This window comes from Synchiropus splendidus, chromosome 11 (assembly GCF_027744825.2).
Source record: "Synchiropus splendidus isolate RoL2022-P1 chromosome 11, RoL_Sspl_1.0, whole genome shotgun sequence".
In the NCBI taxonomy this organism is placed as follows: domain Eukaryota; kingdom Metazoa; phylum Chordata; class Actinopteri; order Syngnathiformes; family Callionymidae; genus Synchiropus; species Synchiropus splendidus.
The window spans coordinates 12,254,683-12,398,861 of record NC_071344.1 but is presented as its reverse complement, the minus strand read 5'-3'; the positions used below and the strand labels follow the sequence as shown (position 1 = coordinate 12,398,861).

At 43.6% G+C, this 144,179-nt stretch overlaps 1 protein-coding gene across 4 annotated transcripts; it reads left to right on the top strand.

Annotated features, from left to right (window-relative positions):
* Positions 1–64,431: 64,431 nt before the first annotated feature.
* On the top strand, positions 64,432–140,558 carry gria1a (glutamate receptor, ionotropic, AMPA 1a). 4 transcript variants are annotated; one of them, XM_053878435.1, is made up of 16 exons: positions 64,432–64,710; positions 64,785–64,919; positions 85,160–85,399; positions 90,177–90,361; positions 94,859–94,912; positions 99,851–100,009; positions 100,845–101,012; positions 101,685–101,789; positions 102,935–103,045; positions 108,281–108,487; positions 108,554–108,999; positions 125,365–125,563; positions 126,149–126,396; positions 131,980–132,094; positions 135,992–136,281; positions 140,236–140,379. In XM_053878435.1, exons 1-15 carry the CDS (start codon positions 64,623–64,625, stop codon positions 136,259–136,261), a joined length of 2,730 nt encoding a protein of 909 aa, XP_053734410.1. In that variant the 5' UTR covers positions 64,432–64,622; the 3' UTR covers positions 136,262–136,281; positions 140,236–140,379. The 4 variants fall into 4 exon arrangements, with proteins under 4 accessions (XP_053734410.1, XP_053734408.1, XP_053734409.1 ...); XM_053878433.1 differs by having other exon boundaries at positions 64,433–64,710; positions 135,992–136,126; positions 140,236–140,558; XM_053878434.1 differs by lacking the exon at positions 131,980–132,094 and adding an exon at positions 131,222–131,336 and having other exon boundaries at positions 64,434–64,710.
* The last annotated feature ends 3,621 nt before the right edge of the window (positions 140,559–144,179 follow it).

The following is a 144,179-nucleotide window of genomic DNA, read 5'->3' as shown; positions in this document are numbered from 1 at the left end:
GGCTCCACAACTCACCTCTGGAAATGGAAATTCAAACAAAAAACTGGAAATTAAGGAACTTTTGTAACTTTATCTCGGGAAAGTTACTTTTCTTTACCTCACCTAGTCTTCTCACCATGAACCCATCTTCATCATCCTCTAGTAACACATCTGCAAGCCTCAATGGTTGCCTTCCTCTCCACCAGGCTTAAGTTCTATGTCTGATTCAAAACTCTTGCATTCACCAGGGCAGGTTGCCTCTGTCAGAATATTCCACTCGCAGCCCAAATTCGTGCCTTCAAAGGGCTGAGATGAAACATATTTATTTGACGAACCTCTCCACAGCACTGAATTTAAATGTCTTCTCGCACATTTCCGCCTTTTTAAGCGGAATATCTTCTCACTTGATCTTTTTCCCCGCTCTCCTCGCGCTCTGGTTTCGCAGAGACACGCAAACATTTGCATAATGCTCGCGGTTTGTGGTGCAGTAATTCCATGGCAGGGATACAATGTCTGGTTAATGAGGGAGAGCACGGTAGGCAACCCTGGTATGATGAACTCTTTCAGCTGGCCAGGCAGATGGCTCATGATCTCTTAAGACAGGGAAATGCTCGGCATAGAAAGAGCCTGCTTTGATGGATCAATGGATGTGAGGGCTCAAGTTTGGTGCTTGGCTAGTTATGATCTCTAATCTTAGCTTTTTTTTGATCAATTCACGACTTTAATGTTGTGTCATTCAAAGTAAGGATGCTCCGATCGATCGGTTATTGATCATGATCGATGAATGCTGATCGCTACCTGTCATTGCCGATCACAACAACTGATCATGTGACAGCAGGCGCTCTGATGAAGCTCCGCTGGTTGTTACGTGTTTGCTCCTCCCTACTCGCTGCTCACTCAGCAGCAGCCGTGAAGATTCTCTCAGTCTGTCATGGAAAGTTAGCATCCTGCAGCACATGCAAAAGGGAAGTGCCTTCAAATGAAACACGCCATTTAAAGCTCCTGCACTTGACAGAGTTTTCTGGGCTCATGAAAGTGAGACAGCTGGCTCCTCAGCAGCAGGCTGTTTGCGCAGCTGAGGCTTAGCAACAGTGCCAAGCGTGTCATTCGGAATTAATAGAAATAGTCATTGATTTCACAGAGCAGCATTTCTGTTGTTGTTGTTTACGCAGAGAAGGAAACGGAAACGACGTCAGCCACCTGAATCTGAAAAGAGTGGAAACTTCCATAACAGCAGTGCTCTCAGTCTCGGAGTCCTGCTACAGTATGTCAATATATCACGGACATAACACAGTCTCGAGAGACTCACCAAACTGCTACGTCTCACATCAAATTCAATGTTTTTCAGTCGTCGTTTTGACAGAACAGTTGCTGCATTCTGCAAGGTTTTACTATTTTTTGCCTTCTTGAAGAGGTATATTAAAACGTTTCTGAATTAAAATGATGAATTTATGATTTATGGTTGATGTTTTCATATCATCAAATTCAATGTCAACCCATGTGATCGGTGGTGATCGGCACTCTGGCTGATCGGTATTGGTGATCTGCAGCAAAAACCCTGATCCGAACATCCCTAATTCAAAGCATCAAATGTCATTATTTAAAGTGTCACATATTCGGATTAGACTCGAATGAAAATACTTTAACATCGTTCATCGATCATGTGCGTCTGCTTCTTCGCCGCTGGATCGGTGTTGTCCTGGCAGGCAGGGAGTCCAGGGTGGGCAAGGCTCCATCCGATAGTGAGTGTTGGCTGAGATCCTGGCGGCTTCTCAACACGTGTCCATATGATTCACAGAGAAGCCACTGTGAAGTCACGCGGGTCTGAGAATGTGCAACCAGATCATTTTGCAGCTTTATTTTCTAGACATCAAAATAAAAGTGTTGTGTTTCAGATTTTACATTTTGAGAGAAAAAAAAGTTACATTGAATTACGTTTTTACTTACTTACTTTTTCCATTTCCAATTGTTTTGCTCATTGTTATAATATTCATAATGACAATGCTTTTTATATTTTTATTATTAACATTTTAACTTTTTGACAAAATGTTCCCTGTGATTACATTAATGGAAATATATGATTTTCAAAAATTGTCAATATTGTTGATACTACCTTTTCTCTTTTCTTTTTTTAACATTTAATTCCAAGTTTCAAAATAAAAGTAATTTTACAGAAATCTGCATTTATGTGATAAACATGCAAATTAAAATTTGATTCTTTTATTTTTAAATTTTGTTCAGTTTTTCTTGTAAACAATAAATAAAAAACATATCGCTCGCATTTGTTTGTGACCAAATACAGCTGACACACCTTTTGAAAGGTGCACACAAATAGATATAATATTATATATAATATTTCATGATATTTGAGATTGTGTGAAATATTATCAGCGATTCATCTGCCGCAGTATCTTCAAATTCTGTCATTTTATCGCAGTATAAAGCAACTTCAGGACACTGTTTTAATAGCTAGTCAAAGATCCCTGTAACATATGAGTATAAAATACATAAAACATTAGGCCTTTGAACATGTAATTGCCCACCTCCGCTTTTGATAGAAGAGTTTGCGACGTTTCTCTCCGGCAGCTCTTGATCTGCTCTTGCTGATGCGATTTGTCTGTGTGGTCTGTGTGTGTGTGTGGGAAAGCAGCAGCAGCAGCAGCAGCAGCAGCAGCAGCAGCAGCAGCAGCAGCAGCAGCAGCAGCTATCACAGAACATTCTGCTTTACATCACTCTGGGCGGCTGAGTAATGAAGGTCAGGGGGCCACTCCACGTTCACAGATACATTCCAGTGGGCTCTCACCCACCTGATACCCTCTTCACGTCGGCTCGACACTCAGACAAGACTCAGTGAAGACGCTGTGATGCCTTCCTCCACACATTATCCTATCAGGTTAATTTGAGCTGCAACCACTGCGGAGTTTGATGCAAATGAGCTACGACACCTTAAAATGAATCTTTTTTTCCTTTTAATTTTAGCTCTCACTTTCCATGTCTCTGGCCTGGCAGCTCGCAAGCAAGGAAGTCCCCCGGCGGTACTCAAAGTCAAACTACAATTTAATGGATTCCTCTGGATGAGTGCTTAAAAAAGAAGTATATTTAAAGACGTCTGTTGCAAACACGACCACGGGCGTAGAGTGGGCTGCACTTAAAATAAATGGCTATAATAATGTTAAAATCAACCACTTAAATGTCCTGGTGTACGTCAACTAATCGTCTTTTGTAAGTAAATGCAGCAAAAAACACTCAGGCAGATGGTTGTTTTATGACTTTTAATTCTTCTTCAAGACTCTTTGGCTCCTCTCGCTGCTTGCGACTCTTAATAAATGGCTCACTCTGTCTCGCTGAGCTCAGTCACAGTATGCTTCTCATATGTTAGCATCCGGGCGCAGCTTCCTCACGTCCTACGTTTGTAATTTATGCAGTCGACTCCCAGACTCATCAGCCTTTGCTGTGTGGGACTTTGAAAATCCTACAAACAAAAGCTCCCAACGACTGCTGTGTAATACGCCTGGAATGCAATGTTCATAGGGAAATGTGTGTCATGAAAATGCATTTCTACTGCAGTCATTAGTCATTGCCAATGTGAATGTGACTTCAGAAGTTTGCTGGCTGGGAACTTTAGCCATCACTTATGTTCACATTGTGAAGACCAATGGAAGCCGCGAGAGAAACTCGTAGTGACCATTTAAGATGCGCTGGACTTGTGTGGCTTCCAGATAGATTTGTAATGTTCCAAGAAACAGAAGCAGGTCAGATGGCTTTGTGCTACTCTATCAAACAAGAAAACTCTACTCAAGCTCAAGAGGATCAGCCATGTGATTTCTTGAGTGGCTGCACAATTTTCGCATTTAGTTCCTCAAACCAACTATTTCATTATAACTACTCAATTCTCTCTGAATGTGTATTGATCTTTAAATCTCTTTACATTTGTTTTAAACTACGGTTCAATCTAGACATGATCAAAGTGTGGCCCCAGGGCCACTCGCGGCCCTTCACCTGCATCTATGTATATAAACTACCAAAGAAGCTCTTATTTCTATCATACTGCAGTGTGAATTCTAAATATGGCTTTTTTTTTTACCTGTTAGATAATGTTTCCTGTTTTATTTTCCTGATCTAAAATGGAATATTATTTTTTTAATAAAATTAATGACTATTGAATTTCCTATGGGAAAATCAATAGGCCACCGCTGGTTTAATCCATCGACTTTTAATGCCATGATTTGTATTTTCCTCCTTGCATTCGGCTGTTTAACAGCCCTGACAGCCATCAAGAGCGCCATCAAAAATGAGTAAATAAAATTCATGTTATTTCATTAGAAATATTTTTTCAGAATTCTGAATTACAGTTCATATTTATTGTATATAGTATATATTTAGAATTTGTTCATGTTGGTCACTTCTGAATGGAACCAGTTGAAACCATTAAATAAAATTAAATTAAAAGGTTAAATGTTTTTAAGGTTAAATGTTATATTTATTCAACATATTAGAAAAACAAATCTTTCATTACTTCTATTGAATTGAGGCGTCTCACAACAGTCCCAAAGAATAGGACTAAACTACCGACCTCCGATGGGGATGCAACAGTTTCCTATTCACACAGAAATCCGGTCAATGCAGTGTCTACCTCAGAGAACCCTGCTTTTGAAGTGTGAAGAGGTGACGAAGAGAGTGCAGGTAGGGTGGGAAGGTGGAGACAGAAGAGTGTCAGTGAGCATGGAAGTTGTGGCTTTACAGGACAGCTGCGACACCTAGAGGAGGAGACGAGGAGGTTTTCGGCATCTGGCGCGTCATAATACATATACACTTCTCATCAGTGCAGCAGCACGCTGAGCCACTAACACCTGATCGACCTGACTCACTTGAATTCTCTCAATTTCAATGCCATTATTCACCCAAGAGCTTCTCCTCATGAAGAAAAAACAAGCTTCTTCGAGCTCATCATTTGGTTTCCTGTCAAGTCGTATTGTGGCGGTTGAACTTCTTAACTCTCTACCATAAAAATGGCTTCCTTATTTATAGACCGAGTGACGTGACGCGCTGCCCTTCAGCAGGATCTGAGCAGAAGTTAAAAGAAAAGGCTCTTCCTCCCGTCGAAGCCTGACATTCCACATTTCTCCACGCTTCACTGTAATCGAATCATCTTAATTTGTTCGCTGTGATTCAGATATGCACACTCGCTTTGTTCCCCTAATTGGGGTAATGCAGATGCGAAGGGGGGATACAGGAAGTAATGACTTGTCGTGGAATTAATGGCGTGTCACTTTGACTCCTCTTTTACCAGGATTATTTGGACAGTCGAGGTTATCCACTGCGTCCCTCTCGCCGCGCTGCAGATGTCTCACATGGTGCGGAAGTCTTGTGGCTCATGCAGGGTGGGATGCTGGTCTCAGCACTGACTCCAACGGAAATAGTGAGGCTGATTTTTAAGAGACTCTTTCTGTAGTCGCCTGACTTCATGCCTCGCCAAACCAGCTCCAAATGAACAAAGAGATGCTCTGACCTTTTAACGTCTACATCTCTGGAACAGAGGTCAGGAACGCCAGCCAGATATGGCTCTTTCAACATCACAACCAAGCACTGAGTAACAGTGACTTCCCATGATGCTCTGCTGCCCAGTATGACACAGCCATGTCACATCAGACCAATGAAAGTACCAATGATATTGTGACATCGACCACAGGTCAGCTCACCTGACCAGCGGTGGAGGCGGAGCCTTGTTGTAGCCATCAACCACTGTGACTACTTGACTGGACTGCAAAGCATCATGGGAACTCTTTAGGTCATCATAACCAAGTTATTTTTTGAGAGTGATGGGACCATTGCTGCTCTGCAAGATCAAGGCTCGGTTGTTTTTGCCTAGTTGCCGGCATGTTGCTACTGAAGAGTTAATTCTTGGATGTTGAATTAAGTTAAACTGAATTTTTTTATTTTTATTTTTTTTAAAGATGGATTTTTATTCCGATTTTTTTTTTACATCAAACTTAAATTTTATATATTGAAAAGAAACAGGAGGCTGAAATACAATGGTATTTAAAATTCAACCTCTGAATCTGAAAAAAATTCAGTATGAGAAATTCATATTCAATATCTGATGGCATAAATATACACCCATACTGTCCTGTCCACTGCAGTACAAGCTAGATATGGTGTTGAGTAGTCACGGAACTAACTGTCATGTTATGGGTCAAGACATGGAGCGGGACCCAAGTGCGGTGATGCAAGTCACAGGAGGCAGGAGCGAGTCAAAGACAATAGTTGAATCATGAACAACAATAAAACAGAACAGAAGAGAAACAGAATGCGTCACCAAAACCGGGAGAAACAAAGTGAAGTCAGAATGTCCAAAATGAAAAGGGACACTAAAACTAGCAGAAGTCCATAAAAATGAATAAGAGTCCAACAGAAAGCGTCACCGAACTGGGAGAGTCAAATGAACTTAAATCTTGAAACAGAGAGACAACAACACAATGAACAGAGATAGTCAATCGCAAAACCAACCAGGAAACATGTGGAAACAGCGGAAGGAACAAAACCACTAACTCAGGCACCAGGGTTTCAGACAGAGAAACCAAAATAAGCAAACAAGCGCACAGAAATCAGGAACGAACAAGGAGAGCCAATTTACCACGGGAACAAGAAGAGACGATCTGGCACATGTTGCTGGAGTCCAGGTGCTCTTATACACAGGTGATCAGGGGTCGATTGGCTCCAGCCGTGTGCCACAGGAACAGGAAGACAGGAGAAAGCAAAAACAGGACTCAAGTGACCAAAATAAAAGCGGAATCATGACATGTCATTTCCAATCTATACCGCTCGAAACAATACAGTGTTTTCCACTCCAGAAGAACAGTGGTGCACTAACATAGAAAAACATTGCTATTTAACCATTCAAAGTCTTATTATACTCTACAATTGTTGGTCATCATTTTCCAGATATTTGTTTTTAGAAATAAAAGGCTCTCATGGAATTCCACTTTAAAACATGTGGGTCTCTTGGCTCTCGTCAAAAAGTTCCCGACCCCTGCTGTGGAGCAACGCTGACCGACAGTGGGGCGAGAAGCCAAAGTGTCTGCTGGGAAGTAGTTGTCTTTCCTGCAGTGTGAGGCACGATGTTTAGCTGGTCCAAACAGGAATTCATTATCTCGCAGAAAACAGGTCACTAAAGCAAATCTAATGGAAACACGGCATCAGATGTGGAATCTGTCTCCTCTCTTCAGACGGAAACGTTAATCACGGCCGTCTGTTGTGTCTTTCATATCCCTCTCTGTGATTTGTGGTTCCCGTGCGTGGCTACACGTTGAGGCGAGCTTTCAAAGGCACCTCGATAAGAAAGCGGAGAACAAAGGCGGAAGTGTATTAGGTAAACAAATCAATAGTGCATTACAGCCTGCAGGAGGAGTTCTAAAAATGAAATCTCCCAATCAGTCGGTGCACGGTCCCCTGCCAACTCCAAACCTCTGACACAATCATCCCAGCGCAAACAAAGTCGCACCGATCTCTTTCTCAATGGTCCCGCAGTTACTCCTGACACGCTAAATCAAGCGGGAGAATGAGCGTGTTGATGTGGAATGGGGGTGAGCTGTTATTTCAGTGACGTGGAGAATTTTGTTTCAGCGGCTTCAAGTGAAGAGCTGGACTGGTGAAAAGCACTTCCAGTCGCTTCCCTGAAACATGTAGCATGTATCATAATGCAGAGGAGCTTCTCAAGGCCATTGCTGGACCTTGATGAAAACTCTCTGACAGTGGGGTCGAGGAATGAGTCTGTTCGGAAGTGTAGGTCGGATTGGATGGGGCTGTCATCGTGCATATTTTTAAACTTCATATCACGGGATGGGGCCATTTTAATGGCGTACCAGGGCGACAGTGCGAGGTTTCTGGACCAAAGATGAGCTTTCTTTCCCAATTAAATGGCGCCATGTGACTCCCGAGTGACTCCCGAGTTTTGCTGTTGCACAAGACGAACTGTGCTTAGTACCCAATACATTGTGGCAGACCTTTGAACTCTGCTGCCCTTCAGGTTTGGATCATGATGTGTGAGAGACTGGGCATCAATAATTTACAGCCGGGCCATTGACATTATGTCCACTGTTTTCCTGGATTTTCATCTCGACCTGTGAACTCTGCCACTGAGTCTGCTGCTGAGAGTGCATACAAGAAGTAGTAATTGAAATCCAATGATGGTGAGATGGAGATCGACAGCCCTCCCTGTTGCTTTACTCTCCCGAATCCAAATGAATCCATTTTTCATTTATTAGCTTTGGAATGGCTGAATTGCTGACCATTTTAACGTGGGAGATGAAAACATTTGAAATTGCACCTTTAAGGGCTGTGAACATACTTCACTCAAACTCCCGCAAAAAGCATTCAAACCGATGCTTTCAAACAATTTACTGCCTTATATTTGTCTTTGATGTGGAATAACATTTCAATTTCCTTGCACTCAGTTCAATTGTTTCCAAAATGAAGGCATTTTCTTTCACTTGGAAGTGTGCATTAGCACGGAGACGCTTTTTTTTCTGAAGCGGCAATGGCTGTTGCTGAGGTCTACCTGGGACAGAGTCACTTCTGTGGGGCAGCACGTTCGCAGCGTCGGCTTCCTGTTAGGAAATGCTGCAGACGGGGTCTGATTCAACTGAAAACCAAGCAACACGCAGGTGAGGACGTGTCGACTTGGCCGTGCACATTTGATCCGCTAAAAGATTTTGTTGTAAGTTCTTGGGAAGAAACAATGATAAAGAAAGTGATGGCGCCCCCAAACAGTAAAAACTGTTCATTTAAGCATCTGTTGAAGCAGTTTTGAAAATGAATTCCAACATTTTATGGCAATACTTTCATTTAAACTTCACTTGTATATATATATATATATATATATATATATATATATATATATATATATATATATATATATATATATATATAGTGTAATAATTGTTTTATTATATTTATTTTATTCAGAATTTATTATAGTTTTATTATTATAGCTATTCCAATTTTCTCAACAGTTTTCATAAAGTGTATTTCTTTCCTTTATTTCTTTAGTAAATGTGATGAACATGACTTGCACCTGGTTCTGACAAATATTTTTGTGGAGATCACATGGTTTCATGTCATTTGAAAAGGTTTTGGTTTGTTTAGTAGACTAAATATTGTTATTGATCACAAATGAAGTCAAGAGTCATGAATCACTTCTACGACTTGCACGGGCCCCGGGGCCATTTGTTCTGTGAAAGGTGGGCCCTGGGATCAGAAAGGTTCAGAGCCCCTGCTGTAGCACCGCTTGTGTCAGCTGAAACCTCACTGGTTAAAGTGCATGTGCTTGATCGGTTGGAACAAAAACCTGCCCCACCCCGGCCTTTTGAGGACCGCTTTGACACTCCTGCTCTCGACTCTTCAGCCTTATGGTTTGTGAATTTGAGCGGAAAGAGCCTTTTAATCTGACAGATGATTTTCTGTTTGTCCGTGATTTCTCGGCCCCCCACACCTTGCGTCCTCCACCTTCTGTTATTAACCCCGGCCCATTCCAGTCATCAGTTCTGTGAGCCGCCTCAGCCGCAGCACTCCAGTTCTGTCCCGTCAGCCTGAGGTCAGCTGTCCTCTGTTAAGCTCCCATAATCCACGGCCACTGAGATTCCCACTTCGTAAACAGTCCTCTTCACTTGTTCAACCACCCATGCTTTATATTCTCCTCTTGCCGCCGTCTGTCTCCACAGGTTCCCTCCTGCTGCAACAATTAATTTTGGGTCACCGCTGTGAGGGATATGGAAATGAACACACACACTTCTGGATTAATAATACTGAAAGGAAAAATACCCAGGAGAATTTTCTGATCTATTGATGCGGCATCTAAACAGAGGTGATGCATGGATTAGCTGCTGTTAGTTCGGCCCTCGCAAGGTCGGCGTGAAACATGTTTTCACAGTTCTATTTTATTTCAATTTGAATGGTATTATTTTTTATTTCATTGAGTTTTTTTTTTTATCACTCTAGTATCTGCTTGATCTTTTGTTTGTTTATTTTCCATCATAATGACCTTACAAATAAAAATCTGATTGACTTTTGTGAACTTTAAATTTCCCAGCTTCCTGCAAACAATGGAGGCCTATCTTGAATACAAGAAAACCAAGATTCAGAAAAATGATTTGATGCCCTGTTATTAAAGTTTGTTATTAACGTTTTCAATACAGCATGAAAATTAATAATGTGACTAAGTTAGTAAAAAAATATAAAAATATAAGTATTATATTAATAACTTGAATCAAATTATTAATTTTCAAACTGTATAAAACTTTTTAAAATACTATGTAAATCTTTTTTTTTTATTCAAACCTTAATAACAGGGCATCAAAACATTTTTTTGAATTTATTTTTACTTTTTCAAATTATTATTTTTTTTTGTTTTCAAATCTCGATGGCAGAGATATCTCTCCACACAAAGCTATGAAGGTGCTCAGTTTTGTTTTAGCAGATGTGTGGACTGGAGTCAGGGCCATCACTTGCTCCTAGACTCCCTAATAGGCTTGGAGGCACTTAGTGTGCCACAGCTGACAAAAAAACAAAAGTGTCGTCGTGACGCCGTTCTTCAAACCATTAGTCACGCCACACTCATTTGATGTTGTGCTCGGGGACAATATCGTTTTAAATCTATTCTGAGATTTCTTCTCCCCCATCGATTTTCATGGCAGACCATCTTTTTCGTCTCAGGTGTTTTCCACTTCTTTGTTCAGCGGGAGTCAAACCTGCCAGTGTCCAACCCCGTTTAATGAGATGGTGTCACATGGCAAATACATGCTTCAGGTATATGTGGACCTCATCCGTGTGGAGGGGGAAACGCCTCAATGAAATATTCAGTGGGGAAATCTACATGCTTCGGAGAACTGGGAGGAAATATCCAGCGCTGTTAGGTATTTTTTAAAATTATGAAATTACTATATATTTTTGTACTTTTAATTGGAGGGATTTGCACTTTAAGTGTGATAAAGAAAAAGATCATATTTATGGTTCACCCCTGGATTACCCTTAAGGTTTGAACTGAAGAGATTTACTGCTTACTTGTAAGTCTATGCTTACATGCTGATGTCCTCCAAAGTCCCCTTACTTTCAATATTTGAGCTAGTGCTTTTCCCAAAAAGCACACGTCTCCTTACTGCAGGAGGGCCTCTCAACATTCTCGGATGGCAGGAATGTGGACTCGCGTATAAAGGACACCTCTAAGCATCGGTCTCCAGTCAGCCTTCCCTTTTGTAAATCAGTGTTGCTTCTTTGAACTCTGACTCCTTCGAAGTAAAACTTCCCTTGATCTCAAGTTCACTTATCTCTCATCATTTTTTAAAGAAGAACAAGCAGAAATACCTAACAAAATGTATACCGGGACTTGAGTCTGTCCCCTTTAAAAACCGGAGCTGTGTCACTAAGAAGCAAATCAATATACAGAAAGCCAAGTGGTATTTCATACCTGTGAGAGACGAGCCGGTGCCTTTTATCTTGTTCTACTTTTTACTCCACACGCCCCCAAAAGGCTTTCATGGACGCCTATAGCTAAAGTCATTACCCAGCTTTGTCTTTTTGTTAGTGGCGATAGCCTCTGTTTTTGGCACTCTTTCCAAGCCTATTCGCCTCAATAACACTGAAAAAGAAACGCAAAACGTTATGAGGAGCCTTGAAAAGGAAGTTGTCGGGCAACAAGTAATATATTACTGACAGTGGCTGTGGGTTGTTTAAGTTTTGATCAAGGGCTGCTACAGGCCCCCAGGCCAGACTTTGAACACAGGCTTGTCTCCCATGGAATATTATCTAAGACATAATAAATGTGGCGCGAAAAAAACTACTTAAATCTGGGTTGTTGTTTTTTTTATATTCTGTTGCTATTGTTAGCGAGAGCTTCTTCCAACAAGCTGTTCAGTTTCTGACAAGGCTTACGCTCCGATGACAATTGGAGCCCTAGTCAACACTTGTCACACAAGTACATCGTTGACACTTATTGTTGTAGCCCAGATAATTAAATTGCGTTCGCGCAGTGCAGCTGTCAATCACCCGCTGAACACGAACAAGCCGAGACCTCGGACGTCCTGACCGGATGACGCCTTTTCACGCTGCATAAAAACAACAGGGGCTTGCGAGGGCAGGACGGTGAGGCTCGCGTGGCTCGCTCCTGCAACTCTTCGGGGGATTACGCCGCCAAGTTTGAGCGTTTCATTTCCTCACTTTAGCAGCTGCCGGCCTCAGTGAAGAGCAGCGAAGTGCCGTCGCACAAGGTGGAATCTTGATGAGTTGACAGAAAAGAAGATAATGGAATCTGAGCTCATGGGGGTAAAATTAAAAGCGCCACGATAAGTCGTCCAATTTTCTTTCACCCCTTCATCAGACATCTTTTTGAAGGATTTTTTTTTTGAGAAAATGAGGGCAAGCATCCATGTTGAAGACCAATTAAAGTCACTCACATTTACGTGCGCTTTGTTTTGACTGGTTGAGAACAACGGGTGAATGTGCTTATTGTAAACCACGAACAAATGGTTCAGGCGAGTTTTCCTTCTGAAAGACAAAGCTAACAAGCCGACTGCAGCCCAGAAAATACTTAAAGTGATAACAAGCGCTCCCTGCCGGAGCCCCCACGCTGTGACAATTAACAAAGAAGGAGCTGAAAAATGGGATGATAAAATGGTTGGATTTCCAATCAGTCTCACAGTGGCACATGATCTCAGTGCTGAAATGTAAACTCAGTATTTTATAAGGCCAAAAATATCAGCTGTACATTGAACTGATTTGAAGTCTAAGGTGAGGAAAAGCAGGATTATTCATATTATAATTTGTTTTTCTTTAAAGTTTTCTCTGGCTGACTGGTTCATACCTCAACTCTTACGCTTGAAAGCTACTTCAGTTAGGTCAGTCATGTATACAGGCCGCCTTTCTCTACTTCTATCTGTCTTTTGTTGAGTGTCCAAAAACACCCGACAACCTCCCAGCACTAGATGGAAGCTTTTTCTTGTCAGAGGTTCTTTTTCGACTAGCATAAATTATTTATTGCAAAAATGGTTCCTGAGTGAATGGAAGGCAATTGATAAAAGACTAAACAAGCACGTATGTTGGTGTTTTTCTGAGCAAGCTGTTACAATAGCTGTTTGAGGAAAAAGAGGGGCGTGTACAGGCATTAGATGGAGACAAACAAGGCAATTTTAGCCTTTAAAAAACAGAAATTTAAAAGTTCTATTTGGGCTACTTTGATGTTTGAGTTAGATAAACGGGAATGTATCAGAACACTTCTTATCGGTAGTCAAGTCCAAAGTTTCGGGAGAAAGACTTTCAACTGTGGTACCTTTTTCGTGACTCATTTCCTGGAAGATTTGTCGCATCCATTAGTTAAAATATCTGAACTCTGGCGACAATTGGTGGCACGCTGAAGTGAAATGGAATAGACACTTCATTTTTTTGGCTTTTAATATAGTTCCACAGCAGCTGATGGGCGACAGTCCTGCCTCTCTGATGTCCTGCTTTTTTTATGCAACTTGAGAGACGTGGTGGTGGGGATGGCACCAAAGACACCTAGGTGTCGCTATGTCGCGTTTGGTGTGAACACACCAAGAAAATTCAGTATGATCAACATGTGTTTCAGTCTAAATCATGAATAGAATTGTGGGGTAAGTGAGAGAACTCATTTTAACCATACAATTACATTGATACCATCCAGTTCTAACAGAGTCAGCAGGACATTACTTATCTGGGGGACCACAGCTGCATGCAGTCGCATCAGCTGCAGAAGCTCAATGGAGCTGCGAAGTGGGTAATTTCTCACAAGTGTCCTTGGTCTTACAGCGAAAAGATCCCTCTGTTTCCATTAGACACACGATGACAGGCAGCTGAATCACTTCCTGGAGCTCTGACGGCACCAAAATGGTGTCTTGGCAAAATGCAGTCATCACGCTCCGTGTCAGAAAGTTGCTGCTTCCCCCTGTTGCAAAATGACTTAAACACGCACAACAATGCTGTTTTTATTTTATTTTATTTTATTATTTGGTTGCACAACATTCCAAAGCACTTTTCCATGACCATGAAAAAAAGGAAACACGTGAAATTCTGTGACACTTCTGCACTGCATGAGTAAGGATGGGTCCAGTGCAGATGCCCCTCACATCCAACCGTCTTCCGGCTTCTCCGCAGCACCCTGCGGCTCCATGCCTCTGGCCATACGTTAAATTAGGCCAGTACTTTGCCACCTGAAACACTTACTGGGGAACCCTTGCTCGCTAATGATGTAACACCTCCCCACAGTCAACGCCTTGCTTGCTCTGCTCTAATTGACCCTGACAGTCGTCACCCAGCGAGGGACGCTTAATGAACAAACTGTGTTCAGACAGCTATCTGGGCCCACGGAGCGAGGGCATCAGCGCCGGCCTCCCGGTGCTGGAGCCCGGCGCTCCATCCCCGCGGAGGCCTCCTGTCAACAAAGCAGTGAATAATTCACCACCTTCTGGATTCATGGCTGATACCATGATCACTGCAGAGATGATAGTGAACACTTGCATCAAAGCCTCGTCACCAAAACAGAGCGCCCTAAACAGTTAAATAAATAACAAAAATATGAATAATAGACAACTCAAAATTGTCAAACGCTACTTAAATGTGTTCCCTGAAGTGGCTGCTGGTTCATAGCACTGATGGCTGAGTCAGCAAAGTCATTGATGTTAATGTAGTTCGTCATTAAATCAGATGATAAATAATATAGTCACAGTGTAGCAAACTGAAGAAACGTATATGGAGCTAACACGACCCACTCAGTTTGTTGAACAAATGTAGCACAAAGCCCGAGCCTTTTGCTTGAGCTCCGTCTTTGTTTGTTGCTAGAACTGAGGCTGCCCACAGGCCTCACATTGTACTGCAATGTTTCACATCGAACCTCTTTCTCCACTCAAAATGTGGTCATTTTTTTGGAGATGATGTGCTTTATGCTAAGTACAAGGAATAGCAACAATGATTTCGTAAGATAAATTGAGGGATTAATGTTTATTGAGTTAGAATGGAAATAAGTTGTTTATCGTGTAATTCCAGTTTTCACATATTTTTTAGTGTAATGCCATTTTTATCGATGATGTATTATATATATATATATATATATATCTCCAGGTCGCTGAAGAGTTCTTGCCCCAAGTGGTGGAGTTTAAGTATCTCGGGGTCTTGTTCTCGAGTGAGGGAAAAGGGGAGCGTGAGATTGATAGACGGGTTGGTGCAGCGGCAGCAGTGATGCGGTCGCTGTATCGGACCGTCGTGGTGAAGAGGGAGCTGAGTCACAAGACGAAGCTCTCGATTTACCGATCGATGTATGTTCCCACCCTCAACTATGGTCACGAGCTTTGGGTAATGACCCTTAGAGATAGGGTGAGGAGTTTGGTCATCCGGGAGGAGCTCGGGGTGGAGCCGCTGCTCCTCCACATCGAGAGGAACCAGCTGAGGTGGCTCGGGCATCTGATCCGGATGCCCCCTGGACGCCTCCCTGGGGAGGTGTTCCGGGCATGTCCTACCAGGAGGAGACCCCGGGGAAGACCCAGGACTCGCTGGAGAGATTATGTCTCTGGTCTGGCCTGGGAATGCCTCGGGATCCCCCGGGAGGAGCTGGAGGAGGTTTGTGCGGACCGGGAAGTTTGGGCTTCCTTGCTCCGAATGCTGACTCCGCGACCCGACCCCGGATAAGCGGCAGAAGAAGGTGAAGGTGAAGATATATATATATATATTTATATATTCATTTCTTTTTTCGCCAGTAGTAGTCCAGTACGTAGTGTGTCTTCTAACTGCTGCAGTGCATTATGGTGCTTTATGGGGAAGATTATAATATAAATTATATGGAACTTTTGTCAACATTTCCCCATATGTCTCACTTGTTTACCTGAATTATTAACTACCTTTTCAATACAATTCTTATGACAATGAGCGACTCCAGTCATCATCCCTTATACTCTGCAATTTTCCATGTTGCTGAGGAGGATTGGTGGGAACCGCTTTTGGCCTCTCACGAGCCAATCAATGCTCTGAACACTGGAGGTAAAACAATAGGAGAATGTTAAGGAATACAATTACAAGTTCAGTACATGCCTGCACTGCTTTTGGCGAAATAATGAACACAAAAATAGAGCGAAGAGAGTAAACACAGTGTGAGGCAGCAGCAGTTGTAGCTGCAGGCAGTGGATATAAACATCCCTCTGTAAAAATCCCTGTGACCTTAAAATGCCTCGGAATTGTAGACAGTCCCCGGAGTCTGCATTCTGGATCGCACAGAAGTATGTGAGAGGAAGCCAGACTGGGGGAATAATTGTAGCAATTTTAGGGATCTCTTATGAGGAGTGCCTCTGACGTTTCACAAGACTAATTTAGTCCCAATAAAAAAAAGCTTTTTGTGATGGAGAACTGAAAATAATTCACATCTTTTCTTCCATCGTTTTGTAATGTCTGGAAGTTGTTTTGGTCTTTATTACCTCAATGTGTCCGTCAATACTTTCTCATTTTTCTTTTGAAAACATGTATTTTTATACTTCATTTGAGAGCGACTCAGCAACTAAGTTTTGAAAATTTCTTTCCTAAACCAGTTGGGTTTTTCTGACAAATGACTCACATGTGACTAATTTCTTCCCTTCATTTTGGATTCTTTGGCATCTGCATTCATATAGCGGGCTGCTGTAAAGGTCACATTAGCTTGACCGCACTCGCATCAGGATAAGCATTCTTGCGTCACAATTTATGCCACTGGCATTGTCCCTAAAAATAACTGATAGGTACTAGAGAAAATGTAATTGTTTCTTTCATCCTTGTTTGAACTTTACACAGCTTGCGTCGCAGGGGCAGCAGGTGCACTGAGGGCACCTAGGCAATCACCCTGGGGAGCGGACAGTCCACGTCAGAGTCCTTGGATAACAAACATGGGTTGCACATCAGGGAACATACATAGCCATAAATAAACTACGACACCCCATGTGTATTAGCAGCATATTAACCATAGTACCGTAATTTCCAGATTATAAGATGCTACTTTTCTCGGTCTGAACCCTGCAGCTTACACAACTGCGCAGCTAATATATGGATTTTAACAGACTGACACCAGAGGCTTTTTATTTATCCTTAAAGCAGTCAAAATGCGCCGTTTTCGCCCGCGTGTCCACAGCTCCGTCAACGGATCTCCTGGAGGTCTGGAATCCAGAAGCAACCGCTGAGACCGGCAGTGGTGTCAGAACTTCGGGCATGCAGGGGAAAACAGCGCATTTTGAGTGCTTTAATGTAAATAAAAGTTGTGAGACGCTTTTTCCAGACATAGTTTGGCTCAGAAGTCTGAGATCTGAACACAAGCGAGTCAGATTTTGGCTGTGGACTTGGTCCCGGCTGGAGAGCTGCACCTTGTCTCAGGAAACTCTCCATGGTGGGTGGGCTTCTCGCCAGACAGCACCACTGAAGATGCGGCTCATAGACCGCTGCATCTTATGGATGAACAAGATCTATTTTCCTTCTTCCTCCTTAACATTCTGTTGTGCTCTGTTTATTACGGTATTACTCATTATGAAGTACTTGTTAGCAGCTTGTTCAGCCAGACTCTAAGGCCTTAGGTTGGGCTCCAAAAGTTCACTCTCAGCAACACCACAACAACCGATTAACAATAAATATGCAAGTAGTTGGTTTGTTAATGCTTCGTTTGTGCTCACTAATCTTAAGTGTTTCCAAATGTCAAATCCAACGTCCAAAACGCTAGGCACGGTTGGTACAATGCTCACAACAGCCACACTGTGAAAAAACACAAAGAAAATTAGAATTTCAAAATTCCAGAGTAAAGTCAAGTGAATGCATGAGTAAGAACGAAACAGAGGACGAGATCATCTGGCAACTTGGATTCCTTTTGCTGTGCGCTTTTAGAGGAAAGCTATGAGCTGTCCTTGTTGCCTAGAAACAATAAAAGCATCAATCTTTTGGGAAGTCGGTTCCACAGACGAACACTCCAAACAAACACTCTCATAATTTACTCTCCATCGTGGAGGCTCATGATTCAAGATTCGGCTTGTTGATACCGTTTCTCTTCGGATTTAATAAATCATTCATCATGCAATTTGGAAAGACACGCCAAAGTTTTCTTGGGCTTTCCTCCTGGTATTTTAGAGCTGGCTCACGCTCCAACTTTTTATCAAAGACCCACTTTTCTATCCCAGCTGCTTCTCGCTCCTATTAATTCATGTCCATCAATGGCTTAAAAGCTCCTCAGCTGTCAGTCACCAAATATTCTCTGTGCAGGAAATGAGGAGGTTCCCAAAATAACTCAACCCTTCTCACAACTGCGGCACTCACTTCTGAAATCAAGGCAGCGAGAATCATCATCCTGACCATTTTACATTTGAGCTTGTGACAAGACACACTTCGTAGCGGCTATGTACCCTTGAATAGTCCTTTTTTTCGGTTTCCTCCACTTCAACCTATCTTCATCAGCCTCCTTCGTCATGCCTTTACATCAGGGGTCACAATCTGGTCCTCAAAGAGCCACAGGGGCTGCAGGTTCCAGCCTGTCACATTTTCACCAAACAGATGTCTGAGCTTGTAATGGTTTGGTTGGAACAAAAACCAGGGCCCACTGCGGCCCTTTTGTGGACCACTCTGAGGGGCTTTTCACACTCGGGTGGCCGGAGTCTGATGCACCCCCTGCTGTGCAGCCTCTGCGCAAAATAGCTTGTGACCCACGACGAAGCATGTCTCAAGGAAGTTGTCATCAGCCGCACGACAACCTATTTACCACCATTGGCTTGAACTCCTTATTTCTCAGTCACATCTTAGCACTCGGAGTCGTAGTGCTAAGAAGCCAAAACTAAACATGAAAGAGTCTTGTCATGTTTGTTTTACAAGGAAATACCAGGAACAAGCTGGGTAATACAGAGCGTCTTGATTGGTCCACGCTGCTCTCACAACACGTTGAACACAGTGAGAGAGATTACTGAGGATGGAAAAGATTTTAGTCAGTGAAGTCCAGATGTCAGAAATGATCCATGAATCGTCTGGTGATCTTTGGTAACTTGGGAAAAACTAGTGTCTTACCTCTTGGCTGTCCTCCTGCAGACAGCTGCAAGATCACAGCAGTGAAGACAGTTACTGTAGAGCGCAGCATTATTCATTTAAGCGAATCTGTCTGTCAATAAAATGTGTTTACCAGCCTAATAAAGGAGAAAACATGTGAGTTATCAAACATCTGCACACATCTCGAGTCACGGATCACCGCGCTGCGCTCCCATTCCCGGGCACAATTTTCTTGCAGCTCCCAGATGCACAGCTCAGTGTTCTGGGAGTCTGAGAAGTTGTTTTTGACCAGTGTTGTTCGCCCAGACAGCGCCCGGCATCTGTCATGTTTGTGTGGAGTCGTGCTGTACAGGTAGTTTCCGTCATCTAGCATTGAGTCGCCTGAGGCGAGAAGCTCACCCCTGCTGAGAGTTTCCTGAGACAAAGTGCAGCTCTCCAGGCGGGATCAAGCCTGCCGCCAAAACCTGACTCGCTTGTGTTCACATCTCGTACTTCTGAGCCGAAAGAGCTTTATCTCGAGACGGAGTCCGCAGCGACCTGAGACCCGTCTCAATGACATCAGTGTGGCCTCCCTAAATGAAAATCAAAACCAGCAGCTGGTTTCCTTTCACCCTGATTCTCCGTCCGTTTCACCCCGCCTGCATTCTTTTCTTCACCACCTTTGATAAATAGTTCCTCCACTCTTAATATTTCTTCTCACCTGCTTGCCAGTTTGTTCGTTCTGATTTGTGGTTGCGATGAAATACTGCCTCAAAATTTGGGAACCCGTAGAACGTGACAATTTGCTGCCAAGTTGCCTGCAGAATTTGCCCTGACGCCCAGGATCCAGATGAAGATGGAGTACCACGCAGAAAGATGGAGAAGTCCAGGGGATGCATCAAGTGATTTCAATGTTCCTTAACAACAACCCTTCTTTACAGCGGGGGGAAGTTTCGTTCTTCAGTCGCAGCCTCTGCGCAGTGAACCAGAGCCAGAGTTCTGGATAAATCCAAACCTAAATGTCAATATGCCCTTTGGAACATTATATTTATAGCAGGCTGCGTCACTGAGCCTTCTGTTTGGAACCAGCTCATTTTTACTGCACCTTGCGGGTATTAGCGAGTCAGCATTGGAGCACGCGCACGCCAAATGTCTTCATTGAGATGAAAGAACCCGGCACCTGTGGTCTTTCTAATCAATTCTGCTCTCCTTACAACTTTGTGACGTCTTATTTCCCGGCTTTGATGAAAGCAGATGAGTCCTCTGAATCACTCTAATTTGTTGTGGAACAAGCATGCTGCTCACCCTTCATTTTCATATTCATATAACGCGTCCTGCCTCCAGCGGCACTGATCTTTATATCATCCCCCCAGTCTTCAGCTTGGATGAGCAATTTCTTCTTAATATTTCGGGTCATGGTATTCATGTATCCAGGCGAGCATTGACCTTTGGTGTAATGTGGAGGCCTTTTCACAAGTTGCTGACACTCAGGCTTCCTAATACGTGCCAAGCCCCGAGGGCAACAATCGTTGGATTACGTTTTTTTTCATCATTTTTTTCCCCAGCTGTCAAATTCTCACTCACATGGCACCAATTTGTTCTTTCATAATATTGCAAATTACAGCACCAACAAGCTCCTTCCTTCTTTATGATACATTTTACATCTTCAGATAAACGTGGCCAGATGTCTGCTGAGGTTTAGCGGCTGTTTTATGCTAGAGTTCCCATCAGTACAGGCATTTGTTAAAGGAGTCTTAAATACTTGAGCGTGTACTGTCAACTCTGGTGATGCAGGTTTGACCTTGTGGGGATTAGCTCCTCCCCCTACAAGAGCTTTCTTCATCGTGTGAAAGGGATGTTGGTTGAGATTGAGAACGAGGGTCGAGAGGTCTGTGTATTAGTCCAAAGAGCTGAGCTAAAAGGCAAACCTTTCGTGAGGGTTATATTGCAGAGAGACACAAGAGTGATGTGGTACAACGGGGTGTAAAATAGACTTGGGTCATTCAGACGAGGTTGACAGATATATCGGCTGTTTTTGGGCCATTTTTCACTTATCTGTGCACTTCACTATCGGCCTCCATCATGTCAGTCTCTGCCGATATCTGTCCTATTACGCGCCTTGTGTGAAGAATACAGCCTGCCGCTCATCCGTGCCTTTGGCAAAGTGCAAGATAAATCTATTGCCTTTTATAAAACCTGTTTTTTTATTTCTAATCATTATAAGGCTGGGATAGAAACATACAGTTTAACCCTCTGTGGTTAGGTTGGGCATGTTTTCAAAAAACAGACGATTTAGTAAGTCAGTCAAGTTGGTCAACATTTTTCTGTTCAACTTAAGCAATAAAACCATCCTGTATTAGAATGTTTGCTCTCTATTTTTCTCATGGTAGGTAAACAAATGATTTCTCCACAATGGAATTTACCGAAGCCAATTCTATATCGGCCCAGAATATCGGCCCAACATGGGTTGTCGTCTTTCCTAAGCCACCAGATATTGATATCGGCCTTAAAAAAAGCACATCGGTCGACCCATTATTCAAACTTGTCCGACTTTGGTCCGGGACTTCTGAGATTTTATCGAAGGCAATTTGACGCAAGACAACAGAAACTTTGTTCATAATGACGTAAAGAGTGCAGCGCAACATTAAAAAAATTACAGCGTTGGAGTTGAGTCCATATGGAGTAGTGCAGATGGCTAACTATAAATAAGCAACTCGACAAAACACACCATAACACCAAGTGTTGGAGAATGGTGTTCCTCTACCTCAGTGGCAACCAACAATTCCACACGTAAAGTTGGTGCTGAAAAAAATGGAACGGAATTTCTGTCATCCTCGAAGACAATTGTACATCATTGCCTATTTTGAGGATTAAAAGGGGCCTAGTTTTAGCATTGTACAAACCTGTAATAACAGAGTGTCAAACCAAGATAACAATTTGTCACTTTTGCAAATCTGGCAAAGACGGAGTAACAGACAACCAAGGACAATGTGGTTGTCACCAGCGAGGAAAACAAAAAGTTGGTGATGAATGCCAATTGAGTTTTGTGAGATATTAAGTGAAACTGCAACCATCAAGTGAAACCTAATTTAAATAATCATGTCCAGAATGAGCCAGTTTTGTCTGGGATGAGGAAGGAACATGTGGTGTGAACAGCCTGGGACATGTGGTGGGTTCACCCTCACTAGCACCTCTGTGTTACTATCAGTGTGGTAGAAGAGCCTTGGCTGGTTCTTGCAGACCCCGGGGCCAAAAGAAAATGTCCCCAGATGGGTCGCCTCGGGCTGAGGAAGGAAGCACACATGGTCTTTGACAAGCTGACCGTTGAACCGAGGAGATTCATCATGTGTATGTGATCAACATGACAAAAGCCTGTGCAAATGCATTTGGTCTCTCTGGTCATGCAGGAAGCGGTTTGTGGTCAAATCTTGTCCTAGAAAACTTGGAAAACACACCGAAAGCAAGCTGTTGAATTTAGATGGAAAAGTTGTGGATTGGTATCCGAGTCAATAAGTGTCTGAGCACAAAGTCCTGAGATCATCCTTCCTTCACGAGCTTTGAGTGGTGACCCGAAGAACAAGATGGCAACTTCACTTGGCCGAATAACACGTCGGGACTCAGATGAAACTCTCCAAAATCTTTCCTGCTCTTGTTCCCAAGTTCCACTCAGCATCACCTGAAACCCTTCTGACATTTACTTCAAAAGCCTCAGCAGTGACTTGAGCTCCGAGCACTCGTGCATGCCACCATGCTATGCTCAAGCATGCTCTTTGAAGCAGGTGTTTTACGAACTCGTTGCATTAATATTCAAACGTCGTGCGCCTCTTTGAATGCAGACATATGTTTAAAGGGTGCGGAGAAGCACAAAGCATCTGCTGACACTTTTATTTGCTTGATCTTAACCTTGTTATCCTTCACTCAGATGTGCTGCAGGCTGCGTCGTAAATGATAATATTCAAAGTTTAAACTGACATTTTGAAAGACAAATCCTGATCAGAAATGAGATCTTAGCGAGATTATTGTATTTTGACAGTGTCAGCTCAAACAGAAGCTCGTGGACTAGATGCATAAAGCCGCTGAAAATGACTGCACTAGGCTGGAAACGCGGTTTAAAAAGTGAGCCTTCCTTCACTCCCTCCCCCCTGAAAAAAAAGGAATGGACTTCAGTCATTATGATGTTTTTTCCAGGATATTTCAGTGAAAAACGCACCGAAAACCATCATGCTCATGTGCACCGCCAGGTAGCGGAAACCCTGCAAATGGTGACTTAAGTTAAGCTAAACAGTTAAACACAGATTTGTTTTTGACTTTACTCCAGCGCCTCTACAGAATGAACAGCTGTGCACACGTGCGCTTCCTCACTCTTAGCATGCGAAGAAGTGTCTTTGAACCCCCATGTCAGGTGCTTATTGACATAAGAGTGCATGAACGAGCGCCAGACGCTTGCGACGGGAAGCATAAGGAGAATTGTCGGAAGAAAGTTCCAGCTTTAAAGACTCAATTTTGCGTGGATTTTGGAGCTCAGATAGAAGACCTTTCCACGCTCATTAGAGCATATCGAAATATGCTCCACTTGCCTCTGTGTGGGATTCTTTGTTCAGCCATTTTTGCTGTGTGGGGTTTGCTGTTTGTAATCAGACACACAGATTCATCTCTGTCGCCTTCAGACACTGGTGAAATCAATTTCCTACCACTCGCCCATTCGGTGGGAGGGTGGGGGTCCTGTCAGGGTTGGCGCCTCGCAGCTTGCGACTTGGACACGTGCGAACCCCTTTGCTGGTCCACTGTAAAGCTCGCCTCATCTTAAAGACACACAGGTGCACGCACACAATAATACAGGTGATTCACCACAACTGTTCTCCAATATCTTACTTGCTACATCTTTGACACACCCATTTGTCACCGCTGACAGTTCCCGGCAGCAGAATCTATCCATTCCCCCTTTATCGTCGCTCACCCCGAAAACGCTTCCTTGGACTCTCTCGCGCTTCCAAATGTGTTGAGGGGGCTGCCACATTTTTGACTTGAAGTGAAGCGGGGGGGGGTGAAGATCCTCGCTGTTCAGCAGAGACCATGTGACTCGCCAGCATGGCGTCCTCAGCACTGGGTTATTATCATTCTTTCCCGTTGGGGAGGTTTGTCAAATCGTCTTTAATCTCCAGTCACTTTAATTACTTCACTGTTAACTTTCAGGTGGTGGAGTGGCAACACGTTCAACAGAGATGGGTCGGTATCATCACATCTTTCCCTCCCTGTGGAAAGAACCATTCCCATACTAACACTCTGTTCTTCTGATGCTGGATCTTCATGACCAGAGTCCTTCCTGCCTTAAGGCATCCACCTCCTGACGCCATTTGTAGTGGTGATGGGTGAATACTGTCCAAGTTTGAATCTGTTATGAAGCAAAATACATTTTAGTCCACAAAAACTCGACAAGTACGGACTGATTTGCCTCTGAAAAATGATACTATTTAGTTATTTGACCTATAAAATTTGATCAATATCAATGTAATATCATTATTTCAGTCAATATCAAATAAATGTATTTATGTTTATTATGTGGCTAGCTTGAGAAAAAAAGTCTAACAAAAACATAGCAAAAGTGTTATTACTATTAACATTATTATAATAATAATTATTATTATTCTATTACAGATTTGCATGTAGTAAAAGACCTGTCTTCTCATGCTGCTAATGAACACTCCACCAAAAATGTCAAACCGTTTCCATGCATTTTTGGCAAGGATTTTGAAGAGGCAGAAGTAAATAAAAGTCTAATGTATTTACCACATATAATCATTACAGCCGTAAAAGTCGCATCTTAAGTTTCAAAGAATTACTTTTCCTCCTCTTTTCCACAATGTAATTACGCAAATAAGCGACTCATACTGCAGGTTCTACAAAAACACAAAACATTTGTGTCATTATTTGAAAATTCATTATTTTGTTTTGGTGCTTTTAGCCAACCTGGCAACCTACAGTAAACCTAGGTAGAGCAAAGTCAGCGTTTGAAAATATCGTCTGACAAAGTTACAGCTATTGATATTACCTGATAATAACAATATCTCAAGTGAACGCAGGTGGAGAATCGTCGACGGTGTTTTACAATTGAGATGCTGGACTTTGAAGTGCGACTGCATCGCGCCTAATAAGCATTAAGGTTCATTTTAATAAAGCTTGGCTTTGCATTGAAAGGATTTGAAAGTTTGGTGAAGTCATGACTGTATAATGAGAGGAAATGAAGCGCCTTGTTAACAGAGCTGACGTCCAGCAATATTTCCTGCCGATTATGTTTGACGTGAAATGGTTTCTGTTGAACATATACATTGCATGGTTAGAAAAAAAAATCTATACATTTTCAGTCTGTGTGTGTGTGTGTTGAGCGGGGACGTGCCCAGCTCTTTCATCCAATATTGATCTGTCGGTTAAATACAAGAGGTAAAAACTCAAATTAGTCCGCTGCCAAGTAAATTATTGTTGATGAGATATTGATATTTTGTTCTCAGTTTCTGGCTAATAAATAGTCATTGACACCATATTAGCTTCAGGACAGGACCTGCGTCAGCTGTTATCCTACAGTCATCTTCTGTCCCGACACCACGCCTGCACTAGCAGCATGTGGAAGGGGACGTGGCTCTGCTGTTCTCCGCTCCTCTCTGTTGTTTGTGTCTTAAGGGCTGAGTTCCCGGAGAATCGGTGTCACCGGTCCTTTGAATGCGATGTGTCCGCTGGGCTCCTCAGTCGCTCACACCATCATAATACTTGTCGACGCTGACACATTTAAGTCGCACTTCTCACTGCCAGCACCGGCAGGAACAAAAAAAAAAAATCCAGAGCTTTGAAACCCAGCCAGAGGTATTATGTCATCACGTCGCGTTTGAGGGGGGAAAAAAATGAGAATCCGTATTTGAGCGTAATGAGAATTGCAGACGCCACGGAACGCAATGTCCGCTAATTGTGTTGACAGTGATTGATGGTGATGTGAGAGGACACAGCGGATCATAAATCAAACGTGGCGGCACGAATGCAAGGTGGTGGGAGAATCTCGCGGCAGTCAGGCATGTTGTTTTGCTTGTTGCCAACACTTGGCCTTTCTTTACCTTTTTATCGATTGTCTGACCCTCTGACCCTCCAGGATGATTACGATAAGCTGCCGGGAGATTGACCAGAACCAGACTTGTGCTCAATTACAATAAACTACTTTTACTGGTGTTTTGACCCTCTAAACCCTGTGAGGACAGGCCTAAATGTCCTCACAAAGCAAAATGTCCTCACAAGAAGGTGGCTTGTCAAGACTACTCACATGTATGACAAAACATGCCCACACACACGTTTGTGTTTCTATCTTTGTGGGCACCTCTCATGGCCATCACCCTTTCCCCAGCCTCTCCCCCTAAGTCAAACCCTTCCAAACACGTGGCTCACCTGAACCAGGACTCTCAACCAAACTGAAACCCAACCATAATGACGTAGTTATTTTGAAGCCTCCATCCTGAAATCGAGGCTCAACCTTGTGGGGGCCAGAAATAGGTCCCCAGAAACGGCTAAGGGCCCCAAAGTTGGACCTCACTAGGATAGATATGCTAAAACACTAACACCCTCACACACATGTGGATTTGTCAAATTCAGCGACTGCCTCTCATTAGGGTCTCAAAAATGTCTCCCTGCAGGTTTGACCTTTTGACCCTTGACCCAATTAAGTTCTTGATGTTTTTTATTTTCCTGTGTCGGCTATCACCTTAGTTTTAAACATCGTCATTTCATCTTTCTCAGTCCGCGCTTGCTCTTATTCTCAACCAAATTCCAAACGTTGCATGACTATTGAATACATTCTTTTGAGCTTCTGAAATAAACAAACTCAGACTCAATGCCCTCTTCTGGTGTACTAACAAAGCCATTACAAACAAAGAACAGCAATTTATTCCTCTGCTCACAAATCAGTTCAGTTAAACTGCCTGGAATATAATTTGGTGTTTGTTTGGCTTGTTTTTCAATGACACTTATCAGAGTAGTCTGACCCGTTTCAATCCCAAAATACACAATGATGATGATATTATTTTAAATAAATAAAACCCGAGAAGGAATTCACTCCAGGGTTTAATGAAACATTTTGGACATGGAAAATAAATGTGTGTCTATATATATATAGAAATGTGTGTTTATATATATAAACACACATTTATTTTCCTTGTCCGAAGTGCATATATATATATATATATACATTAATTCAAACCCTAACTAAATCTCGGGGTCTGCACTATCGCAGGGTTACAGTAGAGTTAAGGGTCGAGCCTTTCCAGTTCAACCCTGGATGATGTTTTTTGTTGCCGCCTTCACCTTCACCTTCACCTTCTTCTACCGCTTATCCGGGATCGGGTTGCGGAGGCAGCATTCGGAGCAGGGAAGCCCAAACTCCCCGGTCCGCACAAACCTCCTCCAGCTCTTCCTGGGGGATCCCGAGGCGTTCCCAGGCCAGACCAGAGACATAATCTCTCCAGCGAGTCCTGGGTCTTCCCCGGGGTCTCCTCCCGGTAGGACATGCCCAGAACACCTCCCCAGGGAGGCGTCCAGGGGGCATCCGGATCAGATGCCCGAGCCACCTCAGCTGGTTCCTCTCGATGTGGAGGAGCAGCGGCTCCACCCCGAGCTCCTCCCGGATGACTGCTCACTCCTCACCCTATCTCTAAGGGTGCGCCCAGCCACCCTGCGGAGGAAACTCATCTCAGCGGCTTGTATCCGCGATCTCATCCTTTCTGTCATTACCCAAAGCTCGTGACCATAGGTGAGGGTGGGAACGTTGTTGCCGCCAAGAAACACAAATGCAGTTCGGGTGAAATTTGCCCCTTCTGTAATATGAGCTGGACCTCAACAGTAAGGTTGAAATCAAAGGTGAAAATGAGGAGCACAGAACTTCAGTGTAATCTGGAGGTGGATTGTTGAAGGAATGAAAGTCTTCAGCATTGGAGTCGAAGAGATGAAGCATCTCAATACACTTAAATGGAGTGGAATGAGCGGCGGCCTTCCATATGTGGTTACTGATAAACACTTGAAAAATCTCAATAAGGGATCATGGTTCTCTTACTCCCGGTAAAAGTGCTGCCGTGCTACAGTGATCAAGATAAGTCTGGCAATTTAAAGCTGCAACACTCCAGCAGAGCCACGGGGGAGAGGAGGAGGTGCGTGTGTGAATGTGAGTGTGCGCCCACCGAGCGTAAAGATCTCACTGAATAACAGGAGAAGAAAACCATACTTTGCTACACATGATCTTTTTTGATTCCATGAAGCTGTTGCTTGAGTTGACTGTGATTTTCCATGTATTACATCATGGTGACATATTACACGTTCTCTATTAAAAAACAATGCCTATAAACCGTACGTTTCTCTCACTACATTGCAGAAAATCAATCCCTCAAAAAGTCAACAAAGGCCCAGAGCAACTCTGTAATCTTCCGAGAAACTTTCCGAGCGCCTTGTACATTCAAAGCAGGTTGTGTGAGGTCAGATCAATACTTTAATATCAGGAGTAGTTTGTTTTAAAGAGGTACACTTTTTATGTTATCATCCTGAGATTGACTCGCCAGACCCCAGCTCTGAACACGGGATCATTTGGTGAAGCCGCTCCACTTGTATTCTCATGAAACGGCGGCGACGGGTGCTCACGGGTCATTTCACAGCCTCATAAAAATGTTAATCTGCAATGATAGCCCTGCAAATGAAGTTCAATAATTTGATCTGGTGGAAGCATCGGCTCCCCTCGCTCGCTTGTCGCCTTCCTCCTGGTTATTTCCACATCCCAGCCAGTCGAAATGCGACTGTGGTGAGCACTGCCTGCCTTGAATTGACGTTAGTTATAGCTCTGCTTCCCCGGCTGCAGGCGAACCTCGCGGTGGTCTTAGTGAGGCTTTTGAGTGGGGTTGAGTCAGGTCAGTGTGTCAGTGGGGTATGATGAAGTTGCCCGACATCTAGGGGTCAGAAACGTTCCAGACACTATCATGCATGAAAACGATCATCTCTCTGTGGACCTTGGAGCTCATTCGAATTTCAAGGAGTCTGAGATAAACACCATTTTGTTCCTTCATAAATCACTGCACTTCTGTGTGCCGCCATATTGGAAAGAAGAAAAACAAACATGACTCATCGCAAAGACTTTTCCAATTATTAAAATGAGAAAAAGCAAGGAGACAGTGACCACTAATGCGCAGGGAACTTCTGTCGACCTGAACTTTGAAGTGGTCCATGCTGGTTCTTGACCACCGGCTTCCCAGTGTTGCCACCTCCTCAAGAAAAGTCGCTATTGGTGCATCTAGATGTCGCTAAATGGCTGCGTCATTCAGAAGGAGAAGTCATTCAGCAGTGACTTACCGCCTGGAGGTGGAGTGGTGTCGTACACATGCTGTGAGTCTGAGGGGGGTGGGGCTTTAGGAGGGCGCCACAGACCTGCCAAAGTCTCAGAAAGCTTTTCAAAGAAAGTCAGGCCTCAAATAAGTCAACAAATTTGTGGCTAGTAACTTTTCAAAATATCCATCACAAGGAGGGTTTAGAAAGTTGCCTTGTCTAGGGACAACTGACTGCTATGACGTTTACGCTCAGTTTTACCTTTTGATCTCTTATTTTTTCCTTCCTGCCTCAAATCTTCTTCTACATCCATCCTGTTCTCACCCTGAAGACATCACATACTGACAAACATCCAGTGGACTTTAGCGTCCGAGGGTGACGCAGTACTCGTGTTGCATTTGACCCAACTTTGCTTTGCTTTGAATAAAATGTTTCCACTCACACGGCACTTCACTGGACTGATGCTCTCATTGGACATCAGAAAGTCCAGCAGGAGAAGAGACGCTTCTATTCTATTGAAGCATCCTAATGTGTCAACATGCAACATGGAAGGCACTTTCTGTGTTAGCATTGGAAGCAGACATCCACCTTACAATTGTCAATATGTGACTCAGACTTAGACTTCCTTTAATTGTCGTTGCACAAAGAAAACCCAGTAGTGAGACCTTGGCAAAAAAATGTCGTTGCTTGGCTTCCGGATCAAATAAAAATAAAGTACTAATGAGTGCAAAATTAATACAGTGGTACCTCGGTTTTCGAATGTCCCAGACTTCGAACAAATCGGAGTTCGAACAAAAAATTCGATATATTTTTGCTTCGTATTTCGAACAAAAATCCAGAACTCAAACAACCCCAAAAAAAGCCGGAAAAAACATAACGTGCGTGGACCGATCAGCTGACCCACAACATGTTTTGTTATTGTGTATATTGCAGCCTCTGTAATATTTACTGACTGTTTTTTCTTCATATTGAGGTGTAAAACCTTTCCTGTCTCTGCACTGGACCGTGGTAGAGTGTCACAGGGGAGGTGCTCGCTCTCCACACCTCCGAGGCTGGAGCGCTCACTCCAGGGTTTGATGTCCTGTTGTGGGCTGGAGCTGGGACAGGGATGAGGCGAGTCTGGACAGAGCGTTACTTGGTTTATGACTTTGTCACAGCCAAACTGCACAGAAGCGCACATTCAGAGCTGGACACGCACCGGACACCTCTTCACTTCTGCAGAGACGTCACTCACTCGGCAACCGAACGGCCGTCTGGAACGGATTGTGGTCAAGAACCGAAGTACTACTGTACTACAAGTGCAAATTAAGTGCAAGTAAGTAAAGTAAAGAGCGAAACAGAAAACATAATAACAGAATGACCTACATGTAAACTCGATGTGACGCCAGACAGGTGAGAATCTGTTGAGTTTATGTTACTTACCATCATGTGAATTTTTTGGTTTGGTCTGAAAATTATTATTTTTCTCCTGTGAAGTGTTTTTTTTGTTTGTTTGTGTTTTTGGTTAAGGCCCATTGTGGTTTGAACTGGTGACAATCCATTATTGGCTGGTTATCTCTTTGGGGACCTTTGTGTGAAAGACTTCCTGGACCATCACCGAATTTAACTATCACGTCCATGTCCCATGATCCAAATTCAAAGAAATGCCAAGGGAATCTGCACATCATTCTATTTTGCAAATGGACTTCGGATCCAGATTCCAGTCTGACTTCAGTCCAGAAACAAGTTGTTTTTACCCTTTCTTTGAGTTTAGTTCGAAATCATTTTGAATGGCACAGTATAGTGTTGTAAGTACAAAAGGAAAAGCGTCTCATTTTCAAGCAAAACAAAAACGTCCTGTGTGACTCACAGAGTGTTGAACAAGCAAACAAGATGTGTTTGTTAACAGCGGCTTTGTTGAACCAAGCTTTACCACAGCCAGGAAGTGACATCCTTCTGACAACAGGCTGCAACACTTAGCACAGCTAATTCAAGTACTTAAAGGTGCCTCCATCTTCAGCGGTAGTTATCGTGTACTTACTGGTAAGTACGCTTGGAATAACACAAGAGCAAAGATGCTTCTGGTTTACATTTGTGCTGCTCTGTGCTGTAGACAAGCAGTTTGAGAGGTGAACAAGTGGACCTGCTTCTGTTTACCTGAGACCTTGTGTCGAATGTGTTTAGATTTCATTCATTCTGTTCTGTGATGGATGCAATAATTTCCTATTGTCTCCTTCAATATTCAGCTGAGGATCATCCACAGTTTCTGAACGATCTATGCAGAATAAGTATTTTAAATGAGCTCTTAAAGGTAGAAAATATGAGGCAATCACATGCTGTTTGTTGCACTGTTTGTTGCTTAACAATCCAGTCCAGGCTCCTTTCAAAGAAAGGCAGTCTGGCCTTTCTTTGCACCTTCCCCGACATATGTTAGTTGTCAGAATGTCTCGATGGACAATGACTTCCTTCAGATGAGGGATAAAAGCCATTCAGCAACAGTATTGTTTGTTTCCATTGTGCTCCTATTCTCCTGCCGTCGCAAGCTAATTGTGTTATTGTTCCGAAACTCAAAGCTGAATGATTATTTATGCACGTCATAATGAATGGTGACTGCTGTGGGCTTAATGTTAACGTCTGGAAAATAACACCCTGATCCCAGCTGCTGCTTACACGAAAATATACCTGAAAAACAGATCATTTTATAATCCGGACTTAATGAGCTCTGTGAGCTTGTCTGATTAATTAGCCACTTGTTTCAACCACAAGCGAGCTGCCCACTCCGAGTCATACCACTCTCCCGTCGCGCTCATGTAACCACCGGAATAACAAGTGTTTGAGCAAGAGCTGCCGTGACCTTTGGAGGCGCCAGCAGTGGCTCCTATTGGTCCAGTTCTTTGGTTGGCTCCTCTGCTTCTGCGTCTGGCTTTACATCACATAAAAGTTTGATGGCAACTCTCTCACCGCCTGACTGTGATTGAGCAGAGGCAGCCAAAACACGTCTGGACTGGAAAGCCATTTTGAAGTTGTGACAGTGCTGCATTCAGTAATATGTTAAATAAGCATTTCATCAGCAGTGCATTTTTTTGTTTCAGAAGAGTGCGGCTTAAAGAAGAAGCAATGAAAGACAAGGACGGAAAAGCAAGTCAGATGCGCTTCGCTGCCTCTTCGAATACAAGTGTCAGCAGTCCTGTTATCAAAAGGCTTCAGCTCTGCACTGCTAAGAGCTGGAGCCATGTGAGCAGGTGGAGAGGTTGAGGATTTAGGTATGTTACGGTGCAGTTAGAGAAACTTGGGGTCAGACTGTTCGTAGGTTCATAGGTCGGTTAATATCTGCACTTTTATTGTCCGTTCCTTTTTCTATTTTTCTCTGTTTTTCTCTTGTGCTTTTATTTTGTTGTCCGTCCTTGTCCTCGTTTCCTGTTCCTGTCACAAGCAATGCAGCTGGCGCTCATTACCTCATCAACCCCTCCATGGATATCAACCCGTCAACGGCAGCTCCCTTGCTTCTCGCTCTGTTACGGTAACTCTCACAAGACTTCCATGCTCTCGATTTCCTCCCTGACCTTTTCTCGAGAATTTCTATCTCTGCCGTATCCTGAGTTCCTTGTTCTTCCTCACTCCACTTTCGTTTTCTCCCTTATTCCATTCCTTCCACATGTGAGCTGTTATTTAGAGTCTCACTTTTCAATTATATCTTCGACAAGTTTATTCCTCGTGCGTGTGTGTATCTCCACCTCCGAGCGCTTTCAGTTCATTGCCACCCCTTGAGCTTAACTCCGAGTGTGTCTTCTGTTCTCCCAGTTTTAGGCTTCAATTCTAATTCGCCTCTCTTGTTTTTTCAGATTCTTCCCCAGTCCCTGCGTGTTGTTCCCGATCCGCGTTCTGGTTCCGGCGTCCTTAGTTGTTGTTATTTGTCTGCCTATTTATTGTTTACTCACTGAAAAACTCGTAATTTCTTTCTGAAATCCCGTGCCTCCTGTCGACCTGCACTTGTGTCCATTCCACCGAAATCATGACACTAGGAGCCTTAGTGCTTATCAATGAAAGTTAGTTGAAAGTGTCTACTTTATTTCGTTCCCTTTGACCAAGACCATGACCCCCTTTTTGAAGCAAGTAATATGTAGATATTTCACATTAAAAAACCCTTTTCCTTTTCTTATGCCTAATCCATCTCTACTGGCCATGTACAAAAAACAAACAAGACTTTCACAAGTTTGCAGAATTCCCGGTGATAAAATGATACGTTCTAGCAAGAAACATATCCGCAATATGGTCCACTGTATTACCATTACAGGCTTGGATAAGAACTACATGTCCATTAGAACATTTCAATGAGCATCTTTCCAAACCTTTTCATCGTGTTGCTCACATCCCATTTGGATAAAAGAGGCTGAGATGTGTTTCCTCCGGTGGATGGCATTTGTCTTTTGTAGAGCTAGGGTGAGGACTTCTGTCACTTGGGAGAGACTCGCAGTAGAGCCGCCGCTTCTCTGTGTTGAGGAGTCAGTTGAGGTGTTTCTAGGACAGCCAGCTGGGAGGAGAGCGAGGGGCGGACCCAGGACCAGGTGGAGGGAGGAGATCCCTTCACTGGCCTGAAGCAGCTCAGGATCCCCCAGTCAGAGCTGGTGGGAGTTGCCTAGAAGAAGGGCGTTTAGTGCAACCTTTTGAAGCTGCTGCCCCCATGACCTGGCAACGGATAAGCGGATATGGATGGCTGAAAAGTATTGCACGGCTCTCCTGATCATCTGCCTAATAATAACTTCTTACCGCAAAAGAGATTTCCCTCAACCTGGTACAAGTATGTCTGCTTGCTGTTATGATTCATTTTCGGAGACACCAGCGTAGCGTTATGTATCACCTGTCATCTTGTGTTCATTCTTTGAATGGCTAATGTAGAGACCTATTAAACAATGTCCCGTTTAATTTCCGCGGCCCTCGATGTGCAATGACAACAACAAGGAAACAGCATGTGAAATGTTTTCATTATTCACATCAGCAACTGCCACTGTGCGTTTGAAGTGCTCCTTTTTAGGTGGAAATACTCTGCAAAGCCGAATTACAACACTAATGGCTTTTCCTAAATCAAAAGAAGCCTGTCGACGCTTGCTGTTAAGTTTGGAAGGCCGCAGTTTGGTAAACACTACCTCAGTTTGCATAATTGGTTCCTGCCGCGGGTTAATTATTAGTGACCTGCTCAAACACATTCCATTGATTTTCCCAGACTGGCCAGGTTGATAAAAGTCAGCTACCTGAGTGACTGACTCCCGCTGGCTCCTCCTGGCTATTTATGGTGTTAAATGCTGAGGGACAGTCATAACTAATGAACGCTGGCTCGCTCGTGACTCGCTGTATAGATAAACACATTTGATAGGTTTATTAGAAACGGCTCAACTTCGGATAAGTCACTGAAGTATTCGTGTCAGGAATCTGCCCCACGTCTGCCAGCATATTGCTGTGAGAATACGTTCCATGTTATTCATGTGTTGCACCGCCTTCAGGGTTTCACACCCTCCCACTTGAGAAGGGTCCAGCAACAGCCTGGGCGTTTCCGCCACGACACAATAACAATCGTTGGCTGGTTTCTTTACCGTTTAATTGACCAATTGTATGCATGTTTTGAGTGTACAATAACCATCTAGCTATATAAAGATCTAGCTCCATCATCATCTAGCCTTGTGTTTAGCCCAAAAGCCGAACCTGAACAGTGCCCTGCTGTTGAAACATGCACGGGTACATAACGTGCTTGTGTCAGCCTACCCTTCCTAGACCATCACCCTACTCTCAGCACTCGTCTTCATGGCCTCCATTGCTATATCGATGAGCCTCATTGGCTGCCGGCCTCTTCTCCTTCTTCCTTGTATCTCCACATGGCCAATCCATCACTCACTTTCTCTCCAAAACTACTGAAGCTGTCCCTCTGAGCCTCCTGAACTTGTCCTTTCTCTTGTCTTCCAGTGAATGAAGATCTTCGACTCGCACTCTTCCAACCATACACCATGGTCTCACTCCTATCTAATGAATCTTTTCTTTCCGTCTTGCCCTCGCTTCTGTCAGTTCAACGCATTCTCACTCCCAAGGCGTCACAAATCGACAAGGGAACCTATGCGTCCAATGATGATGCGGTCGTCAACCTTCCAGTTGCATGTTGATGTATAGGCTTTTCAATGGAGGGGAATGTTTAGGTTGTTGAGGACACAAGGTGGATTGTGAGCGCTTCACTCACTGCGCTTCTTATCAACAGCGTTGGTGGATTGCTTGAGTTCAAAAGGTATTTATATTTACCTTGACGCCTTGAGTGAAGTAGCTACAGATCTCAGCGTACTGTTTCACCAAAGACGACTCAGTGAACTTGGTGACACTTGTGCTACTTGCGCTTGGGCAGTCACTGGTTTCTAGCCACTAAAGCTACTTCCTCTTGCGTGTCATGTTGTGGTCACTATTTATCTGTCACAAATAAGAAAGGGTTTGAAGGCCCCTGTCTTTGGGCCCAGCGGATCATTCAGGGGAGTTCGGGAGCACGAATCATTGTGATGTGTCGTGAATTCCCACCACTGCTATGACCCGCTTCTGTTCATCTCCTCTTTATCCTGTTAATGAATTTTCCCTAAGCACATGCAACTGTATAATACGGGCTCAGATTGACATCAGTAAACTGAAAGTACATGTGATCAGTTGTTTTTCTAGTGTACATTTGGTGTGAACATACACATATCCCTTCTGAATGGAGGGGGTAATTTTGGTAATGAGGTTGAACTGATGGTTCGAAGGAAAGCGCATGACTAGCCTGTCGATATTTATACATTTCTACTGTGAAAAATATAGCTTCCACTCTTGATGGTATACGTGGCCTTAACCCAAACTCCCCCCTCGGCCATGGTGACCTGGATCTGTCGATCATTCTCGTGCAGCAGTGGGATAGGAAGAAGACATTTGATCGCCTGCGCGTGTCCCATGGCCAGATTCAACCTGGACATGCGCTACAAGTCAGAAGGACATTAGTTTTGCTGTTGCCACCGTGTCCATCGGCTTATGTCGTTCCCAAGAGCCATCTTTAGTTGGGGCATTAGAGATAAGCTGCAGAGCTTTGTCACCCATGAGAGACTTGGAGTGGAATCCAATCGTCAAGCCTTGAAAAGCTTCCAGTCATGTCACACATGGAGTGCGATGCAGAAAGAAGTCTCTGCGGAGGATTAAATAACATTTGTTCCCAGCGACTCACAGGAAGATGGTTTTCCATCGGACTTGACACAGAATGGCTGAGTCTCATTAGCCCGGTGACTTAGAATGTAAATGTGGCCAGAGATATGTCCCTGATAAAAAGGCGCCGCGGAAAAGTTTTTCAATATTCGGAGGAGGAACAGTGTGATTTTTGTCTCCAGGACGACGGGCAGCTTGCGGTAATGCCGAGGGTTAAAGAGGTGAGAAGTATCCCATCGTGACAGCAGCGCGGCTATTCTCACGCAACAGCCACGGGTATTAAATTGAGTTATTTCTGCCACCTCCAGCTGCCCGCCAGAGATAAGAGCTGTTTGGCTGAACCTGCGAAGCGACCGACAGCCCTGAAAACCTTGTCCTGGCTGCATTATTGCACAGTTGTATTAATGCAACTGAAGTACCCAGGTGGGAGTGAAGTGAGGCGGTCGTAGTCAGCAGTGAAATGTTGTGTTCTGATGTATTTTTTTCAACTGAAAGGTATTTGTCGCAATTTGCCAGTTTATCTTTGTTGATGTGCATAATTCGCAAGTGTCGACGCGATGCTGTTGCTTTTCTCTCCTTGAGTCTCAAACATCGCAGTCCTGCACTTTGAATTGGTGCCTAAGCTGCAAGGCATTGTGGAGACGGCAATATGTTGTAAACATGCTTCTGCTGTTTTGTTGAGAGTTTCCATTTAGTGCTGTCATAACAGCGGGGTGAAAGCATCACTGTGCGTCTCTGACAAGTGGCTTTGCAACAAGGAAAACAGTGCACGATGTCAGAGTGAATGTGCGTCACATGGCCTTGAGTTTGAAACATTGCTCACTGTACTTTCTCCTATTGTATTTTAAAGGGGCCCTATTATGCTTTTCCATGCCTTAAGAGTTACATACTGTGTTAGCAAGACAAAACTGATGAAGTAAATCCACCCAAAAGGCTTTGTGTGCTGTGAAAACTACAGTTGTCAATGTGTAGCGAGCATGACTGTTTCACACACGCACAGGATGACGTGATCGATGAGGTGATGCGGATTGATCCCTCCACCGTGGCACTGACTTCCTGTAATGAAAGCTCAGTGGTTCACATGTGTTTTTCAAGACTTTTCTGCCTTTTTTGGTAAGCTTGGTTTTGACAGTCCGATTTGGCGCCTAGCATACATTGAAATAAAGATAATGCGCTCCTCCTCAACTCTAATCCTCCACCGTAAAAGTTTTATAGACCACTGAAACCTATTGATGATGGACATTAAATTGGTTCAGCTAGCCGTCTCGCCAAAACACCTTTTACATGCATTTGATGCCTGTAAAGCTGTGTGTTTTTTCATTTTAATAAAGGATGCTTGGACACAAACACCATCAAGATCAATTTATTGCAGCCAGGAGAAAAGATATATGTGTGTGATGTTGGCGAGAGGCAAAACACTGAACCACAATGTAGCAAATGGGTTGCAAAGACTGTCAGGACACGAGCAGGAACCGCCATGTTCCACCAAACTTTCCAAGTCTGTCGATAAACAACATGAAAAATGTCAGGTTTTACAGCGCAGCAGCCATATTTGTATTTTCAAATGAAACTTGACGGAGACATTGATGAATGTTGAAGTGGGTATTAGATGTCCTGTCCTGCAGTGGGGAAATACGACATGCCACAGCAGCAACAGTAAAGACACTCAGACATCATGTGCAGTTGGATGACCAAAGAAATGACGACTTCAGGACCTTTAGATCCGTCCTGTGGCCTCCTCCTGGGCTAATTTGTTGAGTCAAACTAGCATTTCCAAATCTGCTGTGAATGTGAACCAAGGTTTCCGAAACCTCATTCGTTTAAAAAGACTCTTCCGTTGGGAAGAAACGTCCAACGTGATCGTATTGTTTCTGAGTTCCTCAGCATTATATAGCTTGTAAACAGGTTCTCTCATTAGCAACAGTCGAGTCATCAAATACTCCTGAAAGTCTCTGACTCACAGGACCTGAGGCGCGAGTTTAGAATCTGGGGCCAATGGTTTTCTCTTCTTCTTTTATCGTGACTTTTCAGCGTGACTGACCTTTGCCATGGATTCCAGGATGAAACCAGTTGAAGCCAAGTCAAGGTTGAGGATTTGCTCGACCAAATGCAGAGCTACAAAGTTTAACTGGTGCGGTTGTTTTGCTGTAGATCATGAGGATTAGATTTTCTCTGTGTCGGGCGAGAGAAACGTTACTCTGACTCATGTCTGACTCCGAAAGGAAACCATCAGGATTTCGCCATCGGCCCCATCCTTCATCTTCTCACACGTATTATGCAGATGAAATTCTGCGACTCGTCAAGCGCTCACTTGACCTTGGTGAAGCTGGAGGGGATTTGGACGTATGTGCTTCAAAACAAACGACGGTGAAGGAGGGGCGGAGCAGGACAAAACGGACGAGGACAGAAACCTGGCGGTGTATTGATCGCTGAGCAATGAAGAACATATTATATCGGAGATGATCAAGTTTTGATTTCCCTGATGGGGTAACATTGACAGCAGAGTGTCTTCTGAGGACAGGAAATCACTCCTTTTAAATAAACGACAATTCCATTGAATTTCTTTCAAATATCCTCAAAGGTTCTTTATGCTGTAAGACTATAACTGAAGGGAAAATGTATCTTAAACCATCAACATCACAGGCAGTATCTTCACCTTCATTCGGACCACGTTTGTCGTCCTGTTATTTCTTCAGTCAGCGTACCGAGATACCGAGTCACATGTCTTCAACATACGTTATTTTGGAATAGGAAATGTTCTGTGGCACGATAGAGCTGAACAGGTCATTACTTTTCCATCCCTGTTGTCCAAAAGAAGTACCATGACCCGAGGCCAACTTTGTGTTGTCAGACTGCATCACTGTTGCGAGCTTACCTTCGTCCGGAGAAACAGGCACCCACTGCAGTTTGTAATACGGAAAAATTTGAATATTCTCTGTGCATTCATCTGGATGGGATATAACCCGAGCGGACACGACCCTCTCGCCAGCCCCAGTCATACACCACTTGTGTAACAACAGTGAACTCATTGTGACTTTACTAACAATGTTATAGGAGTCAAACTAATGAGGAACAATATTTACAAGTGATTTAAAAGCATATTTTAAGAGTCCAGAAGAGCGCCACCACATGACTTACGATGTACGATACAACCCAGTGTCGTCAGGAAATGTCACGAGAGTGGAAGCGTTTGATTCATTTGAAAGCCTGATGCGTCAACACGCAACACTGAATGTTAAATTTGCTGAAAAAAAAAGTTGCTGAATCAAACATCTTTTTATTTTTCATTCTTCAAAGCTTGTCACAGCTTTTGGGGTTCACTGACCCAGTTAGCGTTTGCTCCACATGGCTCCCGTCCAATTGTTTCAAGTATAAATCACTCGCCGGAAGCACTGTGACTTTCCTCAAAAGTTTGCATCAAAAGGGGAGGTTGTTTTTACATACATTGGGGTGGAGCTCTTGTGAGAACTGTGCAACAGCTTTTTGGGCCTTCACACGTGGTCAGTGCTGTGAGTTAGAAAAGACTATAGAACCCAGCCCGGATCACTTGGTCAGTGAGGAACATGGCATCATCTGCAACCTGGTTCTCTACACTGAGCTATTCACCTGAAAATTCAACAGGAAATGTAAGACAATATAAAACAGTTACTGTCACTAAAATAAAAGTTTGTTTTTCCGTAAACTTTTTATTCATCTGGCCTTATGCGTTTTTTTATTTTATATTTTATTATACATATTCTAAAAATGAATCTGTGTTTTTTTTTTTTAATGCGTAAGATGTTCGTGTTTATGACTTGAGCTGTTTATGCCTCCTGAATTCTATTCCAGACGAGATAAGCCAGACTGAAGTGATCATGGATCAAGTGATGCTCAACTCCAGTGGCGGCTTTCTCGCATATTTACTCGCGAAGACAACAAAAATAGACATGATGATGATTTTAATTAGTAGACTCCTAATCTTGCGACACGTCATCCTCATTACTCTCTGTTAAGCAACAAATGATTTAGAGAGTCATGCATAATTCATACGGTGGGAATCTCCAGCCCCGAGAGAGAGATGCCAAGACACAAGGCAGATACAATCACTGTTTACTCAGAGACCCCTCCATCCCCCCACCCCACACCCCCCAATAGGAGAATATGCTGATGAACATGAGCATCTAACAGTCATAAAAAGTCAGCTCTGACGTTGAGGATTAAAGCGGATGTTTAGTGGATGCTTGTTTCTGCAGTTGAATACCTTCAGAGAACGCACCTCAGACCTCATTATCGCAACATTCACATGCAAATGCCTTTAAAAGAGCCGCCTGAAAAGCCGTGCTAATATGACCTGATTTGGTCGCGACTGCATGTGTTGACTGGCAGCATCAGCTCTCTTGTGTCAGAGAAGCAGCTCTTTCATTGGTTGCTCATCTAGCTTCCTGGTTTTAAATGTTGTTTCAAGCCATCTGGCTTGTCTTGGTCTTGTGCCTCACTGAAGGGTTAATGGAGATGCTGTCGGTGAGAAAGCTTTATTTAATAACAAAACTATCTCTGTGGCCCCAAGTTCGCACACCACAGCCGATCTTAGCAGCTGCTTCTCCTCTGTGCTCTGTGGGCGGAGCTGCTTTAACACGCCTGTGATGTCATCTCTTTGATATGACCAGGATCAGTATTTTAGCCTGTAAACACCCATATATTAGCTGCGTCGCTGTATAAGCCGCAGGGTTCTAACTTGAGAAAAAAGTACCGTCATTTCTGGACTATAGAGCGCACTGGAATATTAGCCACACCCACCAAATTTAAGAAGGAAAATGGATTCATACGTAAGCCGCAGGTTCAGTGGTGCTGTCTGCGCTGTGGACAGGTCAGTGGTGCATCGGCTTAAAAACATGTTTCAAAACCAGTTTTGAAGACGGGGTTCAGCATAGAGAGTGAGGAAATAACTAAATAGACAGAATAAAATAAAATAAAAGAAATAGATTTATCCACGTTGCTCTTACAATAAGTTGAACACAGTGAGAGAGATTACTGATGATCGAGAAGGCATTAAACAGTAAACTACACAACCAGACAGCAGAGATGATCAATGAGTAGTCTGGTGATCTTCCAGTCCCAGACCGCTGCGCTGCGCTCCCATTCCGAACCACCAGTTTCCTGCGAGGTTGTTTTTCATCGTTGTTGTCCGCCGATGTTGACTATCATGTTTGTGTGGAGTCGCACTGTACAGGTAGTTTCCAGCATCTAGCGATGAGTTGCCTGAGGCAAGAAGCTCACCCCCTGTGGAGAGTTTCCCGAGACAAGGTGCAGCTCTTCAGTCGGGATCAAGTCCACGGCCAAAACCCGACTTGCTTGTGTTCACATGTGGGACTTTTGATCCGAAAGACCTTTTTCTGGAGACAGCATCTCGAATCTTTTATTCACATTAAAGCCCTTAGAACACACTGTTTTTGCCCGCGTGCGGGCGCAGGCGAAAACAGTGCGCTTTAAGGGTGAATAAAAAGCCTCTGATTTCAGCATGTACAAATCCATATATTAGCCGTGCTGTTGTATAAGCTGCATGGCTCAGACCATGAGAAAAAGTAGTGGCTTATAGTCCGGAGATTACGGTAATTAATAAAAAAAATATATATAGTATATTGTCACTTCTTCTGAAGGTCTCGGCCATAATGCATTATTATGACATTCATAAGATGCTTCATAAGAGCCTCTACAGAAGACATTACGGAGGTTTGTAGTTATTGGTAACTATAACAAGGTTTATGAACTATTTTCAGTGGTGGAATTCTGGATTACACAGCTCACTATGGCACTATGGCCAGTAACCCCAACCACAGTTTTTACTAATAACAATAAATCCCCTTTTTGAATCCAATGCATCCTCTTCAAGAATGCAATAAGTCCACTACTTATATTAACCTTGTCGTATGTTGTCACGCATGAATAGAAACACCCAGAAGGTCTGCTTTAAAGTCTTGCATGAATGTACTAATAGTGCATTACAGGTTACACTCAGAATGCAAAAATATATGAGCAAATAAATACACTAGAATAATCAATCAATATGGAGCAGAAACAGTGACAGCGTAGCACGAGCCTCTCCGCCATCTTGTTTCGTACATACTGCATGTATGTGCTACTGTAGCTTGTGAATTCAAGAGTTTCAGTGGCATCAATGATGTTGATGCCAGTGGCAACAATGTTTGTAATAAATCCCCCACATTTGTTTGACTTTGTGTCTGTGGCGCAAGGTGGACTTGGCTGAGGAGGAAGGCTGCTGTCTCACGCCGCTCAGGACGTATCGGATGTCTTAAATCAAAGTGGATAAACAAAGCGTGGCGGCTGTGTGAAGCAAAACTGAGGGAATAATTTATCTTCCTCTGGAAAGATGCATGTTTTACATCCATCACCCCCAAATTACTGGGGAAAATCCATCCATCACTCAGGAGGAAGAGTTTCTAAAATTCAGTCCAATGCTCATAGAGCAGTTCATTTACATTAGCAGAGGACGACAGATGCATATTCAGGCTTTGTGCCGTGTAGTCTCATGTGGCAGGAGGTTTTCCAATATGTTGCTGTGTGGGAAATGTGACTCTTCTCTCTGGTATCTTCTGGCTCGCGACGTGCCTCCTCTGAGGCCCAGTGAACTTATGTGTCTATACCGTGTTCATCCACGCCACGCATGTAACTGAGGCGACGATCCCCAGGAGAAAGGATGATAAAACCCTCTTCACAGACAACAGCAGTTTCCATAGGAACTGATCTAAAAGCAATTAGATATGATGTGGCGAATAAAGCTTGATGAACAATCTTTCAAGAGCGCTCCTTGGAAATTCCATCTGGGACACACTGTCTTTCTCAGAGCTGCCGTTTCTTTCATTTCCATCTCCCCGTGTTTCCTCCCCCTCCCACGCCGGATGCTACTTTTAAAGCGACTTCTCCAGCGAGTTTCATCTTGACATCACCGGGGCCCTATTCATCTTGTGATCAGCCGGCGAGTCTCAAGTGCAGATCAATGACGGCGGCTCGCTTTCCTGGGAACAGGGTGGGATGATGCGCTGCGCCGCGGGAAGATTACAAGTTTGGAGGAAATAGGAAAGTTAGGCACGCATTTTTGAGAGTGGGAAACTCGAGTTGGGCTGCGATGACTGGCTGGAGGACTGAGGTGTGACCCTGCCTCAGTGAGATGGATCGCCTCTGTGCTCCATTAAGGCTCATATCCATAATGTTCCTCCTGCCCTCATTTAGGGCGAGCGGCGCTGCCGCAAACATTCTCTTTCTCCTCAAACCCTGAAACTCAATCAGCTCTTTTTCCTCCTGGAGCCGCCAGACGCCAGATAACGCGGCGCTCTGACACCGTCTCCACCTCTCGTTCATCATTCATAAATCCCCTCCGTCAACAGCCTTTGTTTGCACATGTTCTGCCTCACTTGGTCTCCCCCTGCGGCACTTGCTGTGGGCGATAGCCAGTTGAATATCTTTGAAATGACTTGTCCAGCTTGGGTTCTGCTTTTTTTTTTTTTTTTTACCGCAGCTGGAAGATGAAACAGTTTAATTTCTATTCATCAAACCTATGTTAATGAACGTCATTCCACATTGATGCCGCCTCCACTGAGGGAGTGCAATATATTGGTCTCCATTTATTCAGAAGCAGAGCGCACTGTCCTCCTAAGGTTTGTATTCGACTGACGGGGAGGGAGTGCTGGCATTTCCAGTCATATTTCACTGCGTGTCGACAAGACAAGATGAAAAGTGTCCCAGCACCGTGGGTGAAATTTGCTGCTAAAGCGCTGGGGAGAACCCCTAAAATGTCTTCCTCTCTTTCCCTGCCAGGGTTGCCACAGCAAGTCAGCCTCCTCCATTTCTTCATGTCTTCTATTATCTCATCCATGATCCGCCTGTTCCTGGTGTTTCCATCCCCAACATTTGTCATCCAACACTGTCTCACCAAGTGTCCAAATCACCCGACTTTCTGATCTTGTCCTCATTCCCAATGACGACTGTGCTACTGGACTATGGGTCTCTCAACCAGGGGTGGGAAGTTAAGTTTCCTTTGGGGCCCTATCATATACCATGAGGGGCCAGTAAAGGGAAGTAAAAGGGTTTGAATTCAATGAAAACAAAACAAAAATAAATAAAATAAAATAAAAAAATATATAGATTTAATATAACATATGTAACATATAGCCGTATACATCTTTATTACATTTTATTGTAGATCATTTTATTATTTTTGTTTTGTATAATATTATTATATAATTTATTTTCCTTGTTTATTGCAATTAACAAAAACAATTATAATAATAATTTATATAAATTAGGAGAAAATAGAGCGTAATTACACCATGACATATGTTGTTTACATATACTTTCTATACTTTATCTACAGTATAGTTTATTTAAATGATTTCTATGCAATTCAGAATTTATGTTTATAGTGATGTATTTGTCTATTCATTTTCACATAAAATGTGTCTTGTTAAAATGAAGGTGAAAAAGGAGGTAAATAGCATGAGGGAAGAAAGGCAGACACAAAAATAGGTGAAGAAAAAAAAGACTTAATAAAACACCATCAATAGTAAGGATTGATGGAAAAAGCATCATTTTATGGTTGTGCTGTCATCTCATGAGGGCCCCATAAGGACAGGCATAAGCACTGGACATGTGGTCTGCTGAAACCACTTCAGTCATCTCCACCTGTTCCACCCTGCCTGCACTCTCTTCTTCTCCTCCTTTCACTGAGCTCATTTCTCTGGATGATTGAGCTTGTCAGCGTTTTCTACCACTCCTCCAAACATCCGCCTCCTCCCTCCCTCTCATTCACACCTGCATTCTGTCTACTGACTCTCATTTTCAGCGCCAACCCATAACGTAATAGAGACACAAAAGTCGCAGACTGGAACACAGTCTAGGTCTTTTTTAGGGTCACGGTATATACGCTATTTCTCTTTACTAGTCACTTATTGTTTTTATAATTTTCATGATATATTCACATCATATTTGCTCAGCCTTTTAGTTGCATTGAAAACTGCAGCTGGTGTTATTCATGTGGTTATTATGGTCCACTGACATCACTATTGATGCTATTCGCAATTCTCTCCCGACACACGCACACCCAGGACCAGTTCGTCACTGTGACAAATCCAGAAGAAATTGGCTTAGCGTTAGCTGAAACCACTAATCAATGGGTAACCATGGCTACGTTTCACATGATGAATGTTTTTATTAAGTAGGATACTGTATCAGCTGCTCTCGACTCGTGACGATGACAAAGTCGCATTAGACACAACAGAAAGCAGATTTCTCCGCCTGTTAGTGTGCCAGCCTGCGTGGTTTCCATGGCAGTGTTTGACAGTGATACATTCATGATATATTGCACAGCCCACATGCTTATTAGAAGAGTAAATATTCAATCTCACATCGGCTCCATCCATCACGCTCCTGTCTTGTATTTAACTTGAAATGAACGGCGTCTGCGGAAATCAATAGATTTTAGTGTGAATAATGTGACACAGTTGTTCTCCTTCCCACGCAGCCGTCACTGAACTAAAGGCATGATATTCCATCAATGCTTGTTTTTTTTTTGTTAACTTGGGACTCTTCTCGCGCTCAGGTCCTCCATGTTTTTGTCTGCCCGTGTTCCTCCTCCACCTTCGGCAGCTGTTGTTGCCCTGCTGTGTTTGCAGCCTACGCCTTATCTGGGCACCAATTCATTTCGACGCCTCTCGACAGACCCAACCCAAGGCTGCTGTGGCGGGTGGAGGGGGGCATTTAAATGGCATAATTCATAACACTGAGCGCTTCAGTAGAGATGGAGGAGTAATGCGCTTTAGCGCTGTCAACGATGAAGAGACAAATAGCTGGTCATTAACATCTGTACCAACGCACGCTGGAGAAGAAGAAAGAGACTCCACGCATCAGTGTTGTCATTTACATAAGATGTGTTACAGTAAGCGCCACATTTCTGACTTCAAAGTATTCCCCCAGCACCGAGACGCATTCCATGGGATTTGTGCTGGAAGCCTTATTTTCCTACCACTGCCTCCAGAATATGTTCTTTAAAACCCTCTACCTGACACTTGCTCCCATTCCATCAGCAGATTTCTGTCAGATGTCCATGTTTAAAATGCTTCTTAAATATCACTTTTTTTTTATCTGTCCCATTGGTCATGACAGCTCCTTTGTTTTGAGACTCCATTTGTAGTTGTACCACTGAATCCTATGCATGTGAGTGTCGCTATTTGTACATTGCTTTTTCCTTTGAGTTTTGCTTTAGTTATCTGTGCTTTATTTGGTACAAAAAGAAGGTGGGTTTTTTTTTCTCCCATATGAGGCCGATTTGCTGTGATCCTGGTGAGCTCCTATCAATTCACGTGTGCTTATAGATGAGGGTCATCAGGCCTGTTAACCCATGACTCACGGTTTGCTGAGGCAGTTTCACTGAGACTTGTGACCTCGGGAAGGTTACTTGTCCAGTCCGACACTCATCTGTGTCGTGCTTGTTCTACCTCAGACGACTTCACTTGTACATACAGCGTGGGTTAAAATACTTCATCATTCCTGTTTCACTGTTTTTGATACTCTGTATCTTCATTTTTGTGTTGCACCATGAATGTCGCAACATAAACACAAAAAACTGACGTCAGCCAAACAGATCATCGCTACATTTGTCACTGAGCTAGAAAAAAACGTTTCGTTGAATGAACTTAAATTTATTTATTTTAGCAAATGCACACGATCCCTTTATCTATAGTTTATATCTCATTTAATTGTTGTAGAAACACAAGAAAAATTGTCATGTTCTCACTGTGTTTTGTCTGTTCTGTGCTTTTGCCGTGCTTTTATTTTGTTAACCCCCTGTAGTTTCCTTTTCCTTTGTCCTATCTAGCTTAATGGCAGCGCAGCTGGAGCTCATCCAAAATGTGAGTTTACAGAAATTTCCAAAGAGAGTTCGGTGTACTAGGGAGTATTATGTTACCTTAACTACTATTAATCTTTTTTGTAAATGTAAATGAAGATATTTACTCATGCATATTGAAACAGAGGTCATTTTAGTTCATTTACTGGGAGGTCTGATCAGTTAGCCTTCAGGTTTGGCTAACCAGTAGCATGTGACGTAAGATGTTGCACTGCCTTCATTCAATCTAACAAGAAGAGGACACGCGTATCATTCAATAGCAAACTCAGCATGTTAGTTACCATCACGCTCATCAATAAACTCACTTTAGACTTGAAATGAACCTGGGTAGTTCCCATGATGCTTTGCAGCACAGTCAACCAGTTTGATCGATACAATATGGATTATTTAAGGGCAAAATAGCATGGAAACCCTAAAGAAAAGAAAACATGGCTGTGTTTCAGTGTGGGACAGTATAAAGTGCTTTATTTCCAAAGTTTTGTGTCATTGTACGAATGATGCGCTGTTGACTGCCAAAAATCAATAACAATGATTTAGACTATTTTGCCTCTTTTAAAAACATGCCGTTTTTGTTTGTCAGTGAACTGTTCTGTAAGTGTTTCAGTTGTAAATTGAACCCTTGGAGGAGCAGTCTGAAGGCGACTCGCCCAACAGGGCCGCACGGTGGGCTATTGGCTTGCACTGCTGCCTGACAGCAAGAAGGTTAACTTGAGGCGACCTCAGTCATTCATGTGTGTTGAGTTCGTATGTTCCCCCTGTGGGCACTCTGGTGTCCTCCCAGAGCCCACAGAGTGGTTGCTGAATGTTTGTCTCTGTGCCCTGCTACTGACTGGTGACCTGTTGAGGAAGGTGAATGAATGAATGAATGAATGGTGCCCAGTCAGGACAATCACATCCACAAAAAAAAATTGTAATCTCACTAGCAGCACAATCTGCCAGGCGATTTAAAGCACATTCGACTATATGCAGAAGATTAAAAACCATCCGGCCCCATTTAGTCCGGGCACCTTCTCTGCCATGGTTCGCTCATCAGCCCACTTCCTCCGCGCCAGCAATGAGGCCATTAATAGTCGCTTCCCTTTTTAAGCCAAGCTATCGGGTAGTTTGGTCACCTCTGTTCAGCCCCCATAATGTCCTCACATATTCAGACTCATGCATATTAATTGAAAATCAAATTCACGAGGCTCCTCTGTCTGCACATCCGTTTTACCCAGGCCCATTAGCGGAGGCCTGTTCACCTGTGACTGACCGCCATGTTGCGTGTGCTTGCGGCAGCCGTGAACGTGTTTAAAACGTGGCTCACGCAAATGCCGAGATTAAATGTTTGAGTTGGGCAGAAATGAAAAAGAGTCTCCGGTGAGATGCCTCCCTTGTTGTGGCTGTCAACTCGTCCAACCGCCGGGTCATTACCGCGCCACAAGCCGCTTGACTTAATATCTTTTGACATCAACACTAATGACGGACTCGGCATCCGTGCCCGCGGGGAGCAGACAGGATGAGAGGGCTATGAAAAGTCATTCTACCTCTTATTTGCTACAATTACGCCGGCGATTCTCATTCCAGCCGACTCCTCTGACGTTTAAGCCTCCATATGGTCCGTTTCCAGGAAATCTTCTCCCATTAGACTGCAGCCGTCTTCCCCAGCTACTGGCAGCACTTTTCTGTCTCCTCCCTGTTTTCTCATCTCATCCCACTGTTTTCCTTCACCCATCTTCCTTCGCTCCTTTCCCCACTCTGAGCACAGTGTTGGATATCACATGCATATTTAACAAAGCCGCATCTTCAAAGTGATGAACTTATTCATTAGCATTTAGAGTGCTAATGAAAGCACACGCAGCGCTAGCACACTCCATTCCTGCACCTTATTCGACAACCCTCCTCCGATCTTCACAGTCTGATTCCATGCTCTCGTATCCACCATGCTCTTTCTTTCACCACCCGAAGCTTGTGACCTAAAATCAGAGCAGGGTTGTAGAGCGGCTTTGCCTTTTGGCTCAGCTCTTTCCTCACCATCTCAGACCCAAAGATTTATCTGTCATTATCGCGGCATATTTATTTCACAAATTTATAATATGTTCTATCATAACATTTATGTTATGATGACTATCTGTTTGCACTATTTACTTATGTCTGTTTTTGCACTGACACAAGCTCCCGTAACGATAAATTTCTCCTTTGTGAGATCAATAAACTCTCTTATCATATGTTATCATATCTTAACCCATCTTTTATTTGGATGTGGAAACATAAAATACAGCCATAAACCATAACTATCATCATAAGATTTCATCCAAGATTTAAATGTAAAGTTGAAACGAAAAAAAGATAATGTTGTTGAACTGGCGTCTTCTGGTGGGCGTTTCTCAAGAGGGAATACCAATCACCTTGTTGGCTTATGAACGCACTATATCTTCCTCTCCTGGCGGGGGAAGGGGAAGATGTGAGGAGCTCCCCAGGGTCACGGAGGTCTGCTGTTCATCCCTTCACATGACCTCATTCCCACCACACCACTTTCCATTTTTCTTCTGTGTGTAATCACACACTCGGAGCCACCAACTTCCCAACAATGGGAGAGACAGGAAGCGGCCGGATGCTCGGGAAATTGGAAGGGAAACAATGTTTTTTCTGCTCATTCCAACTGGATGGATCCTTTGCTCATGCGCCACCGTCGTCATGGTTTTGCCTGCCGCAGCCTCAGCTCTGCTTCGTGTGCTCAGAGATGTAGTTGGTGACACCATTGTCACCCAGGACAAGGGTGTCTCGCTCCCTTCCTCCACAGCTACACATTCATGGCTCTCCCACACAATCACACTGGAGCTCGCAAAGGTAGTGTTGATTGACAGTGAGCGAGGGAGGCAATAGGGACTGAACTGGAGGGGGGGGAGTAGAGACTTGGGGGGTGGTGGGTGGAGTGAACGATGGAGCCTGGGATGGGAGGGTTAATCTGATTTTTTTAGAGGCTTGCGTAACCTTGAAAAAAATAGTGAGTAGAGTTATAGTTAGTAGAATCCAATACCTCATTGGTTTATTGACAGGCACATCTGCCCACATCCGGTCATCCGGCAACACACCGATACTGATATGCTTCTTAAACTTGACAGTTGGAAGGCTCCTGGAACTGAAGTGATTTCCAGACGACATTTTGTACATGCGTAAGCCTCAGGTGCAGCGGTGCAGTCTGTGCTGTAGAAAGGTCAGTCATTCCCATGCACCATCTTTAAAAACGGCAGAGGATATGTCACCACTTCCAAACAGGTTTTGAAAACTGTTCTGAAATGCCGCCAATATAATAAGACTCATCATATCAGACCAATGAAATGACGGGAGTTTAATTGACATGAAAGCACTCAGCACCCGTGTTTTCCCGGAAGTGTCCCATCACTTCCCGGAGATTCTGGAGCTCCGCCTCTACACCTGGTCTCTGCTGCTGCTCGGAGAACAACATCTTGGCGGCATGACAGTAAAAGTCTCCAAATAACCCACTGGGTTTAGAGTGTGTGGTGAAAAAAGCACCGGAAATTATGATAAATTCAATGCAAGGATTCAATGACAACAACTGTTATTTTTGAAGACCAGCACTGACTTCCTAGCTTATTCCAGTCAGCCCTCTAAAGCGTTGAATTTGGAGTCCTTGAACGTTAGACTTAGATACCCCATCATCTAAATTGTTCCCTGCCCCTTTGCTTATTTGGCCTTCCGGTCTCCTACTCACTTGCATTTTTGTCCTAAAGACACTGCGATGCTGGGAGAGAAAGGTTGGTGACTTTAAAGATATGGGTCAATAAAACACAAGGGATGTTTTTGTTCAAAAGGAAATTGATTTCTCAGCAGGGTGAGTGTGGTGTGACCTTCTGAAACCTTCACAGACCTTTTCTCGAGTGACTTGATGAGAACCGAGTTACATTTGGTCCTTTGTTTTTTGTTTTTTTCTACACTCCTCCCACTGCTTGTTTTCGCAGCATATTACAGCACATTATTCAATGTTCCAGCATCAGATGGGCATCAGTTGGGGATGAAACTTTCCACAACGGAGTCACTGGTAGTGATGAACACGGGTGGGGAGGCATGTGGTTTGACTTTGCCTCAGTTCTCAGTTTTAGTTGGGTGGAAAAAGAGGTGGAGACGAGAGAGAGAGCTCCTTGGACGAGTCTGCCAATGATTATCAGCTTTTCACACGGTGCTAAACAAGGAAACAATGCTTGAAATGTTGGTTTTGATTTCATTTAAAGAGCTTAAGCGGTTGCTGTACTCCATGGAATTTGTGGTGTGAATTGTGTGACATTATTTGTTGTGTTTCCTTGACAATTTAATCTCTTCCTCGACCTTATTTTATCCAGGAAAAAAGCGAGTTCAGATCCCTCTTTGTCTCATATCACAAATAATATTTTTCAGAACCCAAATGTGCAAAAAACTGAGTGGCTTTCAAGTCTATGACCCGGTTTGCTGACCCAGTAAGGTTGGCAATGTACACCTGCATTACTCACACTTGTGTTGTTCTGCACATTTCCAGCAGCCCGGCGGCAGACTGCCATCTATCCAGCAGTCCACTGAATCATAACTCTCCACCAGAACCACAGGAAACCTGAGGCGGGGCGGCATTTCAGCGGCGCTGTAAACACTTCTGCCAGGTGATCAAAGGGAAGAGATGTGCCTTCAGTGCTGTGTGGCAACAGGCCAGTGAGCGCTTCACGCTCTGGTATGACTCCTATCTTGCAGCAAGGATGAGTCGCTCACCCTCTTGCCTCCGAATTTGTTCACAACCACGTTTAATATCAGGAGTATAGAGGTGGAAACGCTGGAAACGTGAAAACCGTGTTGACGTCCTGGCTGCGGCGTGACGTCCGCGCTGACCTTTCCACCTCCTCGCTCTCAGACTTTCCAGCATCGCGTCTGACTGACTGCATCAGGCGGCAACTGGGATCGTTAGTTGGTGGTTTAATGAGCTCATAGCAGCTCATGCAGCTGCGGCAGTAAAGGTTTGTGATGAGACAAACACACACACACACACACACACTCAAATGTCGACGCTGATTGGACCAGCGCTGATTTCCCAGGGCAAATATGTGATGCGTGGTTGGTTCCTAAGAGCTGCAGACTCCTGCTGCAGCAACGTGGACCGCAGCCCTGATTCTGAAGCCATGGTTGTTATTCATCGCTGAGGGATTGTGTCATAAAAATGTAATTACGCCGAACTAAGATTTCCTGATTCATTCTTCCATGATGAGGATGTGAGCGGCTTTTTTTTTTTTTTTTCCATCGGCTGTGAATGAACATGTTTTATTACTGAAACTTGCAGGAGGCGACTAGAACGAGACTAAAGCTGCATGAGTGAGACCTGGGAAGGTGCTGTGCATACTAGGTAGAGACGACTGACGCCGTGGTCTGTGACACAAAGGTCCTGTCATTTTGCCAAGAGATTCACGAGGCAGAGTTAGAAGAGGTTTTTGTTGGGGGTGAATGAGTCAGCTCCAGTGGAGTAGTTTGAAGACTAAGCAATGGACACCATGTTTTTGGACACGTGGCGAGGCGTGAGGTGCTTTCCAGGTGTTTGCTCTCAAAACTGAAGATATATTTGCCTTGGATATGAGGTTATATGTTACCAGAGTCGAGCTGAGGAGGACAGTCATCTGTAAGAGACATCCATTGCCCATGTGTAAGAATATAAGGTATAAGCTCCTTCACACACATGCAAGACTGTTTCCTATCTTTAGGCATTTGTTTTGTACTGCCAGCTGGAGTTATAAAAACACATCCCATTGGTCATGATTCTTTTTGCGTGGTGTGTTTGTGATCGCTCTACTGCAGTACAGCTGCCTCTTATTGTAAAGCCTCCAGTAGAACTTAGAACTCGAGTTGGGTTTCTGTTGGTGTTTCTGGTTTTACCTTCTCTACTTTCTAGTTTTTATTGCCTTTTTCTTATTTTATTCATGAAACTTGGTGCTGAACCATGTAGTGGTTTGCTGAAAGGGGGAAGATGTCTTAGTTTCCTCTTACTCAAAAACTGATTTGGATGACATTTTAAAGTTATGTTGATCGTGAGTCGAGGGATCAATGGTTGCTATTCGGTGTTGTTCTGGAATACTGTGTGCATCATCACGCTCTGTCGAGAGACACCATGAGCTCCATTGCTTCTTTCCTTAAGGTCTGTTTATACCAAGCGCGAGCCATGCATCTAAAGAGACTCATTTACACATGAAGTCAATATGACAGCGGGCGAGACCAAATGCTTAGTCTTTTTTAGGTGATATTTGTTGCATCAAGTTGTGAAATCCCATCACTAACCAACCACTGCCCCGATTTTAAGATGACGTATGCTGCGAGGGAACAAGAGGAAGAACCTGATAGTAGCAGTAGCTGGAATCAACGACTCACCCGGGTGATAAACCTCCACTGTAGATGAAGCGCTAGGCTTCGACCCACCAGGTCCTCAAACTGAACTCCCACCTCTAACAGATTTACCTACTTAACCCGACTTGAGAGGCGGGGGGAGGTCATTTTGGTTGCTGGAAACCAACAACCACGTGTGGTGTGAGCATGCCAGAGTGTGTCGAACAAGCAAGTTCCAGACAATATTCCCACTTGAATTTGATTTGAGTAATGTGAGCAATGATATTTCAAATGCTTACATCTCAAATTATATATCTATAAAAACAGAACTAAACAAAAACTCTGTAAGTAAATAGCAATATGGCTGGAAATGAGCTGCTTGGCCGAGGTCTGAGCTCTTTTAATAAGAACTCAGTGGAAAGGAAAGGAAGCAAATCCGCTATTTGTTGTATGTTAAACGCCTCTTCAAGCAGCCACAGTGACTGTGTTTCGAAGGTTCTTCTACTCAGATTTTTTCCTCCAAATCTGGCACGTCCTGTGTTCAGCATGACTGACAGCGTGAGGTCCTGTTAATCATTCATTCTCTTTGTCAGGCAGCCTGATCTCATTTGAGTCGTCCCCACCTGAGCTCCCAATTTGTTCTGAATCATCCTCAAATCCTTCCCAACACAGCTTTCCAACGCAAACCCAGCGGCTGCCGTTTAAAAGCGTTTAGCTGACAGACTACCTTCAGCTGGGGAACCGCGAGGAACAAATTGTCCAAATATCGTTTATTGGAAGCTAATTTCCAGCATCCCATCACTTCCTCTCTAAACCAGATGACAGATGAGTTTGGTGAAGCAAATCCCATTTGTACATAAAGCAAGGAAGAGTTAGCGCCATTTAATCGCTTTGCAGTGAATTTGCATCAGCTGATTGATGCAGATGTTTGCCCAGTGGTTTAAAATTAAATCCCAGACAGCAGGTATTTACTTTCTCCTTTGTCTAAATACTGGGAACACGTCATCTGTTTGAAGCGGCCGCTGTCAGAGGGTGGATAGTGTTTGTTTTGCCTGTGTTAAGCAGCACGTACATGTTCACAAAGTGCTGCCTGTGTTCCGTAATAATATTGTGATTGAGTGACTTGGAATATCTGCTCACCGTGGAACGGAATGATCCCATTTCGCTCCACTGAACGCCTCGAAAAGGACCATTTGAATAGCTCCTTTTGTGGCGCAGAAAAAGTGGCCATCATCTTATTTCTATCTGCCGTCTCCAACACTTCCCAACAACTGCAAATGAACCAATCAGAGAGCAGCCTCGAGTCACATGCTTGCCTGATTTAGCTCATATGTATATGTATAGAGCGGATTTCAGTATGGATACCTTTTTGCAAACCTTGCACTAGTTCAGTGTTTCTCAATTCTTTTCTGTTGCGCCCAGACAGTAATGTAGATCAACTTACAATAAAGAATTTTATTCTAGTGCATGTTCCCCGAGGTCATATGCATCGGGCCCGACCCACTATTTGAGAATTACGGCACTAGTGAAGATCCTTCTCAGCGGGTCCTCGGTCTTCTGCTCTGGACACAGGGGTTTGGGTGACCCTGACTGTAGCGTTTGCCTGTCTCAACCCCAGTTGGTGCAGCAGGACAGTGGTGCTGAAGTGAGAGCATCTTCTCCTCCCCTGTACCTGTCTTCATGTCATTGACCCAGACGGTGACGAAATATAATGTAAACTTATAATTCTGCTGAGTTTAAAGTAAAAGAAATGATTTCCAAATAGATAAATGAGCGAGTAAATGAAAAGGGACGGGACTAGATTGAGAGGCTTATAAACAAGTACACACACAGACACTATAAGTTACAAAATGTGATTTAAATTGTTTGAGTGTTTCAGCGCTGTCAAGCGCTGTTCAGTGAACCTTCATCTTCTATCATCCAGTTAATGTCTGTGATCCAGTTATGCAACTGCTTTCGTATCTGTTTCAATACTTAACTAAAGGTGAAAAACTTTGTGCAGTTTTTATTGCTGCTATTTCAAGAGCCAAGAACAAGCCTCCAACTGCCGCGCGCGTCCATCTACTGTTCAGCTTGACAGAATTAGCATTGGTCTGCAGTGGCCATGAATCATCAGTGCTGTGCCCTGCTCTCATGTAAGCACCTCTGCTGTGTTGCCCAAAGGTGTTTTTCGTCCTGAGCATGACTCTCTCCCTCGCCCCGGCTTCCTCTTTCATTAATTACACCTCGACAGTAGCTGCGGAATGGTCCGCCATTCTAATTTCACCCCTTTTCTATCAACAGAAACTCACCATTTTAGGCATGTTACAGAAGCTGAATCAAACATACTCTTCAATTTTACACATAATTTGGTTTGAGTGCGAAAGAATAACTCAACAGCGAATGGACAAAACCAATTTAAAGTTGGTTGTGAATCTGAATTGTCAAACTTTTGCAGTCTGGCAACTGGAAATTGTAGATTCCTGTGATACTTTTTGAATCAGTGTGAAGAGAGGGAAACCTGTTGCCTCATGTTGTTTGGTCTGCTACCCATTTATTCACCCAACAATGTGACTCAAATCCACATGCCTGGTTGAAGTTGAAGGACCACCCTCGAGTCACAGAGACCAAGTCCAGTTCTTCCTGTGATCCTCCATCCTAAACCCTCACACTCCAAAACCAAGGGTTAAGGGCTATGTGTGACTTAGATACGGGACACCCCTCAAATGCAGATACATCTTCAAACTGTGGGGGGCAGCTTTATGCAAAAGCGTTGTTCAGTCTGTCAGTTCAGACGAAGAAGAAGATTGAAAAATAAAAGTAAATGTTATGAAATTATGAAACAGTGATGGAAATAATCCATCAAATGGTTTATGTATATATATATATATATATATATATATATATATATATATATATATATATATATATATATATATATATATATATATATATATATATATATATATATATATATATATATGGCGAATCTCATCATTGAGGAAGTTACTTTCCTCACTCTTGCTCCTCAACTTCCTAAGAACAGGACAGACCTTGCACTCTGCCGGAGCAAGCTCTTTTGAGCTTGAGGACTGAGGCTTTGAGGCCCAAGACCAATGGTGGGGGGGTGGAGACCAAGATCATAAACAAGTCTATGAGTCATTCAGACGCACACATTTATTTCTCACTTAAAAAGAAACACTAGCCATGTTGTCAAAATAAATGAAGAACTGAAATGTTATCATTGGAGCAAAGAAGAGGTTTCTACTGCCTTCATTTGGTGGTGATCCGCTGTTTCCAGTTCAATTGAAGCATTAAGCATCAGACATCCAGCACCAAGATCGAGATACATACTCAGACACTCGCCGAGATCTTCTGCGGGATCAAATTCATTCCAATTACGGAGCGATTATTCGGAAAAATGACTCCAAGGGATCGGGAAACTCATTTCTATTTCACTTGTAATCATGTCACACGGAGAATAAACTTTTGGGAACTGTTTGATTTATGACCAACTTCCATTTCACACGTTGTTAGACACGGCGATACGTTTCGGATTCGTCATCCTTGTTCTGGTGTGACTGCAGCGAGACAATAGGTACAAAAGCCCCCGGAGTCTGGTCCCATTGTACACCTCTCTGTCCTCCGCCAGTTCACGGCTATTCACGACATTTCCATTTTCCCATAGGGGATTAATCATGATGTGGGCCGCTATAATTTGTTCCCTGAAATTTGTCATGTCTGTGTGCGGCGATGCTCGATGTTCTGGAACCGCATAAGTATCGACTCCATCAATCAGTATTACCACGGTAACATTGTGAGAGCTGCACTTCCCCCCGGCTAGCGGAGGGAAAGGCAATTATGCAGGAAGTATATGAGAGGGAACAAGAGAGAGTACCTGGAGAGACATAACCGACTGGAGAGGTGAGGAACATGTTTATTCCCCGCACCGTGAACGGATTCCTCCACTGCCATCACGTATGTTTGATAATTGGAATTTTGCCGGCGACAGAGATTTCTGCGCATTAACAGTGTCTCCCGGTGGAAAGTGAGATTTTCTCTGTAGGAACTGTCGCCACAGTGGCTGTCTGTACCATTTTTGCTTCCTAATATTTCATACATTTCTTGTCAATTTCTGACGTCTTTAAACAGAATAACGCACCTTGAAGTATGTTTTTGGACCGATGACGAGAGTAAATGTGTCTTTTAAAATGTTTTGTTTTGGAACTCAGAATATTTTTCCTTGCTTTGGATGATTTCATTATTTATTTTTGGAAAAGTTTTGCTCAGTATTTCTTTCTCTACACGGTCATACCAATGTTGAGTCTCTTGTGCAGTCATGAACCTTAACACGGAGGCGGTGTCACAATGTTTTTGTGAATATCTTGGGCACCTTGATAAAAAAGAACTTGTGCTCACACAAAGCATAATAGAATGTGTCGCTAGCTATTTAAATTAAATTAAATTAAATTAAATTAAATTAAATTAAATTACCTCTATTCTTCCCTGAATGTTGTTTTTGGGCAGCATAGAAAAATAAACACAACAAAGAAATAGTTCAAACTAAATAAATAAAAGAAAAAAGTGGGCAGGTAGGAAGCACTTGAGTTTTGTTTGTCTGAACTAGATCATCCATAAATCATCCATAACTGAGCAGCAATGGTTGCCACATTTATAAACATGAATGTGTGTTTTTTTTTTTAAGTTTCAAGTGATGCACAACTCAATAAGAAGGTATTTTCTTGGCTCTGTACCTGGGTCTGATCAGCAACATCAGGTTTCACTACTTGAAGAGGCTTCGCTGTCACTCTATAAATGTGTCTCACACAAACTTCCAACCACATTTGGCATCGATCTCATCCCTGAAACGCGCCTCTTTCCAAAAGGCAAAAGTTCCTCTATGACCCGCCGCATCAATTACAGCGTTGAAACCACAGGGGCGACAAATTAAACCACATTGTCAATAACTCATCCCAATTAAGGTCCAGAGCCGGAGTCGGGCATTCGCAGAGTCTGGGCCCGAGCGCTGCTCATTGATTTTGTGCTAATGTCAGGCATTTGTCCAAAGCTGCTCGACTCCCCCTGTCCGTCAGCAGTGAGTGCTCTAATCAAGTCTGAAGATAAAGCGAGAAACAAGCCAAAACCATCACAGTCCATTACTGATTTGTGCGTATAGCGGGGAGATTGATCGCCGTCGCGCAGAGAGAGAGAGCAGGAAATGATTCAGACCCCAGCTTCTGTTTCCACTTCATCCGTGGAAATGGTGGACGGTGTTTGTGAAGCTGGAGGGTGAAGACATATCTCCATACATTTCCATGATCCATGACTTTACATTTGCAATGACTTCCCATTGAAAGTTACTTCTTAAGATTCTGTTCTAAACTCATTTTCATCTCAATATTCTTGTGTGTGATTCTGCAGTTCTAATATCAAACGAATTGTCAGCGATCGTGGCTCACTCATGCAGCTTCCCTCACGCTGCCCCCGTCTGCCGGCATGAGGAGTGATTCAGACGGACAGTGAACCTGACAGTCTTCAACCCGATGGATGGATGCTGCACGAGGCTCACTGGAGGAGCAGGAAACTGCAAGCCAGTTGACCAATAGCAATTTTATACAAAACTATTTCTCCACTAGTTCAGTGTTGCATAAAAATGACTTCACAAAATCCAAGGAAATCTCCCCTTCCAAAGCACCAGAGATTCAGATTTGTGCGTCTTCTCTCTATTAACTCTCCTATAAAGGTAAAATGGTGCCAAGTAATTGAATTCAAAACCTTTCACATGTTTTAAAACATTGATGAGAATATTGTGTCATCACAAAACTGCTGTTGGTCCATGCAGCATTTGTCTTATATAGAAATAAATTAGTTTAGTCCTCCAGTAGAAGGCAGCCATCTTTTTCCATCAGTGTCTGGTGTTGCGCTGCAACTCTGACAGTCTAAACAGATTGAGTCACCACTGAGATGGAAGTTTTGCACTGACTGATTTTCAATGATGCAAGAAAGAACAGCCTGAATCATGGGTCATATAGGAAACTGGTTAGCTGACATGCATCATGCATATATGCCTGGCTCGGCTTGGTTAACTTCACCTACCAAAAGCTCTTCGGTTTTTCATTTCAATCTCAAGTCACAAAAATAAGTTTCAAACTTTTCACACCAATTATCGCTTCGAAGAATATTTGGCTCTTGACAATGGTTATTTACAGCATCACAATATCATAACTCAAGCCTTTCCAAGAGGACTATGAGGTGGGAGGGCAGCGGAGCCTGCGAAAACATGCTCAACAGAAATGAGAAGAGAGGCAGAAAAAATTCAAACCCCCAGTCAAGCTCCAGTCCCAGTCGTTCTCCTGTCATATCGATTTCAATTGGGTTTAATGAGCCATTGTATTAAGCATGTTACTGCGGCGGTCAAGATCACACTTGGCATCATAGCGTAGCTTTTTGAAAAATGAACGCTGTCAGTCTGGTATGGTCAAATCAGAGGGCGGAGATTTACTGTGGACAGCAATGTCTCCATTTCCCCATAAAAAGTAAGAGTCTCCTGCGTAGAAAACATAGTTCGCTTTTGCAAATTTTGTGGGCCAAAAGTTAAATCATTAAATTAAAATATTATCTATCACCAAGTATTCTGGTGGTCTCGTGTCATGAAAGTCGACTGGGACCATCCTGCATTCCTCAAAGCTATATATAGGTCTCAGTACAGATACTACAAATGGCTCTTCTTCAGGTGCTAAGGTGAACACATTTAATTTGTAGGTGAGGAAATACACCTTTTAGGAACCAAAAATAGTCGCATTAGAGATAGTGTGAGGCGTTCTGTCACTCGTGAGAGACTCGGAGTAGAGCCGCTGCTTCTCCGCCTTCAGAGGAGTCAGTTGAGGTAGTTCGAGCATCTCATGTGGACGCCCCCTGGAGGCCTCCCTTAGGGAGTGTTTCAGCTAGGAGGAGACCGAGGGGTCGACCCAGGACCAGGTGGAGGGATGAGATCTCTTCACTGGCTTGGGAGTGTCTCAGAAACCCCGAGTCAGAGCTGGTGGATGTTGCCTGGGAGACGGCATTTGGCAAAGCCTTTTGAAGTTGCTGGCTCCATGACCTGGCAACAGATGTATGGATGGATGGATGGATGGATGGATGAAAAAATGAAACCCTATAATCGAGTGAAAGAAGGGTTTATAATATATATAAAAAATATCTTTTAAGTCAAGGACAGGCTGGTGAGGTATTACAGTAGATGTAAGTCATTCCTACAGTATCCATCGGGTTCCTCCTGCTGTTCATCGTGTGAACAAAACAAACATTAAGATTATATATATATCATATATCATTTAGTCGTGGATTTAAAGAATGATGCCGTTAAAATATTGCAGTTTCCAGGAAGTCAAGTTATTCTTCTTTTGTAGCCTTCATTCGGAGAAGGAAACAGCAACAGCACAAGACGTGAAGACCTCATTTGCAGCCTCAAACGTTTTTATTCCAGCATTCTTTTAAACCAAGAAGCACTGCACGCCTGACAAATAGACTCGGCCACGGACCTAATTGTGTCAAAGGCAAAATCTACCTCTTATTTTTCGGCACAAACACCCGAGGGCTGCGCCATAATGAGCTGTGCAGTCAATCTCATGTGTTTATCACCGGGGTCGGGCTCATTTTTGTGTTCAAAAGAATGGAAGCATGTACCTTTGGTCAAGAAATAATTGGCTGTAGCAGTCTGTGGAAACGTGCTCTAAATCATAACCTCGCTTATCTGCAGCCGGCCAGTCCTGCGCGCTGTGACGGATGGGCCGCATGCGAAGCCAGTCAGGATCAGGAAGAAAAAAACAGATGGGTTAAATCCATTTGTCCAGAGATCCTCGCGTGGAAACTCGCAACTCAAACAACAGAGGTAAACAAAGTGTAGCCCTCGTGGATGCGTTTCCATCCAGCCACCTCTTGAATTATGATGTCTATTTTATAGTCCTTCATAAGTGACAAAACACTTGCGCGGATGACTCATTATGACGGAGGGCCAATTGTTCTCTTTATCACTCTGAAACAGAGGGACATTAAAAATAGACAACAGGTTTCAGTGATGACAAAAACAAATTAATGTGATACTTATGGCCCAGGTTTTGTGGACTGCAGTGAGTAAATGAGTTTTTGGGACTTGTATAAATAAATACATTCTGCTCCTCTGCGATCCAAAGGCATTTGATTAAAAAAAAACAAAAACATTTGACCCATTTGTTCAATATAAATGGCTCACATTAGGTTGTCATTTATTTGACTCGAGTGTAAATGTTTCTTTATTTTTTTACATTTACGTTTACGATTTTCAGCTTTACATATTTTAAAATTAAAATTAGATGCAATATTTGTGTGTTTTCAGTGGGCATTGAAGAGTGAGATCATATTTTTAAGAAAATGATTTATTATTGACTGAAACTGTTATTCAGTGCTTGTTTCACTGGGTCTAAACACATATCTGCTGAGCATTTTAAATAACGTTGCCATGATGTGAATAGCTTCATTTCAAATTGATCAGTCATGAGGAGGGAAAACTAGATGGACATCACTCAGTTCACATCATTTGGAGATGAACCAACAGTCTGCAGGCCTGACCCCACCACAAACAGGCCCATAACAAATGACTGAGTCTGAATATTAACGTCCTCAGGTGGAAGTAGAGAGAGTCCCGAGAGTCTCCTAACAACGGGATTGACTCCAGCAACTGGATAAGCGACCGGATTTGCCATGTTTATCCTTGACCTCCAGCAGAAGTGAGATTGTGCATTAGCCTCATTAAAAGAAGGCTGTTTCACCACTTTATATTTCAAGTTTATCCTCTTATCCCCTTTATTTTTAAAAGCAGATGTTAAAACATGATGTGTTTCGACATAAAACCGGCTGCAGCCATTATAAAAATCATCGTCACATCTGACAGTAAAATGTGAAAAGCTCCTTCCGAGGCACGGATGCCTGTCGAAACACACCTGTCGTTGCAATCCTTCTAAGGAAAGAAGAACAAATGTGATTTAATCCATCGATTGTCCCTGGCTTGTTAAGCATGTACATGTTCTTCTGAGATGCTGCCACATTAGAACACACCACGAGATAGTGAGAGGAACGGAACAAGGACAATGGCCGTCACACTGCAGAGAGTTGAAAACCAAGTGACCAAGCTGGATCGTATTTTCCTTGCCTGCGCCACATCTGTTCCCATCGCAGGAACATAGAGTCCAACACCAGGCACGTCAAACTAAAAATAATTTCGGACTCAATTAGTTACAAAAACACCTGGCTGGTATTTTTGTTCGGGAACTGCAGCTGTTCTCCTTCTGCTCAGGTCAAGTGAAGGAATCGCTGTAAAAAAAAAAGTGTCAAATGAGATCCGTGATTAAAAAAACTTTTTTGATGTCTAAAATGCCTGCAAACTGAGATGATACATGACTCCCTTAAACTGTTTTGCATTTTAATAACAGCAAATGTTCACTGCCGGCCTTTTACTATTCAGGTTTTCTGCCAGTTGTTGAGTTAAATGACCAAGGGCTTTGGCTGGTGTAAAACTTGAACTGCAGTAGAGCTGCAGCTACATGGTTTTCAGAGAGATTTGCACCAAAAACTGTAAACAGCAAAAGCTCGAAGAGACATGACTCACATTTTGCCATCACACCGATGGTTCAGAAATGACCCGTTTAAAATGGAGGGCCAAATGTGACAAATTGAAATCAATAATTTATTTATGGCCCGCAATAGTTGAACTCTAGATCCATGTGCAGGTGAGTCTGCCCTGTGTTTGGTCCTACTAATGTGTGTCAAGGCCACTTTTCCAAGGTCTTGTCCCGGAATCGACTGCAATTTGACTCTTTCTTGTTCCGGTCTCAGCTGAACTGAACTCAGGATTAGTACTTATAACAAACCCTGTAGCTCATTGTAAAGGAAGAGGCCCCTTTGTAAGGGTCAATCTACCATGTGATCATGAAGTGGCATTTTTCCGTGGCACATGTAACTCTACATTTCAGATTTTAGATTTCAAATTTATTTCAGCTCTTGTTTATTCCCAGAATAGAGTTTTTTTCTTTCCATTATGTTCAGTTTGGTCTCTGTCCTGGGCTAAGTCTCGCCTCTCCTCAGTCTTGGTCTCAACTGAATCTCGGCACTTGGGCAACTGTAATGAGCAAGTTCCTGGTTTGGATTTTTGAGTTCTGTGCCAGTGAGGATCGTGACTAAACAGTTACTCTCGGACGTCAACAATGTTTGGATGAGAAACGTTTTCATTTCAGATCTTGCTGACCACATAAAATGACTCGGTGGGCCGGTTTTGGCCCACAGACCTTTGGTTTAACATTACTGTTTGTGGTCTCTCTGTTCTGTCACCATTCTATCGAGACCAGTGTGAGCTTTTGTAAACATTTGACTCACGATTATAGTCATTACCGAGTCCTCCACAGCAAGCCGCTAAGGTCAGGCGTTGATCTATCGCTGGGGAAATTGTTGCGTCGAAAATGTGCCATTTTTCTCGCCGACTGAAGGAATATCCGGGATGCGGAAGACACTGTGATTCAAATGATAGTAGAAGCTTCTGTAGAAGCGGGTCTGAATAAGAAAGAATGACGGCGCGGGCTTGAGGTTCGCTGGGAAACGCAGCGGTGTTGAGGAGACGCGCGTAATTCTTGCAGCGCGCCTCATTCTGTAGCCTCGTCTGTTCCAACAGCCAAGGACGAGCGCGCATCAGCGGAGAGAGCGAGAGAGGGAGAGAGAGGAAGAGGAGGAGGGGAGAGGAAGGTTCTTTCACAGCTCTCGTCATTGCCATCATCGCCTCTTTGGTGAATCGGTGTTCTCGAACCGGAGCGGGATTTTTTTTTTACTCCAATCACGGACAAAAACCTATGCTCGGATTTCGGTTCTTTTCGCCTTCGCCAATGCAAAAGGAAATATGCAGCGAAGCTTCACCATCCTCTACACCAGTTTACTGGGGATGTGCTTGGGTTCGAGCGCAAGTTTCCCAAGTAACATCAATATAGGTGAGAACGGAGGCGGTGGAAACGGTGCGTGGTTGATGTCTGGATCTCTAACTCTCTGCTCTGCTGCTCAACAGGAGGACTGTTCCCAACAGAATCACACGAATATGAGGTGTTTCGCTTCGCTCTCTCGCACCACCAGGACATCCCCAAACTGGTGCCGCAGGTGGATATGGTCAAAATGGGGAATAGTTTTTCCATGACATATGCATGTGAGTAAACGACTCGACGTCAAGCGCGCGTTTTTCTGCCCGTTACGCGTCGCGCTGTGGCAGCTGTAACTGTTGCACTGGACTCTCTCTGTGTTCAGGCTGTTGAATTGTTTTGAGCGCTCAAACCAACCACCGCAGTGGAAGATTCAGTCAAAACACGTCTATTTCTGTCTGAAAAAAATCTCAAAAGAAACGTGGCCGCACAGTAAACAACAGGTAGACTCGTCTAACACTCGCTTGTGAAAATACATTCAGATTATTTGTGACTCCAACGTCAGGTCTGAGCTCCTACCAAAAGCATCCCAGTGTTTCTGTCTTTGTTGTAGCCACTCTTGTACACACCAGAACCCCCCCCCCTCGGGCTGCCTGACGTCTTTTTCTCCTTCTAAAATCGCCCTCAGCACAGTCACACACTGGGAGCAGAATCTGTTCCTTCCTCTTCACTCACTGCGCACTTTATGTGTGACATTGTCTCCTTGACTGACGTTTGATGGTTTCCTGTGGACATCGAATCAAAAATCCTAAACTCCGTTTCGGCTTTTTGTGCGGCTTTTGTCTGGAGCTCACAGACAGGATAAAGGATTGCAGTGAGTCAGTTTCGGAGGAGACAAAGTAGACGCCAGTACTGACTCAGTGGCACATTGTTCCATGGTTTGTTACACTTTGGAATTCATTGGGAAGTGAAGTAGTGTGTGCAGATGAATTCATTCATTCACAGGGTAGCAGCCGGATGCTGGAAATCAATCGCTCTGTCATTCATCTCCCTCAAGTGCGTTTTCAAATTCACAAAGTTTATCCCATTAAGATGTAGGGAAAATATTTGGTTGTGTCCCCATCACACAGTGGCCACGGAGACAAGCCGAGCTGTGTAATGAAATGTAAACACAACCAACGTGCCCCAATTAATTAGATGGTCCTCCGCTCAGGATGTGATCTGAATAAGAAGGTCGGGCTGCGGATGACAGTCAGCTGGGGGGTGGAGGGTCAGAGGGGTGGCTGATCAGACATCTGTGGGCAAATGTCTGTGGGGTCCTGGAAGCTGGAAAGGATGAGCTCGCCTTTGTTGGACGGAAGCGTTCAAATCTCCTGATGGAAAACCAGTGAGAAACGGAGAAGCTGGCGCTAACATGGAGCTTTGCTCAGCTGGTTTTGAGCCAAAAATTCCTGGCATCTCTTCTCTTCAATTATTTTTTAAAATCAATATATGCAGAAATAAATTTCTCTTTTCAGTCCAAATGATTTTTTAAATTTAGTATTTATTACACTGTGAAACAAAATAGCCATAATTTTCCAAATTATAGGAAAATGAAATGAGTAAAATAAAGGGGTGTCACTGACTGAACCTCATGACCTGGAAAATATATCCACCTCCTTTGATCTTGTAACGCGTATTATCCTGAACAATGAATTACAGTAGTCTCTATTTAATATATAATATTAAACCCACAAAATGAACCCCAAAACCCCCTCATCAGCTGCTAAAACCCTTTGCCTTTTCAATTGAGTTTAATTGTTGCCATAGTAATTCGGTACCAGCTCCAGCTGGCTGCTGCGTAATGCAAATGATTGGACAGTAGTACTACTACTTGTGCTACTGTATGTCTTCCAAACTGCCGACTTAAACAAAGACCTTGTTACTGGCTGAGCAGTTTGCTTTGTCTGTGACAGGGCGGCCATGTATTCTCCTCCCAGCTGTCCTCTCCGCTCACTTGTCATAGCTATCCATCAAACATGGCATCGACTTTGTGCGCTCACGCTGCGCTCGTGTGTGTAAGGTAAGCAAATATGTCAGACAGATTCAAGGTGGAGGTATAAGAAGAAAGCAACACCACTTCCTGCTGTGGGCTCTTGAAACGTTTGAGCGGTAAAAACGGCCCCGGGGTCTGAATATGAGCTTGAGCGGCGAGGCTACGGCCGCCAGTCGATGGGTTTCCACATCTGTTTGGACATCTGTGCGTGCTGTCCTGAGTGTTGGTTCAGAAGTGCGGTGGGAAAGTCTTCAGGGCCTGATGAGTGTGAAAAGGTCCCTTGTGCGCCGGGATGAATGAAGATCCGGACGATGCTCCAGAGCTGCCGCTTCCCTTTCAGCGACGGGGATGTTCTCACGTGCGTGCAGACTCACATGCTGGTGCAGGCTTGACTCGCACTTTCTGTTCAGTCAGACTAGTCATGAGAGTTAAGTACTTCTATTACAAGACAGTCATTTGATCCCAAAAGAGTTTCACTACAAATTCGGGGTCGAGGCATTTGCACAGTCTCATGTCTTCCATTTGTTGCATCATTTTTCATTCTTATTACAACCTGGAGGTGGGTTTTTTTGGAATAAGCAGCGACCACACCTGCATTTCTGTGCACGGAACTATATTATTTTGTTGTGAAAACCCCTAAAAATACCATCAACTGTATAAGAAAAGCCTCACTAGTCCCGCTGCTTGTGTGTTGTGCACAACAGAACTGTGAAACACAACATTTGTGTTGCAGATATGAGATGTAACTAGTTACTATGTGGGGCTTCAGTGGACCAGTTTCACCTGACATTGCCTGATTTTTGCTTTGTAATTGAAGCAGCTGGGTGTGAAAAGAGGCTGCTGGAAATGAGGTCCACTCGCACAATGGCTTTTGATTAAATAAATAAATAAAAATGATGATGATTAATGCAACCATTTGTACAAAGAAAATATACAGGTATCATTCAGGCTTTGTGACAAATGTTAGGAGTGAAATTAAAACATAAAACAATAAAGGATTGGGACATTATAAATCAATGTCAAATAGCAAAACTAAGCGTTTTATTGAAAGAGGGATTTATAAGTACATTTTATGTTCTATACTGGTTATACATATAGTTTTAAGTCTGAACAAAGATGATAAGCACACAGTGCAACACAAAATGGAAAGGAAACTGAGTTGTTTCATAAATTAGAAAGTATGGGGAATTAAATGTTCATTTTTTTAGATATTAATTTTTCATTCAAACAGTTTATTCTTCACAATAATTGTGCCCTAATATATGTTTAAATATTATATGTCGCGCCGTTTGTGAACAGGGGCCTTACTCTTGCTGCCAGAGGCCCCATGTGGCCCTCAGGCCACAGGTTTGTCCAGTTCTGCGGTAGTGGATTGTTTGTAGAAAGACATTGGATAACTGAAGCAGGAGGGATGATCCCAAAAAAAAAGGGAGGTCAGCAATGGTTGAGAGATTTTGGATGATCATTGGTGTGTCGTCCCTCCTACCTGTGGTGCCCTTCACTTCTGCCTGGACGTGTGTGTGTGTGTGTCACACACTCCGTCCCCTCCTCCCTCATTATACATGCTATTTAGTCGGTTAAAAATAACTGGCAGGGACGTTGTGTGTATTAGTCACTGTTTCCCTCAGTTAGATATCACATTACCATAATCTGCTATTGACTTGGTTTATAATAAGGACGTAACAGAATCACTGGCTCCTTGTGAAATCCCCTGCAGGCGCGCGCCTCTGCTATCTGCGCTGCGCTTTGATGTCAGGCGCGTGTGTGGCGCGATTTGGCCTAAGCCTCGGTTATTTCGGGTGGCGTTGCTTGTGCACGCAACACCTGGCGGGAACGTTGGCGAGGCTGGACGATTTCTCTAACTTGCGTTTGATTTTGTGTCCGATTCATCCATGGCGGTAATAAACCTTTCATTAGGACCAATTAGGGCGGCCGCCGATGAGGATTTGTATTGTCGCCCCGTAACACTGGCTGCAGTGTCCGGCCTGGTCTCTGAGGGTCGGTTAAAGGGGGTTGAGAAGGGATGATCAATGAAGTGAGCGCTGCTCCGATCAATACGTGCAGGAGGACCACTCTCTCTCCTGGGGAGGCCTGGAGGACAGATATGAATTACTGCTGGATGATGGGCTGTATCTAGGTCTGTGTCACCCGTGTGTGCAGGTAGAGGTCAAGTCCAAAGCTGATGGTAAATCAAACGGTTCACAAGTGAATCTTTGCTCCGCCACAATATTTCCATGTTGTTAGATTCAGTTCACTGGGAGCGTGTTCGTACCTTCATGCATGTTTTTATAGCCTCACCGAAAGCAGAATTATGTTGCTGTCAGAATGTCAGGGATCAAAGTGATGTCATGTGTAAGGGCCGCCCACATATCTGCCATGTTGGTTTGGTCCGTGTCGGATGGGCCTGTTAAGACAGAGCCAGTCTTGAATACGCCGGTGTCTGTGCCACCAAACTGAAACTGATGCCCTCCTGTCTCATGAATAAAATGGGATGCCTTTTTTAGCACTTGAAATATTGATATAATTGATAGTCAGGTTAATAATGGACCAGCAGGTGGCAGTAGCCAGAATTTCAGCACAGTAAATGAAGACAAAAGTCTGAAAGTAGCAAACCCTTCGAAAGATTTATGGACTACCATGGTCCAGAACACCTGAAAATAGACAGATGGTTCTGAAGCTTCCTTGGCAGTAGTGGGTATTGGAGCAAGCTTTTATTTTCTCGAGTTAGAATAAAATATTGTTCCAAATTATACAAAGAAACTTTCCAAAAACAGAAAAAATAACATGAAAGTGAGTCGAAATTCCGAGCCTGGTCTGCCCGCGCCCACGTCTCTGATTTAACTCACCTGTCGTGCTGGTGTTGTTGTTCTTCTTTGTTTATGCACCTTGTTTAATGCGCCTCACCTTCATCTCTGTTTTCTTTCTGCCTTTGTTTTCCTCGTCGAGAGCCTTACAACAGCAAGTTAATAGAGTTTAATCAGTCGTCTCATCTGCACGAACTAATCGGTGAGTCAGCCAGATGAAAGCCGCTGACGCTTTGGGGCCATTTGCATGATGTGAAATATGTACATTTGCGAAGGTTACCATGGTGCCCTTGGTCAGACTTTCCGCTAGCAGAGCATCTGGGGCTTCTGGCAGGGCCCTGTACTGAAATGTAGTCGCCCTACTGTAAGGAGACACGTCCCATATTTTCCACAGCAACGGGGCTGAGTGTGATCTTATTACTTCTGATCAGGCAGTGAACTCCATCTTTACCTCCCAAACTCCAGTCCGATATAGAAATATTCTGCAGAATTAACGCATCAGTCACCACCAAATTTGGCGCATTGGCAGGACACGTTACAATGGCGCACCTCTCTAAAGATTAGCCCCGGTGACAGGAGCGGCTTCAACTCATGACAGATGCTAATGCTAACTGACATATGAGTAGCTCCCCTCCGTGACGAGGGGTGGCGCCGTGGACTCTTCAGTTCTTCCTTCCGGAAGTTGACAGGTAGCGAGGAGCCATCTGTTCTACTGAACAGTGTAGACAGGGATGGTGCTGACTGATGCACTAGTTTCACTCAAGAGGTCCAGAATCAGCGACGAATCGTTAGCGGCGTCACCGACACGGAGCTGTCCTCATCCTCAACATGCTTCCTTCGGCAGGTTTTGGCATTGAACTTGCACGTTTCTGAATAAATTGAAATATTCCTTTGTGTTGTACATGTATTCAAGAATGATGAGCCTCGACTCACTTAGCAACCATGCTAATGGTTGCCAATGTGGGTCTCCTTACCCCAACAAATCACGTCTTCTATTCTTCTGAGTGAAGACAAATCTGCAGGTCATGGTCATGGCCAGCTCCAAAACCCATCTGATACGAGCAGCTGGCTACATGCTAGCTTCGTCCAGCTATTAACCGCATCATCCAGGTTGTGGAGTCCGACTCAGAGAAACTCCAGTTTCTCTCCAGTAGTCAGACTAGGCTGTTTACATGCATTTTAAACTGCTTAACTTATCATACTTAGCCAAACTTAGCCAAACTGTTATAATGCAATACTTTGGGTTTGTGAGCCGCCATGTTAATGCAGTCATTGATGACTCTATACTGTTCATTGCGAGAGTGTATATGGATCCTAGTGAACTATATTTGTTTGGAGAGATTCCAGATCCTTGTACACTGGGAATAAACGGAGGAAATAGGAGTGAATAAGCTGTTTCCACTGGCCTCTTGATTAGATCAGTCCTGACTTTCTTTCATTCCAAAGTCGTGAATTAGAATTACGAGCAGCAGACATGAGGTCAGACGGCGGATACTGGAGGCCAAGCTCACAGATGAGGATGTTTTTAGAGATCTCTTGTGTGCGGAGGGAACAAGCCAGTTTTATGTCGCTTTAGCTAAAAAGGATTTATAAATTACACTAAAGTATTGTCTGAAATTCACAATGAGGATCTTATTATAATCGATGCTAACTCTGAAACGCAATAAAATCTCATCACAAAAACACTGCTGGATTAGAGACTGGAAGAAAGAAGCCTTGTGCAGTGTTTTATGAAACTTTATATCCACGGATGGACTTGGCAGAAACCGTGGGAAAACGTTCGATGAAATGCTGCCAGTAGCCGTTTCCCTTCACGTTCGGGTCTGTAGTATCTTCCTCCGGCTCAGGTCTTCCCCTTCATGTACTGTTTTGTTCAGCCTGCAAAAACAGGAATCAGTGCGAGCATGAGCGACGGATTTCTGATATTCCGCGGTCACGCACTTGCACATGTACACACACACAAGCGCTAATAAGAGACGGAGCTGGAGCAGATGCGTTTAATGTATTATTCAAGGCGGCACATCCAAAGCGATCACTCTGTGGAGTTATCAGCATAAATATGTAATAATAACCCCAAGAAGAAATAGAGAATATAACTGGCACCGTTAAGACGTATAAAGCTCAAGTATATTCCGTTAGATCTGTGTAGCAAAGTTAGGGGGCAAAAAAAAGGAGCTTTTGTTTTGATATTTTTGTGCGTGGAGTGCAGCCATTTTTTTTCTTGGCTGGCTTCCACCTTCAGGGACAAACAACACCCCAGAAAGTATAGTGTCAGCCGGGATGTAAGTGTTAAGACAGGGGGGAGGCAGAGGTTAAGCCGCGGTTTGGAGCCCGCCGGCTGGTGTCAACCAAGCTCCCGGTGCTTTATTTTATTGTGCAGCCATGGTGTCAGTTATTGAGTTTGACTGGCGCTGAGCGACATCCACGCCGTTCGTTCGGAGGATTACCGACTGCTTAAGTAAGAGCTTGAAAACTAAGTGGTCGACTGGCAGTTTGAAATCCCGGGGACGAGATCGGGGGAGTGGCGAGGAAACACAAACCGACGATGGCTCTCTGGAGGCCAAACTCTGGCAGGTGCTGCTTTGATGAATGAGAAGGCCTGGAATTCTCTTTTTTGTCTTCGCTTTCTTTCAGCTTTGCAGCCCAGGGATAGTGAATGGCCCACAGCAATCAATGTAGATCAGCCAAAAGTAGTCCCGGGGCTGCGGAGTGATGGAGTGGAGGGAGGAGAGGGCAGAGTTCATTTCATGAGACGTGTGTGCTGCTCTTGTTTCCTCCAGGAGCCACAGAAGGAATGGTTATGTGGGAAGGGAGACAGAAGCAAGTCATTGTTTGGACAGCGATAAGTGACCTCTCATCTCTCTCGTTTAGGACGGTGCCGGGAAAAATGCCTCTCTTTCCACGTCATTGTTCCTATTTAAATGTTACATATGGAAGTTTCTCAGCTCAGATCTGGATAGGCTCCTGTCTGAGAACCAGACATGGCCGATATCCATTTTTTTTAAAAATGAGCTTGTCATTTTTTTTCTGCTATTTTATGGTCTAGCAATTTCGGTATTCAGTTGCCAATTTGATTTCGATTTTCTTCCCATCCAAATAATCCTATAAATATTGATAAGCTATCAGATGTATGCTATTTTAAACAACCCATCTCTTATTTCTATTTCTTATCCATTTGTGTTTGCATTTATTCACTTTCATTTTATTTTCTCTACAACAACATTTACTGATTGTTTTTCAGTATTTTCCAGACTTTCAACCCCCCATATATATACATATATATATAATTAATTTACTACAACCACTTATAAGGAAATATATAAAATAATTCTAAAAAAGGTATTCGAATAACATTTCAGAATCTCAGAGTTAATCTTTTTCCCTCCAACATTTTGCAGCTGCCACGCTGGAGTTGACGCGTGTTTGATGAAACTGCTCTGTTGCACATTAGGAGATTGCAGAAAGAGATTGTAAACAATGTCAGTCAATCATTGTCTGCATCAAACAAACAAAGTACTTACAAGATCTCAGTCTTCCCCAGAGGATCGGCAGCCACACACCAAGGTCTGAGCGCCGACGTGCGAGGTTAGCAATTAGCCGCCGACGTGTTCCGCGATGTAGGATTTGTGAGGTGGATGACGGCGAGATGATGGCAGCTGTCATGTTTTTGCTGCAGAGACACGAGCCAAGTCGCTCTTTTGTCAAGCGGCACGTCTGCCCAGCGCCTGCGCACCTTAATGAGAAACAACATTTTAAATGGAGAGACAAAGTGCAAGCGGCTGCACGGTGACAGTTGTCAGGGCGAGTGCGCGCCCAACTAAATGTTGTGACGGTGGAGCTGCAGGAAAGATCGATTCTGTTCTAACCGTGGGGAGAATCCTCTCCCGAGTTCTACTCAATATTAGTGTTTGCCTCATGTCAAGTTCTCCTCATAGTTCCTGCAACCTGCTTCTTTAAGTTGATCAGCTGCAACAGTGTTGCTGGGTCTGCAACATTTAACGTGTTGTTAGCGTGAGTGATGTTAGCGTGTTGAACACCACTGGCTGAATCACACACCTTCCGCCACGCAGTTGTTACATTTAACCACCAGGAGGTTTGTATTGTAGCTTTGACTGGTGTGCGATAGCATCCTTCAAAACACTGAAATTCTGAGTTTTTGAAAGAATAAGACGACGTTGTCCTTGAGAAGAATTCTTCCAAGCTATAAAAACAAACCTTCACCGGTTGACTGACGTTTAGCTTTGAATCTTTGATTTTGATGTATAATATCAGTCCAGAAAATGCCTAAAACGTATTCAACTGAGATGCTTGACAACAGGAAATAGCAAAATATGGCATATTTGATAAATGTTTATTTGGATTTGATGTTTTAAAACAGTCATCGGAGGGGACTGTTTTGAAATCACCAGTTTTAATTTAAACTGCGTGTCTCAAAGCAACGACTCTGCTGGTCACCAAAGATGTTTATTTCACTTCTAAGTCACATTTCCTTCACTCTCTTCTCAGTGTTGCGTAACTGTTGGTTTTGGATCAGTCAAGCTGGTAGGTGTGAAAGATAAATGTGCAATAATCGCTTGGCTGTGATGAAGATTTTGCTCTTCATTAAAGCTGAGGAAATTGATATTCAAACTCCACCATGAGTAGCTTTGGAGAGCGACATGCCTAGCACCAAACAGGAAGCGCCCAAGTGGACCTTTGCCTCCACTGTAAACATGTTTCATTGGGGTCAAGTTCTTCCTGCTTCCATTTGAAGTTCAGGAGGAGGGGTTTTCTTTTCGCTTCATATATGACCGCTTGATTCAAGGTGCCCAAAAAGTTCATGCCTTAACTGCAGCGCATGGTGCTCTATATACCATGTGACATAAAATTTTGAATTCAGAGTGAAAGCAGCGCCACCCTGAGGCGTAGTACCTTTGTCTTCTTTTAATTGTCACACTTCCGTCAGACTCAGGAAGTGACGCCTGTAACACCACTGGCTTTGACTTCCACGTTACACTTGGACGCAGAGGTCCACTTGAAAATAGTTGATATGTGGTGCATTAGGTGTGAGAATGCGTTGGGTCGTCCACTGGTCCGAGGTGTTGGTGACTGTCGCCATCTTTGAGACAAGGAAGACCCATGTTTCTCTACTGTATTGAAGCTTGTGTCCAACTTAGTTAGTAGTTTTCATCTCCCCAAGAAAAAGTGGAATCCTGGCTCATCAATTCGGCTCAGGCCCGCAGTCAAACATCCCTCATCCCAGTGGCTCAGCTGGAATTTGTGCTGGACAATTGCTAATTTATCCAGCGGTCTCCGGCTGCATTAGCATGCGGCGGGCGTCTGCCTCCTCCTGATCCTCACATCTACCTCCATCACATCCTCTGTCACCGGAATGAAAGTGGAGGAGCGGGAGCGTCCCCCTGCACCTGTCGACACTGATGCACAGATGGGCAGATAATTGCGACGGGATGACTGTTAAAGAGATAATTGGTATTTCTCTGCCCCCTGACAGGCTCGAGTCTGGGCTGGGTTTCTGACCCGCTGCCCAGGTAAGTATTTATTCAGCAGGTGGCGGGATTCTGCTGAAAAGCAGATTGGAAGTGTGGTGAGGAGCCGTGGAGAGACAATGGCCCAGTGTGAGAGGGGTGAGGCGCAGAGAGAGAAAGAGACGTCGGGAGCTGAGGGGAGCGCTCTCACACCCTCCATTACCCATTTAATGAGGCAACGCGCTGCCATTGTTTTATTACTTAGAGGAAATAGAAGAAATCTGGGCTTCACTGTGTGATCCCTGTGTTTCCCGCTGCTTGGCTGGCATCTGTTCTTTTTGTTTGACACTCTCCCGCGATCATGTCGTCTCGCAGACGTGCAGCTCTGTGGCAGATTACCCAATCTTGCCTCCTTCTTTTGGGTTTACGCGGCATGCTTTTTCATATGTTGCTTTGTGGTCGCGTCGGCTTCTGTCACCAGTGAGATAAGCAGCCATGCTTGCTGGAATGTTAGCCCGACCCAGAAATAGTGCTCCGAACGTCAACCTTTTTCTGTTTGCGTTGATTCTTTGAGAGGATTTCGTCGTGTAGTTTAAAATTGAATTGCGCGCACACAAATTAATGTATATATTTTTTTCAGTTAGTAACTGATAATGAACACTTACTCAACTCAGTTTTCTATTTTTAGCAGTACATTTTCTTAAAATATTCGCCACTGCAAAGTCTGACCATTTTAATATTTAAAATCTATTTTTATATATAAAAAAAAAGAAAATCCTCATTTCCCTCTGTTTACACCATGTTGACGATTCTTTTATTTATTATCTTTTATTTCGTCATTCTTTTCGTGACCCCTTCTCCATATCCTTAGTTAATGTGGCTGTTATCCGGAGAAGTTGCAGATTTGTGTCTGGTTTTTATGATTTATTTTAGCACAAATATAATGCCCAATTTCGCATTTCAGTTATTGGTCACAATGTCAAGCTTGCTTCATGATGTCGGATCTGACTCTCACTCTGGGATCTGGGCATCTGCTCCTGTATTTTCCCTTTTATTTTTGCTACTTTCTCAGCGACATGAACATTGTTTTATCGCTCGTTCTGGGGCGATGCATCTCCCTGGAGCTTGAAAAGCTAAAGGGGTTTAAACCAGGGACCAGCGAACACACCTCCGTGGAGCGCAACACTCCGTCAGGCGGAGCTGTTCTCCGGGGACTCCAGGCAAAGCATTCCCAAAAGCTCTTATGCCGGCATTGAATCAGATCATGCTCGCTTCATATCACGGGGGCTCAACACGCAGCGTCTTCCACAATCTCTTTCATTTGTCTATAATCGTGTAAGATCAGGAGAAAATAAAAGAGAAAAACATGGTGGAATTATTGTATTCGTACCCGACAGCTGCGTTGCCATGGCAACCCATGGGGCGCTGACTTCCTTTAAAAGCTGTGATTATCATGTCAATTTGTTTATCTTTCAAGTGTGTGCGCAGCTTCTCACAGTTGGACAGCATCCTCATCTGGCTTCTCTCTGGAAGGACTTAGGTGAAGAACCCGAGTCCATTACATTCCTACCATAAGTGGCAGCTGAAATATAATATTACTAAGTATTCACAGAGGCAGTCTGGTATTCTGGGATGAGGGTCCTTGACTCAACTGGAGGCTTTTTTTTTTCCTCAGCTAGAGAACAACAGTGCTGGAAGCCGATGTGTTTTCTTTGTTCTTTCTTTCTTTTTTTAAATGGACCTTTAAGTCAGAGGTTCTTGTCTCTCTTAGATATGTAGCTTTGGGTTTGTCACAATGTGGATAAGGCTTAGCTGTCCTACTTATTGTAGGGCAGGAGTCTCACAATACTCACCCTGATACAGGAGTTATGATACATGATGGTTAGTAATGATACTGTAAGTTCAGTGATGTACAGTGTAATGTCAGTAAACAAAAGTCATTGTTTAAAGGAGGAAAACCATCAGATAATGCACAACATTTACAGTCTTATAAGGTTTTCATTTGTGTTGTTTTTTTTTGTGTTAAACACGCATCACAAATGCAGCATCATATCCAAGTATTTATGTATTAAATACTGATGTGGCGGCCTCCAGATATTGATACAATGAAGTAGTGCGATATCTGAGGGGATCGATATTTCTAACACCCCCAGCCTGTGGAGAGTATTTTGGTCAACCATGTTTCCCCTGTTTACTCCGGCTTGGGAACATCTTCAGACTCCTCATTGGCTGAAGGGAACAGCAGAGGACTGACTCACTGTGACTGGAAGCTCCAATGAAAGTGAGTGTATGTTTGGTCTGAATTCAACAGTATTTCTAATGTGTCCCGCACACATATCTGCCAAGGGAGTTGGGAACGGCTTGTAAATCCAGAAAACTGGCCCCCAGTTCAGTCCCACCCGCCCAGATCCCTGTGTTTGGGTCCCCCTGCGTCCCTGTCCTCTGCACACTGGGAGATGGATGGCTCAGTGTGAGTCACGCTGTGTGGCAGGGCTCACGTCCTGGCACCAGCACCTGAGGGATTCTTCTCACGCGGTGTGTGAAAGCACCCTGGACTTCTTTTGCTTTGGCCTATTATTAACTTGGCTGATTAGCCCTGCGCAAGATGGATGGCTCCGGAGGGAGGAGCAGAGTTTTTATTGCACACATGATCGGGCTGTTATTAGCCATGGGTGGTTGAGTGGAAGGTACTGGGTCTTGTCGCACATGAGCTTATTGATCCTCAAAGTGCTGCGGGCTTGATTGAGTGACCCTTCACCTGTGGGGAGGAGGACTCTGTCCCCAGCTGATGTCACTGCAGTTTCTGTCCTGGATTCCCTCTGTCTGAAGTGACAGGTCCGGAAAAGAAAAACAGTTTGTAATGTGCAAAGTCAGTCAGTCAAAGCCTGGTGTCAATGCTTCTATGGAAGAGTTTCTTTCCTCATTCCACCTGCGTGTTTGTATGCGGAAGTTGTTCAATTTATTTCTTTATTTTTTCTGTTGCGTGGTTGTCTTCCTTAAAGATGAGGGTGAGGAAGGTCATCTCGGAGACTGACACTGGAATCGCTGCTAAACTTTGACAGACGGTTGGACGTCTGTTTTGGGATGTGCCCAAATGGGAGGAGACCTCGGGGAAGACCCACAACACCCTGACAAAATTGTCTCTTGGTAAGACCTCTCCCAGAAGAGGGTGAGGTTTCTGGGAATGGATGGATGGGTGGATAGATAGATAGGTAGATGGATGGATGGATGATGGCTGGACAGAGAGGTGGATGGATGGATGCCTGGATGAATGAATGGACAGGTGGATAAATAAGTGGGTGGAGAGATGGATGGATGGGTGGATGGTTGGATAGAAAGATAGGTAGATGGATAGATGGATGATGGATGGACAGAGAGGTGGATGGATGGATGCCTGGATGAATGAATGGACAGGTGGATAGATAAGTGGGTGGTGAGATGGATGGATGGGTGGATGGTTAGATAGATAGATAGGTAGGTGGATGGATGGATGGACAGAGAGATGGATGGATGGATGCCTGGGTGAATGAATGGACAGGTGAATAGATAGATGGGTGGATAGGTGGATGGATGGGTGGATGGTTAGATAGATAGATAGGTAGATGGATGATGGATGGACAGAGAGGTGTATGGATGGATGCCTGGGTGAATGAATGGACAGTTGGATAGATGGATGGGTGGTTCGATAGATAGATAGGTAGACGGATGGATAGACAGGCGCATAGATAGATGGATGATGAATGGATGGATGGATGGATGGATGGATGAGCTGAATCCTAACGTCTAACCCTAAATTCGATTTTTATGTATCGTTTGCTCCGTAATTCCATAAGATTTTGTTCAACGTTCATCACACGAACAACTTATTAGCCTTAAGTTTATTTACTTAAATCGTTTGAAGTTCAACTCATCCAAGTATTAATACACAATATCTTTACATCTGACTTCAAATCACACTGTTTTTGTTCTGATTTCCGGGTTAAATCAAAATCCAAAATGATCGGCGATGGAACCAAATATACCATGTGGATTTAGATGAATACATATCACGCCTCGTGTTGCTGGGAATTCCAGTGCGGCAGTGGAAACCTTTGTTGATGCTGTGCTGGAGGAAAGTGGCACCGGATTTTGACGCCTCCATCTCCTGGTCGAGTCGTACATGCTGCGAGTATATAACAGGATTATATACCATGAGAAAATATTCCACAGCACAACTGCGTACTGTTTAATATTCAGCAGCAACTCTATATAGTCGTGGCTCCAATCAGCCCTGCGTCAGAAACTCTTTAAAAAAGACCTGTTGTATGAATAAATAATAACCTTCCAATCAGTGCGAAACCTCGAGCTGAACTGCGCGCTCCGTCACTGCGAGAATTCTCTCTGTGTTCTGGTCTCAGAAGTGCAGAGCGATGTCCCCGGAGACAAGTGTGGTGGGATGCTTCTCGCGTGTGCGTGAGAGGATGCATCTGCCATACAGTACCGTGGACTGGATTATGTCCTTGTGAGGAGTCGTGATTCGCATGTTTCCTGACTTTTATGGTGAAATGGCATCAGACAAATGGCAGAGAAGACCTTCCTTTGGTTGTTTCAAAGCATTTGAGTAATTCCACAGTGGCTGCTCTTTGTGTAATTCATCTTCTGTGTATCGATTGGTTTATACATTAAGTAGTGCTGCGATAGAGAGGGGAGAAAAAAAGGTTGTATGTTGACTTGAGCGCAACGAAACTCATATGTTTAAGTGAAAAAATGGCATTTAACCAATTCCATTTTGGAGATTACGTAGTCGGTCACATTTCTATACAGTTGTTGGTTGAATTGCAAACGTCGATACGCAGGATGATATTTCAAATTATTGAAATAATTCATAATGTCATTAAAAAATCATTTTTTCGTCCAAATGAATTCAAATATAATTAACCAAAAATGTCTATTGTCAATGCTTCAGGAGCCTCAGGGTCATATCGGCTTATCACTGGTAGAGTGTATTATTCATTTGTTAGCTTTAGCTTAGACAGAGTCTTTAATAGAAGAAAACGTTAGAGTCACACAAACTGACATTCATTTAGCAGCTAGCTAAACGCAGCTAGCCTGGCCTACTGTAGCACAAGAGCCTCAGCTAGATACTAACCAACGTAAACGTCAGTCATCAGTTCAATTCGGTGAGATATCGGGACCATGGCAACTAAGTCTTGGATCAATATTGAATTGTTAGAGATACTTTTCAGATACTTCTGTATGTCTATAAAATGAAAGTGGGGCAATATCACCGAATATAAGTGGGTGGAAATGAGCGGCCTTGGCGAGGTGTGCGCTCTGTTAAGTGTATTTCTTTCGTCTTATTTATTAACTTCGGTCAAAATGAGTGAAGGATGAATGTAAAACAGAAAAAAATAGATGTTGTTTTGTCACGAGTCACTCCCATGACCTGTTTACTCACAAACAATTCTATTCGAAAAAGATCACGCAGCAAAATCAGATTTTTATTGTGACTACGAATGTCATGTTGGACAGTTGGACATTTCAATTGACAAGGCTTCCCATCTTTAAGATATAAATGGAGCAAAAAGTTAGACGCTGTTGTCGCTGAGTCGGAATTTCACAAGAGCTAACACTTAGCCATGACGACATGGCAGTAAGTCACCTGACCACAGTGCTCTGACGTTGTATTCGCTGGTCAAAGTCGAGAAGTAAAATGAAAAGTGAAGTGATGAATCTCACTTTCAGTTTGTTTTTCTGGTGCCTTCGAGCCAGGTGGTCTGTTGCCTGATGTCCTGCAATAAAGTAGTCCTGGTGTCCTGTTGTTTTCCCGGAGTAAAGCATGTGGCTGTACTTCATAGAACCAACAGTTCTTCAGCTTATGAGCGCTTGTGCGAGTCCCAAAAGAAGCGCATAAATGCATGTCCCTCATCATATAGAACATCGGATTACATCCTCCATGGCCTGAGTGGCACCCTGGAGCAACCGTCCTATCATTGCAACTTCAGATAAAGAGGCGACTGTCACAAACACGTCCTCCTTGTGCAGCCGGCGCAGACACTTCTGTCATTTGGAATTTAGCTCATGCTAAGCAGAGCAACAGCTGCCGGGCACAGGAAACAGAGCAGGGACGATGTCGCCGTGTGAGGCGTTTCTGACAGCGGCTCCTGTTGTGCGATTATCAATTCAATTCTCTTTCCTGCAGCCACGAGTGGAAATCTGCTCCGTTAATTGAACATTTCATTTTTTAGGCCGCAGACTTCTCACTCCGCTGGATGTTAGCGCTGCGTCGTAGCAACAAAGTATTGCCGTGAATCCTCCTTACGTCAGGAATTATGGTCGGATTCACTGGAGCCGAGGCAGTTTAGCAAACTCACTGGCTCCTTCAGGGAGTACATCATTTTGACAAAACCTTCTCCACTCCTTCTTCCAAATGTCCTTTAGCAGCTCTGAGCGACTGTAATCTGTGCCAGAGAAACAGAGCGTTGCCCCGGCAACCGCAGTCCTGCTGCCATGGCAGCTGTAGCTGTGGTGAATGCCAGCGTGGACAGGTGTTGCTCTGGTCTTGGAGACACTTTGGGTCGCTCAACCCGCCGTCCAGTGTCATTACACATGTGGAGCCGCGCTAACCAGAGACACACTCGTTCCTGACAGCCTCATTAAACGGAACAAATGTGCCACTGAGTGATGTTTTTCATTTGAGTCGATATTCATGTCCAGGGTGCACATTCTTCCCTGGACTTTTACCCAGCGTAGGTGGTGTCTCCGGTGGGTGGGTAAAGTGTCGTAGGTTGAGATGTGCTTTGTGCCTACTTCATGGTCCTTTTAAGGTCGACCTTCAAAGGCGGAGCCTCCCTTCACTACATGTTGCCATAAAGTCTTATAGACAAAGAGCCAAAGTGCCTCTATTCTGGGTTTTGCCAGCAGGTCACGGCAAAGCACCAGGGAGAACCCTGTTCTGCACTTTCCAATGAAGTAGGTTGAGTCTTGCTTATAACCTGACCTTTCTTAATAGCACACAAGAATCCACACATCCATCCAATGATTTACCATCAAGTGAGTGAGTTTCTATTTTTATTGTCTTGTTTTACATAGGTAGAAGTTTGTCCATTCATTTTTTTTTTGTTTTTGGACTCATTTTAGACACCATTTTTCTCAAGAAAAGGGATGAATAAGTATATAAACAAGCAGAAATCCTCCTTCCAGCATTTCTAGTTCTTTTCGTTTATTTATTTACATATTTTACATCTAAAGACCCGAGTTTTCAACAGGTTATTTAATTTTGCACAGGAAGTTGTTTTTCGTTATAAAGGATATTCCATGTCCATGGACAGTCAGTTTATGACTACTGTTGTTGTTGTTGTTATTATTATTATTATTATGACTAGAAATCTGCCCAGTTGTAACTGTCAATGAAGACATGTTATCATTAAGATTGTTGTTATTTTCAGAGTTACTATCTTTTTTCTGACAACAGAATTTGTCATCTTTCGCCATATACTTTTCTCTTTTTTAGTACGCTAATCCATTTTTGCTATTTTTTTTTATCATAATTTAAATATATTCCTGAAAGCTTACATGAGATCAATATTTTGTCTCATACTTTTCTTTATTTATTTCTTTTTTTTTACTATATATATATATATATATATATATATATATATATATATATATATATATATATATATATATATATATATATATATATATAATTTTTTTTGATAATGTACGTTATTTCTTTGTCTTTCTTCTTTTTCATCTTCTTCTTCTTATTATCATTGTTATTATCAGGATTTTACACACATGTTCCCCACAGAACTTCGACATCAGACGAGCAGATTGTCGTGTTTGTGTGCCTCAGGTGCTCCAGTATTGGAACTGACTCCGTACGTGAAGGTGTTGGGCTGTGGGGCAGGCTAATGGAGGACTGTGCCAAAAGTCAAACATGTTCTCATTACACGATGAGTCGGGCAGAACGTGGAGGCCACCACTCCAGAAGGAAATTGTAAGAGGAAAATATGCCAGTGGAACGAGTGTCCATTTACCAGAATGAAGAAGATAGTTCTATTACTAAGTCGGTGTTGCGAGGCGCAGAATGTCTATTTCAAGGCTCACTCTAAGTGATGTGAGTCACCAGGCTTCCCGAGCGCCTCGGGTTGCGTATGTGTCTCTTTTATGTAAAGCCACACTCGATTCTCTCTGAGGCTCCGTCACGCACGTGCTGGCCTGCAGGGGGCAGGTCCGTGACAGGTTAGGCGTTTTGGGTATTGGCCATCATCTCAGTGGCTCCCAGGAGCATGCGGGCCCTCACACTGCGACCGGCAGCGACTTCAATCTGCTTGGTAAATACTGCGATAATAAGGCACCACCCTTCGCCGCATCCGAAATAGCCTTGGCCAGACTGGAGTGTGCCGAGATGGCTGGCTTTGTGGGCCACGCAGAGCCGGTTTATCCGCTGAAGACTGATGCATTATGTGGTGTGTGGAGTGAGAGATCGGCAGTGACTGGTCATGACGGAGGCAGGGAAGGAATTGAGAACATATGGAGTGTCTCCTGCTGCAGCTGAAATGTCAGCCGAACCCCAGGGATGCATTGATTCACCCCTGGTCGCCTGCTCTGCCTTCACCTCCTGCAACACACACCACGCTTCGTATACACAACTCACATCCAGATTTGTGGAATCCACTTGAAATATTCCCTTTCAGTTGATGGTGCACGTTGTGAGATTGAGTCATATGTCATTTGGCTTAAAAACTCCAGTCAGAGCATGATAACAACACGTAAGGTCACGGGTGTTGGAGTGGTGGCCGACCCACGGGTCTCAATATGGCCTTGATGCTTCATAGTTAGAAAGAACTAAAGCCTTATTTGAAGAATGTCGTCATCACACAATGACACATTGAGACATGTATATTGTGGGGCTCATCACTTGTTGTGTAACAGGATACTAGAAGCTTTGAAGTGTTGCACCTTTTCTGTCTGACCCTTGATCTCTGGAAATTTTCTCCGATTCTCCATTAAAAAAAAGGAGGGACATGTCTCAAGTTTTATTTTGAGATCATGGTGATGTGTGGGGTATCATCTGAGTAATGACACAGGACTGCAAAAAAATGAATAAAAGAAATCCAAAAAAATGGATTTCATCATAACTGAAATGAAACGGAAATTAAAATGTTATTTGTAAAGTAATTGCATTTAAAAAGCCATGTTTTGTAACACATTTATTGAGTGAAACATAAAAGCTTAACCCAAATAAAAATTAAATGTTTGACTGAATACCAAGTATCAAATGCAGTGGTTAAGGATTTAAAATATTGCACAAGTAGCCCAGAATAAGTTCATATTTTCCCAAGTAAGTTAATGTTTATTACAAATTCCAAAAAGAGTTTCAATGTTCGGCCTCCAAACAAAACGTGTAAAACAAAAGCAGCAGGCTCTAGATAGTTAGGTTGAACGCTGGTCACAAACTTCTATTCTCAATATCGTAATCGTAAAAATATTGTTCATCTTTAAAAGGTCAACACTGTGTGCAGATTTTGAATCACACTTGATGCTGAGTAAACAACAATAAACAATAAAGCGTGTGATCAAATAAAGAGCAACGCTGAGTCGGGGCTGTCACTGCTGAAGGGCTGGAGTGGGTTGCCAGACTTTCCACAGCTGTCCCGTATTTCAAGAACATATTCTACTGCATTGTGTTTTGCATGTTGTTGGATTGCATCACTGCATCACACGCCACATTTCGGCCTTGTTTTTGTCTCCCACCATCGAAGCCTCCTCAATAAATACACATTCGAAACAGATTGTCTGTCATAGATAAGACAAAACAAATTCATTACTGTGCTTTTATCTTCCTATCTTATCGTGACGTCACTTGGGCCAAACCGGGGCTCAGATCTGGCCCCCAAGCTTCACAGCGCCCAGATCTGATCTTTGTTTCTATCCACTGGTAAACACTTGAAGGCTAAAGAGCAGATTTAAATATTGCAGCAGCTCCTCTGAGTGATTGCTCTCCAAACATAAACTCATCGCTGCACCTAACTCATAACCTTAAATAAATGCAGGTCAAGAGAGTCAAGAGAATGTATTCCGTCATGTTGTTCCTCTAAATAAAGGGAGACAAAGAGAGGCTCGGCGCTGGATGCTTCTCGCTCTGTCTCACTGTATTGATCAGCAGATAATCTCGCCACAGAGACGATTCCTCCTCCATCCTGACTGACATTATCCTCTTCTTCCTTCTCTTGCAGTTTGCTCCCAGTTCTCCAAGGGTGTTTACGCCATCATCGGCCTGTACGACAGGAAGACGGTCAACATGCTCATGTCCTTCTGTGGCGCTCTACATGTTTGCTTCGTCACCCCCTCCTTCCCCATCGAGACGGCCAATCAGTTTGTCATCCAGCTGAGGCCCGAGCTTCAGGACGCGCTGGTGGGAGTGATTGAACACTATGGGTGGAACAAGTTTGTCTACATGTACAGTTCAGACTCAGGTAGGCATCCGTTAAAGCAATTTGTAGCCTCCAGAATGACTGCAGATATTCGTGTTTTTCATTTGAAACTGACAGAAAACAAGCTGGGAGCTTGAGTCGCTGTCCGCGGTGCTGAAATATTTTCAAGCGATTTTTAAGATAAAAGCAGGATAAAGTGACAGAGTCACTTATCATGCTTATAGCTTTGTTAAATACGTGTCATTTTTAGAGACAACCTATGCAGTTTTTGTCAAGGCAGAGACAGCGCTACTCGTTCCAGCAGACTGCCATTAGTTGTCCTCAAATTGCCATGACGACAGCAATGGGGTTCAATCGTCGCCATTGTGCAGCGTGGAACAGGCTTCCAGAAGCTGGACTGACAGAATATAACCATCGAGCAGTGACGACGGAGAGATAAATCACTCAAACGCACAAAAGATTTGTCTTTCATTTAGCTCTCCTCGCTGCTAACCTGCTCTTTTGTCAGTAGCATGGCAACGCGCTCCCAGTGTTGCAGTTTAAACATCTTGATTACGCTCATGTGGAGGCAGACAAAAATAAAGAGCAGCACCTGGCAGCCGCCTGCTTTCCTCCTCCTTCCTGGAAAATCCCACAACAGCAGACACAGGTGTTGTGGAGCCTGACCATGTTTGTCCAGATGCAAGTGTCCAGCGATGGATCTGGGTGCGAGGTGTGGAACTGCAACTTCTCATCTCAGGAATGTTGTCAGGCGGAGGATATTTCACGCTGGCCTTCACCCTCGATGGCTCTGAACGTCTCGTGCGTCTTCTGCATTACACACTGAGGAAGTGATGCGTGTATATTCGGTGTCAATGTGACATGTGATCGAGTGGTGGAGCCGGTGTAACCTGTGCTTCTCTGTTGCCTGGATACGTCTTGGTCAGGGTTATTTTCTGCCTACAAAGATCACACTAAGTTTGAAAGATGTATATCAATTTAATACATGTGCCATAATCCAAACGTCCATCCATGTGGAAGATAAAAAAATATATCATTGTTCAACTGGGGTCTGGAAGGGGAGGGAGCCCTGGACCACAACTGATGGCAGAATGACAAGTAGACTGACTGATAGAATTGACTCCGTGGTTTAGATTTAGAACCTTTCTACAAAAATTTAACTCATGCTTTTGTATGTCTGGCTGACAGCAGGTTGTTATGGGGCATATCGACATTTGTTTTTTTCCGCTTAAAGCACTGACTCCCAGGTGAGGTGCTCTGGACATGTCCGACTGGGCGGAATCCCCAGGGCCAACCTCGGACACGATGGAGATGCTATGTCTCTCAGTCGATACTCGCAAATAAATATCTGATTTGAAGGAGAAAATAAATCAAACTGTTTCATACAGTTTATGTATTTCACTGCATGTCACTGATAAAATGTACAGTATTGGCAGAAGTAGTGAAGGTCAAATTTTATCATGAGCTGAAAAGCAAAAAAAAATATATATATATAGTTATGACTAATAATTTCTATTTTATCAGTTGGAATTCAGTGTAAAAGCCATTGAACACTGCATTATATCTGTAAATACACCCAAAACATTTTTGAGATTTGATTCCTTTACTTTGTTTCTCGGACAACTAAACAAATAATTCTCCTTTTCCCAACCGATAAACCTTTCCTTCCTTGATATATTGATGCAATATTTCTCTCCTCACCCATCAATGACAGGGAGCTGGATTTGATTGTCTATACGACCCCTTTTAAAAAGTATTCGGCAAATGGATTTTCAAAGTGTCATTTTCCTTAACTCTGGAGGCCTCGTGCATCTGTCTTTATGTATCGCCTGTGGCCAGTAGGTTGGCTGCGACAGCCAGATTCCATTATGATATTATTATTCCTGGGTTCCCAGAGAGGAGTGTATCTTCCAGCCTGCCTCTGATTTATTGTGCAGCATTCAGCCACAAAGCTGCATTTAAAAGGCGAGAAGGAGAAGTAAAGGAAGATAATAGGTATTAGATCTATCTTCCACGGCGATGCCTGGCTCGGAGCCCTGGTGCCGGGATATTTGGGTTTTTCTATGTAATATTTATTCACAGCAAATGGACGGAGGGCTTTCAAATGGATCGGCTAGACCTTCGGAGCTCTCCATGGTACTGAAATGAGCTGAATTCCTCTTGCTCTCCTTGAGCTGTATGAAATTCAAATGTGAAATTCTGTTTTACATGCTAGTTTAGCTTCACAAAAGCTAGTGATACTCACTAATGTTTCTCAGTCAGGTGACTGAGGACTCCAGAAAAACACACTTGAATGTGACATGGTTTTGCTCTGTGCTTAGTGGCAGTTCAATGTAGAATTTGAATGTGTGGAAGCAGCAACAAGCGAATGCGCAAAGACAACTATAATCATCTGACTCCCTTTATTTTAGAAATAAATAAAAATAAACTTAAACTGCTGAGCAATTGAAAATGTTATTAATCAAAGAATATATTTTTTGTGCTGCTGATGATTTATAAATGATTAATATTTACAGCGAGTTGCTTAAGATACACATTTTTAGCAGTAATGTCAGAAGAATATTGCTTTTACACTGCATTTACATGTTGTGTTTCAGAATTGATATTATCACTTTAATTTTTACAAGATGGGTTTTTGTCAGAACTTTTTGTTCGTGGATGAACCACAGACGAAGACTGGCGGCTAGCTATGCTAATGTAGCATGCTATTTGAATGTAGCATACCACATTAGCATAGCTAACCGATGACTGACGTTGAGGTTGCTGTCCTGACCAGGTGCTTAAATGAACATTACCAACATTACACCACTGAATGATTGTCTTTAAATCCTGCTGTTCTCTTGAAGATGATCAAAATATACTTTTGCGTAGTTACCTTCCAAATCTATGAGCCAGCCTTGAATTTTTCTGCTTTACTTTGAGTTTCTGGGATTAAAAGAAGTCAGGAAAAACTATGTAAAGTGAACTGAAATTCAGCATTTAATCTTTTGCTTTAGACAAACCTGACATCTGAGAAGGTAAATGCCATTGTCAGAGTGAGCTCATTTTTGCCTCTAGAAAATGTGATAATAAACAACAGACAAACCAGTCGATGTTTGAAGGTTGAATTAAAAATCATTTTCTTCATGTGGCAATTGGATCTTTTTATTGTCATGTTAATTAGTGGAATACATCACTGTAAGTCGCCATTAGTTTGCGACACTGAATCAATTTATTTTCCTGTTTTTTGAACCGGAAACAGAACAAAGTCTTCCTTGGGTCAACTCTTCATGCCACAGACTGCAATCATGCTCCACAAAGAAGCAATGCTTCGTTTACCAACCGTCGTGTTAGTATGAAACCTCCTTTTCTCTCCTTCCACTCGTCTTATTATTCTCATGCGCTGCATTGTTGTGGCATGTAAAGGTGAAAGAGCCTCCATCTTTGCATCCCTTAATGAGCCTCAGGTACCATGTTGCCTGGAGAGCAGCTGGTGAGCCTTCCAAAAAGGCCCAGTGAACGTGTCTCGCAGGCTGCCGCTGCATTCCTCATTCCTCGACGACAAGTCTTTGTTGTTCTCGCTGGAGGAAGGAGAAACCTTTTTTTTACATTTGCTCAATATGCGTCAGGCGCCTGAACAAACAAGTAGAAAGGAGCTGAACGTGCAACGTGAGAGTCCTGTGTTTGACAGCCGACGGCAGGACGAGCAAACACGGATCATGTGTTTGTTTACATTGCTGGCTTTTGTAATTGCGGCTGCTCATGTGCTCGGTCGGCCAAACGGCAGAAATGGGAGGCGGGCTGATTCAGACGGGGATTCCACGACTTGATATCGTGATCAAAGTCTGCCATTCCCCGCGCCACATTTGGCCCACATATCTTCAATGCTTTGTGTTGAGAGCTGCACAATGTGGCGAGCCGACCCTTCTTTCAGCTGCCGTTTCTCCACTGTCCCAAATCCCACTAAGCCAGGGGAGTTAATAAGCCTTGGCTTCACCAGGCTTCCACCTTCACTGTATCACTACTTTAGTTCGAAAAGTAGTGAAAGACTGAAGTGATTCTGCAAAAGGGCTTTTCCTTGACTCGTACTGAAGCTTCATGAAGCAGAGTCATAATTCTCAGAGCAATATCTGTACACTAAAATATTGCAGTACTTCATGCACAAAATGCATCCATCTTAATCCATATTATATGTATTATATAAGCACTCTCTTTATATTTAATGAATAAATAAATACTAGGACAGGCTGTTGCATTGTTTCATACTGCTCTCTCTCGCACTATCTCTCTCTCTCTCTCTAGACAGAAAACAACTGCTTATTCTTGGCGCTCTCCCTGCACCAAACTGCCCAAACTGCTTCGAGTGTAACCTTGACATGTGTTAAGAGTTTGTATCCAGTTATTTATTTAGTCCCATTTTATTCTAATCCATATTATTTCCTCTGATTTATTCATAGTCTTAGCTGCAGTCTTTTGGGGGATTTGTTTTCCCTCACTGAGATGGTCCTATTTCAGTATTATAATTAATAATCCACTGTTATAATTTGCTGAGACATATTTTCCAAAGTGAATTCATAATAGCTAGAAAAGCACCGAGCGAGTGCAGTCATCCCCCAAGCAGCTCATTCCCACCTGTGGTATTGTACATTTAAATACCATTGATGGCATGAGTGCAATAGAACATTAAGGAGGTTGCCTGCGCTGCTACCGTGAAGATTTTTAGTTTTAGTTTTAGAGCATTTTTGTCCGCCTTTAAATCCGAACTCATGTTTATTCCCCGAGCCTCAAACACAGTGACAGCGCCGAGTCCAGACGCTCACCTTCAGTCTCCTCTCCTCAGGCCTGTCTGTTCTTCAAAAAGTCCTGGACACAGCGGCCGAGAGAAACTGGCTGGTGACCTCGGTCAACGTGGAGACCATGACGGAGGCATCCTTCTTGAAAGTGTTCCAAGACTTGGACAAGAGAAAGGAGGGTCAGATCATCATTGACTGTGAGACGGAGAGGCTCACCGGCATCCTGAAGAAGGTAATGGTGTAACAGAGTGGTCAGTAATGGGTTTTCTAATTACGGTTTGGGAACTGAAAGCTTTTGTGCTGTGCTCTTCTTTTTTTTTTTGACCTAATGGAAGAAAGACAAAAACATAAAGGGGTATAAAAGATGTTGGTGACCGGAGAGTGTTTTGTCCCTGAAGCTTTCAGGACACAGAGAAAAGCACCGACTGAGACGGATATTTTTAATCCTGTAAATATTTTGCGACTGTATCAGCGCTTAGTCATGTCCGCTCTCTCCGAAAGATCTCAGCTTGGGAACTCACAATTCAGTCTGAGGATACTTGCAGTTCTGAGGATTAGTGTGCGACAACACAAGAACAAAGCTGGTTCTTCTGAATGGATCATTTTGGAGCCAGCTGTTACGTCAGCGTGGCTTAAGACTATAGTGAAGGCGACTGACTTTGTTCAGGCTCCACTCTCTTTGCTAACTATTGGAGTGTGAGCAGCGTGTTCATGTTTGTGGCTCACCTTTTACTTACAAGTTCTGTGGATGAAAACTATATTTTTGGTGCGTTTAATAACTTGGTGCCGCGCAAAAATGACCAAAGCTGTTCAAGCAGTTATTTGGTATGAAATACTTGGTATTTTATTTTATTTTATTTTAATTCAAAAATCAGATCCTGATTTTCACAACTAACCAGGGCTCTTATTGGCTAAACAACTAATTCATATAGTTATGGAAGGTAGCCCTCGTGATCATCAAGACAAAGCTCTGCACATGAAGTAACAATAATTTGACTCTTATCAAAGTCAAACTGAGTCAAAATGATTGTGTAGTTATTGTGTAATTATTGAGTACGTCTCTCTCTGTTCCTTTTCAATCCCACAGATCAAGTTGAGATTCAAGAGTTGGTGTTGTTGTACGCTTAATGTGGGCTTGAAATAGACTTCTATTACTATGAGAATAAGAATCTAAATATCAGGATTTTTGTTTATTTGGAATTTTACCAAGTCAAATGCCTGGGTGTCCTCCTGGTCCGCCACTTTTAACTTCTATCTTTGCTGCTGTGCGAGACCAAACAACAAAAACTGATTCAAGTCATTTATTACGATTGACTTTATTTATTTAACTTCACAGTGTATGATGGAAATGAACAACATTTTACAGCAGAATAGAGAGGAAACCCTTTGTTCTTATGATGCTGTTGACATGCTGTGGCAAATGAAACAAACCGTACGTGGTTTGAATATGAAGGTTGTTGAATCTGAAATATAGTAGAAAATTACATGAGGCCTTAAAGGTATTATTTATTTGAATGTTAATATTCAGTATGGAATGTGTTACACCACACATCAATAATTTCAAGTTGCAGCTGTGCAACAAAACACTTGTTTTTCTGGTAGCATGTTTGATAACCAGACTTCATTGGCTTGTTGGCTCAATGGCCTCCACCGCGGAAATAAGAGTAGCTGATGTCAGGGCAACACGAGGCGAACACTTTCAATGGTGTCTTCACTTACTCTCTTTAATACAGAACAGTTGGGCTTTAGTCTAAATAAATAGTAATAATCTTATAAAAGGCCATCTTGCTTTCCTTAAATGGGTTTAATTTCCTCACCAGCACGTCTCCTTCCGTCCATTTTGGCAGTGGCCGTGGGAAGAGTGATAAAAAGAAGTCATTTCTGATTCAAATATTCCTTTGATTATGGAGGAACCGTCAGATAGATTTGTATCTGTTATTAGACAATATGATCGACCCCTCCCCCCCCCCAGCGGCGGGGCTCGGTGTGTAGGTGGGGACCGTTATTGATGGCCTGGTGTCTCCAGTTAAGGTTATTGCATCAGTCCTCCGCAGTTTACAGGCGCCGAGCCGGAGAACTTTTCCATTCAGACAACCACCATCAATCACCCGCATCTGCCTGCTGCCTCCAACAACAATATCCAGCAGAACATAAACCCATAACACCTTCGCCTCTCCTGCCCTTTAAACCCGCCCGCTCCTCTCATTTATCTCATCCAGTACACAGATTCTCCGACGATAATGTCACTGACAGTATCCTGAGGGGTGACTTTTCATATACGCTGAATGTTGATATGGTCTCGGAGGAGAGCATTCATCATGACTACCAGAGCAGTCGGGTGTTTTGCTTTCAGAGAGATGAGGAAGTGACCCCTTTCTGCTGAGGATGAACTCGGAGTGACTCTACAATTCTCGCATGTATAATGAACCCACTGCTGGCACCCAGACGCATCAATATGTTGGTCGACTGTGGTGCGTTTTCCCCTCAGCGCCGGGTGAATTGGTGTCACTGCTTGTCTTTGCTCACTCGCCGTGCTTCGCCAGAGGCCCGGCCTACGGGTCCGCCTGGTGCTGGGGTCACCATGAATAAGGGATGCCACCTTCTGTCACGGCCCACAGCGCCAGTAGGACCCACAACTTTACAGCACTTGAGGACACCCCTCACCAGGCGCCCAAATAATGGAGGTCGAGACTAAGGACTATGAATTGGATCACGTGAAATTAGTGCTGCTTTAAGGCACACCGGTTGAATTGATCCCTGTAATCGTTTTTCATTCTTTGTTAGAAATGAAAGGTTTGGGTTCAGAAAATTTCAGGAAAACTGACATGCAGCCACGGGGCCACATGCAGGTGCAAAGTTTCAGTGTGTTTTCTAGTTCTTCAAAATTAAAATAAGACATATTGAAAAAATACCCCATAATAACGTTATTCATTTTTTTTATTTCTTTTAGCCCAGTTGTGTTGAAAATATTCAGCACTCATAAAACTTGTCCATTATTTATGACTTACAATGGGGATCTTTTAGGAAAATAAAACAATATAATGTATAATTAAATGACATATTTTAAACCTGTATTGTCATGGTTTCATTGTATTTTCCGCTGTGACTTTGCGGTAATAATTTAATAACACAAATATATTAAGTAATATATTAAGTCCTTCGCAACAGTCACACTGTAATGTTATGAATGTATAGTGACATTATTTTTTCCTTATAATAACAGTAAATATAGTCAATAAACCCCTGTTTCCATTTAGCAATTTACTTTTTATTTGAATGTAAAAAAGGCCTGTGAGCCTACAGACTGACACCTGCACACACGCATGCTGCATGTGTATGTGTCTACTACTTCGACGGTGGGAGGAAACCAGAGTGTCCAGAGGAAATCCAATAACTGCATTGTCTTTTTATTGGACTTAATCGTGATTAGTTTGTCATCAAACCTCGAATAAACTTGACTTTTAATGGAGTCACTCTCTGACTTTCTGCACCTCAATAACTACACTAGTAAAAAAGTATGATGCAAAGAACATTAATATCAGTGTAGTTTTATCAGGTGTTTTTGTGAGCAAGATTTTATCAGTTGTGTAAATGACCTCACAGTTACTTATGTTTTTTTGTTTTTTTTTTTATCCATTTTTCCCCTGTTTAACTGTGATGGGATCACGGGGGCAGCAGTTGAAGTTAAGAAGCCAAAAAACGTCCCCTGAAATCTTCTCCAGCCCTTCAGGGGAAGAGTTTCCTGGTCAACCAAGGGACATGATCTGAGCCAGGTCTGCCCCCTGGCCTCCTCCCTGTTTGACAGCCCAGAAAACCCCAGATCATTCACTCATTTCAGCTCCGCTCACAGAGAAAACTTTCAGGAAGTAGTGAAGAAATGTGAGAAAACTTGAAACTAAAAGAAAAAAAAAGTGAAATTCAGTTCCCAATGACTTTGTGCAAAAGAAACCTCAAGTGGCTGAAGCAGTTTTTAAGATAATGTTGCTTGGCTTTTTCTTCCCTGAAACAAGGACTGTTGCTTTTTAAATAGCAGCATTAGATAATCACTTGAGGCTTTCTGTGTTCCGCTTGTGTGAGATTGTGTTGTTCTTTTCTGGTAAGTGGGTGTCTGGACAAGCAACAAAACAGTGGTGCAACTTTTCACAGAAATAATAGGCCAGGGGTCAACTTCGTTGCTTGACTCCAGAAATGAGTGTGTGGGATGTTGCAGCTCAACATTGGAGTATTATAGGGTTTTTTTCGGTCATCAGTTAGGCTTTAAGTTGGGCCACCGAATACCAGAGCTTCACCAAAAAAATCGGGCATCAGATGAAGATATTCATGATCATAAACTGCTTATTAAAATGACTGAGGTTCAGGAGTTACGGAGGTCATGTGACAAGTAGCAACATAACTTCTTCATCGCTCCATCTGAGTGTATTGTCCAAGCTGTAATGCTACTGCCACCTGCTGTCCTGTTGAGCTCATTGCTGACAATGATATTTCAATGGCTAGAAACTATCAGGAAACTAATGTAATGGTTAGCAGAATAAGCCGCACACACCTGCCACGAAGCCATTTCAGACTCTTAAAAAAACCAAGGAATTGTGTCTTGCTTTCACCCTGAATTGGACCTTAGATGTCTCACAGTGACTCTGGTGCGCTCACCCACACATGCACATGAACACAAATTGACCCTTTAGCTCTGCTGCCACAGATGTTTACCCTCCATTTCTCCTGTGTCTTGTAGATTGTGGAACAAGGCAAGAACGCGAAGAGTTACCACTACATCCTCGCCAACCTGGTAAGTGTTTAAATTGATGTCTCCATTCGTCCACTTGTGGTTCTGGTTTACTTAGTAATACAGGATTTAAAAATGCATTTACAGTCCACTGAACGTGTCAATAAGTGCCTGTTCACCCTGTTTTCAGTTTGTTGTGAAACAGAAAAAAATGTCGGTTGGTTTCCATCATGACTCTCGTGATCACATGATCTGCCTTGCAACTTTTATGAGCCAATATTAAGAACCTATCAAGGGCCGTACTTCCAGACTGTTTGAATTCCTCACACCAAGATCCCCCCAGCTCTCGCCCAGCTCCTCATGAGCATCACACTTGAGTGGCTTAAGAGTAAAGCTCTACGGGGCAAAGGGTGAGTTATCATCGCAATGAAGTTGAGGAAGGGCAACCGCCTTCAGCTCTGAAGTCTCCTTCTGCTGTGCGTCGTGCTGAGCCCCAGCCCTGAAGATGCAGTCAAATATAGTCGAAAATTGACATCAATGGTGATCGAGGCCTTGATATGCAGCTGGAGGCTCAGACCGCTTCCGTCGCTGATGCGTTGGAGGTTAGTTAGATTGACAAAGTCTCGCCATCTGGTCACTTTCCCAGTTCTAATTGTACAGGAAAGTGGCTGATAGCCGAGGCGACCGAGTCGAGTCGACGACTGGAAATATGGCTGGCATTTGTGCTCCAGATCAAATAATCATCATTTGATGTTTGCAGTCTGACCTCTCGATTTTGACTTCCTGTGATGTGGATTGATTCAAACCCGTGAGCTCAGAGCCAGACTGTCTTATTTGATGTTGGGAAAATAACGTTCAAGTTTCAAGCAGATGAAGCTATGTGGACGTTTTGATGGCAATGGGTCGCTGTCTGGATCATGCGGACTCTGCATGTTTTGCCGAATGTGGCACAAGCTCCCTCCACCGTCGTCCTTCTGCTGTCCGAATGAGCTCTTTTATATTTGACTATTAACTGTATTTCAAATGCTAAAAAGCTACAGAATCATATAGATCAAATAAGTGTTGGACACGTTCCCTGTGTTTTCGTGTGAAGAGAAGATTGAAATGTTTTAAATAAGATCCTAAATGATCCTCAAACTTGGGGTATCACTAGTGCTTGTAGAAAAGTAAGAGACCGCAGGATCGGAGTTAAACCACGGTTTCATCCAAAACAAAAACCACAGGAGGCAACACAAAAGAAGGGGGAGGATAAAACCTGACAAGATGAGAACAGACTAGAAGTTGAAAAGACTTGACAATGACTTGACAATGACCAAAGGACACAATGACTTGACAATGATGAGACGAGACGTGACCAGAGGACTAGATGAGACAGGATTTGACTAGAGGGTTACCTGACTTGAATTGGAGACTTGGCTTGACAGTGGAAGATGACGATGACTTGACAAGACAAGACAGGGACAGGTTAGACGTTGAAAAGACTTGACGAGACGATGTGACTCGACAAGATGCCAACAAGACGTGACTCGACAAGACAGGATGTGACAAGACGGTGACTTGACTTGACGTGGAGACTTGACGAAGATGGCCTTGACTTGTCTTGACAAGACATGAATCAAGGAGGCGGTGAATTGACTTGATATGTACACTTGACTTGACGGCAACCAAATGTTCTCACCAAGAGAACGAACCCTAACTAACCAAATCGTGTTGTTATTTATATTTTCTTCACGATCGCACCAAAGAAAACTCCTTGTCTGCAGGGTTGCCATTGGAGACCAACTTTATTTTGGAGTGGTCAGACTTTGCATCTCACCTGACTGGAATATTTGTTTTTTTCCATTGATATAGAGACAGAGAGTTCATGCTTTTTATTCCTAAACGAAAGGTTATTTGTTTGAAAAAAACTGCAGAGGAAATGTTTATTTTGCTGGTTTTGCCTTGTGTTCTTCAGCTCGTGTGGCCGCCTTTGCGAGTCGATTTCAGAACGCCTGTACTGCAGTGACAGACGTTATATCACAGGTCTGCTTTTCCGCCGGGCGGAAACTCTGCCGGATGTCCTGCGTTCGCTGGTTTCCATAGTAACCTACTCGTCTCACCGCACTGCATTAGCTCAGACACGAAGCGGAAATCAAACTGCGATCACTCCATCGGGCTGAAGAATTTGCTCGCAGGTGCATTTGGGCTCCGATGTTCATCGTCTTTCCATTTGTCTGCTGAAGCTCGAACTGCTTTCTTTTCACATCGAACTTCGGCAAACAGAGAGGATGAGCGGAGCAGTGGATGGTGGTTTTACTGGGCCTTTGTTTTCTTCCGCCGATTCCCACTTGGGGTCACCATGAGCCCATCCTGGCTATTCAGGGTGAGAGGCAGGGGAACTGGTCACTCACATGTTTGGGCTGTGGGAGGAAACCGGAGTGCCCCGATTGAGCCTACACAAGCGCTTCTTGCTGGGAAGCCTCAGGACCTTGCTGTCCAAAGCTAACTTCAAATAACCTCATTCAACTGCCGCAACTCTGCAACTTTTCAGTCGAGAGTTTGATTCCTAAACCCGCAGTTAAGATGTGCTCAAATAAATAGCCGGCAATTGGGAACATCTTATGAGGTGTTTGAGGCGGACGCTCCAATCTCATCTCGACCCTCATGATTGACCTACATCATTTTCAGCCATGAAGAAAAAAGGACTTGCACTTCAGTGACCTGGAATGGAGTCACCACATTTCACAGATGGTTTCATCCCCTTGTTGACTTCGTTGGCAGGAAACCAATGAAACGGTTTTGAGCAACAAGTTCTAGTCAACATGGAGAGAGTGGCGTATTGATCGTGATAAAAATGTCCAGATTTAGACGACGAGCAGCCGCGGCTGTACGACTCATCGGCTCATTCGATGTCAGAGATGGAGCTCAGTCTCGGAATCGAGTGGAGTTGGTGGTGGATTTTAGGGAAGTCTCCTGTGGAAATTCTGCGTGTGGATATTTTTGAAAATCACCTTTATCTGTGTGCCCGAGTGTGTGTTTGTGTGTTACTAGTCTAGCTGTACTTGTGGGGACCAGTTCTTGGATACACCTCATGTTTAAGTCTCAATTTGAGGGTTAAAACTTCAGAATAACTAGGTCATTATGATCAGGTTTAGAGTCCTGGATCCAGAATGATCAGGTGCAGGAGATGATAGTCTGCCACTTGTTCAAAACTTCTATTGTGATGATCTCAGTTCTCCTTAAGACTTGTGTCCCTGGCAGGAGAAGAAATTTCAGATGACTGACTCACTTTAAGTGAATGAATCTCAGAAAAATCTCAGGCCGAACCAAACCAAATGGCCACAGTGGGTGTTGCCAGACTGGTGGGAAAAAAAAGTCGACTATTTCCTCACCTCAAACTTGGCTCTTGAATTGGCGACAAATACGCGGCGGTGTTCAGCCTTCACTCGTCTCCTTTGCTGAGAGAACAGCCATTCTCTGAAGCTTTCGCTCCCTGAGGCTGTTCACCAAGCCTCCATGACATTGTTCGCTGCTCGAAGGCTCTGATCGATTCATTGTTTGCAGCAGGCTGGATGGTTCTGATCAGCCCACTGTCAACAGTAGCAGTGCAGACTCAGCCTATCAGAGATTAGCTCTGCACCTCCCCAGCCATGAAATGAGGTTTTACATTTTACTACGGGGGAAAGGCAGTCGGCTGAATGGAGCTTGAACCTCGCCAAGCGAGTCAGTGATTTTTGTGGTTTTCACTTTCACGCCGCAATTAACCCTTACTCTCCCCAACTGTTGGTTCCTCTCTGCCAAATTAATCTCTAGTTAGTGGAATCACCAGAACGCTTTTCAGATTCCCGACCTGTGAGGAGAGGTCAACTGGGTTCAGCTTCGAGAGTTTTTGTTTTTAATTCGTTGTGAATATAAATATACTGAGAAAAATGTTCATGATTTGGAGGCGAAACATGACTCATGCAGAGATGGGATGACGCATGAATCGAGACGGGAAATAAATAAGTCCAGCAATATCAGCATTCAGAGGTGGGAAGTTTTTAGGAAATGTGGTCAGGTTTATTGGGTCATTCTTCGCATATTTTTTAGCTTTATTTTGATATCAATTGTTTGTTAAAGAAGTGAAAGCAAATATTCAATATTAATACTCAGGTTTGACCTGCAGTTGGGGTTTCACCGTGTAGAACCCCAGTGCTTCTCCCTTTGACATCTTGCACCCCTTTGTGTGCCGGTGTGATCCAGCTCACTCCAGTAAGACCTAAATGCCTTGGTCCTGTTCAACATAAACGCCTCTTTTGCAGTGTTTTTCCGTCTGTGTTCATAACTCACAAACTTAAAGGATATATTCTCTGTATATTTGTGGCAACTTAAGGGGCGGTTGTGTATTCGGCATATTGCTGTTTGTTGTGATTCTTTGAGCTACAGGAAGAGATCGGTTCCACATCCACGTGAGCATAAACATAGCCATGTCAGACAACGTTTTTTGAGCACAACTTGCTGCAATAAAGTTGAATGTGAATCCATAACATGGAGCAAGATGATTCATAGTGTTGAAGAAAAAAGTTGACTTGATATGTTAATGAATGACACAGAAATAGTGATCCAATAGAAGATCCAAATCTATTGATCTTATTTGAATGGAATGTACAGAATATATTTGTGGTTTGAACCTCAAATTTTAATGATAGTTTTAGACAATGAAAGATTTTTTTTACCTGGAAAAGGCCACTGAAAATGGCTCTGCGACCTACTTTTGTTTCCCAACCCTCCAGTTGAGAATCGGCCCAGTGCAACACACGGCTCAGTGGAGAAGAGAGTTGGGACTGATGCAGCAGATGGAGGGAAATGAAGCCAATCACAATAAACAATGCTGCAGATGTGGCTTTTGTGAAGTGCACCATCATCGGAGAAGTCCAGATTAAGAATCACACTTTAGCACTGGAAGTCTTTCAGGCAGGTGTTGGGGAACTTCTTTTTCAAATGCTTGACTGCGTCTGTTTTCCACGGTCTTCTCTGCTCCAGGGTTTCCTGGACATCGACCTGACAGACCTGAGGAAAGGAGGTGCCAACATCACTGGCTTCCAGCTGGTCAACAACTCCGAGCCGAGCATCAACCGTGTGGTCCAGCAGTGGCTGGAGTTCGACAACAAGGACTCCAAAGTGCCCAAGAGCAGCCTCAAAGTACTTGCCCTCCCTCCTCTTCTCCCTTCCTGCAACAGTGTTTGTGCGAGCCTTCCACTCTGGAAAGATCAAACCTCACCGTTCTTTAATGCTATTTGATGAACTGGCGCTCTGCGTTACCCTGCTGCTGACTGATTCTTAAAGGTTGCTCCGTTGGGTTTGAGCTGTAGTTTGCAAAGGTCATGGAAGGATTTCATTACGTTTGTGTGATCAGACTCGGTCAGTCATGGTGCCAAACAGCATCTTCACTTTCCTGTACTGTAGGCCCCACTGTCGCTGTGCAACAACAGCCAATATATATGAAGGTGGAACTGAAAAATGAAAAATGAAAAATTTGTATAAATATAGGTGAAATTAAAAGTTAGAGAGTGAAAATATCAACTGTCATCCTGAAGGTGTCCCCCACCACTCAGGCAAGTTCAATATGTGCTGCAACAACTGAAGCCCATATTCAAAGGAATAATACAGATCACAGAGAACAAGTAAAATGAAGCACTGAATTAATACAAGACAGAATCATTCTAAGGATATGGACCTCCAACGAAGGCGGTGTGATCTATAGTCCAAATGGAAGCAATAAAACTGACAGGTGTGGCCAAACTGAACATACTAAACAAGAACCCGTACGGGTTCTTCAAGAGATCGGTTCTTCACACTCAGATCAACAAGCAGAAGAGAAAGTACAGAAACAGGAAGTCGACTGTAAAAGTAAAAACTGCCGGAATGTTTCACCTTTCAATTCAATTTGAATTCTTTATTTCCAAAGTTAATTTCAGCACACAAATCCTTGTCTGTCTTTCTGTGTATTTTTAAAATGTGGTTTCTCTCTGCACAGTACACTGGCGCTTTGACATATGACGGGGTCAAAGTCATGTCCACGGCCTTCCAGAATTTAAGGAGACAGAGGATAGACATCTCTCGAAGGGGCAATGCTGGGGAGTGTCTTGCCAACCCACCAGCTCCCTGGGGCCAGGGCATCGACATCCAGAGAGCCCTGCAGCAGGTCAGCTGAGCGACGGATTCGCTCTCACTCAAGTGGTCCGCTATAATCCAACGCTAAATTCCTGAGTGGCACATCGGCTAAATGCTCTTGAGTCGGGGAAGGCTGAACAAATTAGGTCTCATTCTGTCATGTAAAGTTCACATTAAGTTCTCAGGAAACGCCTGTGTATCAGATGTGACATCATGGCTCGTAAACAAAAGCTGGGGGCAGTAACACTCAGCCAGTGATGGTCATGAGATATGACACATCCGCAATTGAGTTAAGAAACGTGACGTTTGGCGATGAAGCAAGCCAGTCTGCGACAAATGAACGCATCCAGAAGTTTGTATTGGGGTTCATATCGCGGAGGATCTGAGAGCTGGAACCTTTCTGGTGCCTGCTCGGTGTCAATCCAGCCATCTGCCCGTGGATAGACTGGATCGTGACGCTGTGCGCGCTCTATTACGTTCGACACACAGCCAACACAAGCACACTGCGCTGTGCACACACACACGCCGTCTGTCATTCACCTCCATTGGGACGGCGCGACAAGTGAACACAAACACACGCGAGCTTTGCTTTACATTCCGAGTCCAAGAGCGACACGGGAACACTTGTCTCAGCTTCCTGACTGAAGACAGTGATCTCAGCGAGGATCCACACCTGTCATAATCTGTTTCCCTTCATCTGCAGGTCCGGATCGATGGGTTGACTGGTCACATTCAGTTCAATGAGAAGGGCCGGAGGACCAACTATACTGTGAGCGTGATGGAACTGGCCCCGTCTGGACCCAAGAAGGTAAACCCGACCTGCACTCACAACAAACCGATGTGTCCAACTGAGCCTTAACCTCCAGTTTAATCCCCACAGAAGTATTCAGGAAACACCCAGCAATGGTGTGAGGATCGAACACAAAACAAATGAGAATATCATAACTAACCATCATCACAGGAAAACAAGATCACTGATTCTCTTTCTTTCGTTTGTTCACGATTAAATATGAGAGAAAATGTTTTCATTTCTTGATTTTATTGACTTCAAAACGTCAGTACATCGGTGGAGTTTTTAGATACAAATGCTGAGATGAGACACTTTAAAACGGGAACTAAGGGATTGGTACAGTAATGGGAAAAGAAGTATCGACATAAATGCTGACCGTGTTGAAGGACACTGAACTGGACACTGGGAACTTGGAAAAAAGGTGGCAGACAGCTATAAAAACATGAAGAAAAGCTTCTGGTCAAGACTGGAAAAAAACAAATTAAATAAAAATTTGAGCTAAAATTGAAATAAAAAATATCGAGGGACAGCTCATGTGGAAGTTCGGACGGGGGCCACATACATTCCGATAATCGGCCTGTTTTTGTCCTGATTTTGCTCCTTCCTGACCAAGCATGGTAAATGGTAAATTCACCGACTATTGTAACTCTTCTTTTATTATACGATGAGACTATTGTAAATGCTAAACATATTTATGACCAAAAATCTGTATGTTTGTGGGGAGAACTTATCGTTCCCGACCCAAACTGTGACGTGGAACGGAATGGAGCCAGTCACTCTTCTTCATGTCTGGGATCTCTAACCGATGAAAACAATGGTTTAAGATTTTGAAAATCCTTTTGTGTGTGGCCCCCTGAAGACTGGGGAGGCAGGATTGTTCGGACACAAGGAGGTTAAGCCTGACTGAGGGGATGATCAGGGTCGAGAACTGCAAAACAAAGAGGAAGTTGGAAACAATCTTTGCATTAGTGCTTGAGGTTTTGAGTGCAGACACCGGTCCCTCACAGACCTGCCTAGGCAAATACAGGTTCCCTGCATTTTCTTGAAATCCAACCGGATTTTCTTTTGAATCGAAAGCCTGTGGAAAACCTGAAAAGGCTGTAGTTCCCATTGTCAAGTGTCTCCCAGGATCCAGTAGTTAAATTGTGAACGCGTCGTTCCAGGTGGGCTACTGGAATGAGGACGAGAAGTACGTGACCACGGCCAGCTTCACCAGGGGCAGCAACGACACCTACGGCCTTCAGAACAGAACCTACATCGTAACCACCATACTGGTGAGTCCCTTTCAAATCCACAGCCTGAAGGATTTGCTCCCTCGGGTTAGAGGGAGGATGAGATGGATCAAGGCAGGGTGGCATTTTTCATTTTCTTCAATGATAGAGTTCCTGAAGGTTCAGACCCCTGAACGAATTCCGCAGACGTTTGTGATTGTATTTCACTCTCTTGCCTCCTTTTTGCTGCGCACCTCTGTCAGAGTGGTTCCTGGACAGAATCACAATCTCTTAATCCCTGCAAAACACTTCCTTATCTTAATACCGTACAGCGCGAGTGTGGTGAGGCCTTTACCTGCAAAACTTTATGCAATTATGATGCTATCTTTCCATGAATTGCCAGTCAGTTTCAATGGTTCTATATTGTACGTGGATGCTTGACGGGATTTCCTGACGGTTACGTTGAGGATAGAAAGGAGCTCGAAGAGAGAAGGTTCCGACAGACTGAGTGCATCAGTTGATCTATAAAACAGGATCTGTTCTGGACAAGAAGGATGAAATTCTAATCAGTAAAACAAGAGCAGCGCATTTCTGATGGTACATTCTTTGCATTCGTCGACTGCCATGCTGAGTTAAAAAAAAACCCAAAAACTAGCACTAATGCTAGCATAAGGTAGCATGCAGTGTAGCATTCTCACAAAAGTGGTGATGCCAACAGAGGACCTATATATCACTATATATCTGTCAATTTGCTTTTTCTCCTGTGTGATGCCAAATAGCTAAACAAACCTCTGAATAATGACTAGTCCACCGCAAGCTAACCGCTAAAAACAAACGAGTGAGAGAAGAAATGCTAGTGTTTAACTCTGGCATTGCCTTCCTTTAACACAAATGTTGTCTCTCAAGCCCCCAAACCATCTGAGAGACAGCTCAGTTTTTTCATCCACAATTTCATCCATCTTTATTTATTCCAGGCAAATAACTGAAGCTAAAGCAACTCTGCAGAGTAGAATTAATGACGTCGAGGCGCCTGAAAGAGGTGTGTTCAAATGATGCCTGCTGTGTACGTGTTGCGCTGAAGTGCTAACAAGTCAGCGGATTGTGCCAAATCTACTGAATTCAATTGGAGAAAAGCTCGTCGACCAACGTCTCAGGACGCAGCAAAGTGTCGCAGACTTGGAAACACATTTCCTCACAGCTCAGTAGGGTCACCTTTTTAATGTTTTCAAGGATAAATGAAGAACAGTTCGGTATCCCTGCATTGTGTCTTTGTGTTGGAAACATTCTAGTCAACCTGCTTCTCTGGCTCCCTCTCTTCATGACTCCGGGAGAAGATAGAAGTCACTGTGCTGCAGGGGAGCCATGGAGCTTTTGCACCTTTATAAAGGTGCTGCTCAGTGAGCCGTAGCTGGAGGGAGCGTGTTGGTTCGCCATCATGCAGGTGCAGCGCCGAGGTTTCTGACAATGCAAGCTGTTCAAACCTGCGCACCGAGGCAAGCCGGGGTCATCCGCAGATTTGGGGCAGGGAAGCGACCGTGTTTAATGGGACACGAGCATTTTGTGCCTGCGTGGCTGTGTCGTCGCACCGTAAACCAGGCCATGACTGGAATTTCGAGATTTATTTTTAAATCCCTTGGAGTGAGGTATTATTAGCCGCTTCCTGTGGAATAATTTTAATTGGTGGAATAATTGTGTTTTTCAAACAGCCCCAGGACTTGCTCAGAAGTGCAGACAATTCCGCGGCGCTGAGGTGAGCACTTGGAGATAGCACTGGAGTTGGAAGGGATAAAACTCGTGCCACCGTGGCAGAGCAATGAGGTCGCTCAACTGTCACATGCAAGGTCATACCTGGATGCCCACAGCTCCGGCAGAAAAATTGAACTAGAGCAAGCAAATTCATCTACCCAAATGAGTCATGTTGTTCTGTGGCTCTTACGGTTGGGTGGGTTCTGGAGTACTGGATATTCATTAGTGTGTTTATGGTGCTTCATTATATGAAAGGTAATATATCTATCTATCTATCTATCTATCTATCTATCTATCTATCTATCTATCTATCTATCTATCTATCTATATATATATATATCTATCTATCTATCTATCTATCTATCTACCTGTCTATCTATCTATATATCTATATCTATATATATATATATACACACAACTTTTAATGTACTGCTGTCTTCCTGGTAGTAGATGGAATTTGAATATTTTCTATTTAATGTTTACTTTTACTTGTATGTTATTGTGTTTTTAGTTATGTAACCATGAATTGATCAAATTTTATTTATACCTTTATTTATAAGACTTTTCATTTGCTATGATCTAACTCAAAATGCCTCCAAGTCTAATGACAAATATGAAATATTAAAGATTTATTTTGGCTTTGTTTAACTCTTGGGCCAGTTTAAATGCATATCCATTTTATTTTCATTCATCTAATGTTGTTGTTTTTTTTTTTATTATTAATGGAAAAGAGATTTATGATACAAAAATAAGGTAAAAAGAAAGAAATTGTTAAAGTCAACATCTTGTTGTTCATTTACATCATTACATCATTTTGATTTATCTATAAAAAAGACACAATTGAATTCAACATTTTAAATGTGCTAAATTATTTAATATGTTCCATTATGTTAGTGGGAGATTTATGCTGAAATATATCGGAAAAACATTCATCATATCATAAGATATTGCTTTTTTTTACCGCAATATTCAAGACATCCTTTCTGACATAGATATTTAACATTATGCAACACATACAAAGCATATTACCATACTGCTGCGAAGTGTGACGCATTGTTGTGTTGGATAAATGAGCAGCTAGCAAGTATGAGCAACGGCACACGTGCTTGTGCCTCTGCAGCCTTGGTCCCATTGTCAAAGCAGCGCCAGAACATTTGCCAATGCCTTGAATAAGTAGGTTTAGTGGAGCAGAAAATGTACATTTAGAAACAAAACGAGGGTTTTGTGGGCGCTTTGTCATGAGCCGGCTGCAGCCTCGCCAGGAAGAAACACTCGACGACTCAACGCCAAGCATTTAAACTCACGATTCTGGTTTAAAGTTGACAGCTTGAGACAACACAACCTTAAAAATGTCACATTCATGTTCATCCACAGACAGGAAAGCACTGCCTGCACACCAAACTCTGTTTTACATCTGTATGCTGCTTGACACTGTTGGATGACAGCAGATCTCAGTGGAACTGTTCACGGTCAATCAGTCCCTGCGGCCTGAATGGATGCCAATCCCCACAAACCAGTGTGTCTGCAAGAGTGTGGACCAGGCCGTGTCTTTTTGCCAGCAAGTTTCCGTGGCGCTGCACACCAGACTTCCCTCCCAAAGTCCCCCTGGGGTGCTGTTTTCCTGTCACTGGGTTCAGGGTTTTCATGTGTAACAATGATTACCATCACCTCAACCATAAAGCGCACAGAGCCCAGATAACTGCACCGCACTGAGGGACACGATAGTGGAGCCCAGACGAAATATGATGTCAGGATTTTCCCAGCTTCAGTTGCAAGCGGTCACGTATAACAACTTGTGGGAATTGTACTCCTGCATGTATCAGTAGACACCTCATGGTTGGGGCTTTTTCATGCAGCCCCAGGTGTCATGTCCTAGTGTGCGATTGCTGTGAGATGTACAACCTTTGTTGGGTGTAATTATTGGAGGAATGTGACCGGTGAGGTCAGCGAGGCACCCATACTGCTGTGGCTGAGGCGATGACAAACAATGCTTCATTTTTAATAACCGTGTCTTTCTTTGGTCCCTGAAGCACGTTCCGTCTTCTCAGAGCTTCTGCTTGTGAGCCATTTCACCCTGACATTGGCTTCGTGCTGGATCTGGCCCCTGAACCGGTCGGTGTGTTCAGACAAGAAAAGAAGTGGTTCGGAACCTGAAGTTCGCGGCTGGAACCAAAAAAACGTTGATTTGGGTTCACGACCAGTGACATCATCTCTCGTATTCTGTGTTTACAAAATGAGAAGGAAGTTGAGGAAGAGGTGGTCATTTAATTCAGACAACAGTCAAGTCTGCAAAATGCATCGCTTACAAACACACACGTTACAGACCGGGTACGTCCTCGTCATCAGAAGTCGTCGATGGCTTGAATGATGGATGAAAGCAAATAGTGCCACTAAAGCAGGCGTTTTCAGAATCTCGGAGCGACGTCATGTTTTGCCAGTGTTATTCACATCGGACTTCGTGACACTTTTGAGTGCTCTTCCACTTTGGTTCCGCTTGAACCAGTCTGAACCCTGATGTTCGATAGAATCCACCGAGTTTCTGAGAGTCCTGAGCAATATCGATCCGAGAACCAGAACCGTGTCGATGTCAAAGGCCCTTGTCAAGTTCCATGAAAGGCCGTTTCCAGAACTGTCTGTCCATCCATTTTCTTCATTGAGTTTCACACCTTCATCTCATCTGTGAACGAAAAGCAGCCATTCCCAGAACAAGATAATCTCCCAAGCATATCATGTCTCTGTCGTGGGACCTCTTCCCTGGTGGGCATGCAAGGATCCCTCACCATTAAGGAATTCAGGAGGCATCTGGGCCACCTCAACTGCCCAGGGCTCTGGGTAGGGCTCTGTGTGATCAAAGCTTATGTGGACCTTTGAATTTGTGGACCTCTTAGCTTTGGGCTGATGAAGCTTCATGAAATGCTGCTGCCATTTTCAGTGATGGCATTTCTTGCATGCTGACGTCTCACTGCTGAGTTCCTCAAGATACTTGAGCTAAACTCCATCTGTTTCTGACCGAAAACCATGGCCTCAGAGGTCGTGGATTCATCTTTGTTCTGTCAGCTTCAAACTCCAACCTCTGCATTGACTGCTCTGAATGAAAAAGAGGCAGTTAAAAGCATGGTTCTTTATAAAAGCAGCAGGTACTTGGATAATATATGTTTATTTTTTCATGAATATGTGTTTTACTGTTCACATATCATACTCATCAGTCATGAAGGTCGTCGTGCATAAAGGCTTAAATGGGTTGTGATGGATTGTGTTTGAACAGAGTCTCTGTGCCGATAAGAGAAAAGCAAATGCGAAAGAATACAAAAAGTTCTCAGTCACTGAGATGGAGGTCATCAGATCCAAGGGGAGTGAGAAGCAGAGGTAGTTTTTCCAAGACAGGCTTGTGTCCAAAAAGTCTAGAAAAATAAGGACATGAAGGGGTTTTAGAGGTGAATTGTCCAGACGATAGATTGCACTCTTGTCATGTCCTTCGGCTTCTTTCTACCATCTGACTAAAACTTCATTGTGTGGAAAGGTGATGTGTGTTGTATTGTCCTTTTCCTACAGGAGTCGCCGTATGTGATGCTCAAAAAGAACCACGAGCAGCTTACCGGGAACGACAAGTACGAAGGATACATCGTTGAACTGGCGGCAGAAATCGCCAAACACGTCGGCTACCAGTACAAACTGAAGATCGTTTCTGATGGGAAGTATGGAGCGAGGGATCCAGACACGAAGATGTGGAATGGCATGGTCGGAGAGCTTGTGTACGGGGTACGTACTCTTACTCACGCCGTCTCGAGTTTCGCAATGTTGTAATGTTTCCTTGTCTTCCTGCAGAAAGCTGATGTCGCTGTCGCACCCCTGACCATCACCCTGGTGCGTGAAGAAGTCATTGACTTTTCAAAGCCCTTCATGTCACTCGGAATCTCCATCATGATCAAGAAGCCGACCAAGTCCAAACCGGGGGTGTTTTCCTTCCTGGACCCGCTGGCTTACGAGATCTGGATGTGCATCGTGTTTGCTTACATCGGCGTCAGCGTGGTCCTCTTCCTTGTCAGTCGGTTCAGCCCGTACGAATGGCACTCGGAGGACTATGAAGAGGGAGCCGAGCCTCAAAGCCCCACGCAAGCTTCCGCCTCCAACGGTCTCCAGCAGGGTCAGACGTCCACCCAGCAGGCCGTGGCGCAGCAGAGTCCAGAACAGACCAACGAGTTTGGCATCTTCAACTCTCTCTGGTTCTCTCTGGGCGCCTTCATGCAGCAGGGCTGCGATATCTCCCCACGGTAAGCCGTCAAATCCTGGTGAATTTGAAAGCAACTTGAATCGTGTTTTTGTCCACAACATTCTGCCTTGTTGTTTGGGATTTCCGCTCAAACGTTCTCATGCCCAACATTTATAAAAGTTTGATGAGGAGCCGCGGTGTTTACGATGGCAGCGCTGTCACCAAATATTCATGAACCTGTGACTCCCGCTGCAAGCCTCTCCTCTGTCTCCCCTCCACCCCCCACCCTCCCAATCCATCTGTCCCACCAAACTATTGACTAATTGATCTCCTCAACTATCTTGGGGTGATGGTAAATATCCTCAGCTGCGTATTGAGCTCTGTGGCGTTGCCTCCCCTCAAGTGGTCTCATGAGTTGTGGCATAAAACCACTCTCCAAAGGTCACCAATTAAAAATCCCATTAAGTGTGTGAAATTAGAGACACTGGGGTCGTCTTTCTGAGCTTTCCAGGGGGACCTGAAGGAGGAGATGATAATGTCAGCATTGTCACAGTGAGCTCTGAACCAGAAGACAATAGCGAGGTCATGAGTGGGGCTTTGTGCAGATTTGTCATGGCTGAGCGTGTGCTTTGCGTAGGTGAAACCATGTGTTGCTAATATATACGGCATGATGCACCTCGGAAGTGTTTTCACACGACGTGACAAGACTTAAAAAGCCACAGAGGCGTTGTCGCATGAAGGCAGAGTATATGCATGAAGTATATGGCTGAATTCCGATTCCTTCAATAATCCATAACCTCAGTCCTCAATATTTATCCCTCAACATCATTCCTCAAAAACAAGGGTTAAGGAATTATTTGTTCCTTAGAAATGGGACACTGCTTAATGCACTTATGTCCTTAGCCTGTTGGGGGCAGCATTACGCCAAAGTACCGTTCCATCTGTAAATTCAGAAGAAGAAGAAGAGGGGGAGGAACAACTTGCGGTTACAGGATCAGCGACGATGCTGTCTGCGGCTGTGTTCATGTCTTTTTTCTGTTATATACCCCTCAACAAAGAAAATACTTACATTTATAGCACACCATTTTTGATACTACACAAAGGATTCTGTGTATATTGAGGTCACACACTTCCTCAAGATTGAGGAAGCTACGTTCCTCAATTTAACTTCCTAAGAATTGGGACAGTCCTTGCTCCTTGCTTTGAGGCTGAGGATTAAGAAAGGAACTGGAACACACCCTATATCTCAGGTTCCTGTCCCAAATCGTCAATGTCAATATATTGAGTTTCATCCGAAATATGATACAGAAAATGTGCTTATTACAGTGCATCTATTTTAAACTGGTTTTGGGCAACACAAACTGGAAATTTGCAGTCAATATTCAGCAATTATTTCATCATCACGTTGTCTTTATCACTGGGTATTTAAAAAAAAAGAGCAGATATGGCTTTTAAAAAGCTCAAACGTATTGGAACAAAATGGAAACATTGAAAAACGTGGACAACAAACACATCACTGAAGTGGACATATGATGGTGGTTTTCAGTGAGTTTTTGACGGAAAGAACCTCAAAGAAACATCATAGTTAAATGGCAAGAATCTGTCCTTATTTCTTCACTTATTGTTCATCTGCGTTCCGTTCCGTTTATTTATCTATTTGTCTACTGGGTCTTCAGAATGGTTTACAAAAATCCTGGTGGAAACCCTGGTTATGTTGTGAGGAGGCTGCTCTCTGTGTGTCGTGGAGGATTTCGCCTTTTAAGGTGGACCATTAAGGTGGACCATTAAGGATATACATTGCATTCAGTCTTCCAACACCAAATCAGAACCAAATCTTTATCATGCTACACACAAGTAGCTGTGAGCCATATGACACTAGGGTTGCAGATTTTTTATTTTTCATACATCTTTGAGCTTTTAGCAGTATATTTTATTAATGTGCCTCAATCGTGTGGAATAGTGCGGTAATTAAACAACGGCAGTACACCACAACCCTGATTCCCCGATGTGTGAAGCAATGACTACAAGACGTGGCGCTCTGTCTGTGACATTTACAATGTAATTTCAATTTGTTGGCAGCTAATACAAATATCAGACAGCAGAGAATCTCCTGCACCTGAACCACTGCATGCCGCATGCTCTGGTGGAACACCATGCAGGTTGTGAATGCCCACTCCCCGAGGCAGTAATCTGACATTTACCGTTTTCTGCCCGGAGACTTGATGCTGGATGAAGGCTTTTGTCCTCACTACTCTCTGTTTACACCCATCTGCAACAATTATTGATTTCCTAGCCGAGAGAGAATGTCACCGCCCTCCGCAGAGTGGTCAGTTCCCCTGTGGATTCTCTTCAGATGCACGCAACACCATGCAGATTTGTGTGTTCCTCAGGGTGAGCTTGACCACACACAGTGACTCACGCATATTTCTTCCGTATTTGCATTCATTGTTCTCAGGGGAAACTTCTTTTATTAACAGCTGTAAGGCTCACAAGATGAAAAAACATGTTTTGACATTTTGTTTTTTTTTGTATTTTCATCTTCCCAAATAAGAATTAAAATATTTATATAGAGAGAGAGTGAATGTGAGCGTTTGATTATCTTAACCTGTGAGGCTCCGCACTGATTTATGCTGTACATTTTTATTTTTTCTGGACACAGTTTTAATACCATTAGTTGAAAGGATTATTACATTTCATGTTTTAGTAAATATATTTTCATGTCCATTTCTGCATTTATATATTTTTGTTTTGTTTCATTTAGTTTTGTTTGTAATGGCACTAATATGATTCCATACACATATTCCATAACACATTTTATACTAAAAGAAAGTGTTGGCTTTTGTATTCAGTTATTTTCTGCTACATTTTAGGGTGTTTGAATTTGTCCCGGCTACACCAGAAGGCTCATGCCTTTTTTATAATAATATATGTATATATTTTTATGTAAAAATAAATAAATAAATAAAAACTGCAATGAATTTAAAGTCACAAATAACTAATATGTTATAAATGACAGATAAGAAAGTCAGACTTGAGCTGACAGGAAAACAGAAAGGAGAAATCACTTGAATCAATAAATATTTATTGCAGACAAATGTCCCTTTAAAAGCCCCTTCGCGGCGATCTGTTTGTGGGCTTGGAAGTCAGGATGGAGGCGGTGGAAATAACAGCAGGGGCTCCAGTTTGACACGTCGCGCGGTCTGCAGTGTAGCAATCATTGTAACCGCCTCTGCATGAAGTCTTCAAAACGTACCCGGTGAATGTTTCACCTCACTGAACGCTGCCCTGGAGGAACGTTCTCCTTGAAAATTTGGGTGACCTAGTTGCTCTGCTTTGCATATTTGCATGCAGAGGTGCTTGCAAATGGAGCTGCCGATGTCTCGCTGCAAGCTTCACAATGATAAAGTGCTTGTGTTTTCTGGAACAATAACATCATCAATTGTCACATACTCCGTTGCCTGGTATTTTATTTTCATAAGCAGTCAGTGGAGGCGCTGAGCCACTAGAACTCTGTCATTTCACTTCTTGAGAAACACATTTCTTTGTGACATTCTAGCTTGTTTGTCAGTTTCCCTTCCCAAATATAGAGTTACTGGCTGCTGCATCAAAACCGACTTTAGTTTTGGAATAGCCACTTTTAAAATTTTGTTTTTACAACAGAACAGTGCATTGCTTTTTCAAAATATTTAACGATTGATGTAGTGCACTGATATTTTTTAATAATATATAACATAATAATATAATAATATTATAATAATACAATAATAATACAATAATCTTGTAACTATGGATGAACAAAGCAGAATGCTGTACATGCATTGGAGAGTGGCAACTCTCCGCTTATCTGTTGCTGGGTCACAGGGGCAGCACCATCAAAAGTTCGCACCAAATGCTCTTCTCCCAGGCAACAACCAACAGCTCTGACTGGGGGAACCCAAGACACTCCCAGGCCAGTGTAGAGATCTCCTCCCTCCACCCGGTCCTGTGTCGACCCCTCAGCCTCCTCCCAGCTGGCCGTGCCTGAAACACCTCCAAAGGGAGGCGTCCAGGGGGCGTCCTCATGTGATGCCTGAACCACCTCAACTGGTGTATCTGGGGCTCTACTTCGAGTCTCTCGCGAGAGGCAGAACTCCTCACCCATCTCTAAGGGATATGCTCGCCTCCCGTTGTAGAAAAGTAATTTCAGCCGCTTGTATGTGGGATCTGGCTCTTTCCGTCATGACCCACAGCTCATGACCATAGGGTCTTGAGGAAGATTGATCAGTAAATAGATATAAATGGTACAGTAAGGTAAACATATTCTGAAAATACTTTACCAAATCAAGCATTCGTGGTCTTGGTTTGAAGGTTTTATTTTCCAGATGAATGGGACAATATTGTGTCATGCTCTGCTGTCTGTGTCGTGGCTTGGAAATGGCTCCACCGCTGTCCTCTTTATCACCAAAAGGTGAGAACAGAATGTTCTGAGAGCACTTCTCCTTTATGCCTCTCAATATAATTGCAGACATGAAGGCCGAGAGCCAAACGGGTGATCCTCTCCTGGATTAATCGGCGTCATGTTCCAGTCGTCCTATATTCCCATGTAATTGTCTGATACAAGATAAAAAAAGAGAAGCTTGAGTTCTCTGGTGCGGCATGCATCTCATAGCTGCTCGCTTGATGTATGTGCCAGTGTGTTGTTCTCCGTGGCCACTTGTATTCCTGTTCTACTTGTCCTTGTTTATTGGATTCTTTTGAAATGTCAGCGCTGTCAGTCAGGCTTTCCCATCAGCTTCAGTCAGGGGTTTTCAGGTCCTCATGGCTACAGACAGCTGTACTCCGATTCTCTGTATGTACATGTATGACCAACATCACGTCACATGTAAAATATCCCACGCGTCTCGAAGCACTGACACACAGACAGCTAGTTAGGGCCGACACGTGACTTGGACATGGCTCATTGTAGGTCATGGGAATGTTATGAGGTGCCAGGCGAAGTGAAAGCTTCCAGCTTCCAGACATCCTTCTGAAAACCAAGGAAGGTTGGGAACTAACAGAAGATGAACTCCTTAAGCCCCACAGTCATAAAATTGTGACAGGCAACGTGGCTACATTATAAACAAGCCAAAGTGCAAATATGGAGACTGATGTAGGTGTGAGAAAATATTGATAAACTCGAATATCGCAATGCTTTATTGCGCAATGTTGCATCGATGTTTTTACTGAAATATCGCAATACTTGATTGCGTGATATCGTCTTGGTATTTTTAGTTGTCAATATTGACATTTAACACATAGATATTTGCTGCTGCATTTATGACGTTTTCTTTCTGTAAGTTGCGATATTTTGTTGATGAAGGGAGCGATTCATTCCTCTGTGTGAAATTTAACTGAAAGTCTAACTGGACTGACGTCATAACAATTAACTCATTTTCATGCACATAATATTTCACAACATTATCCGATATTCACCCCAAAATGATGCTTTTTATTCCAATATATTGCTGAATTTAGAGCGTCGCAATATAGCGAAATGTATTGTGTCACCACTGCCAATGCAAAGCCCCGCCTGTGACTTTGATCTGAGCAACATGGTTGGGCGTGTTTATCGCAGTAAACAGTTTGAAAACAACATGGAACGGTGACAGTGGGAAATGATGAACATCTTGCTATCAATTTACTTTCAGTCCAAAATCTATTGATTTAGTTGAATAGTTTTTATTAAATTAATCTGATATTTCACTGAACATGGTTTTAACAAACTGCCCCAAACATTGCTCTGCATTATAGGTCTTGTTCTTCGATTTACTATCCAGTTGAGAGTCATTTTGGCTCGTCCAATTCAAGTCCCATAATGCATTGCAACATCAAAGTGGACAGAAGTTCTAAGGGATCCGCACTCGTGTTGGCCAATTCATTGAATCAACCCTGGTTCTCACCCAAGATTGGCCAAGGTCAGGTCCCGCTTCTTGTTTGTGGTGTTTAAATCCAGGTAATGTTAATTGTCGCTCAGCTAAAGCAGCTGCTACAGCAGCGCTTCAGGAACCAGCCTCCAGAAGTGCAGCGTGAGAGCCGCTCGGAGGAGGATTTGACTGAAAGGGTTCATTATGTTTTCCATCGAAAGCGTCGTCGGATATGAATGTCTGCCTGTGTTGTCTCTGTGACCAGGTGTGTGCGTCGGGTGCGACACACGAAATCCTCTCTTCTCACGTTGCCTCCGACATGATTGTAGACAGAAATAAATCGTCTCTGTCGCTCACGCTCCACAGCAGCAATTTCTCAGCCTGCCGGTCAGAAGCGCCCAGAATGGATTGTGTATCTGCTTTATTATGCTAGAACAGTGAGGTTCTGTTTTCCCAAATATGTGTTTGGGAGTGATTGACGGGGAGCAGAACAAAGGAAAACGACCGGAGACTTTAATGCGGTGTATTTTCTAGCCTGAGATGAATGGCTGTTATGAGTGGAGTTTCTGTTTCAGGTCCTGTTCCTCTGTTGCTCCATTTGTAAACAGAATCGCGCCAACATATTTCGATGAAACCTACAGGGATGGTTCTAAATTGGCTCACTCGCAAGTGATCTGAATATGGTGGTGTCCTGCAGGTTTACAAACGTCCTCAAGATTTATTTTGATTCCTGCTTCTGTGAAAAGAACAAACGTTGCCCTGGTTAAAAACCCATTAGGTGCTTGCTCTCAGCAAAAGACTCAAACTGGCGACATAACTGTTACAGTGTGAAGAAGTCAGGACGGTGAAGTATGAAGAAGTTAGGACAGTGACAGTACTGAGACGCACAAGCAGCGTGAAAATGAGCACTTATGTACGTTAACGCTAAACAACTACAAATGATGTGTGAAAATGTTCAAGATCATCCGACTGCAGCTGGTGCAGAACGTAACGCCCCAAACCCTGGTTTTAGCATCAAGGTTTCATCCAGGGTTTCAAAGTCCCCCTTACATTCAGGGTAAAGTTAGGGTTCGGACTAAACACTATTGTGCGTATTACCTGGCATAATCTCTGACTCTGACCCTTTTTTTCCCCTGTTAATCACGTCGGAAGATAAAATGATGTCGTACTCTTTGGCAAAACTATCTGCGAATAGTCTAATAGTAATAGAAAAATAGCTCAACATTTCCGACGCATGGATTGTGTTGCGCTGGCTCTTCTTGAAACACATCGTTGGTGTGTTTTGTTGGACCTTATTGTCATTACTGCCACATACTGTCCAATTTTGCACATGATGGATTCTGAGAGGCTACTTGGTATTGTATGAGGAAATCTGGAGTGCTGCAGGTTTGACAGAGGAGTTCAAGGACTGCACCAAGGCTCAGCTCTGAGCCCCTTCTTGTTTGCCATGGTGAAGGACAGGTTCACAGGTGAGAAGCCCCTTGGATGATGATGTTTGCAGATGACATTGTGACCAGTGGTGAGAGCAGGGAGTCTTAGAAACGAGAGGAATGAAGGTTAGCCGCAGTAAGATGGAATACATGTGTGTGAATGAGAGGGAGCCAAGTGGACAGGTGAAGTTACAGGATGCAGAGATAAAGAAGGTGGTGGGTTTGAAGTACTGAGGGTCAACTGTCCAGGGCTATGGAGAGTGTGAGAAAGAGGTGAAGAAGCGGGTGCAGGCAGGATGGAATAATTGCAGAAGAGTGTCAGGTGTAAAAGGGTGTCGGCAAGGATGAAAGGGAAAGTGTCCAAAAGGGTGGTGAGGCCAGCAATGTTGTATGGTTTGAAAAGACAGGAGGCAGAGCTGGAGGTAGCAGAGATGAAGCTGCTGAGCTTCTCTCTGGAGGATGGATAGGATCAGGAAGCAGTAGATCAGAGGGACAGCACATGTGGTCAGGTGTTTAGGAGACAAAGTCAGAGAGGCTAGATGGAGATGGTTTGGACATGTACAGAGGAGAGAGAGCCGGGACATTGGTAGGAAGATGTTGAGGTTGGAACTGCCAGGCAGAAGGTGGAGAGGAAGGCCAAAGAGGAAACGTGGTGAAGGAGGATATGGGGTTTGTAGGTTTGAGAGAAGAGGAAGCAGAGGGCAGGGTGAGATGGAGGAGGATGATCCGCTGTGGCCACCCATGAAGGGAGAAGCCCAAAGAAAAAGAAGAATTCTGAGAGGCTTCAGGCTCTGTTTCATCGTCCAAAAACCTTTCCCTGAGTGGAGGTTTTATGATAAACATAATTATCAAACTGGATCAAATCACAGAGTTACGCAATTGATTTGGAGTTGCGGTGGAATCAGTCGGGGAAGTGGTGGACAGGAGCCATGATTAATTCATAAAGTGACGGTTCAGTTTAGTTCACAGCATCCGTTATGTTTTATTTATCTGGAAATGGCATGAAGGCAACTTTTGATCACACATGCAAGAACATTCTCCAACAGAAAGGAGCGAGCGGCGCACGCAGCCACCGGAGCTGCCTGGGATCTCACACTTTGTACACAGACAAAGATCCCTTCTGAGGGATATAAAATCTGCATTTGAAAGACATTTATGATGGAACACACGCCTGTTTCCCGCTGCCGTAGTCACGCTGTGAAAGAGTATGGATGCAAGGATAAATGTGACACCATGTGGCCTCAGCACCGCAGGGGAAATCTACCTAGTCCACAGTAAACATCTCCAGTTTGACAGAAGAGAAGCGTGTCGCTGTGCCGCGAGGCGGATCACTCAATGAAGAGCTAATGAGTCGTTCCCCCCCGGCGGAAGCCGTTTGCCCCCAAATCTAGGTGCCGTTTTAGAGAAGCATAAAAGACACAGAGGAGTGATATGACTATATCTCAGCTCAGCTGCACTGTTTGGCAGGAGCTACCAGAAGCTGCTCCCATGGCAACCATTAAGAGACGCATTTCAGTCTCGACGCTGCACAACATCACCTGGAATGTGTGAAATTGCACTTCACCTAACAAACACTGTACATCACATTTAATGTCTGTGTTCTTGTCTGGCGATTGTATACATTTTTTGTTTTGATGAAGCTGTGCTGCGAGTGTTGTGTCCTGCCTTGGGTGACTAAGAGCTGCGAGCGTGGGCGTGCGGCGAGTGCTCTTACAGCTCCACAGCGCCAACTCTTCTCCTGTTGTATGAGGCTAAGATCGGGACTTCATTCAGCACAAAGGTTTCAGGGAACCCTGCACTTGTGACTGGACGACTGAGCTCACGGCACCAGCGGGTCAGCCAACCCTGATGGAACCAGTGATGCGTAACCCAGTGTGCCTAGAATATGACTCACAATTTGTTCCTTGCCAGAGCGAAACAACAGAGGAAGTGCCACCCGTGTTGAAGATATGATTATTATTATTATGGGCTGTACAATGATATTGTAAGTTATTCAAACCATGAGAGGAGTGAGCTGGGAGATACATTTTACCCAGACCTTTTGAATGTAGTGATGGGTCAGTGAGGTTTCATGATGCAGTATTGAAGATGAGGTTTCATGAAACAGTGTCCTGATTTTCAAAGGCCATCAGATGGCGCTGTCTGCTGGAAAATGTTTGAACTTGAATGACTTATTCAGTGAAACCCCTCATCATTTCTAAACCAAGATCACCATCTAGTGGCCTCAGAAAATGAACACACTGTGTCATCAACCCTGCAATACTGTTTCATGATACCTCACCTACCCTTCGCTATCTGGAAGTACAGCACCAACATTTGGACTGAATAGTAGTTCAATTAAAAAGCAAAAAATCTGTATAGATTTGCTGCTTCCGGGTTGGATGTTGACGCATTGGTGTTTCAATGTTGTAAAGAGAGTCAGAGCCCCTGTGGGGGTGTGATGAGCGGGAGCCCTCTTGACTACTTCAATACAGTCGGTGTACATATAGCATGGAATCATGCCGCTCTCCCCCTAATGTAGATGTGATGGTGAGTGAATTTGAATGCGTGTGGTGCACTGTGTTGAAGTTATTGGGCCACATACGTGGGTTCTCGGTCTGAGAGGCCTTTGCTGCAGTTTGATATCATCCTCTGATCTTTTTCCACCTGTGGAATGCGAATTTTGGCCTTTGAATTATTGAATGAATGAGAAAAAGAGCGTTTAAAAAATAGATTTTCAAAGTGAATTGAAGACAACTGCACAAGATGAAACGTCTTCAACAACATTATAATATTCTCTCCCAAGGTCCAAACCAGCCAATTCTGTTTCCACTCAGGGCACCAATTGTTAAGTTGAATTCCGTAGCTTCCCTTTTTGATGTGCGAGTTGATACATGCGGAGACTGAGCCGCACAAAAACGGTAATCACAGGTCTGAATATTGACAGGTTCTCATCATTACCCACGTTTCCACCGCTGGCGAGACTAAAGGGAGCCAATACAACTTTTATCAACCTGGAACCCCGACAGGCAGCTGAGTGCCGATGAGCCACGCCCGCTCATCCATACAGCCTCCAAGCAGAGGAGTCAGATTTAAGCATAAGTGTCCCGAACACGCATCACTTTAGGAGGTTTTCTGCGGCGCAGGAGCGACGTCGGTGCGTACGGCACAGACGGTAAATTGACACGGACTGTGGGAGGCATCAAATGGTGTCTGTTAAATTTGCAGTCAACATCAAATATCACTTAAAAACGTTGAATGATTTCTTTGCTCTGCCAATATTGACAGCAAATGGAGGGTGTTAGCAAGCTTTTATTGCTGCACACAAATTCTGGATGACCTTGCCAAAGCACTGCGTGAAAAGTCTGGTTTTTCCTATTTGAAATTGTGTTGTTTTGTAGAGTGACGCTTCATTAAATGCTGATACATAATTGTTGAAGCGCTCGGCCTTCAATCGTCCTTCACTTTTGATAGCATGGACAATAAAGTTTTGATGACCCGTGAAGAATCTTGACAATATTGTAGAAGTGGCCCTGGATCGGTTCTCTTCTCCATGTCTCATGGAGGACATCTTGGCTTTTGACCGAGGTGCCTGCCTCTCCCCAGCTATTTCCACTCTATTCAGTCCGTGATACATGTTAACATATCCAGGCGCAGTGAGTGTAGAGTTGGACAAGTCTTTATTTTCCCCAAACATTGTTCATATCGACGACTCGAAAGCCTTTCGGTTACACCCTGCAAATGAAGCTTTCACATGACACCCATCACTGTTCGACTGTACTTCCAAACCTTTTTTCCAAACAGAAAGCATCTTCTCAAAAGTGCGTCTGAAAAGCCAAAATTGATTTTAGTTTTAGCTGTGACAGGCCATCAGTTTAGTTATCTCTCTGCTGCGTCCACAATCACTTTTTTTTACAAGACGACTTCATGCCCATGTTGCCGCCTTTCTCCAAAGTATTAAGCTTACAAACACTGCCACTTTCATTTTGTCTTTTTTATCGATTCCTACCAAACAAATCTGCTCTGTGGAGTCCCATCCCGACTGCTCGGGCAGTAAAACAAACTGCTGCCTGGTGAAAGATTTCTAGATGGAATCGGTGTTGCAGAAAGCTCCTCTTCCATCTCTGATTTCTTCTACAATCACGCCATAAGTAGAGAGCTTTATTTCCGTGGACCTCTGTGTTTCCTAATCCTTTGTAATGTGGCCATTACCGGCTCATTTTTTACACTCGCTAAAGTCATTAGTCATCGCTAATTACCATATGTAATAGAGGAGGGTGAGCTGGGGAAGTGGCGTAAGAGTATGAAGCTGCGTCGGGAGATCAGAGTGATGGATGGAGATCTGCATTTGACACGAGGAGGCGCAGGTGGTCCTGATCTCCTTCTCCTGCTGTGGCTGTTTTCTCCTGCTTTCTTTGCCTGAAGACACTGTGACTGCGGCTGAAACTCAGGTTTTCTCGCATTCAAAGTGACACTCTGTCTTTCACTTTGTTCCGCTGATCCAAGATTGTAGCCTCATTCACCTGGACTGACTTCCGCGTCACGCTAGGACGACCATGTGACTAAATGAGAATGTGTTTGAGCTCTGTTTAAGCTAATTTTTTATTGCTATCAATGACATTTAAAATGCTAAAAAGCACTCTACCTTTAACCCCTGAACTGTAGTGCCTTATTCGGGGTTGAAATTTCAAAATCCCAAACATAAGAGATGAGTTTTTTGGGCCTGTTTTCGTATGAATTTATAGGTCCAATATCATTTTAAAAGCCCCTAAATGAGCAGCATTAGCACCCTCTAGCTTGTGGCTAGTGGAATTCAGTTTCATGTTTAACGCATTAATTTAACCATAACGTTCCCAAATCTAATGATGTAATTTCCACGCCAGCATATGATGAATGACTCGCTGAGTTATGATTTAAAGGATACATATTTAATGGCTGCATCTAAAGAATCAATAAACCATAGAGTAGCATTAGCGGCGCTGCATTCATGTGAGATGTTTTTTTTTTTGTTTTTTTTTCGTTGCAATCCCATCTATGGTAATGAAATAACAGGCAAACTGAATAATTGATTTATCATTATTGTAGCATGGCTATGAAATTGCAATCCACTTTGTAGACCCCGTACCACCCCCCGCCCCCTCTCCCCCACTTTAACAAGGCAGCTAAGTTAATGTTATACCATGGGCAATAATGTATGAAGGGAGGGAGAACACTTCAAATAAGAAGGGAACAAAGAGAGACAAACAGGTCTGTGTTTGCCAGTCGCTCTGGTGGACTCGTGCACCGACTCACACCCACGCACACACTCGCTCACTTGCAAACATCTTTGTTGCTCGCAGCATTTCTTTTTCTCGTCGTTCCAGTCCCAGAAGCAAATGGAGGCCCCGGTTCTTCTGGTGTACAAAGAAACTGAAATTGTGTTTGGACTGCCTTTGTGAATTAGTTTCTGCAACACACTGTTTACCGGTGGGTTCTGGTTTTTGCTCAGTCCCAGACAGGAAGCAAACATAGCTCAAATGTATCACCGTGGAACACCAGTTAGCCATTTCAGACCGTGGAAAATTGTTGATCTTGAATCCAATAATGCCGACCAACCTTGTCTCTCAGAAGCTGACTTTCAGTCTCAACCTTCGGCGACTCCCTCCTCTGCATTGTTGCCCAAAAGTGACGCCATTTTCAAATTGATTTAAGCTTCAACCAGGACTCAAATCAAAGTCTGTTTACTTTTAAATCATATTATTAGCCATACTTCTTCGTGGACAGAAAACTGACTTAGAAGATATATAGGATACTGTTGGAAGGACGACCAATGAGGATCAAGGTGAAGAAGGGCTGGAAGAGGTGTGATCCGGATCAAGTCAGGTGGAAAAGACTGACTTGGTATCGGAGACTAATATTGTTCTATAAAATCATAGACAGTTGGCAACGATGCCGTTACCATCGGGACATCAGGTCAGAACCTTACTCATCTACCGCACGCACAGACAAGTGAGAGCGATTAAAGGGGAGCTGCTTACTGAGACATCTGAAGACAAGTATTCCCCGGCGTTAAACTGACATTTCTTTTTATCGCCTCTGTCTCCTGGCAACTCACGAAACAATTTGTCTATTTATGGTGATCAAAGAGGACAAAACTGTTGAGCCCAGAGCAGCCGCTTGGTCTCGTGTTTTCTTGTTCCTCCTCTGGTTTGACTGTGGTCGAAGTGAGTGTCGTGATCATGAGTGTCAATCTCTGGGTCATCCTTAATGCGGCCCAGCAGGGTTTAGAAATGCATGTGGTTGACATGACTCAGTCGTGCTGGAGGTTTGGTGAAGGTGTTCAGACCCATTAGAAACATCAATGTCAGAATACCATTCCAAAAAACCAATAGGCTGTGTTCATAAGACCTGTGGGTGATGGGGGGTGGACTTCAATATCAGTCAGTGAGCTCAGCACGCCACACACATAAAGATATAGAAGCTTGTTTTGGGTGTTTGTAATGGAAAAACCCAGCAAAAAATAGTAACTAAATGACAAGAATACAACCTCTGATCTCTGAAAGTATGGACCACGCATGACACCCAGACACCTGAGGGGCATGGACTGTTGGAAGTTGGTGGCAGATGGTGAAGACAAATTTTTATCGTCATCTCATTGGGTTTTTCTCGGTCGACTCGCTACTTGATTGCATTCCGTTACATGTTTGCATCCCCACACTGTTAGCATTCTCAGGCCCGGCTGTTTTTGAAGCCGATTATCTGACAAATTCACTCTTAACAAACCTCAGGCCACAGGAATGTCATGAATGATGGTCTCATGAGAGGCGGCGTTCGTGAAGGAACGAAAACAGGACCAAAACAGCCTTTATTTTTCGTGGTACAGTTCCCTGCCATGACCTAAAATCTGACTGTGACTATGTGGCTTCAGACTTCTATTGTTTTTACCAGGATTAAGCCAGATTAAGAGAACATGGGAAATGGTGAGGAAGTTTCATGAAACAGTGACCTGATTTTCAGAGGCCACCAGGTTGCACTGTCTGCTGTGAAATGTTTGGACTTAGAACAACTGATTCAGTGAAACCTCACATCATTTCTAAACCAAGAGTGCCATCTAGTGGCCTCAGAAAATTAGGGCACTGTTTCGTGATACCTCATCTACTCCTGAGAAATATGTGCACAGTGGAGCTGGACGTACAGATGTGAGAAAGTGATGTGTACGCATATTTAAGGGAGGACTCTTGGTTTGTCAACAGTTAGCTGAGGTTGTGTGCTGCAGTAAAATAATCTGGGCAGAGTCATTTTGAAACTTTTTTTTGAAGTGATGCACTCAGTTTTCAGGAAGTTTGCTCGTCTCGGGGTTGAAAGTGCACTTTCTGTGGCGCTGCAAAAGACTTCTGACACAGCAGAATGCGCCACTCACTCTTCCCCTTTTCAAAAAGCAGCCCTTTAAGCGCCGATCAAGTTCCCCGCACTCTCCCATGCGCGCACACACTCCGCAGACAGCTCTGCATTTTTCCGACTGATTTTCAAAGGCTCAGCTTCCTGTCTGTATTTGCTCTCTGCTCGCTCCCTGACTTCGCTTTCATCATCCGGCCGTCATCTGAAAAGCATCTTAAATGATTATGTTTTAGCGTCTGCTTATTTTTCCCATCCTTAATCCCGCCTTCATGTTCACACTGAGTTTGGCTTGACAGCACAAAGGTGATTCATCAAAAGCTTTCTTTTTTTTTTTTTGTCTCAGATTTGTGTCATTTTCATTGCGTAAGCTCCGACACTCGGATTCTTCTTGCTTGTCAGCGACCCAAATGTAGCACAACATGATTCCTGCTGTCGTTGCTGGAGTTAGCTCTTGGGTTGGCGAGCGTGACCACGAGATCGACTCGGAGGACTTGTCTCACGTATCGTCCTCTCGCTCGCTTCCCATGGAACGTACAATTAAGTGTCGTCTACTGCCGTCTAATCTGGACCATTAAAGTGTGTGACTGCATGAAACGTATTGGCAACTTAGTTAAAGTGAGATTAATTTGGTGGACAGGAGCCGGAGTGGGCCTTTGTAGCGCTGGTTATCTTTCTTCTGCACATTGGGCTTAGCTGCTCGAGTCTGGAGGAACGTTGCGTGTGCAGGAGTGTGGTGCTATGTAGGTCATTTGGATGGTGTGAGCAACAGAAGGTTCTAGATTCTCTGATCCACTGGAAACTGTGCCAACAAGGAAAATATATGGGGTTTTTTTTGTTTTGTGAGGACACGTCATCTGTAATGTAGAAATAACTTCACCCAGTTTAATCTCTTTAACTTGATATACCAGGAAAGTTTTTCACTAGAACAAGAAACATCTTATTCATGTGAAAAGCATTTTCATTTGTGATTAATAAAATGGTGGAAATTCAAATGAATATATTTTACAACACGAAAGCATCTTTAAGTTTGTTGTCAATTTTTGAGTCAATGTTTTTGGGCTTATTTCCTGCTGCTCACAATGACAGTATATTATACAAAACGACTCTGTTCCACTGAACTGTATAGAGAGATGATTCATTTTTTCCCTCTGAGATTTTGCCAGATGGTTTTAGAAAGGCTGCTTTTTGTTCTCTAAAACATCGATCAACCAGAGGCACTATAATTGCTGCGCCGCTCTGCCGTCATGTGGTTCATTGTTGGCTTCATTCAACTGGTGTAATTACACTTTAAAACAATGTTCATATCGACGTCAGAAAGAGCCTGTTTGCCAAGTATTTTGTGTCAAAATTTCTATAATTTCAGTAAATTCAGTCTTAATTTTAACCCTCTTTGGAGTTAAATGGATTTTCGGGAGTGGTAAGGTACTTTGGTACAATACTTGCAGTGTTCTGCATCTTTGTCTGACGGAGTTATGAATGACCATGTTACCTTCCCAGATTCCCCCTCTTCTCTTATCTGTGTGTAATTTATGTTCAAAGTTGTGCAGCTGCTCATGTTTCTCTCTCATAAATCATCACACTGTAGCACCTCCCTTCCTTCTCATTTCCTGACACCTCAGTCTTCTCAAACAAATGTCAGCAGTGCTTTGCAAATTTCCACTTAATCTGTTCCAAGTACTGCCTAATCCACTCGCTATGTTTGCCGATGGTTTTTTTGTCCGTCTTCATTCTAAATGTCTGCCACGTGCTGTGTTCCAGCTCCTTGTCAGGCCGTATCGTTGGAGGAGTCTGGTGGTTCTTCACCCTCATCATCATTTCCTCCTATACCGCCAACTTGGCAGCTTTCCTGACAGTGGAGAGGATGGTGTCTCCTATAGAGAGCGCTGAAGACTTGGCCAAGCAGACAGAGATTGCTTATGGAACGTTGGATGCTGGCTCCACCAAAGAGTTCTTCAGGGTGAGTGGAAAGAAAAAGAGCAGTTTCTCACCTTGATCTGGCTAAAGGCCCATTTATGCTCCCCTGACCTGCGACATTACACCTGTCTCAACCCTTTTTAAAACGTCACTGATCACACACTTCGGTGTGCTCTTTACGTTGCTGTTCACCAATATATCCACTGGGGGGAGCAGCCCACAGTCAAAAGTTTATGACAACAACATACTCCAAAAAACAACAAGGCGACTGTGGAGTCAGTATTGATCATGTAGCTCTTGCACAAAAGAGGAAACGAAGGCATTATTGTAGCAGGCGGTGGTCGGTGAGGCCGGTAAATATATGGCCTCTGGAGGACAGAGAGTTTCCACCATCTTCTTCCTGTCTCCTGAGAGCTACGTATCAGGTAGTAACAGCAACACTGCCCCCCATTGTTTCTAGTGGTACTGCTCCCTTTGGTCTCTATCCGTAAGCTTTGTGCAGAGCACAGACAGAAGGAAACGTGAGCATGAATGGGCCTTAAGGAGTCAGACTCACAAGTCATGTTTGTCTACTCTCTATTGAAAAGCGTATTTACATTTAGATCTTTTGGTATCTTTTGACTCCCAGAGGTCCAAGATCGCCGTCTTTGAAAAGATGTGGTCCTACATGAAGGCTGCCGACCCCTCCGTCTTCGTCAAGACCACGGACGAGGGGGTCATGCGTGTCAGGAAGTCCAAGGGCAAGTATGCCTACCTGCTGGAGTCCACGATGAATGAGTACATAGAGCAGAGGAAACCCTGCGACACCATGAAAGTGGGTGGCAATCTGGACTCAAAAGGCTATGGTATTGCAACACCCAAGGGCTCCCCCCTCAGGTAAACACCCACCACAACACCCTTACTGTGGGACATGAGAGCATGACTATAATTTCCATTCATCTCCTTATTTGACTTTTTTTATTTTGGAGAAAAACTGCAATATATTTTTTTCTTTTTTTAATAATAATGTTGATTTTCTTTGCGTCATCAACTTGCCCCATTTTCCTCTTTTTATGCCGCCTGCATGTGTTGCCAACAAACACTTGACAAATGTGTAAGTGAGACTGTGAAATACCCTCAACCTTCCTGTAATCACATTCAAAAACCTCTTCAAAAAAGGCGGTTTTATTGAGTTTCCTCTGAAGGAAATGCGACCTGCTCATAACAGAAAAGAAAACCGACCAATGCAAATATAATTCGGCCTCTTGCAAAGGCAGCAGGATTAGGGTGCGAAGGGCATCTCACACTGCCACTTCTCCACCTAACCTCACGCTTGAAATGGAAAAGTTGCTGAATCTTTCTCTGTCTAATGGGTGTAATGAGTGATTATTTATCCTGAATGTTCCTTCCTGCCATCAACGTCCATGAACAGCAGCTGCCATTTCACAACACATTAGCACCACTAACCAAGTACTCTTTCACCAGAACTCCGAGGGAAGAGAGGTGGTGGCATCTGAAGCTTTTAATCTGTCTCTAATCAGCCTCATTGCTTTTCATGAAAAGAGCCATATGGGAAGGAGGGTGTCATTCGGAAACTTCATTTAGACTTGGTTGACTGCCAAGGTGAGTCAGGAAATTCTTGAGCGGCTGCTCTCCAACCGACTCATTTCCGTGGTAGGAGAAGAACGCGAGCCAGAATGAAGAAATAACGGTCTTCAGTTGAAGGAATAGTGGCGTTTAAGAGCGTCGACACGACCAAAGGTGCTGGCCAACGTCGGGATAATTTTAAGTTAGGGATGTGGATTGGCAGGTGTCATGTGATACGATACATATCCTGATTCAGGAGTGAGTATTTTGTGATACTTAAGATTCAGGGATATGTTGTAATATTTGTTGACAAGGAGCATTGTTTTAAATGGGGGAAATAGATAATGCTGAGAATTGTATTACCTTCTTTCCTGCTCCGTATACAGCATCAGTTCAATTTGGGGTTTTTTTGTGTTCAGAAGGAAAACGTTATTGTCAAAAATGCAGCAGCATATTCAAGTTTCTATGTCTTAAATATCGATATAGCCGACTTCAAGTATTGATACATGATGCAACTCTTTCTGATACGAGATGCCAGGAGTGAAGTGATAGTGCAGTAGCAGTTTGGTGGTAGAAGGGGTGGTCACCCTTGTGGTGTGTCACTGTCCAGCGTCAGAATCAAATAATCTGCTCAACAAACCACAGAGAATGAAATACACATTTATAGAGAGAATGAGATTATTTGTGTGCTATCAGGGATTAAGGGAGGTGAAGAGGTGAGTGCACAACTGTCTCAGTAAACATGAAAGGGAAACTTTGCAGGACAGCAGTGAGAACTGCCTTGATGTACAGTTTGGAGACTGACAGAAAGGGAGGAAACCCAGTTAAAAGGGGGCTGAAGATACAGAGGATCTTGGACCAAAGGACAAGGTCAGAAGTGAGTGTGTATGAGCTCATGTGGAGACAAAGTTAGGGAGATCAGATCGTATAGACACAGTAAAGGGGAGACAAGAGGATAGCAAACAGTGAGTGGGAAAGTGCTTGAAGACAGAACAATGGGAAACCGAGGTACTTGGGTGCCCTGCGAATTTGATTCTGGAATGTTCTGGCATTATTGCACTTATTTTTCTGACTTTGTTTAAAGACTGAAGAAGTAGTGACACACCACTGCGGCACTACCCCGCCCTCCCCACCCTACACTACCCTTGGAATCCTGGGATGGAACTGCCTAGGCCTCCACCCTCACAGGTGCCCGATCCCTCTTCTCGCTAGTGGCTTATCCTTGAGAGATCAGATACGAGAGCATTCTTCGGGGCTATGCCAGACCTGGAAACCTTACCAACTAGCTGCCCTTGGCCCTTGCTCAAGGTCAGGGTCCTGTTGACCCAGCTGTCTCCCTGGTGAGCTAATCCAGGCACTGGTTGGAGGCACTGGTTTAGACCCAGGACCAGAGTTTATCCGTCACCCGTCCATGAGACACTTCAGTATTCCTTCCAATGGGGAGTTTCAAAGAGCTAAAGCCAGCCATAGCCCAAGCATCACCTCTGCAGTTGAAAAGAGCCCAGCTTGAACAGAGTGTGTTGTGTTCAGTGACACGACTGCTGAGGAAGTGCACCACCGACTCTCCCTCTGTCTGTTAATCAGAGGATAATTGATGAATGCTAGCCCCAGATTGCCTCTTTTGCCAGTCACAGATGTCTGATTTGGCATTTTCATTAACGGGTAATTGACGTCTATGATTGGAAGGAACCAAAAAAACAAAAAATAAAACGTGACAATCCCTCTGCTCATCTGTAATCAGGCATCGGTGAATGTCAATCTGAGCTGCGTCCCTTTCTCCTGCTCCAAACCTTTGCAACCCTCCTCAGGTTTTCTCAGTCCTCTTTTTGCAGGTTCTTCCAGCTGGTTGTGGATCAGTTTGTGATCGTTCTGTGTGTTCTCTGCACTCACTTGATCGATTTCTTTCTGATGTCCAGCCACCTACATTCTTGCCTGACTGCATCCCACTAGACATCTGCCCATCCTGAATCAAACGGCCAAACTAACCACCCACAGGTCTTCGGGCCACCCATGTCCACCCCCCCCGACTTCTTTCTTCCTGTCCAGACTGAGAAAGAACTCTGAGGTTTTACCAGCTCTGAGCTCACATGTGTTCCCTACAGCTGTGTTGTGCTCCGAAGGCTCTTGTGCATCCATCAGCGAGAGAGGCAGAATGATAGCAGACAAAATAGTCACAGCACCAAAACCATGACAAAGACTTGGCGAAGTAGACAATGTGACAACGCTGTAATCTTCTTTTCCATTATGCAAGTGATTGCAGATTCTGCTTCACTGTTATTTGTCGATGCAAAGAGTCTTTGTCCGCGGCCAGTCAGCTCTAGGAAATACACTCACACACACACACACACACACACCAGAGAAAGAGAGAGAGTAGACACCCGGGAGATGCTCTGGATGTCGGAGGATTTGAGTTTCTTCCTTGCAGTCGATTCAATAGTTTCCCTTCAGCTTCAGAGTAATTAAAACCGTGGCTTGTGACTTGAAATAAATGCACGGCATTTCTCTGCTGATAGCTTCATTAATCATAACCTTATTGTGGATTAAATATTTATGTAACTTTCTGTAGCAGCATCCGGACTCTACATTCACTCTAAATGTGATTTAAGCTATAGATTTATATGTAGAGTCGCTGTAGAGACACGATGATGAGTAGCAGATAGTAGGGATGCCCAGTGTTTTCCAAAACAAGTAGTGTACAAGTATGCGCATTTGTGTACTCACTGATACCGATACACCATTACTTACACCATTACTGCTAAAGTTAAAATTTAAAGTTGTGTTTTTTTTTCATATATATCATCTGTTATTTGAATATGTTTTTTCTTGTGCAACGGTGACAGTCACAAGTTTTACTGCAGTACAAAAGCATGTTTTACAAAATTAAAAAACTGCATGCGGCTGTAAAGTGGTATCAGTTTTGTGGTATCAGTGGCCATTCTATGAGTATGAGTACTCAAGACTGGATCAGTATCCCAGATTTGTAGTATCAAACTGGCAACACAACTGGCAGGTTTACCAGTCAGAGCCTCAGTAAATAGAGGGCTGAAGTTCTGCTTCGATCCGCTGAGTAACTTAAGACCCGCCCCTTGCTTATTGACTTACCTGTTTTAACACGACTGGAGCGAAACAGGACACCAACATTTTTTAGCTGTAGTCTAAGAAGCGGCAGAAATCGAAATGTTTTAAAGACAGTTTGGACCCAACATACACCTGTCCTCTGCGATGTCAAACTGAGGGCACTTATTACCAACCGTGCCTGGAGAACTGGCATTATTTAACTGCGTCGCAGGACAGGAAGTAATTCTTCTATGTTCCAGACTTGGCCTGCAGCCTTTCGTTTTGACAAGCCTGTGGTCGACAGGTGGTTGATTAATAATGCAGAGAGACATTGACTGAAAGGGAAGGTGACAAGAGGCTGAAGTCAGGAGCAAGGATTAAGAAAAATCGAGGGCTTCGGTTTCAGACCTGCTGTGTAGGAGCCAGTCCAGCTTTTATATCAACTGAAGAGGCAGAGACAGGACCACATCAGGATCCTGCAACTCATTGGCTTCAAAACATCTCAAGATTCTGTGGAGTAGTTGCTCTAATAAAGATGTTATAGTTTTATAGTTCTTTTATCAGCTGAACTGCTCCTTTCTGTCTCAACTCAACTAGACTCATTTGTGCTGGATTTTAAGAGACAAAACTTTCAGCAATGAGGAGAAAGTTGTGTTAAAGGCGCTGGATAAAAGGTCAGTGGTTGGAACTTTGCTACCAACCAATATTTTAAGGCCACAAACCACAAAAAGAGGATTTTTCCTGGCTGGCGAGTGGGCCGATGCCAAAAGGCTTCACATTTGTGCTGAAAGGAAATTATTCCAAGGCAAATCTTCCCATCCAAGGCATCTCCGTTTTCGTCTCCACTCCGCCTTCCTCTGAGGCCCCTGCTTGGTAAAACCTGACTGTGTAACCGTCAGGGCATCCAACATTTCAGCCCGGCTAACATTGAACATCTGAAACCAGAGCTCCTGCTTCATATCAGTACCCTTACGCAGGAGTGTCAGATCAGTGTTGTCATGATCACCACCACCATGCGACCAATCTTTTTTTTTTTATATCTGTTTCCTAATGGCTATCGTTTCATATTATCTTCAAGAAACCCAGTAAACCTGGCAGTGTTAAAACTGAACGAGCAGGGCCTCTTGGACAAATTGAAAAACAAGTGGTGGTACGACAAGGGCGAGTGCGGCAGCGGGGGCGGGGACTCCAAGGTCAGAGACAGTTTGATACACCCTGCGGGTGACCCTCCGCCACTGGGGGCGGGGGCGTGAGGAGAGGGGGGTAACCGGCACCACAACACTGCACAGCCACTCCAGCAATAGCCGAGACATGAAAGAGGGGAGATCCGACCATGGGGGTTAGTCAAAACCACCGAGGGGGCTATTAAGCGCGGTGGTCTCCGGCTCCAAACATTTTACAAGTCTAATTAAATTCATCAATGTTTAGTGATTAAAGCAGCTGGGTCCCTTGTGCTCAATGATATTTTCACCCTGTGTTAATTTGTCAGGAAGATGGGGAGAAGAAAAAAAAAAGGGGTGATCACTGAGGCACAGGCATGAGTGAGGTGTGTGCCGCTTACCCGAAGTGATATACTAATACACATCTACTGCCTTAGGAAGCAAGAAGAGCTAGATGGAGTATTAACACATATCACTTTGACTCTACAGTTTCTAATGCTGTTTATTTCATGTGTGGATCTTGCGAGTGCGTTTGTATGTGTGCGCGAGGTTATTTGTTTTGACCGACATAAGCAAGCTCAAGCATTAACGTGTGTCTGTATTCTTGCTGATGTGTCAATAACATAAAATAACATGGTATAATATGTTATTTATGTTATTTCTTTATGGTCGGAAGAATTCCAGTAAACCTAGCGGTGTTGAAACTCAATGAGCAGGCCGTCTTAGACAAACTGAAAAACAAATGGTGGTACGATAAAGGGGAGTGTGGCAACACGGACTCCGGAAGAAAGGTCAGTCTCCTCACAGCACCCCCTGCCCTGAACCTAGACCAGATCCAAGTCTGTGACCCAGCTTTTATGAGACTGAGAAAGAACCTCCAGTCGAAGTACTTGGCTGGATTTCTGTATTAGCCCGAATACAAGACACAAACTGGGGCAGATTTTCTAAGGGTTTGTGCGTACTAAAACGTGTTTCTCTAGCCACAACGCCAAAGGGCAAAGTCGCCAGTGCCCCAACTTGCACTTTCGCGCAAGTAAATTATGAAATTTACGACGCTAAAATTGACCAACTACAAACCTATTCATGAAGCTTTCACTCAAAGATATTCCATCCCTATTTTGCATAAAGTGAAGGTCCATGCACGCAATGTTCTGGTGTACTCCTTGCTGCAGTTGTATTCAAAGAGAGATACTTTCTTACATCTTTTAGGTGTACTGTTTTACCGCTGTCCGTGGTCCTGAATTGTGCCACTTGTTCCTCTCCAAGCGCTACAAACCTGAAAACTATGTTTAAAATAGGCAAATCTCCAACGACTCACTCCTGTTTTAGATTGTCCACGCAGTCCTCGCAAAGTCAGGCACCTAGTGCCGTTCCACTGTCCGAGCAAGGGTTGAAATAACGTAATATTTAGTACGAACAAACAGAAATCTTGGTAAATCTGCCCCAAAATCTATCATACAAGTAGAATTATGGGAAAAAAAGGAATAAAAAGTGAATACAGGGTTTTCCCAAAATGTTATGCTAACATTTTTGGTCCAGTTATTTCATTTCATTAGCTCATTAGCATCATTTATGATCGGCCTTCTCTAAAACTCTGAAACATGTACGTTAAAATGCTTCAGTGAAAACATGTTTTATAGCTTCATGTCCGCTCTATTTGATCCATTTTGAATGGCACAGTGAAGCCATACTGATCATCCAAGTCTTAATCACGATGGATGTACTAAGAGAAATCATTTGGACAATATTTGCTTACACTCCACTGGGTTTGTTTTGGGAAGAGAGTGTGCGCGTGCGAAATGCAATTTCCGCACAAATGTTGTCTTATATTCGGGCGAGTACACTGTTGGCAGTGCTTTCTCTTGATGAGCTTGTGTTGTCAGAGATTTAATGTTCATTACCAGTGTGTACATAAATATTAGTGAGAGATTGTGCAAATCCTCTTATCAGCAGGCTCGACAAGCCAACACCAAACACACACACACACACACTGAAAGTTGCCATAACCTCAAGTTAGTACAGTAGATTAAATATGAATCACTCCCAGGGAGAAGGAACAGGCGGGCAGAATAACAAACAAGGGAGGAGTAAAGGGAGGAAATGAAGTCCCAGCTGGAAACACTAGGTGCTTCTATCGCATCAAACCTTACGTCCCGACACTTGCTAATGTCATTCGCTGTGCAAATTTGCATTAACTTAAAACAAGCCATCCGTCTTGTCAGGGTAAACCTGGTTATCTTTTCGTTTTTCATGTTGTGTAATTTAGAGCTGGACTGCAGAGTGATGCGCAGGGAAGTCTCTGTCCACTTGAGTTTCGAGGTATTTGACGGTTACTAGCTATTAAATGAAGAATCCAAATGATTTAGCGCAGCAGGTTCCTTTGCCTCCATGAGTTTCCTATTAGCTCGGCCCCTGAGCTGAAACTCGAGCGCCAGTGAAGATGCTGTCAAAGAAACAAATAAACTGCTGGATCTTATAAGGAGGTGATGTTTAAACTCAGTGACAGTCGCCATGGTTGCCAAGCTACATGCGGTCCACTGATGACTGAAAGGTCAAGTGACAGCCTGGATGACCAATTGAATGACTACTGGGGCATCATGGAAACACACAAGACTGTTGTTTCCATGAAAAATATATCAAATAGTAATACTGTACATATGCAGGCTACTTTTATATAAGCCGCTACAGTTTTCTCTGTGGACGTTTACAGGCAAAAGAGCGTCATGCTGCCAAAATACTGAGCCTGGTCACATCAAAGCGATGACATCACAGCCTTGTCATTGACCTTAAAGCAGCTCCACCCAAAGAGCAGATCTCCTGGGAAGCGGCCATGAGAAGCAGCAGCTGAGAGCGGCTGTGGTGTCGGAGCTTGGGACACATTTGGAGCTTTAATGTCCATAACAGATGTGAGGAGTTTCCAGTTTGTTTCATGAGTCAGGCTCATGCTGGAGCCTGTTCTCCAAACTAGTTGACAAGTGATCCTCATTTTGCATTTTGAAGCCTGTCTACGGTGCAGACAGCACCACTGCACCCGCGGCTCATACTCCGCTGCAGCAAAAAAAAAGGATTTTCCTCCTTAAATTTAGTGGGTGAGGCTAATATTTCGGTGCACTCTATCATCCAGAATTTACGGTAGGTTATATGACACCTCGTAGTGTGTAGTGACAAGACCAGATGAGAAAAACACACTCAATACATACAATAATTTCAGAGAAAAAAACAGCATTTTTAGAAATCTACATTTTGTAACTTGTAATTGTAATATAGACAATATTTTATGGCTACTTGGAGTGAGAGGCAGGGGACACTCTGGAAAGGATCAGCAGAACACACATACAGGCACAGGCTCAGAACACTGAAAAATAATTCCTGAGTTGCCTCAAGCTGCATTCAAACCCACAACCTTACTACCAAAATATAGGGCCTGGTTCTAATGGTTATACAGTTGCTGCTATTTCATTCTGATGTGGGGCCACACAGGGGCCGTCAAATGGCCGCATGTGGCCCGTGAGCTAAAATAAAACAATACAAGTCTGTCCCTGCTTTTGTTTTCCTGTCTTTCTGCCAAAACACGTCGAGGAATTTTACGGCTGTGACTCGCTCTGAGAGGATTTGCAAATCTAGCTGTTGGTGATTTCATACGTCTAAACCTCGCCGGGGGGAATTAAGTAACTCACCTGAGTCGCTGGAAGGGAGAAACACAGCTGTTAGTCGGGGAACATTTTAACGCAGCACCATGACAGGCGACGCTTATTTAAAATGTAAATTAATTTACAGCGATAGAAGTGAAGAAAACATTTAACCTGAGGCAAACGTGACGCACGACTCTCCGTCCGCATCCTCAAGATGAGATGTGAGATTTTAACATAAATGCATTAGCGGATCGTCTTCCCGAGTTGGCGGCGCAGACATATTTGCTAGACAGAATCATATTTTTGATTAAACTGAACCGTCGCCTCAGACGCCGTTTTATTAAATGGGCTTAAGTGAGTCCGTGTCAGTTTAACGGAGATGAATGAACAATAATAAGATGTTGTGTCGCTGTCACATGTATGGTTCAGGGCCCTTACTTTCCTGAGCAGATTAGCCTCGGGATTCCAGCGTGATCGAAGGCCTGTCTCATGAATCCAGTTTGACAGAGTGATTATCTGAAACAATCATTACGGCTCTGGATCACATCCATTGGATCAGACTGCACCAGACAAACGTGCTGTCGACGCACAACCTTGCACACAGTCATCCCATCTCTTGTCTGTTAAGTAGACATGTGCCGCTTTTCCTATTAAGGGATCCCTAATCCACTCCAATAAAAGTGGAATACCTGATGAGTTCTGGCTTCTGGAAGTCTCCGCTGGCTCTTTCCATGAATTCAGTTCAATCGGAACACGTCTGTTATCGTGTTTCTGAGCTCTCTGAAGGTACCAAACGCCTCATATCAGGCGATTAAGCTAGTTATTCCCAAGTGAGCTCACGGCTCTGCTGCCAAACTTGTGTCATGAGGCAGGTCTGGCTGTGCTGTTTGTTGTGCCCATGGTTGGGAGTGGTGTTGTCGCTCTAATGCTTTGAGTCGTTGCGTTATATGTCGAGTGGATTTGCGTGTGTGAGCATGGACGCGAGTGTGTCGGTGGAATTTTGCCGCCGGCGCCGCACTAATGCGACGCTGTGCCCCTTCCTCTTTCCCTATCCAGGACAAGACCAGCGCTCTGAGTCTGAGCAACGTGGCCGGGGTCTTCTACATCCTCATCGGTGGTCTGGGCCTGGCCATGTTGGTGGCGCTGGTGGAGTTCTGCTACAAGTCCAGGACTGAGTCGCGGCGAATGAAGGTGTCCACGGCGCGAGCCGCTGCTGCCTCAGCCGCTCAGGCCTTTCACTGCTCAGCCTTAGACAGTGGTGCTAGCGCCCCCTACACAGAGCTGCAGAGCTACGGCCTGTACGCCAACAACACTGTTAAGATATAAGAGCAGAGCACAGCCATGGGGTAGGAAATGCTGTGTTGAAGCCTTGTTGATGATGATGATGATGATGATGACATCCGCCGCTTCACCCCGCCCATCTACCCGTGATCACACCGCAGCGCCAACGCTCTTCTGTTCCTCTCTGTCCTGCTGCTGCTCCCTTGCTCAGCCTTAAGTGCTACTGATTTATCGCTCGGTCTCAAATTGCCCTTTTGCCCGATTCACCATGATCAAAAGATTTTACTTTCAAGGCAGGAGGTGAAACGATTTTGAATTATCGCTTTGTAGGTTCATCCATTCCTCTTAACCTTTCTTTGAAGTTACTGCTCCGTCTCTAAAGCGCTCATTTGTCCCGACTGGAACCAGACTTGAAAGAAGTGCCAGCCATGCTACGTGATGGGAGGCTGCGTCGGAGAAACAGCAACACAACCAACCCACTTGTCATGTTTTCATAAAGCAGCGAGTGACTCGCACACTGGCAGTGCAGTTTGACAAATTCAAAGTTTTTACATTTTCACATCTGTACTCATTATCTTTTGTTGCAAGGGATTATTTTCGCTCTCCCAGTTTGAAGTAAGAGCTTTTCTGATCATTTAAAAATCATAACCTTCCCACTGCCCAACATGGTGCTGAGTAATTTCAAAGTTTGTTGCCAATTTTATGCAAACTTTACATAAGAAGATTTGGTTCTTTTTAATGGGCTTTTATGATAAACTAAGGCGTCACTTTCCAGTTCTAGATCCATTTCATGTATGAAAAGTGAGTCATGGTTTAGTAGCCAAAAGAGAGAAGAAGAAGTTTCTCATGATTTGTTGCACGTTCAGGGCTGGATTAGTTTTACCTCGGGACATGGGACGAAGTGAAAAAGACCAGGAACTCAGGCACAAAATACTGACCATAGATTACTGGGATAAATAAAAGGATCATGGGAAATGACAGCAGGTGATGTTAAGCCAGTGTGGAATGATGGTAGCCAGTGGAGATTTATTGTATCTTTTACTTATGAAATATCGACCGGCAAGTGTGTGGCATGTTGATGCACTGTGGCTCCAGTGGAATCACGTTTCCCCTCCCGTGGTATTTCCCCACAACATATGGGGGAAGCGCTTACGAGAGGGTTAAGCCATAGCTCAGCGCTCCTTTCTCCCGCAACCAACCACTCTTTTTGAACGTCACCTAACACCCTGGGAGGGTACGTACAAGCCAACCTCGGTTCTCAACCACAATCCGTTCCAGAAGGCAGTTCGAGAAGAGATTTGTTCTAAATCTAAATCTCGATTTTTCCCATTACAATGAACGGAAAAAGAAATAATGCATTCCAAGCCTGCTTTTTTAAGCATTTTTTTAGCTTTTCCTGATAATAAAATGCATAGTAGAAATACATGTACAGTTTATAATACTTTATATAATGAAATTATTTTAGAAATATATTTATTTTTTGCCTAAGATGTATGCTTTAGTACTAGAGTTGGCTAGGCTGGGAGTGCATTGCCGTATCTGTAGCCAGCCTTGTAGACTTTTTTTATTAACAAAAGTGCAGAATAACAGCCAGTAAATGTAGCTAACGGGACACGTCTGCATACAGAGGCTGCGTTATACACAATAACAAAGCGGGTGGTGGGTCAGCTGGTCGATCCGCACACGTTATGTTTTTTCGGCTTTTTTCAGGGGCGTTCGAGTTCTGGATTTTCGTTCGAAATCTCCAAATTTTCGTTTTGTTCGAAGTCTGGGTCGGTCCAAAACCGAGAGCGGGCTGTACTTCATTGCAGTGAAGCACATATGCGTCATTAGAGGTTGTGTCTTCTCCAAGAGACTGACTCCTCCCACGCGTGGTTGTTTACGAACATTTGCTAACCTGTGCGAATCAGCCCCTAATATAACTGCCGTCACCCCAGGTCCTGAGGTGAATCCAGCCCAGTCCGAGTAGTGTTTCATGATGCACCTTAAAACACTTCAGAACTGAGCACTTCATAGATTAGCAACTCTATTTCCGTAATTTTACTAAGAAATATATTCCGTTGTTCTCTCTAAATATCCACAGCTGGAGGACATGAACGGGTAAAAAGGCAATTTGGCTCCTGGCGGTATCTTTCTCTGTCGCGCTGAGCGAACCTCTTCCCTGCTTCCTCTTGCTCTTTTTTGCTGGCTGTGTCGTGAAGCAGGGCCCATTGTGGTGAACATCCTTTCTATGTTAACCATCCAGCCGGGCCTGGTGTAGCTCACATGTGTTACCAGGAAGTTAACAGAGTTTCCCGCAGTGTACCACGACTCCGTGGTTGGTTTAATGGATGCCATTACCCAAAGCACCATGAGTCCGACTCCAGGGTGATATACTGTCAGGCAGCAGAGCAACTCTCTGTTTTCATTAGGCTGCGAGCAGGCACCTGGTCAGGATGCTGATCAGATGGGTGAGGAGCCTATTAGTCCAGCACTGCCTCGATGCTGTTTGGCTTGAAAGAAACAACAAGGCTGATCCAATTAGAAGCCCGTGTAATTCTCCAATCTCCCATCCCCACGCAGCACTCGCTGCTCGCTCTGGATTGCACTCACTTTGCCCAATTGAATCAGCTCTGCCTTTGTCGGACATCAATGTATATTCATTCGCCAGCACAAACACGTCATTACGGCACTGGGCTTCCAGGCACCGGGGCCTTTTCGCGGCCTGGAGTATAGAGCTATTAAAGCGGGAGAGGAAGCCTCCGCTGCTCACACCTTGCTCTGCTCCTTCGGTGACAAAGTGTTTGACTGCAGATAGAGAGAAGGAAACCTGTGAGGCTAACCAGCTCTCTGTGCTCTGGAATCTGTTGGCGTTTCAGCACCACAATCTGATAGCAGAGATGTGTGTTTGGGTGCATTAAAGGGGCCATTCATGACGCTGTGTGTGGGTCGAGACCAGGGGTTTTCGACCTGGTTCTCACAAGGGTGGTGCAGGTTTTTGTTCCAACCAGCCGAGCGCACACAAGTTAACCAATCAGGTGTCGGCTGAAACAAGCGGCACCGGACTGACAATCAACCGATTGGTCTTCAGACGCCTGATTGGTTCGACTATGTGTGTGTCACCGGTTGCATCAAAAACTTGCGCCACCTCCCGGGCCTCTGAGGACCAAGTTGAAGACCCCTGATCTGGACAGTCTTTGAACACACTTCACTTTACATGTCATCCATCATACGAATTCCAGTTCAAACACGCCAGATCAAATGTTGAAGAAATACATTCACCATGAACTGGTCCAGTGGTGCAAGAAGTCCTGTCATGCACAGTAGACCCTCAAGGTGTCTCTGAAAAAAAGGAGTTTGTTATTGGATCACAGCATTTTATTTGGTGACCTTGTGAAAAACGAATGGTGATGAAGCACTGACAATGTAGAATCAAGCACCGTAACTGACTCACACACATTTGAATAGCACTTACTGAATCCTGAGAAACACAAAACCGAACTTTGTCTGAAATTTGAATGAATGCATTGTTGATGTGCAAATCTCTTTTATACTCACGTGAACAACTTGATCGCACATGTAGAAACCCTCACAAATCCAATGCAACCTATCGGGCAACCTGGATGCAATTGACTAAACATTGAAATGTGGTACATTTGTGAGAACCTCATTCATGCTTCCAGACGATATGGAGTCTTTCGTTGCAGCAACCCCAACATGTTCATTATGGGAGTCAGCTATCTCTGGTTTTACTCCACCAACATATTGCTGCGTAATGTCGACTCGTTGTTTCCCTTTTTGCCTATGGAAACAAAAAGGGTAAAAAATAAACAAGTAAATATTTCTTTATTTATTGATATTATTATCATATACGTTTTCATTCCAGGTTGTAAAAGAAAGAAAGATAAATTCATAGGAACTGATTCTCCAGCCCCTTTAATGTACCCGTTGCTCATTGAGTCTCTGTGGTTTGGATTTAAGGATCATAAAACTGTGTTTTTCAGTCGGCACACTGACTGTCCTGTTTCCCTTCCCGACAGCAATCCATCAACGACGCCATGCGCTGCTCCACCCTGACCAGAATGAGCGGGAACGGGAGTGGCGGAGAGAACGGTCGAATCCTGACCCACGACTTCCCCAAAACTGTTCAGACTCTGCCTTGCATGAGCCACACTGCCAGCATGGGACTAGGTGCCTCCGGCATCTGATCATCACGTGACCAGTCGTAAAACAGACGGGGGAGCACAACAACAAAAGAAAAACCCGCACCATGGCTGTCTCGGACTGACCCATCCGATCCCGCAGCCGTCGCCGAGCTTGACAATTTACTGCCAAAATGCACTCTTGTTCAATCCCTACAGATTTTTTTAAAAGGTGGCCGTTTAAAAAATCCGAAAAAGATGGGGAGGAAAAAAAGTGCTGCAATAAAGAGGGAGTGACGAGGACGAGTGGATTGGATTTTTTTTTTACTGTAATTGTGTAGGGAAAATGGACTTTAATTCTTCAGTGTGACGCCTGCGTTGTGCCATTTTAATGGAGCTGTTAGTCTTTGTGTGCAATATCTTCACCCCTTCCGCTGACTGTGAACTACCTAGATGCTTGTGGGCGGCACCCCAACGTGTCATTGCACAAATGTGGAACTGTGGACCAGCAACACCGTTCTTTCATTCACTTTTTACCTGGAAACTGATGGGGAGCGTGGCGGGAAGCCTGATAATAAATGTGGAAGAGATCCGGGAGGAAGATCATTGGAGTCATCCGCCGCGGCTGCCGGAGCAGCGGGCGGTCGCACGTGCTTTGCTGCTACACTCCATCAACACGTGAAGCCTTGTCTTTGTGCCATAGCCATCTCAACACGCACACAGATGTGAGCCGGCAGCTGGGTGAGCCGTTTGTGACGGGAAAATATACTCAAGAGATATTCAGTGACTTTGACGTAACAGTGAGGCAGCAGTTTATTTTGTCATCGCCTCGTCCACGTACGTTTCGACCTTTGTTTCTTTCTGAAAGTCACATGACTGTGTTTGAAGTTTGATTTGTCTACAAGCAAAATGGCTTCAAGCACTCACAGATTTGGCCTCTGAAAACAAATGCACATTTATTTATTTATTTTTAATCCAGTGTCTAAAAGTCAAGTTGAAACAGAACAACTGGGAAAAGACTATTTGAATGAAATATTCAAATAGACTTTTCCTGCTTTCTCAATTCACCGTGTCGTTCCACTGGACAACTTCAATACAGCTACATTTTTTTAACCAAAATGTGCGACTTCAGCAGCATTTCTCATTGTTTCTACCTCACATTGACTCAGAATTCAATCAGAAACCAGATGGTGACCCGTCCCATGAACCCAATTATAGTGAGAACATAGGCTACCTTTTCATTCCGAAACACACATATCTGATGACATAATACAACACATGTAGAACTGAAGGAATAAATAAATGCACATTGATCATTTACCGAGTGTTTTGTAGCTGGTTTGCCATTCTGAATTGTCGTCCGAATCGGATTGGCAGCTTCTGGACTGTAAACCCAACAGACAGCGGAGCACATTTCCCCCAAGATTACAGCAAGAGTAAAACAATTCTCTATACTGTTTTGCCATTTTTTACTCTTGCGTATGTCTTAATAATGCTACTTCCTCACATGAAACCCTTGCTCGCACATGTGTGATTATCACGCGCAGGAAATACAAAACCCACACTTGAATGCTGAACACAGAAGCTTCTTGCACACTTTACAAAATCCTTTGTGAAAATGTCTTGCACACACAAGAATGAACGCATGAGAAAACCTTCCTTGACAGACTCTATTGAAACATCTAGGAAATTATATCTAGATCAAGAAGTGCATGTGAAAACTTACAGTTAGAGTACACACATCTACAGTCGAAAACTCATAAAGCCATAGCCATAAACAGCAAACCTTACTACATTCGGCAACATGTCTGGATTAAAAAAAAAAAAAAAACATTGAAATTGAGTGGACAGGTGAAAGGTTTTGGGTGCACAGATGCATAAAAATGTCAATAACGCACATTTACATGAAACTGAAATAATGTGTGCATGTTTTAAAGCTGACTCGCAGTGTCATGGAAAGCCCTTGCTTACACACATCTACATTAGAAAACCCTTGAACACACACGTATGTGAACCACTGCCATGAAATGACCTTCTCTGGACCACATTTGAATTGAAATTTGAAACTCATTAAAAAATGTGCCCACATTTTAAAGCTGACTCACACATGTGTGAACAAGTCACAGATTGTGATGGCAGTGCCCTAAAGAGCCTTTGCATATACCTAAAAAGAAAATTCTTGCACACACATCTACTTTATAAAACGGAGGCAAACCTTAGCACATTAGGCGACTTGTCTTGATTTAGCAAATGTTAAAATGGTGTGCACATGTATGAAAAGATTTGGATGCACAGACGCATGAAAATTTCTTCAGCACACATGCACGTGAAGACTCGCTGTCACACTTCTGAAGTCCCATTTGGCCACACATATCCTCATTGAAATGAGGTGCGCACGTTTAAAACTGCCTCGCACACGTGTGAACCAGTATAACAGATCGAGATGGCAGTGCCCTAGAAAGCCCTTCTTACACTGCATTTATTTCCTTGAGATTTTTTAGACTCTTTACTTTTGTGATTGGGAGCGTAAAATTGCATCTCAATCCCCTGAAAATAAGTGGAAACTTGGTGACGCCACAAACCTAATGCTATAATTTGGGAGCCTGACAAACGTATCCTGCTCCCCTCATTAAAATGAAAAGCCTGTGAACGCGTTGAAAGGCACCGAAAGCCAGTGACGGAGAAGCAAAACAGATTATTCGCGACAACATTTCAGACGGGCACATTTTGGGCCGCAGGGTGTTGGTGGGAATTACTGTGATGAATGGAAAACACTGCCAACGGTGACGAGGAATGATGTCACCCACTGCAGAAGAGGAGCTTAAGGATGTGCTGCGGTAATTAAGAGAAACAAATGTGTGTTTTACTTGGACAACTTACATACTTATTCATTATTTACAGCAAAGCCTGATCGCTTTTTTGATCACTTACTGCCCCTGTGAGAGCAATTACGATCATGAATGAAGCATCCTGCGGTTGGACTGGGTGAAACAGACCTGTGAGCAAATGGAGGAGCTGTGTTGAGTTCAGCCGAGGCCGTGTTGTGATCCATCTGCATTCGTGAATACGCTCGCATTTTCATCCCCTTTCAAATTGAAAACATGACCCTGTCACCTCACAAGCTAATCGGGCAGACAGAGTTTACAGAAATATCTCCACTTGTGATGTATATAAAAGGCTTTTATTCTCTTGAAAAATGTTCCTTCCAGTCATCCCTCAGTGTAAACCTGAGCTGCCGCACCGGAACTTTACCTTTCGTCCTCCGCTCTCGCGTCTTCTTTTGCTGATGTTGTACTGACCTGGACACAGCGCGGCACTCGTCTTCAGCGGAGGACTGGCCTCCTGAGACATTTTATATGCCATGACATATTTGTAAAAAAAATGTTAAAAAAAAGGAAAACAGAAAAAAATGACACTAAATGTTTGTATTATACGGTATAGTTTGGGTGACACTTAAGAGGAGTGTAAAAAGCGATCAGAGGTGTTGAATAAATGTTTTGAGTTACATTTTTTATCGTTGTGTAACGGAATTCCTGTCGGTAAATATTTTAAGTGCCATTTAACATGATTTGGGAAATTTATTTTTATTTTCATGATTTTATTCTTTTTTTTTTTTTTACAGTTGTTTACAGTACAAATTCACACTTTGTTCATCAGAGTTGTTTTTTTAAAGAGTGTATATGAATTTTAAAGGAAGATTTAATAAATGGCTTAATCGAAAAGCGGGGAAAAAACTAGAATTAGATTTTTGAGAACTTTTCTTTTCTAACCAAAGTGTCCTGGAAGGAAGTCATCATGCTTTTGTAACTGAATAAAACAAAGAAATACGAAAGTATTGGTTC

What these genes read in the sequence shown, in the direction of transcription:
- gria1a (XM_053878433.1), top strand. Translation starts at nt 64,623, where the DNA reads ATGCAGCGAAGCTTCACCATCCTCTACACCAGTTTACTGGGGATGTGC. An exon ending in TTTTTCCATGACATATGCAT is followed by an intron (nt 64,920 to 85,159) that starts GTGAGTAAACGA and finishes CTTCTCTTGCAG; the next exon opens with TTTGCTCCCAGTTCTCCAAG. An exon ending in TCGGAGAGCTTGTGTACGGG is followed by an intron (nt 108,488 to 108,553) that starts GTACGTACTCTT and finishes GTCTTCCTGCAG; the next exon opens with AAAGCTGATGTCGCTGTCGC.